The sequence below is a fragment of the Neltuma alba genome, unplaced genomic scaffold, assembly GCF_004799145.2.
Source record: "Neltuma alba isolate B1F8T4 unplaced genomic scaffold, ASM479914v2 tig00003988_pilon, whole genome shotgun sequence".
Lineage (NCBI taxonomy): Eukaryota > Viridiplantae > Streptophyta > Magnoliopsida > Fabales > Fabaceae > Neltuma > Neltuma alba.
The window spans coordinates 389,077-527,953 of record NW_021633509.1 but is presented as its reverse complement, the minus strand read 5'-3'; the positions used below and the strand labels follow the sequence as shown (position 1 = coordinate 527,953).

The window sequence follows — 138,877 nt, the reverse complement described above, 5'->3', positions numbered from 1 at the left end:
ATAATTTTCGAAAGGAGGTGCGTCATGCCTTGTTACAGGGTCACTTATCTAAGTTGTTTAGCATAATCTTAATAAAGCATGGAGTAAAGGAAGAACAGATTACTTAATATGATACCTAGATAACTAATTTGAAAAGATTAAAAAAGTTATTAAATTATTTTAAAATATTTATATTTATTGTTTTTTAAACTAATTTGCTCCACTTATAAATTAATATGCAATCTAATGATATACATAATTATTTTAGATAGTGTTAGATTTTTGGGCTTGGATCCGCCCTTGATGGGCCGGATTATTTGACCGGGTATAAAGAGAATATATCAGTCAAATATCCAAGCGATATTGTGATATGTTTGACTTGGTCAAACACCCTGAATCATATCCAATCGGTTACGATATAAATCTAATTAATTTATATTAAATTAATTAATTTATATTGTGTAGATTAAATATATATTGAGTATATATATTTAGAATTAATTGTGATTGATTCTGGATTTAAATTCAAATATCATGATATTATGAGATAAGAATATATTATATCTTATCTCGGATTTTATCTGATGGGCTCAGTGGATATTTTTATGCTACCCAAAATATCCCTGACAAAAGCTATAAATAGAGGCTTCCCCCCATTAGTTCAAATCACTCCAGTAGTAGAGCTTTCCTACTATCTCTCTCTCTCTCTTATTTTCTTTCTTGCAAAAAAGGTGCTCTGCTGTGCACTTAAAAGCTCAGACTTTTATAGTCTAGCTTAAGCGTGAGCTAAGAAGATCCGACCAACCCGACCCGAGATCCGACCCGGTATGTTTTCGATCTATTGTGTTATTTATCTTACATTGGTATCAGAGCCGAGATGTTCTTGAGGCTCTCAATATATGTGTGCATATATTATACACGCTCATTTTTTTTCCGCTGCATCATGAATATGCCGTATATCATTCGAACTGAATATGCTTGTGTTTTAAACTCAAATACACACTTCGTATTTATTATTGCTGCTTAAAAACATTACCTGTAATGCTGTGAGGTTCAAAAACGTGATCTAAATCCTTTTTCCCAAAAGCCTCAGCGTCGGCCGTACACTCCTGTATTTGGGTCTTTAAAATTGATGTTTTTTAAAATAAACCCATAGAGTTGTAGAGCACGAAAATACGAGTCCATAGACACCTAAAATGCATAAAACGGAGCTCGGAGGAAGAAGATATGGCGGTTCGAAAATGGCGGGTCGCGACGGACCCGCCGGAGCTCCAGCTGGATCTGGAGCGACCCGGCTGGAGGTCAGGGACGACCTGACCAGCCCAAAACGGCGTCGTTTTGGGCTGGCCAGGATGCAGCGTTTCACTTTAAGTGAAACGCTGCGTTTCGGGTCTGTGGACCCGGATCCTCCCTGGAAGTCGGGTCGATAGACCGACCCGACCCCAAAAAAAATTTTTTTTTAAAAAAAACTTTTTTTTGAATTAAAAAAAAGGGATTTTTTTTCGGAATTTTTTTTGGACGCGCCATGTGGGCGCGTGGGGTCCACCTAGGGACCCCTTGGTCATAAAAAGCACATATATAGACTCCTTAAGACGTGAGGAATCAGATGGAATAGGTCAGGTAACGGCGAAAGGCCGGATAGGCGGCGCGTGTGTGACACGCGCCGGTGCTGAGAGTGGGCGAGCCTACCCTTTATTTATTTAAAAAAAATTAATGTTTATTAGGGCGCGTGAGGGGCTATTTTTGAGCCCTGTTTGCCCTGAAATATTTCTAAAATCATGAGCAATAAATTAATATATTATGTGCCTATTTTTTATGTCCTTTTGGGTACAAAAAATAGCAAATAAATGTTTTTGAATATTTATTTTTATTTTTCTTAACTTGTTCTCTTTGGGTTTAGGAAATGGCCAACTCAAACTCAAATTCTAACTCCTCTTTTGGAAAATATCCAACTTATTCTCCTCTTTCTGATGATCCGAAATCTTCAAATTATTATGCTGCCGAAAGTACAAATAAAAGAAAAGCGCCCCAATCACAAGTAAACTCTAATATACCTGAGGGGAGCAGTGGTGAAAGGAAATGTGTTCCTAACCAACAAGAGGAAGAAGTCTGCAGACCCAAGGACATAAACTTAATAGAACAGATAGCAGAAAAGCATGCTGATGAATACAAGCATCAAAAGTGCCTCTTTTCAAAATTGACTTATTATGCTAAACAAATTGTCAATGAGCAAGACGCACTCTTTTTCTCAAATGTTGCAATCCAATACCGAGAGGAACTGGCGAGGAGGGGACACATATTTACTGAAGCATTTTTTAAACAAAGTCTCTATAGATGCTGGAAAGATGTTAAAGAGGGTTTGAGAGAACCAATGATAAAATATATCATGAACGAATGAGTTTCTGTTCACATTTTTTTTTTTCTTTTCATTTAATGTTTACTCTTGAGACTTTATTTTTGGAATTATCCAAATTTTTTTGTAAACATTTATGCTTCAATAAATAAAATTTTTTTTTATTTCAAATGCTTTATTTGAGTGGGAGTTTCAGGAAGAAAACTCCAATTAGGGATATGTTCAAGGAAAGTCAGAGGCAAGAAAGGTAAGAGACTAACCAGGAGTAATGGGATGGGAGCCAACCTAGTTGTCTCCTGATCATGAAAATGGTGAGACTCTTATCTGGACGACCTATGACCTACTTGAATAAAGTGTGTGTATTGCATACCGTACTAAAATGCATTGTTGTCTATGTGATAGCACGATGTCTCAAAGAGGAATCAAGTCCATTATAGCTGACCTCGTAGGAGGTGACAAGCTGAACGGAGACAATTACAGCATGTGGCGTCGTAAGATATCGTATGTCCTCGAAGAACAAGAAGTCACTGATGTGTTGACTACTTTTCTTCCAGAGCCTGAGGCGAATGCATCGCGAAGGGACCAGGACGGCTACGCGGCCTGGAAAAGAAGGGACACTATCGCCAGAATTACCATGCTGAGTGCCATGACTGACGATGTGTTGGTGCAATTCGAAACACACCCTTCAGCCTCTGCCATGTGGGCAGCACTGAAATCCGAATTTGACGGTACCTCTGCTGCGAGGCTTAGGAGACTCACCGTCAAACTTGATAATTTCAAGTTGGGTCCTAACACTCCCATAAGGCATCACCTAAGGGCAATGCAGAACTTAATCAGGGAGCTTAAGGAAGCCGGAGGCGCCTTATCTGATGAGCAACAGATTCAAGCTGTCATGAGATCTCTCCCAGCAAGTTGGGATACCATGAAGCACACCATTACTCATAATGAGAGTATAAAAACCTTTGCTGATGTAGCTCGCCACCTCCAACTGGAGGATGATCGGATGGAAACTGTGAAGCCTGTTAGTAAGGCATATTTAACTGAAGGAAAGGGAGGGCCAACCTCCCAAAACCAGTCCAAGAGAAGCAAAGGCTCTCAAAATAAGAAAGGCAGCCCTAAAGTAAAGAAGGGAAAGAGTTCCTTCAAGAAAGGCAAGAAACCTGCAAAGAAGCGGAACATAGCAACCATCAAATGCTATGCTTGCCAACAAAAGGGGCATTATGCCAAGGACTGCCCTGAGCAGAAAAAGACTCAGGGGCCACAGACCACGTGAGCAAAGATCGTGGGAACTTCACAGAATTTCGTCGGTTACCAGCAAGAAGCAGATGGCTTTATGTTGGGAACAACGCGAGAGTAGAAGTCAAAGGGATCGGTACTTGTGAGCTGACCCTGCATGGAGGAAAGACCCTAGTCTTGCAAAATGTCCTCTACGCTCCGAAAATCCGACGAAATCTTGTGTCTGTTATTTCCTTAGTTAGATTTCATTTCAATGTCTTTTTTCATGATTTCACAGTAGACATTTCGTATGGGACCAATTTTTCAGTTTCTGGTTATGTTTCGGATGGTTTCTTTGTTTTAGAAAATTTCAATGATAATTTTTCTAGTTCTTGCTATGCACTTTCTTCCGATGTCAATTACGATATATGGCACGCTAGATTAGGACATATTGGTCAAGAACGCATGACCAAACTGGCAAAAGAGGGTTTGCTAGGAAACGTGTCCAAAAAGGAAATGTCTCTGTGTGAACATTGCCTTGCTGGCAAGAGCACAAGGAAGCCTTTCGGAAAGGCAACCAGGGCTAACCATCCTCTTGAATTGGTACACTCTGATATTTGCGGACCAATGAGTGTTAGGGCACGTCACGGAGCATGGTATTTTATTACCTTCATCGATGATTCTTCCCGATATGGCTATACTTACCTGATTTCCCACAAATCTGAGGCATTAGAGTGCTTTAGAAAATATCTCAATCTAGTGGAAAATCAGCTAGGTTCAAGAATCAAAGCCTTAAGAACTGACCGAGGCCGAGAATACCTCTCTGATCAGTTCAAGGAGCTCTGTGAAGAAAGGGGTATTGTTAGGCAACTAACAATCCCTGGCACTCCTCAACAGAACGGAGTTGCTGAAAGGAGAAATAGAACTCTCCTCGATATGGTTAGATCAATGATGGCACAAGCTGAGCTTCCAACCTCATATTGGGGAGATGCTCTTTTAACTGCCACATTCATACTTAACCGAGTGCCTTCTAAATCAGTCACTACAACCCCTTATGAATCATGGACAAACCGCAAACCGGATCTAAGCATCCTAAGACCATGGGGGTCAGCGGCCTATATTCGTGATTCTTCCCATAAATATGACAAGCTAGAACCAAGGGGCAAAAAGTGTATCTTCATAAGATACTCTGAGAACTCTAAAGGGTATGTCTTCATTGGTGAAAATGATGACGGCTCAGTGACTGAGATAGAGTCAAGGGACGCAACATTCATAGAAACCGAATATCCTAGCAGAGGGAGTATTGATCGAACAAGCCGTCTTTATGAGGATGATGGCAATGAGGTACAACAAAGTGTTCCTCAGTCTACTGATCCGAGTGGGAGGGTTGACCATTTTCACAACAAGGTTTAACCCAGTCACAGGAAGTAAGTCCTACAACAACCCCACTTAGGAGAAGTAACAGAGACAAAACTCCTAAGAGACGCTTCTCAATTGAAGGAGCAACCTTCATCGTTAGTCCAGAAAACGATGAAGAAGACCCCGTAAGTGTTAAAGAAGCACTAACAGGACCTGCTAAGGAAAAATGGCAGAAGGCCTTACAAGAGGAAATGGATTCCATGGAATCCAACCAAGTATGGGAATTAGTTGATCTACCACCTGGCCGAAAGGCAATTGGGAGCAAGTGGGTTCTCAAGTACAAACGTAAGGCTGATGGATCAATTGATAAACCCAAAGCAAGGTTAGTTGCCAAAGGGTATACACAACGGGAAGGAGTGGATTACGCAGACACCTTCTCACCTGTTGTACGTTTCAACTCGATACGACTGATACTGGCTTTAGTAGCAAGTTTAGACTTAGAGTTACATCAGATGGATGTAAAAACCGCTTTCTTGAATGGAGAACTAGATGAGGAAATCTATATGGAACAGCCTGAGGGCTTCATACAGAAAGGGAACAAACAAAAGGTTTGTAAACTCTTGAGATCCATTTATGGACTCAAGCAATCATCTAGGCAGTGGTACTTAAGGTTCCACAAAGCCATAAGCTCCTATGACTTTGAAATGATCGAGGAAGATCACTGTGTTTATATCAAGCGGTTTGGAGACAACTTTGTCATTCTATCCCTCTATGTCGATGACATACTACTGGCTGGTACCAATCTGAAACTAATAAAGATGATCAAAGAGTGATTATCCTTGAACTTCGAGATGAAAGACATGGGCGAAGCAGAATATATCTTAGGTGTTAAGATAAGAAGAGATCGTTCTAGAAAATTGCTGTCATTGTCACAAAAGGCATACATAGCAAAGATTCTTGAGCGTTTCAATATGAGAGACTGCAAGCCTATGGATACCCCTGTGGTTAAGGGACATAACCTAAGTGAGGAAATGCACCCTACAAAACAATGCGATATAGAGCGCATGAAGAGAGTCCCATACTCAAGTGCCGTAGGCAGCCTAATGTACGCCATGTTGTGTACCAGGCCAGACATATGCTTCACAGTCGGACTTGTGAGTCGATTCCAATCCAATCCAGGAGTCAAACACTGGGAAGCTGTAAAGAGGATTATGAGATATCTAAAAGGAACCATGGACTATGAGCTATGCTATCAAGGAAACGGCCTTCGTGCGAAGGGTTATTCCGATGCTGATTGGGCAGGAGACCTGGACGAGCGACACTCGACGTCAGGCTATGCTTTCCTACTGAATAACGGAGCAATCTCCTGGAGCAGCAAGAAACAAACGTGTGTGTCCTTGTTCTGCGGCTGTCCAAGAAGCTGTGTGGCTCAAAAGATTCTTAGTACGATTGGGAATCCATGGTGAGAGTGAGGGACCAACTCTAATTCACTGCGATAGTCAAGCAGCAATAGCCTATGCAAAGGACCCTAAGTACCACAATCGTACTAAGCATATAGACATAAAGTATCACTTTGTAAGGGATATGATCGCTAAGAAACAAGTGACAGTTCAATACTTGTCCACTCATAAGATGTTGGCAGATCCCCTAACCAAGCCTATAGCTAGAGATCCTTTCGTCAAGCATGTAAAGGCCTTGGGCATGCGTAGAGCATGATGTATTGAACCCCTTTTTTTTTCTTTTTGATCCTTTTTGTTCAAATACGCAGGCACAAGGCATGTTGTACTGAACCTTTTTCCTCTTACTTAGTAATTCAATGCATTTTATCCAGTTCAAAGAAATTTTTCTTGTATATTTGTGTATTTATACATGCATAGGCACAAGGTATGCAATACAAATATGTCGTACAGGTCACAAGGTTGGCTCACTCACACGAGCAACCGCCTCGCTATGTTCTCATGGGATATAGAAGGTTTGACAGCAGATGATCACCATGAGATGGTAGAGAAGAATCACTGCGCAAATGTCACCTCAGCTAGACTGAGATGAGACCCATAAAAGTTTAGGCCGAATCATGGATAATGTGTCGTCCATGAGACCTGTAGCCAGACAAGGAACTCTTCACTAGTAAGACGTCATATATAGTTGTGATGAAAGAGCTCCTGGTTCAAATGTTGGAGTGCATTTGGAACTTAAGTCTGTGCGGTGCTATTAAAACCAAAAGCGACATACTCCACTTGGTGGATTGAGCATCGTAGCATGCAATTCATATTGCATGAGCTCACTCAAATCCGCAACAAGGGACGTAGATGGAAGATCCCTGATCCATTACGGTGTGAGTCCCAGAAAGGAAATAAAACCTTTCATAATGCCCTTAGGACTTAGACAACATCACAAGGTTTTGGTTTAGTGGCAGCTACTCTAGCCTAAACCCCATGGTCAAGAATGATGCGATCTAACGGGTCAAGACTGAGAAAGCGACTATGCCAAATCTAAATGATGAATAGTCAGAAGGAAGATTTATCCTGAAATACACATCTACGTTGGTGTCTGTGACATGTCCCTTGCAGGTTGAACAGAACAACTAAGCAAGTGTGGATACCATACGTATGAGAAGGCAATCTGAGTAAACAAAATAACTCGAGAGGGATTAGATATGCCACAAGTAAAGTGTATGGATAAAACTAGGGCATTCGAGGCAACAAGTATATAATTTGCAGGTACACCAAGGGTGTTCTTGTGTGCTGGTCCTGCATAAAGGATTCCTAGTGCACAAGCACCCGAATCGATGACGTCATGCCCACGCGGTCACGGCAGACACCTAGTATGAAGCAATGAAAGATTTAGCTATCGCACGATGGGCAGCCCATCAAGTGCGAGTGGGAGATGTTAGATTTTTGGGCTTGAATCCGCCCTTGATGGGCCGGATTATTTGACCGGGTATAGAGAGAATATATCAGTCAAATATCCAAGCGATATTGTGATATGTTTGACTTGGTCAAACACCCTAAATCATATCCAATTGGTTACGATATAAATCTAATTAATTTATATTAAATTAATTAATTTATATTGTGTAGATTAAATATATATTAAGTATATATATTTAGAATTAATTGTGATTGATTCTGGATTTAAATTCAAATATCATGATATTATGAGATAAGAATATATTATATCTTATCTCGGATTTTATCTGATGGGCTCAGTGGATATTTTTATGCTACCCAAAATATCCCTGACAAAAGCTATAAATAGAGGCTTCCCCCCATTAGTTCAAATCACTCCAGTAGTAGAGCTTTCCTACTATCTCTCTCTCTCTCTCTTATTTTCTTTCTTGCAAAAAAGGTGCTCTGCTGTGCACTTAAAAGCTCAGACTTTTATAGTCTAGCTTAAGCGTGAGCTAAGAAGATCCGACCAACCCGACCCGAGATCTGACCCGATATGTTTTCGATCTATTGTGTTATTTATCTTACAGATAGATTATATAACATATGTTATAATTTAGTAATTTAGCGAATTCTTTATTTTTTTTTCAAATTATTTAATTGAATATTATATTAAAAAACGGAGGTAGTGGTATAAGAGTCATTAAAATAATCATTTTTAAAAGAAGGTGCCTCTTGCCTTACTCTGAAGTCATTTATAAAGCTGTTTAGTTATTTACTTACATCACATGAACTATATATAATTTTCTTTTAATAAAAGACAATTTTATTCCAATAAAAAGGTGAAAAAGATATTACCTCCGATCTTATTTATAAGACCTTATTTGTAGACTATAATAAGGTCTTATAATTAGAACCAGAAGTAGTATATAAGTATTTCTCCAGTCCTAAATATAAGACCTTTATACATACTAGTATTGGGGTTTTACATTTAGGACCAGAGAAGTACATGTTGGATTTCATCACCTACAAGACTATGCTAAAGAATATAAAAGGCCTAGACACCGAAAAAGATAAACAACAAGAAGGAAGACAGAACCAATGAACCATGACTCGAAAGAAAAACCAAAATTATCATCAATGAAAGGATATAAGGAAGTACAGTATATCTTTTGAACAACCTTCATACTGCATCATCACATACTGAGAAAACCATCAAGAAGGAGTCGATGATGAACAATATATAATTGATGTATCATACATAAATCACGTGGAAGAATCACATAATTTTAGATAAACATCATGGAACTAAAAGCATGGGCAACACTTGAACATTGCCATCTGTATGTGAAAAATTATTGGGTATATGGTCATCAGGATAGATGTCAATTCCATCTAGGCCGAATTCATTTCTTGCAACATCAACTTCACCAACTGCTTGATCAACAATATCACTCCATCCATAGAACAAAACAATAATGATCCTAATAAGTAAGCCGGCAATTTGACGAAATACGGGACGCCGATTTCTAAGTGGACAGAATCCCAACATACGAACAAATATGATGAAGAAAATGGAAATGAATCCAATGACAATGATAAAATCTGCAAGCAAAGTGTTATTGCTCACAATCAAACGTACAGCAGCTAGAAACGCAACGGGCATCGCTATAAGAGCCACATAAACAAAGATCTTAGGAAGTCCATATACTCCTTGCGCAAAACGAAGATCACCCAGCGGAACCCATAGAAGAATCACAGAACCAATGGTGGAACTGTTCATAGCAATAGTATTGAAAGCCATGAATATTTTGAACAGTGTTTGATCGGCCAGAAGTGCCAAGCCCCTTTGTTTTGGGATTGGACCATCCGATGAGTAGAACCCACCTGGTATTGTGAAACCAGCCGTAAATGTCACTGTGGCTATGAGTATGACCACAAATATGAGTGTGTTGGCTGCGTCCTTCACATTCCATTCTTTATTGGTGGATGTTATACGTTGTATGGCCAGCATATTTGCCTTCAAGGACACACCAACATCTTCTAAAATTGCATCTGCTAGAAACTGCAAGTTATTAATATAATTTTTAGTCTTTGAAATTTTGGCTTCTTTTAGTTTTGGTCTCTTAAATTTTAAACTCGTGGTTTTAGTTTTTGAAATTTAATTTGTCTTAAAATATTAGTCCCTAGAGGTGTAACAGTGTTCGAATCTACTAAAATACCATAAATAACTTTAAAGTGATGATACGAACTCGCCAAATGACATCTAGCTGAATCTTGTGTTGATGTGGATGACAAAAGGGGAAAAAATAGTAGGTTCTCAAAATACAGTTGATTAGTCCCTTCTTTTTTTAATTCTCATTGTTTGTTTTAAGATCTGTTCACTATATTGGATGTGGATAATCATTCTCCATATTGCATTTTGAGAACCTATTCTTTATATATATATATATATATCTATTATTCAAACAAGATCTAGTTAAGTGCTATCTGGTAAGTCCACGTCATTACTTTTAACGTTATTTATGAAACTTCAGTATATTTTAACATCACTATACCTCTAGGGACTAACATTTTAATATAGACTAAATTCCAAGAATCAAAATCACGGGTTTTAAATTTGAGAGACCAAAAACCAAAATAGACCCAAATTTCAGAGACCAAAACTCATATTAACCTCTTGAATCAACAAGGATATGTTTAATTACTTATACAACAAGATTCTAGAATTAAAAACTGCATAAAAGCCGTGAAAATAGAGTGCGTAGTTGATATATATTAGTCAAATCATACCTCTTGACATGTCATTGGATGTTTACACTTCATCCTAAAAACATCTTGAGCTGTGAAACCTTCATTATTCATAATGCTCACACCAATCATTTTGTCACTACAAAAACAAAACAAAAAAAAAGACTTTAGCCGATGAATTTTGACAATGACAAAAAAGTCGCAATTGAAAGTCTAAGACTTTCAGTAGCAACGAAAATGCATCACTGCTGAAAGTCACTTTTGGCAACCACAGATTGTCACTGCTAAAAGTTCTTTTAGTGGCGACAAGAAGGTCGCCGCCCAAAGTATTTTTCAATGGTGACAAATGTCGTCACTGAAACTTTTAAAAGTTACCACTGAAAGTGTCTTTCAGGGGCAACTTTTTTTGTCGCCGCTAAAAGTTTTTAGCCACGGTTACTGTGGCAACGACTTTTCAACGACGATAAGTCGTCACTGAAAACTTTTAGCAACGACTATTATACTTTCAGTGACGACTTTTTATTATCACTGAAAGTCAATTTTTTTTGTAGTGTGTTGTGACAGAAGGAGTAGAGTCCAAAGACGCAATCCTCTTGAAGCCAAATGTAAGGGAGTATCTCTATTCACATCCCCTTCATTGACAATGTCATGATGAATCTTTGGGTGCTTTAGTAGATGTTTTAACATATTAGTTTGTCCTTTCATTGCTGCAATGTGAAGAACGTGCCGTCTCATCCCAATCGGGATGGAACAGGCATAACTAGGGACGGGACAAGAATATCCCATCTTTTTTTGGATTTTTTTTAATTTTTTTAATTTGAAAAATAACTATAGATAAAGTATAAGAACTTATGATAAAAACTATAGGAAGAAAATAGATAAAAAAAGAGAAAACAATGGCAAAGAAAAAGTGTTGCAATCTTAAGAGACAAAAAATAAACAAACTTAAAATGGTCACTACAAAGAATATCATGTAACACATACAAAACAGCTTATAAACAAATAAAAAAATAATAATTGATAAATATAATTACCAAATGCTATTACAATGATAAATAAAATAAATTTGTAGCAATTAAAAACAAAGAAAATATATTGGGATGGGACCTAGATGGGACACCCCCATCTCGCATCCCATCCTGTTCCAAAAATATCTTGTCCTGTCCTGCTTTCGTCCCTTTCTAAAACCTTTGGAGATAGGACTGTCTTGTCTCAAAATGATTGGGACAAAGACAGGACACGAGGACAGGACACTATTGAACATCTCTAGGAAGAAATGAAACAAACATGAAGTTAACGATTTCACGAGTATGCTTACAGGTATTTTTTTCTGATACGGCAGCATGAAGTGGAGAGTCACCATTTGAAATATCCTTGCCTGAGGGGATTGGAATGTCCAAGAGAGGATGAAGAACTTCCCTAACGCTTGTTGGGGCTGCCAAATACATTGGCGATTTACAACCATAATCGTAGTTCCATGTGCAATAGGTGGTAATATCACTTTGCTTATCTACAGATAGAAGGAAACAAACCACAGAAGAATCCTTGCTCAAAACAGCTTCGTGCAAAGCTGTCATCCCATAATTGTTGCGTAACATTATAAACTCTACGTTATCCATAGATACAGCCTCCTCCTCCTCATCAACATCAAAAGTCAACATGAAATGTTTTTCCATGGTGAGAATGTTCTTAATCCGACAAGATTCTTAGTTCTTGCTGCAACATGAAGCGGAGTATTGCCTTTCATATTTGTCGGGTACAAAAGCTTAGGATGGTGAAAAGCATTAAGCCTTAAAACTTGTTCGCTCCCACGTTGGGCTGCAACATGAAGCAACGAATCACTTGTGGGAGTGACATGGTGGCCAAGTCAACCTTATTTTCTTCACATAATTGCTCCAGTACATAAACAAATCTATCTGCATCTGCATTTTCATCAGAAGCCACCTCGTGCAACTCGTAATAGATAACATGTACCTTGTTGGTATGAAATGGAATATCATCCTCAACCGACGAACTGAACTGCCCTTTCATGAGTTCATGCATCTTCTCGTTGCCACGAAACTGTACATAATCAGACTGACGCTTGGTCTCTTCCTTCTGCTCTGAAATATCTCCCATCATTTGGTTGGGAATCGATTCATCAGTAGCCACATCTAAGGTAATTTCACCAGAACTTGAATCGCCCATTGCTGCTAGCTGGCTGGAAGCTTCATTAATCAATGCAACCCAAAATGATAAATCTCTCGTAATTGAGCACCAGATTCAACTAAGATAGTTTCAGCAGTAGGGAAAGATTTATGCTTTATTATATGCATTAAGTAATTCAAGTAAATGCAACTATGCAGACAAGTCACATGATGGTTTGCAAGAGGGCACGCTAAGATATTAGAATATCGTGGGATCACATTCATTATGATTTTTTTTTTTTTTGGGTCATCTTATGAATTCATATTTTTAATAGCATTCCGTTAAATATCAGCCCGTGATATAATGGTATCTACTTCCGACAACATAAACTTTAGTGGACTAAATTAAAATCCATCTGTGCCTTTCTACACTACTAGTTAATAATAATAATAATAATATATATATATATATATATATAAAACATAAAGATACATTATCTATTATACTACATATAAGCAATTATTGACTACAGCTGGCAGTTATTACACAATGTTGTATATTAATCAAGGAAGAAATCGAGGATAAAAATAGGGTTTACTTAATATAGTCTTCTTGCCTATATATAGATGGTGGCATTTATGAATATAAACAAAAGAGAAAAGATAACTTTACTGTGATCTGCTAAAATATTCATATTACCTCATCTTTTTAATATGAGATTCCAATTCACATTATATCTAATATTTATTCATTTTGCCTTCAAGTAATCCCCATGGTAATTGCAAGTGTCAAGGAGTTACTATCAAGAAGTAATTTAAATGCACATGATTGATAAGGGTATTCTTGGAACATCTAGTTATTATAAATAATTAACTTAATTAATTTTTTAATATTCACAAATTAGTTATCTAATTCTTATATTAAGAACTGAAAATACTATAATCAACTGGATATCATTATCACGTGATGATAATGTTTGATGAAGTGTGTTATGACTAAATTGTCCATACACTGTCCAATTGTTTTTATGAGAGATAAATAACTTATTTATCAGGATTAAGAAATACGATTAAAAGTAGTTGAAATTAATAAATATATCAGACGTATAAATTTATTTAAAAAAAATACCCTCATTCGATAATTGATTGGAGGCTTTTACAATTGGCCTCATTAATAAATACATCTTTATAGTGAAAATAAAAGGGGAAATTTTAATAAATAATCCAGACAAAAGATCGCTGTTTCTTATATAAATAGGGCTACGAGAATCCTTCCAAAATTCCCTTCAATAAAATACTAGAAGTAGTATTAAATATCAATTTTCTAGCCTCTCTATCTCCAATGCATGAAACATTATTTAGGCTGTCATACATCAAACATTATCAGCTTGGTCTCTCTCGTTTAGGGTGTTGTATATCAATGTTAGTTCTGATTATCACAATAGTTAAAATTACATATCAAATGCTTAATGTTAATTTTTAATTGAAATGGCATATAATTTAAAAATAAAAATTCGTCATAACCAAAATCGTTAATTTTAACAGTAGCTAAACATAAAATATTAGGGTCACTAGTTTAAAATTTTATCAAAACATGAAGTATTAGGGTTTTCTTAATTAAAAATTTTAAAGGTTAAGGAAGTTATACACAACTGACTCAATGTTTAGGAGGAGAAAGTTTTGTGTGTTGGCCTACATTTAATCATTTCAAGAGAACATATATAAAAATTATTGAGATGATTCGTATTATTTTTTTTAGGAAAAGGAATTGTAATTAGTCTTCTATATTATTTAGGTAAATCTTGTACGTATATGGAGGTTTTAATTTGTGCAAATTTTCACAAAATAATTAAAAAAATATGATATTTTAATTACAATTAATAACAAGTATCATTTCACCTGTTTACAAATAAATTATTCAAAATAAAAAAAAAACTTATTAAAAATGACAATGTTGTCGGCAAAAAACAAATGCACATAGCTTAATATTCCAATCATAGATTAAAACAAACTCACATTTTTTTTCTAAGAATGATATCAACTAAAATCAATTACTAGAATGATTTCCAACGATTAGAACAAAGAATCTGCGTTACTTAAAGTCAATTACACATACAACACAGATAGTTTATTATATTCCTTGGTCAAAATAAAAAATAAAAAAGATAGTTTATCATACTATGGGATACCTTTGATCTTGTTAAGGTTCTTTTTTTTTTTTTTTTAATAAGATTCATTTCAAGCATAAACTTTATCACTGCCAGCCAATAAAAACAGTATAAGAGCGGCATCTTCTTACAAGTTCATGAGCTCACAGGTAACGGGTCGTCACATTGGAGGCACAGATATGCTTGAAAGCAAGCATGTACTCTCCGGTCAAAAAAAAAAAAAAAAAGCAAGCATGTACTCAGAGTTAATCAGGCTGAATTTGCAACTGTGATTCCTCAAATTGGTGGTGAACGACAAGTCGTTTTTGAAAACTCAACAAGAAGAACAAAGTGGCTAAGCCTGGAGAAGGAACCATGGCGATGCAAGGATTATTATTTCTCTCCATTGTGAGCATTGATACTTGTGAGATGTAACATACTGTTTAAAAAAAAAAGAAAAAAAAAAAGAAAAGATATTAGTTAATTAAAATAATATAATATTATTATTTTATTATTTTATTATTTTATTATTATAAAAATATATATATATAGATACCCAGCTTTCCACCGAATTCGGTGGAAAGCCTGGGCATCATTTAATTGAACAAAGAAAAGGGGGGGGGGGGGGAGGTGTTAATGGCTGAAGAAAAACGGGGAAGTAGCAGATGGACGTAGAAAATTGGGTAAGGGGCGGTGGAAAAATTTCAAACGTGAAGGTATTATATATCATCACCCCCCATATCTCCTTCAAGTAAAAGCAAGAGAGTGCGGGGAGAAAAAGAGAGAGAGCAAAAGAAAAGAGAAGAGAGACAGAAGCATAGAGAAAAAGAGAGAGAGAGAGCTAAATTGCAGAGTACCTGACGGTTTTGGAGATCATTTAGGTACACAAAACTACTTCTTGTTATCATATTTTCTTTATGAATATTTCCTATATATTTATATCTTTATATTATTAGTTTCATTATCATGTTTAGAGAAAATTTTACCGTTTGAGTATAGAGTAAATATGGAGTTTTGACAATATATGACCGTAGAAATTTAAAGATCCATTATTAAGGAATTTTAATCGGTTTATTTTTGTTTAATGATTATTTTGAGAATTTTAAACTAAGATTTTAGTTGAAAAGTTTGTTATTTAGACTTGTAATATGTTTTTACCGATTAAATTTGAGTTAAATAATTTATATGAGTTATTTAATATATTATTGAGATTTTAATCGGTTTAAATATTGAATAAGTTAAAGATATATTTTTGAAATAATTTTTGAAGGCTTGAAAAATTATAAATTGAGAATTTTGTAAAATTAAATAAAGCTACAGTTTGTTTATAATTTAAAAAGAAGTTGTTTGGTTTGAGGAAAAATTTTAAATGAGATTATAATAAATAATTGAGAATTTTAATATAAAATATTTAGATTTTGAGTAATAAAAATATATATACTTTTGTTAAATTTAAATAGCCTTATATGTAAATTATTTCAAAATAATATCTATTATAAATGCCTAGATTTGGGAGAGTTAATATACTTATGTAATTTTGGTTTAGAGGGTAGTTTTAGAATTTTAGAGTAGCTTTAGAGTAGTTCTGAGTTTATATTAATAAATATTTATGTGTAATTTTGTAGACCCTTGAGATTTTGAAGTAATCCTTGTGTGAATATTTGTAAGCTAAAGAGTACCAGGTAACTCTGAAAATTCTTTCTTGTACATGTGAATTGTGTATGATTATATTGTGGATTTACTAATTTTTATATCATACTGAAAAGTAGTATTATGATTTCAAATAAATGTTTTGATATGTTATTTGATTTTGTCAAGATTTATTGCTATTAATTATGATCAATGTTTAAATATATTGATGGGAGGAATTGTCATGAGTTGTTATTAAATGGTATATAAGTTTTATTGCTATCTTATCTTTAAAATATTTGAGGACGTATTTATGATGTAACATTATTGGCATCTGACATGCATTGTTGGGCTAAGGATAGAAGGAGATTGTATGGATATGAAATTACCACGTGGTATGCCATCACTCGGTGCACAGTGGATGGCACTTGTCAGGGCCCCTTCTTCCATGTTTTCCTTTGGCCGGGAATTCATTGGAGCTGTGGGACATGTGACACCTCCCTATTCACAAAGGAGGGGAGCCATAGTCCGAGCTTGAGCTCTATATCTTTGGCCGGATATATCTCTTGTATCGGTGAGCTTGGAATAATTCAGTAAAATGGATTAGTTCCTATCGGACTATGTGTTAGCCTATGGCTCCAGTCAGCGGTATAAGGGTGGACGGTGATATAAGGGAGGCAACATATTGCATTATTTTTGGATATATTGAATAATAAATTGAAATTGAATTGAATATATCAAATCTGTGATTTTTAATATATACATATATACAGACCTATAAATAGATTTTTGGTTTATCATATATGATTTGCTCGTATAGGTTAGAATTTCAGTAGTTACTGAGACGTTTGTGCTCATCCCCTATATTAACAATTTTCAGGCGAAGGATCTAGTAAGAATCAAGGGAAGGCACCATTAGAGTGAGCCGTGAAGGCTTTTGTGCTCCTCAAGCACATGCTATGTTATATTTTTATTTGCCATGACTATAAGACTTTAATAGTTTATGTTGTTAAGTTATGTTAGAAATGTTTTGAAATTTTGACTTATTTGCAGTATTAAAAATATGTATGGACTTTTAAATTAAATATTTTATCGAGTATATTAATATAATTATGTGAGGTGTTACATGAGACTTCTGGCTTTGTAAATAGTATATATAAAGAAGATTATGCGGGAACTAATAATGTTCATATCTTTCTAGTCTAAAAGGGAACGCGGGAACAAATATGGTTTATGAGTCTATGTGGTAACTGACGAGGTTGTAATTTCATGATTTAGAGGTGTTTGAGTAAGATGAAAACCATGGTTTCAGAAGTGCTTTTACGATATACGAAGTAAATATGTGAAAGAGTTTGTCTCAATTTGTGAAATAGTACTTCTGAAAAGTGATTATTGAGGTATCCAAAAACCCCCTTAGTTACATATGTGGCTTGTGTACGAGATAATGTCATACACTAGTTATGGACAAACCCAAAGAGCACCAAATGTCTTCCTTAAGATTTTTTTTTTTTTTTTTAGTGTAATGCTGTAAGTTTAAACTCTCCATAAAGGATATATTACCTCCAGTGCTTAATATAAAAGTTAGTTTGATATTTAATTTGGTCTTAAATATGAGATCCTAATTCGTTTTATCTCTCATATTTATCTATTTTTTCTAAGATAGTCCTTCTAGTAGTTACATACATCAAGTGGTAGTTTTAGCTAATAATATACATGATTAACAAGGGTATTTTAGGAAAGACAATATCTATTTGTTACAAATAATTAACTTTAATTTACTGAAATTAATTAACTAGTAATTATATTAAGAATCAGATATAGTAATATATACGTGAGCATTGGGGGGGAAGTCCACAAAAATTTCATACTATTGTCATATGTATGCAAGCTCGAATTATAGATATCTTTATTTTAAGGGATGTTTAGATTAACTTTTTAGAAGTAATTTTACAGTGTTTGAAGTATACATGCAAAAAAAAATTTTATTTCTACTTACATAAAAATACTTAGTTATTTCTTGGGTTTAAGAGACATGCACACAACTCTGATGAGTGTTTAGATAAAACCAAATCATGGTTTGGAGAATAACTTCTGAAGAATAGATTTTGGAGAGAATAAATTTTATGAAGAATAGATTTTGTGAAAAAGTGATTCCGAGAAGTGAGAGTGTCTAGATAGTTGTTATCAGAAGCACTTTTTATATATGCAAATTACTAAAAAAGACATAAATTAATATGATAATTACATAAAAGATAGATTTTATGATATATTTTAATTTGAAGGAATAAAATGGTTAATAATATATTTTTTACCAACATAATTAATAATACATAAGATAATATAATTAATGAATAATTAATATGTGTATATATATTTATAAAATATAAGATTAATATGTTTATAAAAAATTAATTGAGAGATGTTAAAGTTATATTATTGTTGAGATCTACTCTGACAGGCATAATCATACTTTCCAATTTGAGCCAAAAACAGAATGGATTCACTTCTCCTGAAACCATGGTTTTGGATTCCAAGACCATAGTTTTGGCCCAAAAGATGGTTTTAGATTATGACATCAAAACTAATGCTGTTTGGGTGACATTCCACCCAAACCATGATTTTGCCTTCAAAACCATGATTTTGAAAGTCACCCAAACATGCCCGAAATATTTCTACCGAAATATTTCTACTTCCCGCTCAAGTCAATATATTTCCCTTAAAAAAAAAATCCTTGTGTCATTTCCCAAAAGCGTATTGCCAATTGTAACATGGACCCATTTAATTAAGAAATTGGATCATTCTTCAATTTTAATCCTTACCGTGCACGGTACTATTCACTCGTCAGTGTACCCCCGTCATTATTGCATGCAATAATAATGCATGTGCAGGGCAATAATGTACATATGGAACCCATATGATCGGTCACCATCAGGATAAATGCTGAAGACGTACTGAAATTTTAAAACCCCATCAGAGCTGGGACCACCACTGACGTGGAAATGCACAAATTTTCTTTGCCTTTTTTTTCTTTTTGCGAATAAAGGAAATGCACAACATCAATAATGGGTTGTTATACATCAAAAATTGCCAAATAACTGAAGTAAACAAACATATCCTACTTGCTACTCAAATTTGTCCACTCCCGTGCTAAAATAGACATCGTTATCGTAGATGAACCCTCTTCACTCAGAGTTTTAGCAGCAGCGTCTTTAAACACTTGAATTTTTCTTCGAAGTTCTCTGCCTTCATCATCTTCCATTAATATTTTCACAACTCTTGCAACTTCCTCTCTCGTTACAATACCATTCTTATTCCCGTCACCTTTCGGCCTCAATGCAACCTTAAATTGCTCAGTTAGCATCAAGGAATTCATCCTCTGCTCTGCAAATAATGGCCACACGACCATTGGTTTGCCATAGACGATAGCCTCGAGCGTTGAGTTCCAACCACAATGAGTCAAGAATCCACCGGTAGATTTATGTCTCAGAACTTCAATTTGTGGGGCCCAGGATGGGACCACAAAGCCTTGACCTTTGGTTCTCTCTAGAAACCCTTTGGGCAAGAAGTGGAGGGGCTCCTCCTTTTGTGCACTCAAATAAGCCGAATTGGCCACTCCACTGGGAGCCCTCAAGACCCACAAAAACTTGTGGCCACTCATCTCTAACCCAAAGGCCAACTCATCAAGCTGCTCTTGTGATAATGTTCCACCACTCCCAAAAGAGATGTATAGAACTGAGTTTCGTGGCTGATTTTCCAGCCATGTTAAACACTCTGAATTAGATTCATTTATGTTTGTCGATCTTGTCTGTATAATAGGCCCCACAGCATAAACCAAGGGCCAGTTTTTATTACTTTCTTGTAGAGTTGTTAGTACCTCTCGTTCCAGATCTACGAAGCTGTTCACTAAGATTCCATCTAGCAAAGAAACTTTTTTGCATCCATGAAGGACTGTTTTATAAGCTTCACTCGATCTTTCTTGAAATGGTTCTGGGAGATCCTTGCCTTGAAAGCTTATGCAACCTACAGAAATTTTTAGATCGATGTCAATGCAATCTTCAATTCAACATAAATTTAAGTGACTTCGTATGTTATTAAAAAACAAAAAAAAATTGGCAACCTGGAAGTTTCAAGGGTTGTGACAAATCTCGGAACCCAGTAGGAACCATCTCGTGATCTTCATCAAGCTCTGGAAAATGGAGCAAGAAAGACAGAAAAGTTGTTGGTGAAGGAAAGAAAACATAGGATTTGAGTTTGAGTTCTTTTGCCAAGTCTATTGCATCTGTTGAGAACATATCAACAACCATAGCAACAAGACGATGAGTTGGAGAACCGAAAGAGCTCAAAGCATGACGGAGTGATGGAAGAGAGAGTGTGACAGTGCGATAAATTTGTGTTACTGGGTCTTCAGCTTTGATGTCTTCCAAGTTGATATGTGGAAGAATAGTGAAGTCTATGTTTGGTGGGAGAGATTCCAAGATGGAATTCATAGTTGGAGAAGGAGGGCCAAGCGTGGGGATGAAGAAGGCGATGTGGAAGTGAAGGTGACGAACGACAAGTTGTTTTGAGAGCTCGATAAGCGGAAGGAGGTGGCTGAAGCCTGGAGCTGGAACCATGGCAATGCAAGGCTTCTTTTTCTCCATGGGAGAGTGATGTAACTTGGGATCTTGGGGAAATTGGCAAATAGACCACACTTTTCGTAATGATGGATGCATTTCTATTGATGGCTTTTTATAGGCTTTTTTTTTTTTTAGTTTTTTATCTTTCTTTTTGTTCACATGTTTAAATAGAAAAGAATCATTTTTTCTCTTTGTATGTTAATATAGTTGATGATGCATTTCGAGCTTTCACCGACAAAAAATCTAAAGTGGAGGGAAAGCAGAAATATATATGATGGAGATTTCTCTGAAATTTGAGTGTACACATATATACAATTTTTGGTCCCTCGAGTTTGGATAAATTTTGCTTTTAGCCCATAGAGTGTCAGAGCATAGATTTTGGTCTCTTAAGGGACAAAATAATCTAATTTTTATTAAATTATAGGAATTAATACTTTAAGTAGAAAGAAAATTAAAGGATCAAAATTTATAGTTTGAAACTTAAAAAACCAAAACCAAAATGAGGACAAACTTAAAGGATCAAAATTTGTATTAAGCCTAATATTTTTCACACTTCATAATTTTAAAATGCTTCGGAATTGCATATGATGCTATATTGATGTTAACTTGCCCTTAATTTGTCGCTTTGGAGTTACTCTAAAAATTAACCGAATTAATGCAATATAGTGCAAAACTCGGGTCGTTTCACTTTGAGGAGCCGAAAACGAAATTAAACCCTAGTAAATAAATGCAAGTAACCTAAACTATAAAAAAAGATTTTGATTTTGAAGAATTGCTAACTAAATGCCTTGAATTAAACTTAAATTAAAATATTTTTTTTGTTATTTTTATATAAAAAATGATTGAAATAAATGAAGATGAAAGAAATGAAAATGAGACACACAAGTAACAATGATAATAATCAATCCTCCAATTCAACAACGCAGGCAATCCTCACTCCAAAAGATACGGGAGTTAAAACAATGAATTAAGAATTATAATCAAGCTTTTAATCCAACAACCGAGCCACCTCGAATTGTCACAAAATATTTTCCCAAAATCCTAATTTACTAACTGCAACCAGAATAGTAAAATAGAATTAAGGATGCTAAAAACCAATGCTTAATTAAAATTCTCAAATCCAAAATAATAGAATTAAAGCTAGCAAAAGACAATATGATCCAAGATTCCAAGCCACCTCAGAAAATCACAATATATTAACTCCAAAATCAATACAAATGTCATAACCACAACATCATAATTGAAATCAAAACTATAAACAACTCAATATCAAATGCTAAACAATAATCCAGCCACAAAAATCTTCACAGATAATCAGATTTAACAATACAAAATTTTCTAATAGTCAGAATAACTATCCTAAGACCTAAGAATTGTTAAACAATTATTAAACAAGAAATTAAAGCAACTAAAACTCCCCTTTGATGATCCAAACTCCTGTCATTATTATTGAATTAGAGGATTAATGAAGCTAGCCACGGACTGCCATAAAAAATACTGCCATATTCAATACTCTGTTACAAGGTTCCATGGAGGATACTGTTCACGCTTAATCCTTCACGCTGCTGTCTCTCTGTTTCTTTTTCTCAGCGCCGTCCAGCTCGTGTGTGTCGCGTTCTGCCGTCAGCCCGTGTTGTCTGTGTGTATCCGCTCGTGGGTTTGTGAATAATAGGTTTAGTGGGGTCTTGTTCACGCCGCCCGCGTCTTCTCCCTCAGCGCCGCTTCACCCAGCTTCCCCTGAAGAAGAAGATTCAATTATTAGATATTAGGTTGGGGGGCAAAACGTTGCGTTTTGCTCCCCTTTTATTATTATATTTTTTTAAAATTTATTTTTCTTTTATTTTTTTTAATATTTTTTTCATTTTTTTAATTTTCATTTTTATTTTTAAATCTTCTAAAAACCTGCAAACAAAATTAAAAAATAAGGTAGCATTAATTGTCCTCAAAAAATCAATTACTCACAATTAAACCAAAATATAACAATTTTGCCCCCTATAAAATAATAATTCAAAATAAAATAAATTAAATCAATTAATAATCAATTAAGGCTAAAAAGACTAATTAAGTTGACAAAACCCATATAAAAGATATCAAAATATATAAAAATAATTGAGTTTGTCATATATGCATGAGAAGGTAAGACAAAAATAAAAATAAATATGTATATAAATAAATAAGATTCCTACATGTGCATGGAATGTGTTTAGCCATCGAGAAAATGACATGAGCAAGATATGTTGGAAATTCAATTATTTACGATAATGTTTCTTATCTTCCACAAATGAGAATAGCCACACCATACATTATATACTACCTACTGTCCTTAATGCAAGCATGATGTTGTAAGTTCGAATCTTCGGTTAAAAAATACAGTGGAAAAAAATACAGTGGAAGCATGAGTTATATAGATGTCTTTATTTTAAACTTACAAGGAAAAACACACTTGCGATGTGGGCTTAAGGGAGACAAAGATGGTAAAAATTTCTGGCTGCCACTCAAATTTTTTCGAACTCAATTTCTGTCAATATATATTTCCCTTAAAAAAAGTCCTTGTGTGTCATTTCCCAAAAGTGCATTACCAATTACATCAGCGACCCATTTAATAATATTATGAAATTGGATCATCGGCCTTCAATTTTAATCCTTACAGGTCACAGTAGTGTTCATTCGTCATTGTCCTCCTTGCATTATTTATTGCAATAATTAATGCATTTACAGTGCAATAATGTACGGAACCTTTATGATCAGCCATCGAGATATATATTACAGGAAGATGTCCTGAAATTTTAAAACCCCATCAGAGCTCGGACCACCACTGTACTGACGTGGAACTGCACAAACTAACTTGGTTTTTTTTTTTTTTTAATTTTATTAACGGCAGCAAAATGATCATTAAAAATTGCAAAATAACTGAACTAAACATATTCTACTTGCTACTCAAATTTGTCCATTCTTGTGCTAAAGTAGACATTGTTCTTGCACATGAACCATCTTCACTTAGGGCTTTAGCAGCAGAATCTTTAAATACTTGAATTCTTCTTCGAAGTTCTCTGCCTTCATCATCTTCCATTACTATTTTCACAACTCTGGCAGCTTCCTCTCTCATTACAATCCCATTCTTATTCTCGTCACCTTTTGGCCTCACTGCAACCTTAAATTGCTCAGTTAGCATCACTGCGTTCATCCTCTGCTCTGCAAATAATGGCCAAACAATCATTGGCTTGCCATAGACCATAGCCTCAAGTGTTGAGTTCCAACCACAATGAGTCAAGAACCCACCAGTAGATTCGTGTTTCAGAACTTCAATCTGTGGGGCCCATGATGGGACCACAAACCCTTGGCCATTGGTTTTCTCTAAAAATCCCTTGGGCAAGTAACTGAGGGGATCATCCCTTTGTGCACTCAAATAACCCGAATTGGCCACTCCACTTGGAGCCCTCAAGACCCACAAGAACTTGTGGCCACTCATCTCCAGCCCCCAGGCTAGCTCGTCAAGCTGGTCCTTCGACAAAGTTCCACCACTCCCGAAAGAGATATAGAGAACTGAGTTTCGTGGCTGATGGCCCAACCATGTTAAACACTCTGAATTAGACTCATTTATGTTTGTCATTCTTGTCTGTATAATGGGCCCCACATGATAAACCAAAGGGTGGTTTTGATTACTTTCTTGTAGAGCTGTTACAACCCCTTGTTCCAAATCTACGAAGCTGTTCACTAAGATCCCATCTAGTAAACAGTATTTTTTGCATGCATGAAGGATTGTTTTGTAAGCTCCACTGGATCTTTCTTGAACTGGATCCATAAGATCCCTTCCTTGGAAGCTTATGCAACCTGCAGAAATTTAGATGTTAACACAATACCCAATTCAACTTGAAATACTTCGCCCCGAATTAAAAAAGATGTCTTTTGGTGTGAGAATTCAGCATATATTTATTTTGGAACCTGGAAGTTTCAAGGGTTGTGACAAGTCTCGGAAGCCAGTAGGAACCATCTCGTGATCCTCATCAAGCTCTGGAAAATGGAGGCAGAAACACAGTAAAGTTGTTGAACAAGGAAATAAAAGATATGACTTGACCTTGAGTTCTTTTGCTATGTCTATTGCTTCCATTGAGAAGTAATCAACAACCATAGCCACGAGGTGATGAGTTGCAGAATAGAATGAACTCAAAGCATGACGAAGAGATGGAAGAGAGAGTGTGACAGTGTTGTAAATTTGTGTTTCTGTGTCTTGAGCTTTGAGGTCTTCCGTGTTGATTTGTGGAAGAATAGTAAAGTCTATTTGTGGTGGGATAGATTCGAAGATGGAAATCGTAGCTGGAGAAGGAGGGCCAAGTGTAGGGATGAAGAAGGTGATGTGGAAGTGAGGTTGATGAACGGCGAGTCGTTTTGAGAACTCAATAAGTGGAAGGAGATGGCTAAAGCCTGGAGCAGGAACCATGGCTATGCAAGAGCTCTTTCTCTCCATTGGAAGAGTGATAGCTTGGGAGCTTTGGAAACTGGAAACTAGAACACACTTTTCTAAGTGATGGAATATGGAGTTCTTTTGATGCGTTTTTATAAGATCTTTTTAGCTAAATTTTTTGTATATAGAAATATGGATGATGCAGATTCAAAGTTTTACCGACCAAGCAGTGAGAGATAAAATATGAGACCCACATAAATTATTCATTAGATGTGTCATACTCATAAGTCTCTTTCGTTCACTTTGCACACTTTGCATGTGTTCCTTATAAATGATACTTCTCGGATCCTTAATATAATACATAATTAATTAATTTTGATAGATTAAGGATGTTAATTAAATTAGTTAATATGATTTTTTTCCCCTAAAATACCCTAAAAATTTTCCTAGTTTCCTTTCTATCTATTTTACTTGATTATTGTTAAGGAAATATTAAGAAAATTAATTTATAAAAAATTGATAAATATATGAAGTAAGTCTTACATATAGGACCAACATCAACTCTTCAATCAAGTCCTATAAGAACCAGAGGAGTATTACAATTCATTCATTTCTATAATTCTTTTCATGCACTGCAATATGTATTGAACCTTTTTAGCTTGCCCCCATAGGGGAAAAAAATGCCACCCCAACTTATGACACTAATTTTAGTTTTTAAGATTTAAGTAATATTAGGAACAAATTATTTTATGATAATTGAGACTTATCATGTAAGTAACTGGCGGAGAAGAAATTTATCCGAAATATAATTTATTAGGATAAAAAATATGAAGTGATAACAAACAGTATTAATGGCAAAAATGAGATAATAATTATATTGAAAAAAGTAAAAAATAAACGATATTGGAAAAAAAAAAAAAACGTTTTGGAAGGAAAAAAGAAGGAAAAGAAAACCTGAAGAGTTTTAAAAAAATAACAGAAAGAATGAAAATGATAAGCCAACAAGAGTTGGTCCAGTTGATAAGAAATTGACTTATAACTCACAAGGCCATGAGTTTCAATTCTGTTGCTGATGTGAGGACCTTGTTTGTAGACAATCTGTAAATATTTCTGTAAGCGTTGTATGAGCGTGAAGGCATATTCTGGCCCAAAAAACTCCTTGAGATCCAACTTGTCTAAATTTTATTCATGTCTTACCAAAAAATAAATGACCAAAAAAAAAATCAAAAGGCGTAGTTTAGAGCTTACTTATCCAACGTCTTTTCAATTTCCACGGCAGTACACTGGCCTTTTCGGTATTCAAATCTAGCCTTAGTCACTATACTCCCTTCATCAATACTCCCTCTGGTTTTTAATGTTAATTCTATGGCTTCATTTTCGTGCTTGTTATGCTTCGTTTTGTTAATTTCCTGTCAAGTATTAGAATATGAGAAAAGTGCGTTACATCTGTATGGGTCGGAAAGGAAAGTCCAGTAAATCGATTCCTATATCATTTAGGAACTCTTATGTTCTTCATTAACATATACGAATATAAAACTGTTATATATATTGTGATAGCTTGGACACGAACAAGAGATCAGGAAGATCAAAGATGTTGATTAGATGGGTATTTTGCCTCGTCAATATATATATTCCACGGTTTATTTCTGAGTATGTTTCTCTCTCTCTCTCTCTCTCTCTCTGATTTTTTTGAAAGCTATAAGAATTTGAGTTCGATCGTCCAATGAGAATGTATGAGGTATGGTTTTCTTTTATTATCATTTATTTATTCATTTTATCTGTGTGGAAATATTCTAGAATTAAATAATTAATGTTATATTTTATTAACGTTAATTCTAGCATATTTCCATAATCTGTTCCTTAAATTGATGTCTCTGCATTGTTAGCTTGCCAATTTTCATATGGAATTGAGTCCTCACATAGTCCGAAGAGTCATCAAATAAAGAAAAGGAACACATTTTGTAGGATTTGAATATATAGATACACAAAATTATTCTGTAGAAAACCTATTAGGATAAGATAACTCACTGATGAAGGAAAAACTAATGTTACTCAAATCTTTTTCATTCAAACGCTAAGTTAGAAAGCATCCTCGTAGAAGTTCCTTCTTCACTAGTGGCTTTAGCAGCAGTTTCTTTAAACACTCGAATTCTTGTTTGAAGTTCTCTGCCTTCTTCACCTTCCATTACAATCCTCACAACCCTAGCAACTTCCTCTCTCATTACAATCCCATTCTTATAATTCTCATCACCTTTCGGCCTCACTGCAACCTTAAACTGCTCAACTAACATAACTGCATTCATTCTCTGCTCTGCAAATAGTGGCCACGCAATCATTGGCTTGCCATAGACCATAGCCTCAAGTATGGAGTTCCAACCACAATGTGTCAAGAACCCACCAGTTGATTCATGGCTCAAAACTTCGATTTGTGGGGCCCATGATGGGACCACAAAGCCTTGACCCTTGGTTCTCTCTAGAAACCCTTTTGGCAAGTAGTCAAATGGGTTCTCCTTTTGTGCACTCAAATAAGCTGAACTAGGAGATGCACTTGGAGCCCTCAAGACCCATAAGAACTTGTGGCCACTCATCTGTAATCCTAAGGCTAGCTCATGAAGTTGGTCATGTGAAAGTGTTCCGCCGCTACCAAAAGAGACATATAGAACTGAGTTTTGTGGCTGATTTCCCAACCAAGTTAAACATTCTAAGTTCGACTTGTTTATAATAGTTGAGGTTGTCTGCAAAATGGGTCCTACTGGATGGAGAAAAGGGTATTTATTATTGCTTTCCTGCAAAGCTTCTATTGCCTCTCGTTCTAGATCTTGGAAGCTATTCACTATGATACCATCTGCAAAACGGAGTCGTTTGCTTGCATGAAGGAATGTTTTGTAGGAGTCACTCGATCTTTCTTGAACCGGGCGTGGAAGATCCTTGCCTTGAAAAGGCACACAACCTACAAGATTTTTTTTTTCTTTTCTGAATTAGAGGATGGGCACTAACGTACAGTCTGAGATTAATTGAACCTATAACCTCAGTTTTCATGTCATTAGACTATAAAATTAGACTATAAAATCATTAGTCATTTTTATACAAGTTGAGATAAAAACTCTCACAAACTTATTTTGATCATCATAAAACACTTTTAAAAAACCACTACAAATACCCCTTTACACTAATTCCCAATCCCAATATAAGTTCACTTTTTGAAATTTCTTTTAATTTATATGGCCAACATAATGACGCAAGTTGTTTACTTTTTCATAGAAAAAATAACAAAAATGATTACCATATGAAACTAAATTTATCACTGTTAAATACATATTACTTAACATACGATCACTATCTATGTGATTTTATGTTTTGAAATTTGTTGAACAATCAAGTCATGGCTAATACCATTGAATTATAAAGACAAATTACATATATACACACATTTTATTTGCCTTGGCACGTCAAGGTCAAAAGGTAACCAAAGCATACAAGAAACAAAGAATATCTTTCAAAATGTTACCAGAGCGTTAAAAAAGGGACACACAGACACAAACACAAAGTTATCTCTTTTTTTAAAAAATAATATATAAATTCATTACATCCATATCTAAATTGGTTCAGATAAAAGTTTTGCGACCTGGAAGTTTCAGAGGTTGTGATAACTCTCGAAAACCTGTGGAAACCGTCTCGTGATCCTCATCAAGCTCTGGAAGACGCAGGAAGAAAGATAGCGAAGTAACAGATGAAGAATGAAAAACATATGACTTGATGTTGAGTTCCTTTGCTATTTCTAACGCATCTACTGAGAACAAATCAGCAACCATTGCAACAAGATGATGAGTTCGAGAACTAATAAATGAGCTTAACTCACGACGAAGAGAAGGAAGAGAGAGAGTCACAGTGAGATGCATTTGAGTTACTGGGTCGTTATTATTAGCTTTGAAGTCTTCCATATTGATATGTGGGAGAATAATGAATTCTATTTGTGGTAAAAAGAGAGATTGGAAGATGGAATGTGCAGCAGGAGAGGGAGGGCCAAGTGTGGGGATGAAGAAGGTGATGTGGAAGTGAGGGTAGAAAACGACGAGTCGTTTTGAGAACTCGATGAGTGGTTGGAGAAGGCTAAAGCCTGGAGATGGAACCATGGCTATGCAAGGGTTCTTTTTCTCCATGGAAGATTGTTGATGGCTTTGTTACTACTAAACGACGCTTTTCCTGAAGATGGACGGACTTGGATGGATCACTCTGAGTTGTCCCCCCCCCCCCTTTGGGTATATGTATACATATATACACACACATTTCAATGAACACATAAAAAGCTGAAGTCGAAAAAGAAGATAAGAATGCTTTCTATCTTGCTGCTGTTGCTTTTCACCCACTGAAATTTGACGAGCTATTGGCAAAAACTATGAGATGAGTAAATATATATATATATATAATATAAAATGAAAAAACTATCAGCATGAACCGATCGATTCCCAAAGCCGGCGCCAATTGTAACTTAGCTTGTACGGTCCGCAATATATTGCACATTTTTTTCTTATGGGTATATATACACACATATTGCAATGTACACATAAAGAGCCGAAGTCCAAAAAGATAAGAATGCTTTCTATATTTCCGCCGTTTTTCACCCACTGAAAATGGATACGAACTACTGACAAAAAAAATCAGCTAAAATAAAATAAAATAAAAAATTGCGGACCACAGCTTGGGATTTAAAACTATCAGCATGAGCCGATCGTTTCCTAAAGCAGCCGCCAAGGGTAACTTGTGTGGTAAGCGATATGTTGCATTCTTTTTATAATAAGCAAAATCGTATTAACAGCTAAAAGATAAGGTACATAATTATAGTATTTTAGCTGAAGAAGAAAAAGGCAAAAAATAGAGAAAAATACATCATCATGCAGTGCAAAAACTTCAAATCATGACAAAAGACTGAGTAGAATCAACGGCAATGATTCCATTTGCTCTAAAAGAATTTCTTGACAAAAAGTTTTCTTCCTTTTTTTCAAATTAAAGGGGAGACACTAACAATATAAAATTACAAGCGAAATAGAACTTACAATCTCCCATTTTTAAGAGCTTTCGTGCCATCATATACTTACAAATCGCCTACCAACTAGGTATTCACAATAACAATTAGATTCGAACTCACTATTTTATAGGTTATGAATTAACTCATTACTAACTGAACCAATTCTTGTTGGCTCCTATGTGAGAAAGTAATTATAAAGTATTGAGCTTACAATACATGGGGCTTGGAAATATTTCATAATGGAGGCCTGATGGGATATGGAGTAATAATTAATTAAAATTTTTAGTTATTTCAGTTATTTAGTATCAATTGTTACTTGCATTTAATTTTGAAATTCTAGAATGGTTTGTTATTAATTTCTAGGGTTAGCTTGATGCCTATAAATAGCAACTCAGAGCATATTTACTTTATAGACTTTTGATTATGAATTGAATAATATTGAATATTGAGTTTTTCCCTTTTCCCTCTATTTGTCTAGTTTCCCTCTCCTATCTTGTTATCCTCTCTCCTCTAGTCTCTCTCCTCTCCTTCTCTTTCTCTCTTTTCTCTCTTTCCCTTTTTATTTCCTGCATCAATTAGCATCAAAGCCTGGTTCCCACTATTAATGTAATGGGCCAGAATACTGGGCCCTAGGCCCAATTTGTGTTACTTAACAGCATCTAGTTACACTACAAAAAAAAAAACAGCAAATTAGTGATGAAATTTTTGTACGTAGTCAAAATTAACGATGGACTAGTGACGAAATTTAGTTAGTGATGAAATTTTTTTAATCACTAATTCCATCATCACTAATTATTTAGTGATGAAATTCAAAATTAGTGACAAAAATTTTTGTCCCTAATCCATCGTCATTTAGTGACGGATATCTAATGAAAATCTTATCACAAAATAGTACTGGATTTGTATGAAAATTTCATCACAAATTAGGGATGAAATTTTCGTCACTAGTCCGTTGCTAAAATTTTTTTTATTCTGTAAATTTAAAATACCATGTGGCAACCATCACCTCATCACCTCCTCTCTCTCCCACGCCACCACATTATCCCCTTGTCTATATCTAGGGGCGTTCAAGGCCGGCCCGTCCCGATTGGCCCGTTCCGGTTCTGGTCTTATTGGGACGGGACGGATTGTCCCGTCCTAATAAGACCGGAACCCGTCCCGGTCCTGTCTTGGTTCCTTTTTTTTTTTTAATTTTTTTAATTTTTATCCTATTTATATAATATTATTTTTTTCATATTTTTTTAAGATTTGAAACTATTGTATGGAACTATGGAACTATGGATATATTTCTTTAGAGTTTTTATATTTGTTAATGATTTGAGATTATTGATGATTAGAATTTTTATCAAGTTTTTATTGTGTTAAAAGCTTTTGTTTAGAGTTTTTAATGACTATTATATGTAATATTTTGAGCTTTTATTTAAGAGTGGCCAAACAAATAAAAAAGAAAATAAAAAGATGTTTTTATAAGGTTTAAGTCCAAAAAAATATAATTAAAAAAATCAGATTTATTAAAAAATTTAAAAAAATAAAAAATATTCGGGAAGTCCCCGATCCCGTCCCGTTCCGTCCCGTCCCGACCGGGACCGGGACAACCCCGGGACGGGCTGGGACACGGGACAGATTTTCTGTCCCATTACTGTTCATCGGGACGAAACTGGGATGGGAATGTCCCGGTCCCGATTCGTCCCGTGAACAGCTCTATCCATATCATTGCCATGTGTTCGTGACCACCACCTCACCACGTCCTCTCTCTCTCATGCCACCACATCATCCCCTTGTACACGTCATCACCATATGTCCATTATTATAAGCTATCATGTTGTCACCTTGTCCATGTCATTGCCATGTCACAAATTGAGCCAATTTGTGAAGGAGTGGTGATTCGAGCCCAAAACCTCTTGTGCATGTGCTGAAGCCTTTGCTAGTTAAGTTTAAGCAAAAATAAATATATATAATATTTCTGATGACAAATAAATACATATAATAAATATTATATATAAATTAAATATATTATTTTTATTTCAATTTAATTTTTGTATTTTATTAAAAATAACTAATTATTAATATTTTTATTCAAATATTTAATAAAATAATAAGTATATTATTTTTTTAGTTTTATTTATAATACTTGTATTTTTATATTTTGGTATGTTTTTGAAAAATTATCATATATGATATTTTTATTTTAATAATAAATATTAAAAAATAATTTTTCTATCAATATATATATTAAAACTCTTCCACCAAGCCACTTTTAAAAAAGGCTTACTCTGGGCTCCTCACTTAAATTACTGTTCACAAGCCATCATAAATTATGTATGGCTTGCATTTAGGATTCTCGGGCTTCGTGCTATGTGGCTCAATTAAGTGGCTGCGTGCAACTTTATTTTAATAGGCTTAGAAATCTGGTCATAAAAGACATTAAGAACATTTTTAAAAGGCATAAAACTAGAAATATTAATTTTTAAGGCTGCTGAAAATTATTTTTTAAATTATAGATAAGTTTCTCTTAAAAACAAAATCTTAACACCATCTTTTCTTATTCGCTATAATCTTATAAAATTTTTATTTTGAAACTTTCTTTTCTTTATTTTAAATACAAGACAAGAATTATGGTTACAGATAAGATATTTTCTCTTCTTCTTATCTTTTTAAAACATTTATATTAATAAAAATCAAAAAATTATTTTTTGAAGGTTGTTGAAGATTATTTTTTAAATTATTCCATATCCTTTGAAGTTTCTTTTAAGAACAAAAACTCAGCAGAAACTTTTATTATTCAACATAAACTTGTAAAATTTTTACTTTGTAACTTTCTTTTCTTTATTTTAAATACATGACAAGAATTATTGTTGAAAACTAGATATTTCTCTTTCTTACCTTTTCTAAATATACAGTAATGAAAGACTGGAAAAATTATTTTTTTATAAGGTTGTTTTTTTACCAGCATTTTTTATAATGTTGTTGAAGATTATTTTTCAAATTATTTCATATCTTTTAAAAACCAAAACTTAGCACCATCTTTTATTATTCACTATAATCTTATAAAAATTTTAATTTGTAACTTTTTAATTTTAAATATTGAGAAAATAGAGAAAATATTGGAAAAATTATTCTATTAAGTTGTTGAAGATTATTTTTTTAATTATTTCATATCCTTATAAGTTTTTCTTAAAAACAAAATCTTAGCACAATAATTTATTATTCCCTATCATCTTATGAAATTTTTATAATTAACTTTTCAGAATATTGTTAATATAAGTTATAAAATTCAAGTGTAATAACATTTAAAAAAAAAATACACAACACCCAAAATAAGGAACGGAGGTGGAGAGGAGAGGAGAGATTGTAAGAACATAAATAAAAAAGGTTCGCTTAGACTAAAGCCCTTTTCAAGTTTTCGAGTGTTTTCAGCGGGAAGCCAAGCAGATGGGAGATGAGAAGGACACAAGAGGGCGAAGCAGCATTCAGAGTCGCAGTGATGCAGAACTGTAGAAGGCTGAATTGCAGGTGCAGAGACATGCAAATGGAGAAGAGGCCAACAACTCTAGAGGCAAGAGAGAATCTATTTCCGTTTTGGGTCGGTCCCTAGAGAGACAATTCCATTCAAATTCAAAATTCAAACTCATTTGACTGAGCAAATGTCTTCCCTCCTTCAAGCATCAAACCCAAAAGAAAGATTGCAGAACGTTGTGATCAAATTTCTCTGCCCCACATTCTCATCTCTCTAATCCAAGGGTTTTCAAATTTTGAATACCCTATGGCGCGTTCCATCTCAGGTTTTTGAAGCCTCTAACCCCCTCCTCTGCCATCGAATCTCACACAGGCAAGTGGGAAAAGTTATGTTCTTCATTTTTGTCTTTGTTTCAGATTTCCTTTTGGTTGCTTTTATAACCGTATCTTTCATCTGGGTTGAAGGTGGATGATTTTGGTCTTCTTATTTTGTTAGATGATTCTAGTCTTGGTTTTAATGGTTTGGTGAGGACCCGAGTGGGGAGTTGGCTTTATCAGTTTTAGAAATGAATGGGCAAATAGCTATCATGCGAGGAGGCGCAGGTGGGGAGCAACCGACGAGGCAGAGAAAGAAGGCACCTTTAAAGCTAGATAAGTCCTTGTATCAAGTTTTCTTTGACTACCTTTCTCCCTCATTACAATCAATATTCTATCCTGAATGCTAATAAAATGGATTTTTTGAGTTTAACCAAGAATGCACGCTCCAAAGCATGTTTTCTTATTGTTTCTTCAAATTTTTTGTTCTTCAATTTTGGATTCTATTCTGGGCAACTTTTCTTATGGGAGTAATTCATTGGTGGTGAGTCTGGATACTTATGTTTCCAATTTGAGTTATATGCTTCTTGACCAAAAAAAAAAATTTGAGTTATATGCTTCTCCCTCCTCTACTTTGTGAAAAAGCAAATCATTAATAATATGTACAGTATTAGTATGATATGGATGGTTCAACTTTTATTAAAAATCTCTTCGTCCCATTCATCATTAATGATCATTCCTGCAATTTATTCACTTTTAAAAGACATCATTTTTTTAAAAATTATAATCATAAGTTTGAGTCATTTGACTCATTTCTTCATATTGTAAAATCAATTCTATATACTAAGCAATTGGTGGAAATTTTCTTGAGTGAAATATACTTTGTTTCAGGCTAATGCTTATGTAAAGGTAAAGGGAGCAATTGCTTGAAATTTTCCAACACAGGCAAATGAAGGTAGCAATGTCATGTTTCTCAATCAAATCTTGCTTTAGTTTGGTGGCAATATGTTTGGAATCTGCTCAGCCCTTCAATCTATGGTAAAATGCTTCTTCTTTACCAACCTTTTTATTTCATTACATTCTGAGTTTTTTACAATATATATTTTTCTGTACATATTCTATCACATTTTATTTAATTATTTAATTAGTTAAATCATTCATCTGGGAATCCCAGATTTGCTGATATATAGGAACTATACTTTAGTTTCATTAATTGAAGCTTAATATTATTATGTATCTTTGAAGACTTTTTAATGTATGGGTTAAGGGTTATATATTGTTGTATGTATTTTTACATGTCTTTCATCAATAAAATTTGTCTTCAATTTATGGCTTATGTCAAGGTGGAGGCAACAATTCTAGAAATTTTTTTACATAGACAAATAAAGGCAGCAAAGCACAGCTAAATTGAACATTAATTTTCTTGCTTATAAATTGAGCATTCTGATATCTTTGACTTGTCATTTCAGAGCTTCAAGTTCATGTTGTAGAGATGTTCACAAAGTAATGAGTTTTTTTAACCTCCATGTCTCTGACTCCTATTGGGACTAGATTTTTACTCGACCACTGATGCATATGACAACATGTGCATGATTTGTTTTGACTTGGATGCAGTTGACCCTCCGTCATTTCAACAAGAATGCAAATGGTTTATTTGACCATAACTAAATCTTTCTATATGAAAGAACTCCTATAACAGATAACCTTTCATCTTGCTGGTCACTTTTTTGGTTGCTCTTCTGCTTTCAAAGGATTAGTTTTATGGTTTTCTTAGATTTTCAAAGTTGTAATGTAGAGTGTACCTTCTCACTTGCTTCACTCTTTGGGGTATGCTAAAATTGACTAAGGAGGATGTAAAGGAAACTAATGTGCAGGGTAGGAAAATGTTGCAATATCATCATCGTTTGCTTGAAGTTAAATCGTAGGTTCAAATATGCTTTCTACTGATTGTACTTTATGCCTCTTGTCTTTTAATTTTGTTTAACATTAATTTCATATTTAATATATGAATGTTTTTGAGTCTTCACTCAAAAAAATAAATGAATGTACTGAACATTTAATTTACTTGCATATACTCCTTTTTTTATTATAACTCTTGAATCTTGAATATACTACATTTGTAGATAGTGATTTTTAATTTAACTATTGAGCATTTAAAACATGTTCTCATTGCATTTTCCTTTTATGTTGGTTTTTTCCCTTCTTTCATTTGTTTCATGGTTGTCATTGTCATCTTTCACATAATGTTAAAACTTCTTTTCTCCTTGAGAATCTTGTGTCCTTAATGCATGCATGGTCTGTAAAGGAACATCTGAAATACTTACAGACAAAATTGTGCGTGTTTTTGCTGTGCATAGTCCTGCAAGAACAAATGAAAGCAAAAGGCATGGAAGATGTATGGCGAGAAGAGTTGATAGAGGACATTGAGCAAAAGATTGGGATTCAAGGAAATGGAAAATGCAAGAAAGAAAGTGGAACTTGCTTACCAAACATCAATTTTTCCAAGACATTCTGAAATAACTTTTCCCAGCATCATTTTCCGCGGCTAATATCCAAGCAACTTATTCTCTAGACTATTGGTCATTCTGTGAAAAGCTTTGTTAATTTATTTTGCGTGTGTTTGCAGCTGTTTGGATTATTAAGAACATATGAGAATATGGTTTGGATTACTTAAAATCACATTGTGCTTGCCACATGTTAGTCAACTGATAAATAATCTGGTCCGAAAAAGTCAGTGAATATGAGGTTTAGTGTACAATGAATTTGAGATGAGAAAGGAATCATAATCTCTCTGGTTTACTCTATTTCTTCTTCAAATCCCAATTATGGACTCACTAACGCTGTGTATGACTTTGTTATTCTTGTACTACCTTATTACATGAATTAGTGCCCATGATTATGTTGTATTTTGAAAGATATGGTTGAGCATTTTAGTTTTTCTGATTGGAAATACTGTATGTTGAGACAAGATTATGTGATTTTTTTTTTCCCAAATATTTTCAATTTCAACTCATTTTGTTATGTGAGATTTTTCTTGGCCGTTGTGCTTGTGATATGAGAGTATAATGTCTAACCTCACCAGTATGCTTTTCAACATAGGTCCAAATGTCCCATCTTCAGTAGCCATTAGAGTAATGATCGGGGATGGTATAATTCGACATAAAACATTAAAGCAAGATTATTCCGTTTTCTGTCCTTGTAGGAACTGTGGTTTCTATTTGATGATATACATTTTTTTGAAGTTGATGAGTATTTAAGGTCAAATTGAAATTGTTAGTTGAACTATTTACGTTGATGTGAATTTCTGGCTGACTGAGGCTAATACTTGAATATACTTGTGTTGTTAGTTTGATTTGGGTTCTCTTCTCTAAATCTTCATTATTGTGGAGAAGTACAGGTAACAAGGGCCTTTCACTTATGCAGTTATTTTCACTAGGAGTATTTGCGCTGGTGATTTGGTCCATTCTGACATCTATTCTTGATTCATTCGTTAATTGTATTATGTAGGAACGAGCCTTAGTATTTTCAAAATGAAAATGGGGGAAGATGGATTTAAATGCTCCTTGATATCTATTCATGAAATGACCTTGATTCTAAGACTATAATAAATATTGTTTACAATGAGATTTTAAGAATTTACATAATTCATGAAACTTCAACATGGCAAAAAAAATGAAACTTCGATGTGAAATGTGTGCTCTCATTATAATTTTAATATTTGTTTGTATACCAAATTAGAGATGTAAAAAAAAATTTCAATTCGTGAGATTCTTCAATTAATTTTAATAAAAAATAACAAATTTTCAATTATAATCTCCTCGCGCATCGCGCGGGGTAACATATGCTAGTTTTTATAGTGACGAAATAGCAACTTTCATCACGAATCTTGTGACAAAATGTTTTGTGGTAGAAGTTAGTGATGGATTAGTCATGAAAATAATGATGGAACAATTCCATCACTAATTTTCACCCCCAATCCTTTTACAACAGAATTAGTGCTAGATTAGTAATGAAATTTAGTGACGAAATAAAGTTTTGTCACTAATCTGTCGCTAATTTAGTGATGGAATTTTATTTGGTCACTAAATTAGTGACAAAATTTTTCCATCACTAAATTTCATCACTAATTTTAGTGATGAAATTTGACATAGATCGGTGATGGAATAAAATTCTGTCGCTATTTATTCCATCACTAAATTTTATCACTAATCCCTTGTTTTTTTTGTAGTGTAACTCGGTTGAGTTATAAAACCAGAACTATTGTGCATTTTAATATGAGTCTTTCATCATAATAATAAGTTAATCAGTTCTCTTTGAACACATCTTTCTCCTAAATTTATATTCGTGCATGGTATCAAAGCCAGGCTCTGATACGACCTAGGAGGAGATTCTTCAGCCACGCCTTAGCACTTTCCTTCAATGAAAATAGAAATAATCAAAGGTATATTACATCATTAAATACTCCATTGATCTTAAAAGTCAGGTGCAACTGTAAAAATTCTCTTATGTGCTCAAAAGGATCCTTTGTTTTTTTGCCTTCAAATTGAAGCGTTTGTATCAGCATGATAACAGTTGGATTAATCTTAAAATGAGTAGTAGGAATCGAAGGTAGTGTGATGCTTGACTAAAGCACATCAACTGAAGGCACACTACAAAAAAAACATATGATTAGCGGCAGAATTCAGTAACAATTTTTATTTAGCAACGGAATCGTATTAGCGAGGGAATTTGTTTAGTCACTAATTCTTCTGTCATTAATTGGATTATTGACGGACTAGTGACGGACTTTTTTTGTTGCTAATCTAATTTTTAAAAAAATTAAAATGCCACATGGCGCCTCCATCAGTTGCCATCTCACCTCTGCCTATCACATGTTGCCACCTTGCATGTTGCCTTGCGCGCGGCTTTGCCAGTTGAGCTGTAATAAACTTTCTGATTTATTATGCAAAATTATATATATATATATATAATATTCTCTTACACAAGCAATTATATATACACATATATGTTATTAAAAACTAAAAATAAATTATAAGATAATTTTAATCACAACTATGTTTGTGACAAAATAATTTTTAAATATTTGTCTTACTATTTCTTTCATAATATTTTATCTTTTTAGAAAAAAAATTTTGGATCTAATATTAATTTTCAATGACCCTAATTTTGAATTTTAAATACTAAATAATTTTTTATAAATATATTTTTAAAATTAATTTTTTAATTAACATTGTTAAGATATATAATTTAATTATATATGTATTATATTATATTATATTATCTATATGTGTTTTATATATTTGATGAAAACCATTTATAATTAGTAAGAAAATCTTGTTATTCAAAAGATAGCTACCATAATAAAATCTAATAGATTATTCTATACACAAAACTAAATGATTTGAATAAATTATCATAAACAACATTCTCCTACTTATATATGTATCTTATATAATTTATTTTCTTAAATTTTTTTCTATATACCATTTGTTTTTGCGTTGAAAACCAAAATCAATCTATATCTTGGATATTAATTATATCATAAATTTCAAAATTCAAAAATTAAGGTGTTCATATAAATTCATTTTTTGGTTTTTAATTTCTATCATATATTACATCTTTCAATATATTGTATACATAATATAACCATTTCTTCATTATATAAATTTGCATAATAAAATTATTAATATTCTTATGATATTTATTTAATTATTATTAATAATCAAGAGGAATTGATTTTAATGAAATGTGAACAAGTTTTCCAAGAAATTGTCTTCCTATTCTTAGTATGTATCTAATGATGAGATACATGATAATAATATCTTCATTAAAACCAACTCCACAAATACATCAACTTATTTTACAATTGGAAATATATTTAAATCAATATAGTCTTAATTATGTTATTATATAAATTGTTATAAGATTATAGTCTAAAATAATAAAATTTAAAATTAACGACAAAATTAGTGATGAAAATTTTGTTGACAAACAATTTAGCAATGAAATTAGTGATGAAAATTAGCGGCAAAATTTTTCCGCCTCTAATTCCGTTACTAAAATTTTATAATTAAAATTTTTGACAGAATCAGTGACAAATTTCCGATCAAAAACTTATTGTCGCTAATTCTATCGCTAAATATTTACTAGAGGATTTTTTAACGGATCAGCCACAGAATTTAGTGACGAAATTTTATTTCCATCGCTAATAGTGACAGAATAATTTTTCATCACTAGTTTCATCAGTAATAAGCTGTTTTTTTATAGTGACAGTAGCTGGGGCTGTGGCTATGGCATCTCCATCTCTTCCAAAGCATGTGCCACGCTTCTAAATTCCAGCAGAAGCAGATAGAATCACAAGGGAGTCTTCGCGAAGCGAGGGCCCCGCGTTGCTACATTCAAATGCCGGCAAAAGCAACGCAGGTGGTGATATGGCCGAGGCATAAACAAAAGTTAAAAAAAAGATCCAACACACTGTCTATCATTGTAATGGCCCAAAGTATTGGGCCTAATCCTAGTTCTTATCAAGGAGTTTGCTTAGTTTACTTAACAGCGTCTAGTTACTCGGTTGAATTATAAAACCAAAATTAGTGCTCACTGTAAGCTGAATCTTTCATCATAATGAGAAGTCAATTAGTTCTCTTTGAAAACTTCTTTCTCCTAAATTTACATTCACGCACCGACTTCTCTTCCACTGCATCCAAATACATCCTAACTCTAAAACACTCCATAGCCGCTAGCCAAATGCGACATAAACTCTAAAACCTTTAGAATAATTGGCTTTATTATCTCTATTCACCATGCTACTTAGTTGCAAATATGGGTTATAGAGGATGTCTGTGTAGGAAGTGTCGATGAATATGGCACTCCATCCCAACATATTTAGCATCGACGTGATTATAAAAGTTTCCAAAGCTACAAATATGAGGAACGTATCACTATGGTCAAAATGAATATGCTGATGAATGATGATATGAATATGCCTATTGTCTTCGATATGAATAGGTTCATCAATATGGGTGTGTAGATCATCATCATGAGTATGTCAATCATTGCCATTGTGAATTTACTTTAAGAAAATGTTTATGTAATTTGATTTTAAGAAAAATTCATGTAGATTTTTAAAATAAAAGAGAGACATCTGTGATTTAGATTTGAATAAAGAAGAGGTTAGTGTATTACTTTGATTTTTTATATGGTAATTAATAATTATCATTGTCCGGAAAATAATTATTATCAAACTATAGACAAGAACAACTATTTACACCATCAACATGAACTAATTTCAGTGTTTATCATCTTGATAAGCACTCTAAACTCATAAGATCTAGACCATTTATATTTGATTTGAACAGTTCACATTTAAAATATTTAATTATTTATTTTTTAATAGAAAAATCTATTTTTTGAAAAATGGATAGTTAATAGATTATCTCTATTTTAAATTCTATACATATTAAAAAAATTATTTTGAATAAATAAGAATAAAAAATATTAAATCTGGACCATCCAAATAAAATATAAACTATACAAATCTGATGAGCTCAAAGTACTCATCATTTCTACACCCTTTTTACGCCATCAACCACAGTTCATACATCCACAGTATAACATATGGACACGAATTATAGATACATTTATTTTCAACTCACAAGGAAATACACACCATTTATATGGATTTCAGAGACACGAAACTGAGGGCAACACTGGAAAAGCAGCTCGTCAAGAGATATGCAACAACATCAATAGGTTGACACAATGAAAGGCATCCAAATGATCATTAAAACTATTGCCAATAAGTTGAAGTCATAAAATTTTCTACTTGCCAATGAAATTTGTCCATTCTTGTGCTAAATGAGATAGCGTCCTCGTAGAAGAACCATCTTCGCTTAGAGCTTTAGCAGCAGCATCTTTAAACACTTGAATTTTTGTTTGAAGTTCTCTGCCTTCATCACCTTCCATTAACATTTTCACAACTCTAGCAACTTCCTCTCTCATTACAATCCCATTCTTATTCTCATCACCTTTCGGCCTCACTGCAACTTTAAATTGTTCTGTTAGCATCACAGCATTCATCCTTTGCTCTGCAAATAATGGCCACACTATCGTTGGCTTGCCGTAAACGATAGCCTCAAGCGTTGAGTTCCAACCACAATGAGTCAAAAATCCACCAGTAGATTCATGTTTCAAAACTTCTACCTGTGGGGCCCATGATGGGACCACAAAGCCTTGACCTTTGGTTCTCTCTAGAAACCCTTTGGGCAAGAAGTCGAGGGGGTCCTCCTTTTGTGCGCTCAAATAAGCCGAATTGGCCACTCCACTGGGAGCCCTCAAGACCCACAAGAACTTATGGCCACTCATCTCTAACCCAAAGGCTAGCTCATCAAGCTGCTCTTGTGATAATGTTCCGCCGCTCCCAAAAGAGACGTATAGAACTGAGTTTCGTGGTTGATTTCCCAACCATGTTAAACACTTTGAATTGGACTCATCTATGCTTGTCGACATTGTCTGTATAATAGGCCCTACATGATAAACCAAAGGATGGTTATCACTTTCCTGTAGAGCTAGTGCTACCTCTCGTTCCAGATCTACGAAGCTGTTCGCTAGGATACCATCTGTTAAACGAAGTTGTTTGCATGCTTGAACAATTGTTTTGTAGCCTCCACTCGATCTTTCTAGGAATGGATCTGGGAGATCCTTTCCTTGAAAGCTTATGCAACCTGCACAAATTTTTAGATGTTATGCAATATTCAATTTAACTTGGAAGCATTTCCTCCAGAAAAATGTCTTTATGAAGTGAAAATTCAACATAAATTTATTTCGCAACCTGGGAGTTTCAAGGGTTGGGACAAGTCTCGGAACCCGGTAGGAACCATCTCATGATCCTCATCAAGCTCTGGAAAATGGAGGCACAAACATAGTGAAGTCGTTGAGGAAGGATATAAAACATATGACTTGAGTTTGAGTTCTTTCGCTATGTCTATTGCATCCATTGAGAAGAAATCAACAACCATAGCAACAAGGTGATAAGTTGGAGAATCAAATGAGCTCAAAGCATGACGAAGAGATGGAAGAGAGAGTGTCAAAGTGTTGTAAATTTGTGTTGGTGTGTCTTCATCTTTGAGGTCTTCCACGTTGACTTGAGGAAGAATAGTGAAGTCCATGTGTGGCGGGGCAGATTCCAAGATGGAAATCGTAATTGGAGAAGGTGGGCCAAGTGTAGGGATGAAGAAGATGAAGTGGAAGTGAGGTTGATGAACGGCGAGTCGTTTTGAGAATTCAATAAGTGGAAGGAGATGGCTAAAGCCTGGAGCCGGAACCATGGCTATGCAAGGCTTCTTTCTCTCCATGGAAGAGTGATATTGGAAGCTTGGGAAACTGGCGATGGATTTTTATTGAGAGCTTTTTATAGGATTTTTCTTTTTGATGATGCCTGTTCAAAGTTTTACCATTATAAGCTGGTCCAAAAAAGTTTTACCATTATAAAAGACAAAATAGACGGGACCCACAAAAATCAATGATGAGAAGTGTCATCCTCATAAATCCCTGGTTCTCTTGCCCCACGTTTTCTACAATACTTTCTCATCAAGGTCTTTTTGTCTTTTTGTTCCCCACAGGTCGTTTCCGTTTTTAGATGAAGGTATTTTATTATGGATTGTTTAAATATTTCATGAGGAACAATTGATATCCTTGAGTTTCAAACGATATTAGAATATGCAGATTGGACCCGCGAAACGTCAACAAGTGCCAATGTGGCATGCCTACGCGGAAAATGTCTTGGGTCAAAGGTGAATACCGCTTTATAACTTTAATTCTTGATATATAAGTTAGATAATCAATTTAAAACTACTAAAAAAATTAATAAATTAATTATTTATAATAAATATATGTTTTTTTTTAAAATTATCATATTTAGTCCCGTAGAATTCAATAAGTGGAAGGAGATGGCTAAAGCGAGGGGCTGGAACCATGGCTATGCAGGGACTCTTCCTCTCCATGCCAGGGTGATAGCGTGGGAGCTTGTAGACGAGCTAGCAACTAGACCCCCCTCTTTTTGCTTAATGATGGATGGATTTTGGATTTCTTTTTATGGCTTTTTATAGGATCTTTTTAGCTTTCCTTTTGTTCCCATTTATAAATATTAAAAAAAGAATAATTTTTTTTGTGACAAAAAAAAAAGAATAATTTTTCTTCATAGTAATATTGATTATGCATATTGTAACATTTCGGCTTTTTGAATAAAAACTAACTGCATAATTAACAGTTAGTTGAGGGCTAAACGAAATACTAACCTTAGAAAATAAATTAAAATTTAAAGTAATTTAGTAATTATAGAATTTGAAATGGTTTTTAGTTAATAATATTAGATTATCTTTGCCTAGAGATTGGCGTGTTACTGTCAACAGAACAAATAAAGAAACTTTAAAAGTCTTACTTATTATTTAGCTAAAACCTTTCACAGAGAGCGGAGATTGACTAGGAAAGTTAGATGCGGGGTTGTACTTCTGAAACTTTTTTTTTTTTTAATAATAACTGAAATCTTCCTTATAAGTAAAAGGATTAACCCCCCCTCTCTCTCATCAAGCCTAGCAGTACTTTTGCCACTCCCTATGAATAATGTTCCTAACATCATCATCCATGTCCCTGAAGAGGTGGTCCCCGTCACGTGCAGTTTATTTATTCTTCAATTAATAATTTTGCTCTTACTTAGTGAGATGTCACACCGGTTGAAAGCTCTGTCAATAAAAGAAGGGACAAAATATACGGCACTGATGAGTTGTCTCGGTCATCCTCATAAATCTCTTTCGTTCTCTGGCACTTTTTTCTGATTTCCCACAGTACCCTCGCATCAAGATTTTTTTTTTGTCTTTCCTTTGCCTGGCTTTCGTTTCTGTTTCTTTAAACGTGTTTTGATTCTTCTCAAGAAAAAAAGAGAGGCATTTTTATTCTTGAAATATGTCATGAAGAGCAATTGATATCTTTTAAAAACTGAAATGGTCTTGCATTAAAACCCTCGTATCCAACTTTTCTCTAAATTTCACAGTGTTTAGATAGAAACCAAACCACGATTTTAAAAATATTTTTACAATTTACAAAATAAATATATAAAAGAGTTTGTCTCGTTTTATATAAAAATGTTTTTAAGAAGGACTTTTGAGAGTTGCCAAATACCCTCGCAGAACCCCTCCGCACGTGCTGCTTCCATCCTGACGTACTGATCCGTCCACCTCCAAGTAAGTGCGGTTCCCATCCTCATTACTTACCTCCATTAACCATGATATTCTTTGAACGTTGAGGTTTTTTTTTTTTTTTTTTTGGGTAAGGTTTAAAGTATTTATTACTAGGGAGAAGGGAGGGGCTGGATGTGAATGGAGAGAGGTATTAATTTTTTTTGTGGAGTGCAATTTATTGAACCTATCTAACGAGTCAACGAGATAATTGAAGACGTGAGCAAAACGTGTTAAAAATCGAAACGTACCTCCATGCTGGGGCCACCAATGACGTGAAGGCCTGTAATTTGTATGCCAAATAATGGCCAGGCAATAACCTGCAAGAAGAGTTAGTACAAAGATATTTTGGTTCTGTGAGGGAAAAATTCCAAACTCAATTCATAGTTGCTTTGATGAAGGAAATGGGGAAGACTAGAGTAGCATAGCGGCAATTTCAAAGATAGTTTATGTGCTAAGAGAGAGTTTTTGAAGAGCTCTTTGTTTATGAGAAGTATTCAACAAAAAACAATGTAGAATTTCATAAACTCATCAAATAATAGGCAAGATTTCCTTGGATGGATAAAGCTAGAAGAAATGACCATTTTAGTCACAAGTTGACATCAAAACTCGTAATGTTTTCCAAGATCATGACTTCCTTCCAAAAATGAGTGATTCTGGATCTGTCTAACCATGTGTTAAGGATCAAAGCATAGGGCCAATGGCCTGTTATAACAAATAATTCCTGCACTCATATAAGCAGCTCTCCTCCATGCAGAAATAATTGAGCACTGTCATTTTTGACAAATTTACATGTGGATCAATCAGAAATTCTGCAATACGGAGAGAAAACAATTAGAAGTTAAACAGTATGTCCTTTAGTAACTCTGTGAGGTAAAATTGCAATATTTTCAAATCAATTGTCACTGGCGAACGTAGTCCTCATGGCCTTGGTTCTAATGCTTGAAGCTGGCCTCCAGGGTCCAAGTTTAGTTGCTGGAACCTTTTTTTTCCCCCCAAAAAAAAGGTCAATTCTCACCTAAGTAAAAAGTCTTACTCCAATGTGTTTCCTCAAGCAGGATAGCATTCAAGTCTCGAGTTAGTTCTGCAAAACCTTATCTGGCAGAAAAAGTACCAATACAAATCCAAGGAGGGGTAATCCTATTTCGGCTTACAGCAGCACAGAATAGACAAATTTTACATTTGCAACAACGCAGCAATCATCAACAAAGTTTATGCTTAACTCACTGTGAATAAACAGGGGAAATGCCCCCTCCTTCTATATTTTGAATTCCTAGTTTGACTATGAGGAAGATTTCATCCACAGACATGAAGTGTGGTTCCGGTCCCAACCAATGCTTCCTATCATGTTTTGCTGGCGTCAATGGTTTAAGCACCTGGGAGGATATTACCAGTGCCGGTTTGACCAGAACGAGTAAGCACTTCGAACTCTCCAGCAGTAAAAGATTGATCTTCCTTGAAAATGGGTCCTTTAAGTTCTACATACGCACAGTAGTCTGCTTCATATACTGTGGCATTCTTTAAGAAAGCAGCAAGAGCCACTCTAATTCATTCCCCTGCAAAGAGCACAAATCATTTACAATTCAAATTGGAACTCTTGCTACAAAAAAAAAAAAAAAAAAACGGAAGCAAATCAGATGACTGATTTGCATTTTCCCGAACAGTTAGGATCTATCCCCAGTTAAGTTGGTCAGTAATCAGTTTACCTCCTAGCGACAGAAGTGTATTATTTAGGCCCCTATGGTATATTTAAACACCCTTTGGTATTCAGCTCTAACAGATATAATCGTGTGTGTGACAAAGTGAAGAACAATTAGATTGTCAAAAGGATATTCACTAATACATTGAATAGTTTCAGTCTTCTCAAGCCATGTAGGTGACATTTCGAAACAGAGTATGAGCATAGTCCTAGTTTTAGTCTCACAGACATAAAATTGTTTACAATAGACTTCTAACGCTCAAACTATTAATTCCTATTTAAGAATCACAAGAGTAATTTCCTCAAAACCTCGTTGTAATTAAATAATAACATAGATCAGAAGAGGGTTCAATGGCACACAAATTTAAAGCAAAAGTGGCAAACTAATTTAGTGCCAAATCAAATAAGAGAGCAAACTATAATCCACCCTTTTTGTTTTATTAAAATCTTTATTCCCATGGTAAATTCTGTCATGCAAGGGGAGGTAAGAAGAAATCTGTTCATCATGAAAAGGTGCGTTTGCCAAAGGTTGAACGTAAAAGAAATTAGAACCTCACCATGTGTGACAAGCAGCAAGTTCTCGGATGATAATTATCTGCAAGGTCCTTAATCACTTGCTCATATCTAGCTCTTGTACCCAAAACTGGCTCTTCCCATTTGGGCAACTGGTGTTTATCAGGCAAAAATTCCATCAGTCACAATTAAAATCTGTAATTGCACAAACAGGTAACAGCCAACAAATTCTGAGTTCCAAAATATCAAGTCCTCAAGCCGTACTTCTTTATACGTCCTTTTTGCATTCTTATCCACTGTCCCAGCTAGGAGAATTGCTTCACGCTCTGCGACATCAAAACCCCAATTACCATCCTCGGGAGCCAATGCAGGACTGATAGCTTCTCTGCTCATCATCTCGCACAATCCAAGTTCAACAGAGACCTAAAGTTGGTTAAGACCAATAAGAGAGATAACTTTAGCACCTTATTGTTACCAGAAATTATTACTCGCATCATAAGTATATAAAATAAAGACACTCTCAATTCTATATATTAATCAAACCCATATTCTATTACGTATCCAAGCACATTTAACCAAGAAGCCAAGTCTGAAATGTTACTTGAATATGTACAAGTATTTCACACACACATATATAAATTATAGTAATTTATTAGAATGCAACAACCAATCAGAGGTAAATCTGTGTGTGAGCACTATTTTCACCAAAAGATTATTCCAATCATCCAATACACATGATTAACTAGTATAGTTTAGGATATCAACATACATGTATGACAAATAACCAGCTTAACTAATTTTCTTAATATTCAAATATAAGAGGTAGATAAATAATTTGGGAAGTTTATAAAAATTAGTTAAATTAGCTATTTATCACAAATGTGTGTTGATCTCCTTAAGCTAGCCTATTTAATTATGTGTACCCTTTGGTAGTAATCTCCTATAATCAATTGGGATATTTTGGGAGGAAAATGAAAAATAAGGAGAATTGAGGTCTTATATTTAAGACAAAGAAGTCTTTTGAATCAAAACCTTTTAGAAAGTTGACAAGATGAAGACATAGATACTTTTAAATCATATCTCTTGCCATGTCATTGCAGTTCTATGTACCTTGAATCCGAACAACATCTCGAGCTGTTAAATCTTGGTTGTTGACTAGGTTGACATTAATCATTTTGTTTTGTGACAGAAGGAATAGAGTTCAAAGACGCAGTTCTCTTGAATCCAAATATAAGGAAGTATCTCCATTTAAATTTACATCTCTCTCATTCACAGTATCATGATGAATCTTGGGATGCTTCAATAGATATTTTATCACATCAATTCGTCCCTTCATTGCGGCAATTTGAAGACTGTTCAGACCTTTATTATTCGACCAACGTCCAGCATTAGGCCGCTCTATTTCAGGCAACTTTTTGACCATTTTAACACTTCCCTTTTCGCAAGCGAGATGAATTGGAAGATTGCCATCTGAGTTTCGTTGAAAAGAAATCATGGAAGAAGTTTCTAACATTATACAAACTCCTTCCATGTAACTGAAGTATGTTGCATAATAAAGAGGAGTATTATTGTTGTTCTCTTCTCTTTGATACAATAACTCTTCCTTTGTATTAACGATCATCTTCAATAGGTCTTCACGCCAAAAAAAAAAAAAGAAAGAAAAAAACACATACATTAGGGAAAAAGTAAAACAAACACAATTAATTACTACTTCAGTCTTGTATAAGACTCGGTTGGCTAATTTAAGAAAATTAAGAATCCTAAAAAATATTGAATTATATTATATGTTACATGTTCACTTTAAAATACTTATATATATATTATTATTATTATTACTACATTATATATCAATTTATAAGATGGACAAATTAGTTTAGAGAACAATGATGAATATAATACTACTCCGGTCCTTAATGTAAGACTAAATTGATGAGTTGATATTGGTTTTATATGTAAGACCTATTTTATGTGTTTATTAATTTTACCCAAATTAACCCTATTGATATTCTCCTAATAATAATTAAGTAGGAGAAGGAGGAGGCAATTAAGGAAAGATGCTTTAGATGTTTTAGAAAAAATATATATTAACTAATTTAACTAACATCCTTAATCTACTCAAATTAGTTAATTAGATCTTACATAAAGAATTAGAAGAGTACTTTAAGGCAATTTATTTAAGTTCCGTAATCTCTCCAAATTACACTATAAAAAGGGTCTTATATTTAAAATCAGGAGAGTATAAAGTATTTCAAGAGTACACTTACCTTTATTTCGTTCTGATATTGCAACATGAAGTGGGGAGTCACCATCTGAAACAGCCTTACCCGAGGGGATTGGAATTTGACTCAAGGGAAGACGAAGAATATTCTTAGCCCTTGCTAGGACTGCTAAATACATTGGCGATCTACAACCATAATAATAGTTCCAAGTCCAATAAGAGGCCAGATCACTTTACTTACGTTCAGCTAAAAAGGAATGAACCACAGAATAATCCTTTCTCAAAACAGCTTCGTGCAAAGCCGTCCTCACATAATTGCTGCATCACATTAATTATAAGTTCCACTTTATCCATAGATTTAGCCTCCTCTTCAGATGTCTTAAAGTGCTTATCCAAGTCCAGAATTTTCTTAGCCGCGACAAGATTCTTAGCTCTTGCAGCAACATGAAGTGGAGAATCATCATTGATATTTGTCTGTTACAAAAGCTTAGGAGCAATAAGCCATACAACTTGTTCACTCCCATGTTGGGCTACAACATGAAGCAACGAATCGCTTGTGGGAGTGACAAGATTGAAAATGGCGTCGAAGTCAACCTTATTTTTTGTAGCTAATCAATATGATACTTTTCATAGACGACTACGTGCTATCAGTCTTTCCTTTATTCTTAATTTCACGTCAATACGAACATGAAAGACCAACCCATTCATAATTTAAACAAAGTTGTCACAAATAATTTATAATACTAACCATCAATAAAATATTATAACACGTATTAGAGCGCGTTACTTTGAAAGCTTAACTAAACAAATTTTTTTTTTTTATTTTGTGTCTAGATTATTCATCCAATAGTTTTAAAATCAATATATATTCTACATCATGCGAGAGAAGGCACATCATTACATTAAGAAATTATTTGCTACAGCCGGTGGCCACACTACGTTGGTTTAAAACTCAACCGACAAAAACTCCTCATGCATGGATTCAGTGGGCAAAGGGGTTGGACACGCTCATTGAGAAAGCGAGTTTTGCATTGGAAGAGACAGTTTTGAAGCCAATGTTTCAACTCGTAAATAACAGGATCCCCCATTCTAGTTTAAACTACAACGCTGGGTAGGATTGGGGTCAATGATTAGTTGTCCTGCTCTTAGATTGTGAGTGAGCCCAACCCTTTTCTTAAAATTTGTTCAACAAAAAAAAAACTCAATTGATAAAAATAATAAAACATTTTACTATGTCATTTGATCCTAATCCAATTTCCCAATTTTCTTTGACTGAACCAAACTTAGAAATGGAAAACATCATCCTAATATTCTCTAATTTGAATAAAGTTTCTCCGAAAGCAGTTTAATCCATTTGCGTTATTTCTGTTGTTTGACTAAAGAAGATGAAATGTATAGGCAATCCACTATTTTAAGTTTTGTAAGTATCTCTGAAGCTTAAAGCACAGCTTCTTCCTCAAATATGAGCCAATGAACTGAATTTATTACTCGCATCATAAGCATACATAATAAAGACACTCTCAATTCTACATATTAATCAAACCCATTTTCTATGACGTATCCAAGCACATTTAACCAAGAAGCCAAGTCTGAAATGTTACCTGAGTATGTACAAGTATTTCACACACACACATATAAATTATAGTAATTTAGTAGAAGGCAACAACCAATCAGAGGTAAATCTGTGTGGGAGCACTATTCTAATCAGCATCTGGAGTTTCTTTGTCTAATTAATCATCTAGCAGTGACTGCAAGAATCACACTGGAAAACCAGTGGCCATTTTCTATATATATAGACGATATGAGGTATTTCTCACTTTCTCATGTCCATCACAAATTCACAAATAACAAAATAGCACAATCTACATGCAAAGAGTACAGGAAGTTATCCAGTCCCTGTGGTTCTGTCCTACAGAAATTGTTCAAAGAGAAAAGAAGAATAATAATGATTGGAAAACGAGACTTGATCTGAGAGAAAACAAAAATACAGAACAGTGGTTGGAGTTGCTGCCAACTGAAGGGAGGACATAATCACAAACATAAAAGGGAATAACAAGGGATGAAATATAAGAAAGTCAGGTTTATTAAGAATGCTTGAACAATTGTTTTGTAGCCTCCACTCGATCTTCCTAGAAATGGATCTGGCAAATCCTTTCCTTGAAAGCTTATGCAACCTGCAGAAATCTTTAGATGTTAATACAATATTCATTTTCACTTGAAACATTCCCCCCAGAAAAATGTCTTTATGGAGTGAAAATTCAACATAAATTTATTTCGCAACCTGGAAGTTTCAAGGGTTGTGACAAGTCTCGGAACCCAGTTGGAACCATCTCATGATCCTCATCAAGCTCTGGAAAATGGAGGCGCAGAGATAATGAAGTCGTTGATGAAGGAAATAAAAGATATGACTTTAGTTTGAGTTCTTTTGCCATGTCTATTGCATCCATTGAAAAGAATCAACAAACATAGCAATAAGGTGATGAGTTGCAGAATGGAATGAGCTCCAAGCATGACGAAGAGATGGAAGAGAGAGGGTGACAGTGTTGTACAATTGTGTCGCTGGGTCTTCAGCTTTGAGGTCTTCCATGTTGATTTGTGGAAGAATAGTGAAGTCTATGTGTGGCGGGAGAGATTCCAAGATGGAAATCGTAGTTGGAGAAGGAAGGCCAAGCGTAGGGATGAAGAAGATGAAGTGGAAGTGAGGTTGATGAACGGCAAGTCGTTTTGAGAACTCAATAAGTGGAAGGAGATGGCTAAAGCCTGGAGCTGGAACCGTGGCTATGCAAGGCTTCTTTCTCTCCATGGAGAAGTGATATTAGAAGCTTGGGAAACTGGCGATGGATTTCTGTTGAGACCTTTTTACAGGATTTTTCCTTTTTAACGTTTTAACTTTTAACTTTCTTTTTCTCCTCATTTCTAAATAAAGAATAATCTTTCATCATAATAATATTGATGATGCTTGTTCAAAGTTTTACCCATAAAAAATTAGACATGCAAGTATTTATTAGTGGACGATCTGTAAATATCTTTATAATCGTTCTCTGAGTCTAGAGATATGTTTTGACCTTAGTGAGCTCCTCCTAGACCCAACTCACCTAACTTTTTACGGACCCACATAAACTATTGATAAGGAGTGTCATCCTCATAAATCTCTTTCGTTTTCTACAATACTTTCTTATCAATATCTTATTGTCTTCCTTTTTCCCCGCCTCTCGTTTCCGTTTTTTCTAAAGGTATTTTATCATATCGTTTAGATATCTCATGAGGAACACTTGATATCCTTGAGTTTCAAACAACAGTATAATATGTAGATTGGACCCGCTAAACGTCAACATGTGGCATGCCTACCCAGAAAATATCTTTGGGTCACAGGTGAACACCGCTTTATCAGTTTGATTGTTAATATATGAATTAGATAATTAATTTAGAGATACTAAGAAATTAATTAAATTAATTATTTATAATAAATATGTATTAATTTTTTCAAATTATCGTATTTAATTATGTACGTTAGAGTCACCCTGAGTGGAAACTAATTACAATTAATAGGGATATTGTAAGAAAAATTATACATATTTAAGAGACAAAATAGCTTGAAATATTATATTTACGATTAAATTTAATATTTAACTAGTTCATATACTAAGAATAGGAGGTTGCGGTAAAGTTAATAAAGTTAGGAATGTTTGGATCAAATGGTTATGTTCACACTTAAATTGAGTTAACATATATGTAGAATTTTGCTGTGGGGGGCTTATGGAAAATTATTATGTTGGTCTTAGAATTGTCCTAACCCACTCTCTCACAATTAAGTTGAATCTTTTTCATCATGGTAGACCTTTTTCTATAATGACATAGTGTACTTTTAAATTCTGTAATCATAGATCGTTTTCTATTTAACCATGGTTAGTATTTAAATATTGAGTTTTTTTTTCCCTTTTCTATTATGTTTGACGTTTCGAAATTGATTTTCAAACTTTGTACCATGAGAATCATTGTTCTTTGAGTTTTTAAATCTTTTTTATGACCATAATAAAGTACTTAAATAAATTATTTATACATGGTTTTAGGATGGAGAAGATTGATGCAGATTAAGAGGTAGCAGAAAAGGCAAAGGAAGGAGGGACGGGCATGACGAAGGAACGTCGGCGAGCTCGACGCCGGCAATATCAAACGAGATTAGTTGGAATATGGATTTCATTTGGATTTGGGTCCTCTCAAAATGCTTTTTCTCCTTTTCCTTTCAAAATTCTTTCTCCGTCATTAGGTCAACACATGGATAGTTGAGGTGTAATATCTTATAAATATTATTACAATATAATAAATAAATTTAAAACTATTAAAATTTAATTTGGACGCTTTATACCATAGTATAAAAAAATTTCATTTATAAAATATTTTAATAATAGCTATATAAAATATTGCATATCAACCACATCGTTTTGATCTAAAGGTGGATAAGAGATTTTGAGAAGAAAAGAAGAAAATTACACAAGTCCAATATAATATAGCCGCAACTTGAATCATAGTATTTGAGGTCATTTTCCTTATATAATGTAATATTGCCTCCAGTTCTAATTATAAAATCTCGTTTATATATTATAAATAAGGTCTTATAATTAGGACCGGAGCTAGTATCTTTTACCTTACTTCGAACCAATCAAATACTTTAAAATATCAAAATCCTTCTCTATAATTCTCTACCTAATTAAATGGATTCTTGAGTCTCATTTTTCCCTCTCTTGTTTTTTGGGCACAATGCTATTCCTAAAGGGTGTGTCTATAGAAAGTCTCAAATATACACAACGAAGGTCAGTCAGCATTTTAAGTCCACTCTGCAGATGGCGCATTTATATAATGGACTCATTATTGGGGCCACCAAAATTATCATTAAAAAAAGCCAAACAACTGAAGTAAACATATTCTACTTGCTAATCAAATTTGTCCATTCCTGTGCCAAAATAGACACCGTTCTCGTAGATGAACCATCTTCACTTAGAGCTTTCGCAGCAGCATCTTTAAACACTTGAATTTTCCTTTGAAGTTCTCTGCCTTCATCTTCCATTAATATTTTCACAACTCTAGCAACTTCCTCTCTCATTACAGTCCCATTCTTATTCTCATCACCCTTCGGCCTCACTGCAACCTTAAATTGCTCAGTTAGCATCACTGCGTTCATCTTCTGCTCTGCAAATAATGGCCATACAATCATTGGCTTCCCATAGACGATGGCCTCAAGTGTTGAGTTCCAACCACAATGAGTTAAGAATCCACCAGTAGATTCATGTTTGAGAACTTCCACCTGTGGGGCCCATGACGGGACCATAAAACCTTGATCTTTGGTTCTCTCTAGAAACCCTTTAGGCAAGAAGTCGAGGGGGTCCTCCTTTTGTGCACTCAAATAAGCCGAATTGGCCACTCCACTTGGAGCCCTCAAGACCCACAAGAACTTGTGGCCACTCATCTCTAACCCAAAGGCTAGCTCATTAAGCTGCTCTTGTGATAATGTTCCGCCGCTCCCAAAAGAGACGTATAGAACTGAGTTTCGTGGCTGATTTCCCAACCATGTTAGGCAGTCTGAATTGGACTCATTTATGCTTGTCGATCTTATCTGTGTAATAGGCCCCACATGATAAACCAAAGGATGGTTATCACTTTCCTGTAGAGCTATTGCTACCTCTCGTTCCAAATCTACGAAGCTGTTCACTAAGATGCCATCTGATAAGCAAAGTTTTTTGCATGCATGAAGAATTGTTTTGTAGCCTCCACTCGATCTTTCTTGAAGTGGGTCTGGGAGATCCTTGCCTTGAAAGCTTATGCAACCTGCAGAAATTTTTAGATGTTAATACAATATTCAATGCAGCTTGAAGTATTTCCACCATATGGAGAGTGAGAATTCAAAGTAAATTTATTATGCAACCTGGAAGTTTCAGGGGGTGTGACAACTCTCGAAACCCAGTAGGAACCATCTCGTGATCCTCATCAAGCTCTGGAAAATGGAGGAACAAAGATAGTAAAGTCGTTGATGAAGGATATAAAAGATATGACTTGAGTTTGAGTTCTTTTGCTATGTCTAATGCATCCATTGAGAAGAAATCAACAACTAGAGCAACAAGGTGATGGGTTAGAGAATCAAATGAGCTCAAAGCATGATGAAGAGATGGAAGAGAGAGTGTGACAGTGTTGTAAATTTGTGTTTCTGGGTCTTCAGCTTTGAGGTCTTCCATGTTGATTTGAGGAAGAATAGTGAAGTCTATTTGTGGTGGGACAGATTCAAAGATGGAAATCGTAGTTGGAGAAGGCGGGCCAAGTGTAGGGATGAAAAAGATGAAGTGGAAGTGAGGTTGACGAACAACGAGTCGTTTTGAGAATTCAATAAGTGGAAGGAGATGGCTAAAGCCAGGAGCTGGAACCATGGCTATGCAGGGACTCTTTCTCTCCATGGCAGAGTGATAGCATGGGAGCTTGGAAACTAGCCAGCAACAAGACCACACTCTCTTCTTAATGATGGATGGATTTTGGATTTTCTTTGATGGCTTTTTAGAAGATCTTTTTAGCTTTCCTTTTGTTCCCATTTATAAATAATTAAAAAAAGAATAATTCTTTCTGGTGACAAAAAAAGAATTTTTCTTCGTAGTAATATTGATTATGCATATTGTAAAATTCGGACTTTCTGAATAAAAACTAATCCACAATTAACAGTCAGTTGAGGGCTAAACGAAATACTAACCTTAGAAAATAATTTATAATTTAAAGTAATTTAGTAATTATAGAATTTGAAATGGATAAAAGTGATTTCAAAATTGTGGTTTTAGTTAATAATATTAGATTATTTTTGCCTAGAGATTGGCATGTTACGGTCAACAGAACAAATACAGAAACTTTAAGTCTGACTTATTATTTAGCTAAAACCTTTTACAGAGAGCAAGCTTTTATATCATTGATCAAACCCCTTTTTTAATCGAGAGAAGGAGATAGACTAGGAAAATTAGAGGCGGGCTGAAATCTTCCTCATAAGTAAAATAAATAAATAAACCTCACTCATGAAGATCCACCTTTTTAAAAAAATGAAGATTGATGAAGAATATAAAAATTAGTTTCCATCTCATGAGAAGCCTTGGCCAAGTAATCAATACTGAAAAGATTTTTCCTAGCCGTATTTTTGCCACTCCCTATGAATAATGTTCCTAACATCATCTGTGTGGTCAATGTGACGTACTTCTGAAACCTTGAGTTGCAGTTTATATATTCTTTAATTTTGCTCTTACTTAGTGAGGTGTGACACATGCTGAAAGTTTTATCTGTAAAAGAAAGGACAAAATATATGGGACCCTCATAAATTATTCATGAGTTGTGGCGGTCATACTCACAAATCTCTTTCGTTCTCTAGCACCTTTTCTGATTTCTTACAGTACTCTAGCATCACGAGTTGTTTGGTCTTCCCTTCGCCCACCCTTCGTTTCTGTTTCTTCAAAGGTATTTTTATTCTTGAAGTATGTCACGAAGAGTAATTGATATCTTTAAATACAAAAAAAAGCTATGTCCTTGAATGTGCCCTAACCCACTCTTTAAGATATTTTGAAGATTAGATTGAATGTTTTTCTATCATGCAGACTTTTCTTACCATAGTAGTGTTTTGTGAAATTTTATAATCATATTCATCTAGTTCTAAATATAAGACCCTTTTTAATAATATAATTTACATTACAAAAAAAGGTTTATATTTAGGACTGAAGGAGCAATTCATTTTCTATTTAATCATGATATTCTTTGAACATTGAGTTTTCTTTTCTTTTCTTTCTTTTCTTTTCTTTTCTTTTTTTTTGGTTTCCTTAGGTTTAAAGTCTTTATTAGTAGGGAGAAAGGAGGAGTTGGATGTGAACGGAGAGAGGTATTAAGATTTTTTTTTTTTTTTTGTGGAGTGCAGTGTATTGAACCCATCTAATCAGTCAACAAGATAATTGAAGACATGAGCAAGACGTGTTAAAATTGAAACCTACCTCCATGCTGGGGTCACCAATGGCGTGAAGGCTTGTAAGTTGTATGCCAATAATGGCCAGGCCATAACCTGCAAGACGAGTTAGTACAAAGATATTTTGGTTCTGTGAGGGAAAGATTCCAAACTCAATTCATAGTTGCTTTAATGAAGGAAATGGGGAAGACTAGAGTAACATAACAGCAATTTCAAAGATAGTCTGTGTGCTGAGAGATAGTTTTTGAAGAGCTCTCTTTGTTTATGAGAAGTATTCAACAAATAAAACAACGTAGAATTTCATAAACTCATCAAATAATAGGCAAGATTTCCTTGGATGGATAAAGCTAGAAGAAATCACCATTTCAGTCAGAAGTTGACATCAAACCTCGTAATGTTTTCCAAGATCAAGACTTTCTTCCAAAATGCGTGATTTTCGATCTGTCTAACCGTGTTTCAAGAATCAAAGCATAGGACCAATGGCCTATTACCACAAATAATTCCTGTACTCATATAAGCAACTCTCCTCCATGTAGAAATAATTGAGCACTGTCATTTTGGACAAATTTACATGTGGGTCCATCAGAAATTCCGTAGTACAGAGAGAAAACAATTAGAAGTTAAACAGTATATACTTTAGTAACTCTGTGAGGTAAAATTGCAATATTTTCAAGGGAAAATCACTAATAGCTCCCACAGAAGGCAATTTATTACTCTGAGGTCCCACGAAATGTCAAAATCACTGACAAGTCCCAAGGGACCTCAGAGTAATATTTTCATTTTATAAAATGACATTACTGCCCCTCATATTCTAGATTCACATTTGCTCTGTCATTACGATTTACAACCTCAGCAGCGACTATTAACAACCTAATGAGAGGCGTTAACAACCCTAGCAGTATCCGTTAACAACTTACTTTATAAATTATATAACCTCTACATAAGAGTAAATTATAACCAAATAATATAATACAACAACTTTAAACATTAAAATGGGAAGCTTTTTGATATCATTAAGAATTTTAACTAGATCCAATAGGATTATAGTAATATTTTAATGCGAAGATCCATTTACAACCTCAACAGTGACTATTAATAACCGAATGAGAAGGCATTAACAACCTAAGCAGTATCAGTTAACAACTTACTTTATAGAATATATAACCTCCGCATAAGAGTAAATTATAACTAAATAGTATAATACAACAACTTTAATACTAAAATGGAAAGCTTTTTGATATCATTAAGAATTTTAACTAAACCCAATAGGATTATAGCAACATTTTAATGCGAAGATCCATTTACAACCTCAATGGTGAGTATTAATAACCCAAAGAGAGCTGTTGACAATCTAAGCAGTATCTATTAACAATTGACTTTATAGGATAATATAACCTCTAACAACTATATAAGATTAACTTTAAGACTATTTAGTTATAGTTTAGTTAGTTATAGTTAGAAGTTATATTATCCGATAAAGTTAGTTGTTAACAGACACTGCTAAGGTTGTTAACAATTCTCCTTAGGTTATTAATACTTACTGTTGAGGTTGTAAATGGATTTTCGCATTAAAATGTTGCTATAATCCTATTGGGTTTGGTTAAAATTCTTAATGATATTAAAAAGCTTCCCATTTTAGTGTTAAAATTGTTGTATTATACTATTTGGTTATAATTTACTCTTACGCGGAGGTTATATAATTCTATAAAGTAAGTTGTTAACGGATACTGCTTAGGTTGTTAATGCCTTCTCATTCGGTTGTTAATAGTCGCTATTGAGGTTGTAAATGGATCTTCGCATTACAATATTACTATAATCCTATTGGATTTAGTTAAAATTCTTAATGATATCAAAAAGCTTCCCATTTTAGTGTTAAAGTTGTTGTATTATACTATTTGGTTATAATTTACTCTTATGCAAAGGTTATATAATTCTATAAAGTAAGTTGTTAACGGCTACTGCTTAGGTTGTTAATGCCCTCTCATTCGGTTGTTAATAATCGCTGTTGAGATTGTAAATGGATATTCGCATTAAAATATTACTATAATCCTATTGGATCTAGTTAAAATTCTTAATGATATCAAAAAGCTTCCCATTTTAGTGTTAAAGTTGTTGTATTATATTATTTGGTTATAATTTACTCTTATGTAGAGGTTATATAATTCTATAAAGTAAGTTGTTAACGGATACTGTTAGGGTTGTTAACGCCCTCTCATTAGGTTGTTAATAGTCGCTGCTGAGGTTGTAAATCGTAATGACAGAGCAAATGTGAATCTGGAATATGAGGGGCAGTAATGTCATTTTACAAAACGAAAATATTACTCTGAGGTCCCTTGGGACCTGTCAATGATTTTGACATTTCGTGGGACCTCAGAGTAATAAATTACCTTCTGTGGGACCTGTTAGTGATTTTCCCTATTTTCAAAGTAATTGCCACTGGCGACCGTGGGCCTCGTGGCCTAGGTTCTGATGCTTGAAGCTGGCCTCCGGGTTCCAAGCTCAGTTGCTGGAACCTTTTTTTTTTTTAAAGAAAAAAAAAAGTCAATTCTCACTTAAGTAAAAAGTCTTGCTCCAATGGGTTTCCTCAGGCAGGATGGCATTCAAGTCTTGAGTTAGTTCTGCAAAACCTTATCTGGTAGAAAAAGTACAAATACAAATCCAAGGAGGGGTAATCCTATTTCGGCTTACGGCAGCACAGAATAGACAAATTTTACATTTGCAACAACGCAGGAATCAATCAACAAAGTTTATGCTCAACTCACTGTGAACAAACTGGAGCAATGCCTCCTCCTTCTATATTTTGAATTCCAAGTTTGACTATGAGGAAGATTTTATCCACAGATAGGAAGTGTGGTTCCAGTCCCAACCTATGCTTCCTATCATGTTTTGCTGGCGTCAATTGTTTAAGCACCAGGGAGGATATAACCAATGCCGGTTTGACCAGAACGAGTAAGCACTTCGAACTCTCCAGCAGTAAAAGATTGATCTTCCTTGAAAATGGGTCGTTTAAGTTCCACATACGCACAGTAGTCTACTTCATATACTGTGGCATTCTTTAAGAAAGCAGCAAGAGCCACTCCAACTCCTTCCCCTGCAAAGAGCACAAATCAGTTACAATTCAAACTAGAACTCTTGCTGAAAAAAAGGAAGCTCATCTAGATGACTGATTTGCAAGTTCCAACACGCTCCCCCCCCCCGGGGAACAGTTACGATCTATCCCTAGTTAATTGGGTCAGTAATCAGTTTACCTCCTAGAGGCAGAAGTGTATTATTTAGGCCCCTATGGTATATTTAAACACCCTTTGGTATTCAGCTCTAATAGATAATCGTGTGTATGACAAAGCGGAGAACAATTAGATTGTCAAAAGGATATTCACTTATACATTGAATAGTTTCAGTCTTCTAAAGCCATGTAGGTGACATTTGGGAACAGAGTATGAGCATGGTCCTACTTTTAGTCTCACAACATTATAAAATGACTTCTAACACTCGAACTATTAATTCCTATTTAAGAATCACAAGAGTAAGGTACTCAAAACCTCAGTGTAACTAAATAATAACATAGATCAGAAGAGGGTTCAATCGCACACAAATTTAAAGCATAAGTGGAAAACAAATTTAGTGCCAAATTAAATGGGAGAGCAAACTATAATCCACCCTTTTTGTATTATTAAAATCTTCATTCCCATTGTAAATTCTGTAATGTAAGGGGAAAGGTAAGAAGAAATTTGTTCATCATCAAAAGGTGCCTTTTTTTCACTTTTTGTTGACAATCAAAAGGTGCCTTTGCCATACGCTGAACATAAAAGAAATTAAAACCTTACCATGTGTGACAAGCAGCAAGTTCTCGGTATGATAATTATATGCAAGTTCCTTAATCACTTGCTCATATCTAGCTCTTGTACCCAAAACTGGCTCTTCCCATTTGGGCAACTGGTGTTTATCAGGCAAAAATTCCATCAGTCACAATTAAAATCTGTAATTGCATAAACAAGTAGCAGCCAAAAAATTCTGAGTTGAAAAATATCTAGTCCTCAAGCTGTACCTCTTTATACATCTTTTTTGCATTCTTATCAACTGTTCCAGCTGGGAGAATTGCTTCACGCTCTGCAATATCAAAACCCCAATTACCATCCTTAGGAGCCAATGCAGGACTGATAGCTTCTCTGCTCATCATCTCGCACAATCCAAGTTCAACAGAGACCTAAAGTTGGTTAAGACCAAAAAGAGAATAACTTTAGCACCTTATGGCACCAGAAATTAGTACTCGCATCATAAGCATATAAAATAAAGACACTGGACTGGAATGATGACATCGAGACTCTTCAATTCTACATATTCATCAAACCCATTTTCTATGACGTATCCAAGCACATTTAATCATGAAGCCAAGTCTGAAATGTTACCTGAGTATGTACAAGTATTTCACACACATATATATAAATCATAGTAATCTATTAGAATGCAACAACCAATCAGAGGTAAACTGTGTACGAGCACTTTCTAATCAGAATCTGGAGTTTCTCTATCTAATTAATCATCTAGCGGTCACTGCAAGAACAATCCTGGAAAACCAGTGGCCAGGCAGTTCATGGCATTGTGGTGAACTCAAATTTACACTCTTGTGTTGTAGGTGGAAGAAACAGAAATCTCTGCAGTGCCATCTAGGCCTCTAGGGTCACTTCATCATAAATTCATCACTTTGTGAATATTTTCTTCAAAGAGCATCGTTTATGAAGAAAAAGTGAGCTAGAAATCAAGGGATGTCATCCTTGCTCAACCCACAACGTGGAGACTGAAGGTTCACTGAACCTCTTTCCCGAACTAGTAGTAAATACATAATTGCAATGCCATTTTCAGATAAAAACTCATAAATCAGAATATAGCATAGCTTAAGTCCCAACAGATAATGTGTAAATTACTTTTAACATATGCGAGACAAAAGGAAAACCTTCAACAACAAATGACTAAGAAAGATCATGATAATACCCATAAGCCAACAAACTCGCAGTGTCTCTACTGTAGTTTAAGTTCATGATATTTCCGACTTGTTTGCTCTCAAATTTCAGAAAACTCAGACTATTTCTGAAATTTCCTTGGCAAATAACTTCGGCTTATCTTATAACCCAAGAGTTAGATTTTAAGCATGGTAAAATCCCCAGAACACTGTTCTAGCAAAAGCCATTACTTTTTGTTACTGGTGCTTCTGTAAGCATGTTCAGAAATGCTTATAGTCGTAAATCCTATTTCAGTACTCAGAGAGAAGATTCCTTCACAAAGTCACAAGAAAAGGACCAAAGGATATATCTGTTTATTGCCACATCTAATGGCAATGGAGACACGTTACTTTTGCAGCATTTTCTAAGATAAGCAAAGAAGTATTAACACTGACATAGATCGTTGAACACAATATAAACAACACCACATAACAAGACATCAAGCAAGTATTTTATCTTCTCTTTGCTTAATGAGTCAATTAACTGTAAGGAAGATTTCACCTAGCTAGCCACTAGCAAAAAAGAACTATTCTAATATGAACGTATATTAAATGCCTTTCCTGAAACTTCAAGGTTATGTTTGGTGTCTTCAAAAGATTTTTAAGGGCATGGAATGAAAAGGAGTATAAAAAGATAGGGTTCAGTATGCATGAAAATCGGAGGTGAACATTTATTTTAATGATGTTTGGTATAATAAAAACGGAAGAGGATTGGATATGAACAAATGGAAAAAGACAGAACTGTTTTTCACAAAATATAACAAGTGCAGGAATTCATTGGGGCAATTTTGGAACTTTATATCGGTTTTGTTAAACAGTAGCATTCCCTCAAATTTTTTGACGGAATGATGATATTATGACTTCTGGAACCCATAATAATAAGAGAAAATGTTATTAATGCATTCCAAGCACAGTTAAATTGATTCCATTGACTTTGCAAAGTTGATTAAACTCATAAATTACTTTAGGTAGAGAATTAAGTATAAATCCTTTAAATCGATGACCAAAAAAAAAACTCCTTTAAATCATAGTAGGAAGAAAAACCGTTTAAATCCTGTATGCAAGAATCTAGAATGCCATTCTATTTTTATCCTTCTATAATTTAAAAAACAGATGTGGGGGAGAGAGAGGACATGACGACTTGACTTGATGAGTTACATGTTTGTCACCTTCCAAAAGTTAAATGCGTGGACCAATTATTAACAACCAACCTCTAATACAATTTAACCAAAAAACTAATTTCCCAAAGAAAACATAACCTTGACTTTAGAAGAATCGATAGCTAAGCCATCGCCGGTGAGGATAGTGGGATCGTCGTGGGGGACGCAGAGAGCAGAAATGACCTCAGATGCCGTCTGGATGCAGCGAAGGAAGGGGGAGACGAAGACGCGATCGATTGGATACCCGAGACAGTGGCGGAACTTCCGACCCGTATTGAAAGCCCGAACCCGTCCATCATGGGTCAGGGGCGGATCCCAAGGCCGAGCTGCCGTGGTTACCCAGTGAGGATCGAAGTTATCGATACGGTCACCGTGCCTCATGACGACGACGTTTTGGTAGAAATCTGGACGCTTGTGGGGAATTTCCTTGGAACCCATTTCTACAGAATATACAGATAAGAAGGAAGAGATCGTAAATGTAACTTTATTGAAGATGGATAGTTGGGTTGGATCGATGAGAAAGGGAAGGAAGTTTAACGGGATGGTGATTGCCTGATTGGTGGGTTGGTTACTTGAAGAATAGTGATAGTAATTGGGGGCGCAAACTGAATCCAAAACAGAAAGCTCCCAGTAACTGTTTTTCTTTTAAAAAAATTTTGGTACAAAACAATTTTTTTATTAAAATAAGATAAATCCCATAACTAATTAATTAATTAATCATTCTTTTTTTGTTCAGTCAACTAATTAATCATTATGGTCAAAAAGAATTAAGCAATTAATCATGAAGATGGCTTTCAGCGTCCTAGACTTGCAGTATATTGTTCACCTCTCCTCATGTCGATCGGATTAGTATTGGAAGTTCATGTTTAGCCTTGACCTCAGTTAATATTCCCGGCAATTATTTTTTTTGCAGAATACAAATAATAAAATTATGTGGATTAAAAGTTATAGTTAAAATTGGTTAAAAATATGTAAAAAAATAATAATTTATTTTTCATAAATATTTTTATATATAAAGTGAAGGAGTGAGTGGGTAAAAGAGGGAATGATTAATACAATGAGAGTAACTAATAATTAATAGGAGTAAAAATTAAAAATAACATTAAAAATTTTAAACAGAGTATTATAAATAGAAAAAAACATCTTTTAAAAAAAAGGAATGGAGAGAGTTTAAAAAAATCTAAAACAATCAACGATTTGCAGAAGTCCCTTTTAGCTATTTGGATTTACAACCATGTCATATTATATTTACAATAATCACTTTATTTGAAATTTACAGACGAAAGCATCGTGGGTATAGTTTGTAGGGAGCATCACTTGAAATCTAAAAATATATATAATTCTTAAAAAAAATCTCTTAATAAGTGAATAAGATGCAATGACAATTTTTGATAAAGAAAGTGGCAAAAACTCATATTATTCGCTTATTATTGAAATTTTTTAGTAATTTATATTCTTTTTTTAAAACCTCATAATAACTTTCCCTTATTTATATCGATTTTTGTGTATCGCTACTCAATTAAAGTTTATAATTTAATTAGAGCAAATTCGACATTGTTCTTTTAAAATTTATTAATTATTTGCCTTTGTTTTTTGTAAGAATTATTTGCCTTTTTGAAATGAAAAGAACCCATATTGTAAAACCCACCAACTTTGTAGATCTATGATAGGTTGGGTTGATAAAATCCTAATCCATCAAAGAGTAGGATGGATCATATTCTTTTTCTCAATCCTTGGTGGGCCATTTTAGATGGTTTGGATTGGGCCACATTTCAATTACAATTTAAGTCGGCAAAAAATATATTCTATTGATAATTTACAGTTCCCAATCAATTCTTCGCTAGTGATCAAAATGAAGAGGGCAGAAGTATAATGGCAAATGTGTAACAGATTAACACACAAGCTTATGAACCACTTGATCAACCACCAACAACAAACACAAAAGGTTTGGTTTCATTGGTCGACACACAAACAGGGGAGATTAACACACAAGCTTATTAACCACTTGGTCAACCACCAATGACAGACCAAAACCATTCACCAAATCAACAAATAAACAGGTAAACACACAAATTAATAGGCAGACACTTTAGCGATTCCACCAAAAAAAGCAAGAGAAAAAAGAAATTCTGCCAACCTGTACCAGATCAATGAGAATGAAGGCTAATAGAGATAGATCAGAGTGTATTCCACTAGGAGGCTAAGATCTCCATGCACAACTCACATGCACCAGTCAGATGGTGGTGACCAAGGCTTGGAGACGACAACTGCAGATCGGACAAGGCAAAAAGGTTTGGAGAAGAGATGACCCAACACGAGACAACCCTCACAACGAAGAGCGAATAGAACTGACAGAGGAGGGGTGAGGGAGCTAAGGAGGAGGAGGCGACGGAGCAAGCTCTGTCCAGCGGTGACACTTTTGAGCGTATGAGGAATGAGTGGTTTGAGTGAATATGAGAGAATAATAAGGGAGGAGTGAGAGAAAACTAAGATGACATCTAATTATTATTCTAACGGTCTACCAACCATAAGCACAATTTTCACTTCAAAAAACCATCTCAAATTAACTTAACATATTGTGCGTTTTAATCTAGCTTTTGGTCCCCAAGTAAGATGGTTCAAAAGCTCTCCCAAGCGAACTCCAATTTTCCAAATGAACTTATGGTGAAATAAGCTACTTCTGAGCTACCAATCAGTGACCCAAATGGGTTGAATATGGTATGTGCCAATGATAGTCTCTTAATTAGAGGGAATACGAGGAAATATTACTTCTGTTTTAAAAGAGAAAACGCACATGCACGCAAAAACTCTCATAGTCTCTTAATTTGTTAAAATTAATAACTATAATAAATTTGCAATTTCCCATATTATAATTTAAAAACCACATATTGCTCTTAATTATCTTCCCTACTTTGCTAAAAATGTCATTTTTTTTTAAAATATTTGTGTTTGGTTGGTTATTAATACATTAACATATATATATATATATATATATGTTGTGGGAAAAAAAAGAAGATAGAAGAATACTTATTTTTTAGTATTTCTTACTATTTTAAAAAATAAGTAAATTACGATAAAGATTATGGAGTTAACCAACAAAGCCTGGCACAGTTGGTAGATAGCTGGGTCCCTTAAACATGATGTCCTGGGTTCAGACCAGGACGTGTGCATGGAAAAGGCTTTGTTGGGAGAGGCAAAACCCATTTCGGTGATCTCTACGCCTCAGGAGGATTAGTCTCTGGCTATCGGCTAGGGGATACCACCTGGTTTCTAAAAAAAAGATTATGGAGTAAAAATATCAATATATTTTTTATTTTGATGTTAAAATTTTAAAATAAATTAAGGTATTTTAAAAATATCAATTAACTTTTATTTTTTGTTCATTATATACTAGTGATAGGGAAAAATGATACATTTGACCATAAATATGATTGTGTCACATTATAAATCTAACGCTGGCCAAAAAAAAAAAAACATTGTAAATCTAATACTCAACCAAAAACGGGAGAAATGCAAATTACTATTTGGAATTAAATAAACTACTGTTAAATATTTAATAATTTTGGATGGCCACCACCTAAAATGTATCAAAGGGAATCCCATATATAAACAGTAAATATTCCCACCAACCAGACAAAATAGCATAGTGATTTAACTTTAACTTTAACTAATTTAATTATTTTATTCCCTCTTCATGGGCCATAATTTTTTTAAAAAATTATAGTTATTTAAATTTAACTAATTTAATTATTTAAATTTAACTAATAATTAAATAACTTGGATTTTTTCTGGCCAAAGCTCCTGGTTGGGGAGAAAGAAAAAGAAAAGAAAAAGAAAAAAAAAGAAGTAGCTTGCCGGGTGGGAGAATCTCTCCCTGGAAGTTGATCTATGTTACGTGATACTGACATGCGGATCCTCTCCTCATCTTTTTTCTCTTTTATTTTTCTCCTATCTCTTCTCTACCATTGGAAGTGAGGTTGACGAACGGCGAGTCGTTTTGAGAATTATATAAGTGGAAGGAGATGGCTAAAGCCTGGAGCTGGAATCATGGCTATGCAAGGCTTCTTTCCCTCCATGGAAGGGTGATATTGGAAGCTTGGGAAACTGGCGATGGATTTCTATTGAGGGCTTTTTATAGGATTTTTCTTTTTGATGATGCCTGTTCAAAGTTTTACCCATATAAAATTAGAAAAAATATATGGGACCCACAGAAATCAATGATAAGAAGTGTCATCCCCTTAAATCCCTGGCTATCTTGTCCCCCGTTTTCTACAATACTTTCTCATCAAGGTCTTTTTGTCTTTTTGTTCCCCACAGGCCGTTTCCGTTTTTAGATGAAGGTATTTTATTTCATGAGAAACGATTGATATCCTTGAGTTTCAAAGAACATTAAAATATGTTGATTGGACCCGCAAAACGTCAACATGCGGCAATGTGGCATGCCTACGCGGAAGATGTCTTGGGTCAAAGGTGAATACCGCTTTATAAGTTTAATTCTTGATATATAAGTTAGATAATTAATTTAAAATTATTAAAAAATTAGTTAAGTTAGTTATTTATAATAAGTATATGTTGACTTCTTTTAAATTATTGCATTTAATTATATACATTAAAACCACTACTGAATGAGAAATAAATATTGTTAATAGAGATATTTTAAGAAAAGACTGGCAAAATAGATTGAAATATTATATATAAGATTAAATTTAATCTTCCATTATCTCATATATCAGAATTGTTGGAGGTTGTGGTGAAGTTAGTAAAGTTAGGAATGTTTTGAACCAAATGGCTTATGGAAAAATTATTATGCTAGTCTTAGAATGTGCCCTAACCCACTCTCACGCAATTAAGTTGAATTTTTCCCATCCTGGTATGGTGCACTTCTGAAAATCTGTAATCATGATCGTTTTCTATTCGACCATGGTTAGAATTTAAATATTGAGTTGTTTTTTTCCTTTTCTATTATATTTGACGTTTCAAAATTGATTTTCAAACTTTGTACCATGCGAATCATTGTTCTTTGAGTTTTTAAATCTTTTTTTATTGGCATAATAAAGTACTTAAATAAATTATGACCAAAAAAAAAAGTACTTAAATAAATTATTCATACATCGTTTTGGGAGGGAGAAGATTGATGTGGATGAAGAGGGTAGCAGAAAAGGCAAAGGAAGGAGGGACGGCCATGACGAAGGAACGTCGGCGAGCTCGACGCCGGCAATATCAAACAAGATTATTAGTCGGAATATGGATTTCATTTGGATTTGGGTCCTCTCAAAATCTTTTTTCTCCTTATCCTTTCAGAATTCTTTCTAATTCGTTAGGTCAACACATGGTAGTTTAGATATAATATCTTATAAGATATTATTAAAATATAAATAAATAAATTTAAAAATATTTTGATAATAGCCTTATAAAATATTGCATGTCAACCGTCCATTGTTTTGATCGAAAGGTTGAGAGGAGATTTTTGAGAAGAAAAGAAGAAAGAAAATTACATAGGTCCAATACAATATAATGTAGCCGCAACGGAAGTCAGTCGGCATTTTAAGTCCACTATGCAGATGGCTCATTTATATAATGGACCCATTATTGAAACCACCAAAATGATCATTAAAAAAAAAAAAAAGCCAAATAACTGAATGAAACATATTCTACCTGCTACTCAAATTTGTCCATTCTTGTGCTAAAATAGACATCGTTCTCGTAGATGAACCATCTTCACTTAGGGCTTTAGCAGCAGCACCTTTAAACACTTGAATTTTTCTTTGAAGTTCTCTGCCTTCATCACCTTCCATCAATATTTTCACAACTCTAGCAACTTCCTCTCTTGTTACAATCCCATTGTTATTCTCATCACCTTGTGGTCTCACTGCAACCTTAAATTGCTCAGTTAGCATCACTGCGTTCATCTTCTGCTCTGCAAATAACGGCCATACAATCATTGGCTTTCCATAGAAGATGGCCTCAAGTGTTGAGTTCCAACCACAATGAGTTAAGAATCCACCAGTAGATTCATGTTTGAGAACTTCCACTTGTGGGGCCCATGATGGGACCACAAAGCCTTGGCCTTTGGTTCTCTCTAGAAACCCTGTGGGCAAGAAGTCGAGGGGGTCTTCCTTTTGTGCGTTCAAATAAGCCGAATTGGCCACTCCACTTGGAGCCCTCAAGACCCACAAGAACTTGTGACCACTCATCTCTAGCCCATAGGCTAGCTCATTAAGCTGCTCTTGTGATAATGTTCCGCCGCTCCCAAAAGAGACGTATAGAACTGAGTTTCGTGGCTGATTTTCCAGCCATATTAAACACTCTGAATTGGACTCATTTATGCTTATCGATCTTATCTGTATAATAGGCCCCACATGATAAACCAAAGGATGGTTATCGCTTTCCTGTAGAGCTATTACTGCCTCTCGTTCCAAATCTACGAAGCTGTTCACTAAGATCCCATCTGGTAAACGAAGTTTTTTGCATGCATGAAGAACTGTTTTGTAGCCTCCACTCGATCTTTCTTGAAGTGGGTCTGGGAGATCCTTGCCTTGAAAGCTTATGCAACCTGCAGAAATTTTTAGATGTTAATACAACATTCAATTCAGCTTGAAGTATTTCCACCATATGGAGAGTGAGAATTCAAAGTAAATTTATTATGCAACCTGGGAGTTTCAGGGGTTGTGACAATTCTCGAAACCCGGTGGGAACCATCTCGCGATCCTCATCAAGCTCTGGAAAATGGAGGCACAAAGATAGTGCGGCCGTTGATGAAGCATATAAAACATATGACTTGAGTTTGAGTTCTTTTGCTATGTCTAATGCATCCATTGAGAACAAATCAGCAACTAGAGCAACAAGGTGATGGGTTGGAGAATCAAATGAGCTCAAAGCATGACGAAGAGATGGAAGAGAGAGTGTGACAGTGTTGTAAATTTGTGTTTCTGGTTCTTCAGCTTTGAGGTCTTCCATGTTGATTTGTGGAAGAATAGTGAAATCTATTTGTGGTGGGACAGATTCGAAGATGGAAACCGTAGTTGGAGAAGGCGGGCCAAGTGTAGGGATGAAGAAGATGAAGTGGAAGTGAGGTTGGCGAACGGCGAGTTGTTTCGAGAATTCAATAAGTGGAAGGAGATGGCTGAAGCCTGGAGCTGGAACCATGGCTATGCAGGGGCTCTTTCTCTCCATGGCAGAGTGATAGCGTGGGAGCGTGGAGACTAGCTAGCAACCAGACCACACTCTTTTCTTAATGATGGACGGATTTTGGATTTCTTTTGATGGCTTTTTATAGGATCTCTTTAGCTTTCCTTTTGTCCCCATCGATAAATAATTTTTTTTAAAAATTAATTTTTCTTCATAGTGATATTGATTATGCATATTGTAACGTTTGGGCTTGTTGAACTAAACTAAATGCATAATTAACAGTTAGTTGAGGGCTAAACAAAGTACTAACCTTAGAAAATAAATTAAAATTTAAAGTAATGTAGTAATTACAGAATTTGAAATGGATAAAAGTGATTTTAAGATTGTGGTTTTAGTTAATAATATTAGATTATCTTTTGCCTAGAGATCGGCATGTTACTGTCAACAGAACAAATAAAGAAACTTTAAAGTCTTACTTATTATTTAGCTAAAACCTTTCACAGAGAGCGGAGGTTGACTAGGAAAGTTAGCTGCGGTGTTGTACTTCTGAAACTTCTTTTTAGTAATAGCTGAAGTCTCCCTTATAAGTAAAAGGATTAACCCCTCTTTTTCTCTCTCTCGTCAAGATCCACCTTTTTAAAAAATGGAGAAGAAATGAAGAGAAGATTGATAAAAAAAATATAAAAATTAGCTTTCGTCTCATGAGAAGCCTTGGCCAAGGAATCAATATTGAAAAGATTTTTCCTAGCAGTGTTTTTGCCACTCGCTATGAATAACGTTCCTAACATCATCATCAATGTCCCTGAAGAGGTGGTCGTTGTCACGTGTAGCTTATATTATTTAATTTTGCTCTTACTTAGTGAGCTGTTACACATACTACCTCCGATTTTTAATATAAGAACTTGTTTGATTTTTATTTTGGTTCTGAATATAAGATCTTAATTCATTTTGTCTCTTATACTTACACTTATTTTTTTAAGATAGTTCTTTTAACAATAATAGTTCTAACTAATACATTTGATTAATAAAAATATTTTAGGAAAGACGACACATATTTATTACAAATAACTAACTTAACTTCTTTTTCTAATATCCTCAAATTAATCAACTAATTCTCATAAATAGAACCGGTAGTATTAAAAGTTCTATCAATAAAAGAAGGGACAAAATATACGGCACCCCCTTAAATTACTGATGAGCTGGGTCGGTCATCCTCATAAATCTCTTTCATTCCCTATCACTTTTTCCGATTTTCTACAGTACCCTTGCATCAAGATTTTTTTGGTCTTTCCTTTGCCCGCCTTTCGTCTCTGTTTCTTTAAAGGTGTTTTTATTCTTCTCACAAAAAAAAGGTATTTTTATTCTTGAAATATGTCATGAAGAACAATTGATGTCTTTAAATACAAAAATAAGTCATGTCCTTGAATGTGCCCTAACCCACTCTTGACATATTTTGAAGATTAGATTGAATCTTTTTCTATCATGCAGCCTCTTTTTAATCATAGTAGTGTGTTGTGAAATTTTATAATCATAATTCGTTTTTCATTTAACTAAGATTTTTTTTTTTTTTTGGGGAGTAGAAGACTGAAATTCATTAATAAAAAGGCATCCTACAAGTAAAAGTTCTAGGCTCCACCAAAATCCACCCCAGGATTTCCAGGTGGCGGTTGATGAAGAAGGCAAAAGACACCTTCCATTCTATGGGAGGTTTTGGCCAAATAATGAGCTAATCTTATTTCTTCCCTGTTAATATACCTAATATCAACCTGCCAGTCCCGATGAAACAGTAAGCTGGCTTCATCAATCAAATCTTTGAACGGATGGTCTACATCACATCCCCTTAACATCAGATTGATAGCCTCTATACAATCAGACTTTACAATAATGTTCTTGTGATCCCTTGACCAACAAATATTTAACCCATACAAAATCCCAAAGACTTCAGCACCCAAGGCCGAAGGAACTGAAATGGTCTTGCATTGAAACCCACATATCCAACTTCCCTCTTGGTTTCGCAGAACCCCTCCGCATGCGCTGCTTCCATCCTGACGTACTGATCCGTCCACCTCCAGGTAAGTGCGCAGTTCCCATCCTCATTACTTACCTCCATTAACCATGATATTCTTTGAACATTGAGTTTTTTTTTTTTTTTTCAAGGTTTAAAGTCTTTGTTACTAGGGAGAAGGGAGGAGCTGGATGTGAATGGAGAGGAGCATTAAGATTTTTTTTTTTTCTTCCGTGGAGTGCAATGTATTGAACCTATCTAATGAGTCAACGAGATAATTGAAGACATGAGCAAAACGTGTTGAAAATTGAAACGTACCTCCATGCTGGGGCCACCAATGACGTGGAGGCCTGTAATTTGTATGCCAAATAATGGCCAAGCAATAACCTACAAGAAGAGTTAGTACAAAGATATTTTGATTCTGTTAGGGAAAGATTCCAAACTCAATTCATAGTTGCTTTGATGAAGGAAATGGGGAAGACTAGAGTAGCATAGCGGCAATTTCAAAGATAGTTTATGCGCTGAGAGAGAGTTTTTGAAGAGCTCTTTGTTTATGAGAAGTAGTGAACAAATAAAACAATGTAGAATTTCATAAACTCATCAAATAACAGGCAAGATTTCCTTGGATGGATAATGCTAAAAGAAATCACCATTTTAGTCACAAGTTGACATCAAACCTCGTAATGTTTTCCAAGATCATGACTTTCTTCCAGAAATGAGTGATTCTGGACCTGTCTAACCGTGTGTTAAGAATCAAAGCATAAGGCCAATGGCCTATTATAACAAATAATTCCTGCACTCATATAAGCAACTCTCTTCCACGTAGATATAATTGAGCACTGTCATTTTTGACAAATTTACATGTGGGTCAATCAGAAATTCTGCAATACGGAGAGAAAACAATTAGAAGTTAAACAGTATATCCTTTAGTAACTCTGTCAGGTAACATTGCAATATTTTCAAATCAATTGTCACTGGCGAACGTTGTCCTCATGGCCTAGGTTCTAATGCTTGAAGCTGGTCTCCAGGTTCCAAGTTCATTTGCCGGAACCTTTTTTTTTTAAAAAAAAGAAAAGAAAAAGAAATCAATTCTCACTTGAGTAAAAGGTCTTGTTCCAGTGGGTTTCCTCAAGCAGGATGGCATTCAAGTGTTGAGTTAGTTCTGCAAAACCTTATCTGGTAGAAAAAATACAAATACAAATCCAAGGAGGGGTAATCCTATTTCGCCTTACAGCAGCACAGAATAGGCAAATTTTACATTTGCAACAACGCAGGAATCAATCGACAAAGCTTATGCTTGACTCACTGTGAACAAACTGGGGAAATGCCTACTCCTTCGATATTTTGAATTCCTAGTCCGACTATGAGGAAGATTTTATCCCCAGACATGAAGTGTGGTTCCAGTCCCAATCCATGCTTCCTAACTATCATGTTTTGCTGGCGTCAATGGTTTAAGCACTCGGGAGGATATAACCAATACCGGTTTGACCAGAACGAGTAAGCACTTCAAACTCTCCAGCAGTAAAAGATTGATCTTCCTTGAAAATGGGTCGTTTAAGCTCTACATATGCGCAATAGTCTACTTCATATACTATGGCATTCTTCAGGAAAGCAGCAAGAGCCACTCCAACTCCTTCCCCTGCAAAGAGCACAAATAATTTACAATTCAAATTGGAACTCTTGCCAAAAAAAAAAGGACGCTCATCTAGATGACTGATTTGCAAGTTCCAAACACCCCCCCAAAAAAAAAAAAAAAAAAAACAGTTACGATCTATCCCTAGTTAACTTGGTCAGTAATCAGTTTACCTCCTAGCAACAGAAGTGTATTTAGGCCCCTATGTTATATTTAAACACCCTTTGGTAGTCAGCTCTAACAGATATAATCGTGTGCATGACAAAGTGAAGAACAGTTAGATTGTCAAGAGGATATTCACTTATACATTGAATAGTTTCAGTCTTCTGAAGCCATGTAGGTGATATTTGGAAACACAGTATGAGCATAGTCCTAGTTTTAGTCTCACAACATTATAATTTGTCTGCAATAGACTTCTAACACTCAAATTATTAATTCCTATTTAAGAATCACGAGTAATTTCCTCAAAACTTCGGTGTAATTAAATAAACCAACTAACTTTGTAGATCCATGATAGGTTGGGTTGATAAAATCCTAATCCATCAAAGAGTAGGATGGATCATATTCTTTTTCTCAATCCTTGGTGGGCCATTTTAGATGGCTTGGATTGGGCCACATTTCAATTACAATTGAAGTCGGCAAAAAATAAATTCTATTGATAATTTACAATTCACAATCAATTCTTCGCTAGTGATCAAAATGAAGAGGGCAGAAGTATAATGGCAAATGAGTAACAGATTAACACACAAGCTTATGAACCACTTGATCAACCACCAACAACAAACACAAAAGGTTTGGTTTCATTGGTCGACACACAAACAGGGGAGATTAACACACAAGCTTATTAACCACTTGGTCAACCACCAATGACAGACCAAAACCATTCACCAAATCAACAAATAAATAGGTGAACACACAAATTAATAGACAGACACTTTAGCGATTCCACCAAAAAAGCAAGAGAAAAAAGAAATTCTGTCGACCTGTACCAGATCAGTGAGAATGAAGGCTAATAGAGATAGATCAGAGTGTATTCCACTAGGAGGCTAAGATCTCCATGCACAACTCAGATGCACCAGTCAGACGGTGGTGACCAAGGTTTGGAGACGACAACTGCAGATTGGACAAGGCAAAAAGGTTTGGAGAAGAGATGACCCAACACGAGACAACCCTCACAACGAAGAGCGAATAGAACTGACAGAGGAGGGGTGAGGGAGCTAAGGAGGAGGAGGCGACGAAGCAAGCTCTGTCCAACGGTGACACTTTTGAGCATACGAGGAATGAGTGGTTTGAGTGAATATGAGAGAATAATAAGGGAGGAGTGAGAGAAAACTAAGATGACATCTAATTATTATTCTAATAGTCTACCAACCATGAGCACAATTTTCACTTCAAAAAACTATCTCAAATTAACTTAACATATTGTGCGTTTTGATCTAGCTTTTGGTCCCCAAATAAGATGGTTCAAAAGCTCTCCCAAACGAATTCTAATTCTCCAAATGAACTTATGGTGAAATAAGCTACTTCTGAGCTACCAATCAGTGACCCAAATGGGTTGAATATGGTATGTGCCAATGATAGTCTCTTAATTTAAGGAAATACGAGGAAATATTACTTCTGTTTTAAAAGAGAAAGCGCACATGCACGCAAAAACTCTCATAGTCTCTTAATTTGTTAAAATTAATAACTATAACAAATTTGCAATTTCCCATATTATAATTTAAAAACCACATATTGCTCTTAATTATCTTCCCTACTTTGCTAAAAATGTCATTTTTTAAAAATATTTGTGTTTGGTTGGTTATTAATACATTTAACATATATATATATATATATGTTGTGGGAAAAAAAGAAGATAGAAGAATACTTATTTTTTAGTAGTTCTTATTATTTTAAAAAATAAGTAAATTACGATAAAGATTATGGAGTAAAAATATCAATATATTTTTTATTTTGATGTTAAAATTTTAAAATAAATTAAGGTATTTTAAAAATATCAATTTTTTATTTTTTGTTCATTATATACTAGTGATAGGGAAAAATGATACACTTGACCATAAATATGATTGTGTCACATTATAAATCTAACGCTGGCAAAACAAAAAAAAACACTGTAAATCTAATACTCAACCAAAAACGGGAGAAATGCAAATTACTATTTGGAATTAAATAAACTACTGTTAAATATTTAATAATTTTGGATGGCCACCACCTAAAATGTATCAAAGGGAATCCCATATATAAACAGTAAATATTCCCACCAACCAGACAAAATAGCATAGTGATTTAACTTTAACTTTAACTAATTTAATTATTTTATTCCCTCTTCATGGGCCATAATTTTTTTAAAAAATTATAGTTATTTAAATTTAACTAATTTAATTATTTAAATTTAACTAATAATTAAATAACTTGGATTTTTTCTGGCCAAAGGACTGGTGCGGGGTAGAGACCGCTGGGTTAGGGTGACATTTGGCAATGACTAGCTCGCGTGAAAGGGCCCGGCCGAAAGCATTTTTTAAATTTATTGTTTATTTATTGTTTTTGTCGTTTGACTCATTTCTCCACACACATCTACACCACACTCCTTGGAATGTTCTCCCGTCCCGTGAAGTGTGTGATAAACGACACTGCATCGCACAAAGCGACTGCTAAACAAGCTCAACAAGAACCCACAGTTTTGCTCTTAGCAGAACCCAGAATTGGAGACCTAGATCTGGACCATGGTGACTAACAGCTAAGCAATCCTACTCAACATTTCTGGGAATCTTTGAATCGCACAAGTTGATCGTATCACTTTCTAATCTCCAAGGTTATATAAGATTCGCTTAATGATTAATTTGCTTAATGCGTTCACTTTCACACACACCCTCCCTCTCTCTCAGATCTGTATGTATGGTGGATTCATCGGTTTGGTTTTGTTTTTTTTTATTCTAGTTTCTTCTTCTGATTCTTCCATTGCTTTTTCATTCTCAGGGAATATATAGGAATCTGTTTCTCATGGAGTTGGATAGCAAGTTTCTGAACACTGGTCTTCTTATAGTGGCCACGATTGTTGTGGCCAAGCTGGTTTCTGCTTTCATAGTTCCAAAATCGAGGAAGCGTCTTCCTCCTGTGGTGAAATCATGGCCACTGGTCGGTGGCTTGTTCCGATTTTTGAAGGGACCGATCGTGATGCTGCGCGAGGAGTATCCTAAGGTTGGGAGTGTGTTCACGTTGAGGCTGTTTCATAAGAATGTAACGTTCTTGATTGGACCTGAGGTGTCTGCTCACTTCTTTAAAGCTTCAGAGTCTGATCTTAGCCAGCAGGAGGTGTATCAGTTCAATGTTCCTACGTTTGGGCCTGGAGTGGTGTTTGATGTTGATTACTCCATTAGACAGGAGCAGTTCCGCTTCTTCACTGAGGCTCTGAGAGTGAATAAACTCAAGAGCTATGTAGATCAGATGGTCATGGAAGCTGAGGTAAAACGTGCTTCTTATAAAACTACTGAAATTGGTTTCATTGTTTTGCTTGCTTTGTTTATGCAATTGTGTGGGTGTAAACCATCAGAGCCCAATATTTAGGAAGCCGATTGGTGAGGTTTGGCAGTTGCGTAAATTGCAGATTGTTTCAATTCAATCGTAGTCGATGCACTTAAATTAGTAACTACAAAGCTCTGACATATATATTTTCAGGCGTGTCACATGCCTGACACGGACACCGCCACAACACTCGTCTGAGATGTGACACAGTCAGATTCATTTCGGCTTGGACCGAACTCGGACATGGCTGGCCCCTAAAAAAAAAAAAAAAATTAAAGGCCGGTGAATCCTCCGTGATGTTATAATTATAGTGCTTTTCTGGTTGTTTGAATTAAAGATGAATAGATTGACTGTGATAGATGAACAACTTGTTATTTAAGTTTGAAATAACAGTGTAGGGTACTTGACATATGGGATGATGCTGATTGTGTCTTTATCCAGAAGTATATCACTATTCAAAATTTCTAAATCTATATATTATATGTTCTGTTATATCATCCTTTGCATCTTTTGAAGTTTGATGCGCCAGCACGTCCATGTCATTTCACGAGTCTTTGCCTTGCGATTTGGTACCCTTGTGTTAACCACAAGCAACGCTGTGACAGTGAGCTGGTTATATTGCATATTGTTGCATGTTTCCTACGTTCCCGCTGTTCTGATTTGAGAAGCTGTTGACGATCGACTTGACATGCTTTTTCAGAATATAAAACCTGACATTCGTATGCTTCTTTATGTTGTTAATTTTTCCTATTGGCTTAAGTTGAAATTTGAGTTTACCTTCTCGGTCAAAGTTATGATTATCACTTTGGAAAATGTTTCCTTATAATCCGTTTGATGACTGAACGTCTGCAACATGTCATTTTAGGATACAGATATTTTCACCCCAAAATTCAGAGCCACGTGGTTTGAGTTCATAGAATTGGATTGTTGTAACTGATTATCAAGACCTGAGATCATAAAGCCGCTAAGCTTGATAGACCTCAAACCTCATATCAGTGCATAGCACATAAGATGACCTGCTTATGGGGCAGATTTACTGGATCCTTTTCGTTTTTTCTTGGCTCCCATAGTATACTTAAGTCTTTGAGAAGCTCACAAGGTGAGGGTTCATACAATTAATGCAGTAGATGATCATCACCTGAGATCATGAAGATGCTAGGTTTTATGAAATAATTGGATAGTCTGTTGAAAGTTTGAAGTTCGAACCTCATATTATATTCAGTTCATATTGAATAAGGTGATCTGTTTATGGCACAGATTACTGCATCTTTCTTTTGTTCCCAAATTGTTGTTATGTTTAAGTCTTCAAACAGCTGTTGACTTTCTTTGGGATTTGATATTTTTATGTTTCAACTTCCAACTTTCGACCTATGTTTGATATGGCAGAAAACTGTGGACTTTATTGTTATCATTTATGTTCTGTGGGAAATTTGAATAGAAGTGACTGTTTGAAGTATTGTTCATAGTTGTTTCCTTCCTCTGCCTCTTGTTATTTCTTCATCTGTGCACTAATTTGACATTCAGGACTGTCCTACCTAAAATGTGAACTTAATTTGCAGGACTACTTTTCTAAGTGGGGACCTAGTGGTGAGGTGGACTTGAAGTATGAGCTAGAACATCTGATCATCCTGACAGCTAGCAGATGTCTCCTGGGCCGGGAAGTTCGTGATAAGCTTTTTGATGACGTTTCTGCTTTGTTCCATGACCTAGATAATGGAATGCAACCTATCAGTGTCCTCTTTCCATACCTGCCCATCCCAGCTCATAAGCGTCGTGATCGAGCTCGCAAGAGGCTCGCTGAAATCTTTACCAGCATCATAGCATCCCGCAAATCCAAGGGTGTATCAGAGAATGACATGCTACAGTGCTTCATTGATTCAAAGTACAAAGATGGTCGCCCAACAACTGAAGCTGAAGTAACTGGATTGCTCATTGCTGCACTTTTTGCTGGACAGCACACCAGCTCAATTACATCCACTTGGACAGGGGCATATCTCCTGTGTCAGAAGCAGTATCTTTCTGCTGTATTGGAGGAGCAGAAGGAAATAATGGGCAAGTATGGTGACAGAGTTGATCATGATATCTTGGCTGAAATGGACGTCCTGTATCGGTGCATTAAAGAAGCCTTGAGGCTCCACCCTCCTCTGATCATGCTGATGCGAAGCTCACACAGCGATTTTAGTGTCAAAACACGAGAAGGGAAAGAGTATGATATTCCAAAGGGTCACATAGTTGCTACCTCCCCTGCTTTTGCAAATCGCTTACCCCATGTTTTTAAGGATCCTGATAGGTATGATCCTGATAGATTTGCCCCAGGAAGGGAAGAGGACAAGGTGGCCGGGGCCTTCTCTTACATCTCATTTGGAGGCGGCAGGCATGGATGCCTCGGAGAGCCCTTTGCGTATTTGCAGATTAAGGCAATTTGGAGTCATTTGCTGAGGAATTTTGAGCTGGAATTAGTGTCACCTTTTCCTGAGATTGACTGGAATGCCATGGTTGTTGGTGTGAAAGGAAAAGTGATGGTCCGATACAAACGCAGGGAGCTTCAAGTTCATCAATAAGAGCTCATTTTCAACTTTTGTCTTAATAAGTTCGTTGGTAAAATCAGACAAAAGCTCAAAAATGCTACTTCTCTGCATTGCTAAACTTTGATGCAGCCAAGTACAAAATGTTAGTGATCGTGCTGCTCCGGGTGAACTCCAACTTCATTGTTTGTTTGACCATGAATTTCAAGAATCTTGATTTTGTCTTTTTAACCTTTTAGTGCGTTAGACTGTGGAAGTATCCACCACACTTGGCTCATGTGGCTGCTCAGGGTAGTGTTTTGTGTAGTGCCCTTAAGCTCTAATGGTTTGGTAAGAATTTGTTTGATGTCAGCTTATAATTGTTCTTTTTTTTTTTGGCTAGTTGTGAAGGTGAACCCTGCAATCGCTTTTGATGCTTCTGAAGTATCTGAGCAAGAAAATGAAAAAACATCGGTTACCTCACGTTGTGGTTTTAAGGGGTAAAAAACCAAGTTGCATGTAGGTTTTCAGAAATAAACCGAGATATTAATTCGTGATCTATTTGTTCTATTGTAATTTAACTGTAATGGTGGTCATAAGATTCGCGCGCGCGCGCGTCAAGTAGTGGAATTTCATATAATGCAAGAAGTACGGAGTTAAAAAAAGTGAAATTATTTTACCATTCTAATAAAATTTTTAGGAAGTACGTGTTAACGCCCGCGCACTGTATGCGGTTCCAAATAGAAAATTTCGTTGTCTATGGTTGATGCGTTAACTTTTTGCTCAACAAAAAGTGGTCGATGTATTAAGTTGGAAGGCATTTTATGATATGAGATTTTTTTTTTTATATTAAAAATGTGAGTTATATAACTTGTTCAATTCGTTTCTTTTGCGGGCTTTGTATTGAAGTGGCACTTTTTGGTCTGGTGTTATGAAAGTATTTTCCAGTTCGCATTGAATAAAAAAAAAATCCCAATTCACTAACAAAAATAGGTTGAGTTGAGTTAGTTTGATCATACTCAAGGATTTCCAAGTGAAGCTTGAACCCAATTTAATCTATCAACTTGAGGGATTTAATGTGTCAGTCATCCAAGCACAAGTTACTTGGATGGCACAACCATCTATACGAATTGACCAAATAATGAATTTGTTCCCGAGAAATAATTGTGGTTTAACATTACATATCTATTACAAATGTAGACATTGCATATGATCCACACTTTAAATTTGGGCATTGGTGCCCAAAAAAAACCACGATGGATAAATCATGAGGGGAAACAAATGACAACTTTTTTCAATGCAAAGAAATAAGTCTAATCACATAAAATGCGTCTCTAGAGGATGATCAATTGGTGGAATAATCGCGGAAGGTAGAAGGCTAATGAAAACTGAGCCTAGCCGTCACACACACACACACACACGAATATGATAATATGGCATATTATGTAATGGCTCTCTGTGGATTAGCAAGGGAGATTTCATTTTGAGGAGAATCTAACCCTCATCACATTCTAAAGTTACTCATTCTCTTTAAGATGTCTTTATCGGATAAAATAATTTCTCTGTAGATTATTTGGTCACTGATATGAACTAATTTTTTTCAATTAAAAAAAAGTTTTTAGGTGCCTTGTACGTTATACTTTGTACTTCTGAAAGACTTCTATCCATGTTTACTTAATACTACTATTTAACATCGATTAGTTTTTATGATGTGTTTGGTTTGGGGGGAATTATGTAAGGGAGGCGGAGTATAAAGAAGATTTTAATAAGTTTATTTTTCAAACAGGAAAATGGAACAGTGAGGCTGAAAAGTTTTTAATTAATTTTTCTTGCTTTTTTATCTCTTGCATCTCTTCCTGAAAATTGTGTTAACTCCAATACCCTTTTTTTCTTTTTTTCCAAAATTGAACCTATTAAATCCCCCCTCCCTTCCAATCCCCTCAAATCCCTGTCATCGGTATATCACAAGACAATCTATGCAATAGACATTTCACCGAAATAACAAAAAGAATCTAACGTAGTATTCGCTCTAATAAACCGTAAGAGTTTTTTTAAAAACACTGATAAACCATAAGAAATTTATTAATATAGATAAATGCCAGTGATGTTTGAATGCCGCAAATAATTTGTTGATTTTTTCGGGGGCAGGAAACAACTCCAACTCATTACTATATAAACCGAATCTCTACAGAAGCACAAAAGGTGCAGGGTTGGCAATAAAAAAACAAGAAGTCCAAGCCCAAAAATTCAAAATCTCAAAAAGCATATTGGCAAGAAGAGACCATTGAAACCTCAAATTCATTGTTGGACAAACATGATTCCTTCCTTCTTACTGATGCTTTCTTTCTTGCTATCGCTGATGATTGAACTTCCTAGTTCCTTCTTTGAAGCAAAACCTCACAGACCAACCCTGGACGCAATCCCTTGGACAAACAAAATCAATGATGGCCTGCAGATGTTAACTGCAAAATGAAATGTACAAGGAAATATGCCATAGTTTCATTGCTTTACCATGCTTTCCCCCACTTTCTTTTGGTTCTATTTCTATGTTTTGCTACAATTTGTGCAGCTGAAGAACGAATCTTCAGCCTTTCAACCACAAATTTCATCTCCCCTTTCCCTATTTTACAACTCAGTAAAACAATTCCAAAGAGAGAGCCTAAAATCCATTCCTTGAATGCTTTCCTTCGCCACAGCTGAATAATAGAAAGTCCGACGAGGCTAAAACATGAGACCATCAGAAACATGTCTAGCTCCATAATTTTCCAACACATCAGACTACCACAGACTAATAATAAAATAAACCACGATTGTTTTCCACTCGATTGTTTCTTCCTTCTCCATCCATTCAAAACTCCCCCTCTAAGAACTCTTTGGAGTTCGGATAAAATCCCTTTTCCATCTCTTTGGGCAAATTCTCCGATAAGAGAATTTAAGGGTTGAGGTAAGATATTGAGATTCAATGCAACCATGGACGCTAGCTCAAGCATCAATTTTTTTGATGAATGAGAGCCCCCTCGCCTTCCAGTCTTTCTAGCGCATATAACTGGTTGTTGTACCCGAATCAAAGAGAGAAAACAGGGATGGTTTGCTACAGAGATGGAATCGCAAAGACGATAATTTGTTATGCTACTTGTGCGTGATACAATTGGGTGATTGCAGTCGCTTTTGAAGACGCTCACTGAAGATAATCCCAACGCCATTAATCGGATTTCAGAAACACACAAAACAAAACAGCAACACTGCAATAAGAAGACAAGAATATTAGGGGCAATTACAGCAGAATCGCAAAAGGTAGGAACCTACTAGTTCCATGTAATTCCACCTAACTAATAAACAACAACTTGTTAACAAAACAATTCAATGCAAGACATCTTCGCAAATGTACGGAGAACATTTCAACCATACAGCTTTTGACATTTGATACCTTATGAACAAGGTCTCCTGGATAACCTATAGCCGCTAGGAAACGTGGCATATAAACCATGTGTGCAAATTTTTGGGGTCCAAGGGCATGTCTAATGAGAACATGGTAAAACTTCTGGCCTACATAAGTTAAGACCGAATAATCTCAAATCGATGTAGTATAGGCCTCCCTGGATGAACTAAAATGAAGGCAATTTATGGTGTTCATATTTTCTTTCTTACAATCAAGAAAGTTCAAACAATGCCTGCACATAAAAAGATAAAGGGATTTGGATCCCTCAATTGAAATAAGTTAGCGATTAGATGCTAATCTAACGGCGTTGAGAATGAGTTGTAAATTGATTTTAAAAAATGCTTTTCATCGTAACTCCTCTCGCGACACTTAAATCTAACGGTTAATAAGCCGGTTGAATTCCGAGATGAAGTGCTCAGAAACCCGATATACAGAAACGAAATTTAAACCCAAAATTAGAAGCAATTCAAATCCTCTATGTTCACTAGACTGACAAGAATAAAGAGTGAAATTTGTATTACATTGAGAGGAAAATTATATAAAAAAACGAACGTACTCAATCACATTGTCAATTTAAATGCAGGCAAGGCATTATAAGCGCAGAGAATTCGTATTGAATGTGGAAAAAAAAAAACAAATTCCTAGATAAGTTTAGTGACTCACATTGAATTTTCCACAATGGAAGATGAGAAAAACCAGAACACCAGGGGTTTTGAAGTTTACGATGCGGATGGGGAGGACCAGAAAGAGTATGGGAGAGGGAGGGAGGCGGGGGCAACGATGGTTGCTCCGTCGTTGGCGGCGGAGGAAGAAGAATACTCAGGTTTGATGCCCATGCAACGGGCACCGAACTACTGAAAGTCGATAAAATGGCAGCGAACCAGAAACTAGGCTTTGGCAGTAGCAGAAGCAGAAGGGGGAAACTGAAGAGACGAAATTTGGGTCATTCAAATTTTGAAGTCGTTTTAACGGAAGGGGAAGAAGATTGAATTTGGGTCTTTCAAATTTTAATGTCGTTTTTTAAAAGGGAAAAAAGAAAATATCTCAACCGCTCATTTGGTAATCCAATGGTAGAGAAGAGATTGGAGAAAAATAAGAGAGAAAAAAGATGAGGAGAGGATCCGCATGTCAGTATCATGTAACATAGATCAACTTCCAGGGAGAGATTCTCCCACCCGGCAAGCTACTTCTTTTTTTTTCCCTTTTTTTTTTTTCTTTTTTCTTTTCCTTTCTTTTCTTTTTCTTTCCCCCCAACCAGGAGACCTCTCATTCGTGGGTGGTCCAGAATAATTGAATAAATTTGTAATTGGCATAGTTTCATATTTTAATATAAGAGCTGGCTAAATAATTTAAGTAGATTAAGAAAATAATTTATGTTAATTTTTTGCAATAAATAAGTGTTGTATTTTTTTAAAATATTCTTGTTAATCAAGTTTATTGGTTAGGAAGACTATCTTGAAAAAAATAGATAAATATAAAAAATAAAGTAATTGAGGTCTTATATTTAGGATCAAAATAAAAATCAAATAAGATCCTATATTAAGGACTCGAAGGTAGTAATTCACATCATTTAGATGTTTTTAAAACAAAGAGAAAATTATAACAGAGGTTCTAAGAAAAAAATTATTGCAAAATAAGTCTCAAAAGTTATCATTTTCTATTCTAGAACTTATCATTACAGGCTTAGGTTGTTATTGAGACTTTTTAGCTATTATTTTTTTTATTTGAGACTTTATTGTAATTCTATCTAAAATAAACCATATACCCTGTTTTTGAGTGGTAGCAGTCTTATTCCTGTAAAAAGGGAAAAAAAAAACACAATTTAATTTTAAAACGTACACTTGTTGGGGAAGAAAAGTCCTTTAGATCCCGTTCGATATGAAGTATTAAAAATTATGGATTGAGATTAGGATTGAGGTTGTAATTAAAAAAAATCATTAAAATAATATTTAGTTTGAGTAATTACTTATTATATGGGATTAGGAAAATCTATAGAAATGGAATTGGAGAATACCACTTTCTCTCATGGTACTTCCCAATCCTACATACATGGGTTTGACTAATCCTTTACAACAAGCAATATCTTATACTAAATATTCTTTTAATAGATTTTATCAATCCCAATTACAATCCTTACTTCTAATTTTTAATGCTTGCTACCAAACGATACCTTGATACCCTCGACCCTCGACTAGTTTACCACTTGCGCGGATAAAAAAACTGAGCCAAAGAAGCCCAAGGTCAAGATATTGTGTTGGATACCTGTTATTTAACCCCCCCCCCCAAAAAAAAAATTAAAACAGACCATATCCTTATAAAGGGCGATTTATAAAATTGGTTATATGGAGTCTCTTTTGAATAGCTTATGGCTAAACCAATGTTTTAGCTCAAAAATAAATTTTATCAAAATCAAAGAGTTTTGCCACATATGATTGATTGAAAATTCAATCCAAACAGCTGGTGTTTGGTAACTTATTAGATAACTATAGTTTTGAGTTCATAGTTGATTTTGAAATAGGTGTTTGATTTTGTGTTCATAATTAATTTTAGCATGTATAGGAGTGTTTGGATGTTAAAAAAAACATAATTGTGGCTTTTACAAAATTTAGAGTTAATATCATCTTTAATTCTTAAAATTTAGTTTCATTTTAATTTTAGTCTCTAAAATTTGAAATCAGTGAACTCAATCCCTTAAAGTTAATTTCATTCTTCTCTGGCTAAAGATTTTTGGTCCCTAGAATCGTTTGATCTGTTAAATTTTAGTGACCAAAACTATAAAAAAAATTTAAAAACTAAAGATAATATTAACTCCATAATTAATTATGAAAGATATCTCCCAGCCGATAGAAGTGAGAAGTAGGTCTCTCCACATTCCTTTTCCTCCACTTCCATACACTTTTCATTTTAATCATGACATTGAAATTTGAACATTAGCTTTTCATATTTTATAAAATAATTTTATCAAATTATTTTCCTCAACTTGTACCAATATTTATCATACTTTTAATTGTTCCTAACTATCCTTTTGTTATTAGGTGTCCAAGTTTTTTAATTATAATAATAAAATAAAATTTCTAACTTATCCGTGTGATGTGATAATGTTAAGACTTTGATTTGTCCAACGAAACCCCTCTGCAGATAATCACAAGAGTGAGCGAAACAACAGCTGCCTTCATGACATCTAGCTGAGATGAATAGTTGTTAACACTTATAACTCAACTGTGCAAGATATTTTTTTTAAATGAAAAGAATATAAGAGAATGTAAATATAGAGAACGATACCAATTAAAATATAACATGAACATACGTTTTTTTAATTTAGTTTTGGAGACAATATCGATTAGGATTCGTTTTTTCATGTCAACCACATTTTTTTTCTTCTGGAAAAAAATTCAGTATTTCAACTTAAATAATGCATTGTTTTCAACTTAAGGACAACTAGATTATTTTATTTCTTTATTTTTATTTTTCAACTTGCCCCTGTCTCTAACTTTTGCATTGCATTGGTGCATTGACGTAATTATAGAATGAACTCTATTATCTAAGTTAAATTTAATTGAAGGTAAAATGTATAAAAAAATAATATTAATTATAAGTTTTTTTTTTAGGCTAAAACATAGGTATCATTCTATAGGAAGCAATCCTATTTAAGACACTGTCAGGCACTAAATGTGATTGTTAACACTACAATTTATCTTGAGAATGACATTCTACTTGCTCATAAAAAGCAAAAAGATAATCCCAAAACAAACTAATCATCAAATAATAATCAATCAATCATGTAGCTCGAGGAGTCATATCATCAATAATTGATAAAATGTCATATATTAGTAGATAACATAATTACTACATTGCAAGAGTTATGTGGGACTAATAAACACTTGAAACTGAGCTAACAAATGTCCAAGCGATTAAGGACATAATTAATAAAATTTGCTCGCGGCTAAGGGCAAAAATTGAGAAAAACAATAATGAAACCCAATGCACCGAACAAGCATTCAGTGGTTGAGCTAAGGATGGTGAACTGCATGACACCTTAGAAATTCAAGGTTCCTTGTCAGGCAACTTTATTTGTTGAAGCCTTCATTCTGTAAAGGAGGAAGCCACCCAATTACCAGTGACATTCATGACTGAATCTTTTGTCATGAATCATCCAGATCTCTAAATAGACCCAAAGAAATATGCAATAGTCACTACGTGGAGGACCTACCAAAAAAGAGAGAACACCATAAACACACAAGACCATGCCCCACCATACACACACAAAAAGAACAAGTCCGGGACGCATTCAGGAAAGGAAATAAACCATTCATTCTCCCCGTGTGCGTGTGTGTGTGTGTTTTTAATTTTTCTTGAATTAGAGGGGCAAGCACTAACAGATAATGAACTCATGATCTTCTACTTACAGGGAGCATCCATGCCACTGGGCTATAAGGCCATTGGCTCCATGTGCATATGTTAATATGATATTATTTGACATGCTTATCCACTACATTCTGCTAACCTTAATAGTTGTTACCCAGGCACACCTATGCAATAATTTCCCTACTCGATAATATTAAATGCTAGGTTTACAATGCTCCTAATATGAAGAGAACAACAATAGCTTATTCATCCATTTACGCACATGCACATATGCTGCATTGCTCCAAAACCATGAATAAAATGGCTCCACCTTGAAGGCATACATATCAGCTTTTTATTTTCATTTTCTTTTTCTCTTGTTTGCTGGCCGTTTTTCCCAGATCACTACATGGTTCGTACTCCATTCCCCCTTTGTAATAAGTTCTATTTTACATATTGACAATGTGAATTTTATTTACATGCATTGGAACTTCAATTTTCAAAGACAAACTACAGTCACAACTTTTTTGGGCCGCACTCTTCAGACCACCTAGAAGAGTCGTAAAGAAGATTTTGGAAATAAGACATTCAAGTGTATTTTGCATTCTATCCTGAGGGAGATTGTTGACATATCAATTTCTTCTTTCTTTCCTCAATAGTTGTTGAATATGCACAGCTAATCACTTCAAAAAGTAGTTAGCCAAACACTGACAAAATTTCTATATCAAGTATCAACATGAAGATAGAATGTTTACTTATCCTGCGCTCGTGGAGGTAGTCCAAGTCTTGTTCTTATATTCGCACCTACTTGCATGACATCTTCCACCTAAAAACGAGAGAAGTACATCAATCAGATGCCTGAGGGAATGAAACATCTAAGAATGGTTCAAAACAAAAGATTTCTTTGATTAAAAACAGTTATGTGATGACATGGCCAGTGGGGGCACAAAGTTAATTCCAAGTGCCATCTTCCAATATTTTCTAGCTACAGATAAGACCACCATAAAAGTCAGAGACACTGGAGCCAGGATCAGTCTGTAGCATTGGATACCAAATAGTTGTACCAAAAAAATAAGTTAGAAAAGGCAAATGGATGCCCCAAAATTTGATTTTCCTTTTTACTTCTTGCCCAACAATATTTTATACCAGCTTTGAATCATTCATGCCAAAAGGCCAAATGAGACAACAGAGCATTGGACAACTTTTCCTAACTGGGGAAAAATGAATAACTGAAGACACTTCATGTTCCCAAACAGAAGAATAAAATGAATTACAGATGACCAGACCCTAAATCTGGATTAAGTAGGATGAAGGTCAATCAACTAGAAGCTCAACCTAGCTTCTATCATAAGAAAGCAATTGATTTGTACCTAAAATATTTTTCAGTATTTGGCCCGTCTGTTAACTTCATCTTTGATATGAGGGACGGTAAAATTAGACCTGAAAATCATGAGTTTAATGCCAAGCTCACAACTGAAGCCAAAGTCATATTTTTCCTAATGCACATATTTTTAGATGCTTAATATAAAATCAACCCAGCCCTCATTTGACGTCACACAATTAAGTCATCTAGTTGACGTATTTTTGTTTTACACACAGTTCTAGCTTTATTTTTTGTGTACATATCTGTATTATTTCTCAACATGTCACTATTGCTAGGTCTTAATTCAAAGGATAAGCCCCCCAAGAAGGAAGGGAGTTAGGTGAGTGTTGGTTACACTCTTACAGAAGGTATATGCAAGGGAAAAATATATTATGAAAGAAGTTTAAAAATCTAAACCAGAACCAACAAGATATGTAAAGCTACGTTTGACATCTAGATATCATTCAGGGTAAAGAACAGAAGGTAGATGAGATAGGGAAGGGATAGCTTTAAACACTACTTTTAATATAGTTCAATGAAAAAATTGGCCTACTTTCAATCCCATCAATTTCCATAACTTTTTCATTATAACAAGAAGTTATACAAGACCTCAAGGCTTGTTTCACCAACCCACAAGCTACTGATCACAACAGATAGCCTTCACGTGCCTGCTTACCACACCAACTGACAAAGAAACCCTATTTTCTCTCACTAAAAAGCTTGGACTACTGTATTCTAGGAAATAAAAATGACCCAAACTTATTACCGATAAAAGATGACCCAAAGCAATGTAGGATCTCTCATAGTATTAAAAAAATCCCAATGCAGAGCTTATAATATGATTACAAACTATCACAAGGATTGCTCAAGAACAAAATGGAGAAGGAACAGAAATCATAAATGTTTCTTCAAAGAATGATCCAGTTTTGCTCAAGATATACAACTAATTGCGTTGGATGCTCCTCCACTTAATCACATATCTCGAGCAAAACTTTATCATTCTTTGAAAACCTTTAGGATTCTTATTCCTAGGTCATATACTTTATGCGGCAAAAAGTGCAGGAAATAGTTCGTTTTTATTGACTGAGAACAGGATAATTGTTTCAATTATTCACATCATTCTGGAATTCAGCAAACTCATCACCTTTAAAGCAATGAAGCGATTCACCGATTGTTCATGTCCTCCATGCTTGGGAATTAAGCATTTGTGTTCATCAATAGTAGCGAGTATTATAAGAAATGGCCGAAAAGAATGCCAAAATTTGACATCACTAATAAGGAACCAAATAGAAATTAAGAATGGACATAGAAGAGAGAACTGAGATTGACAAATTCCCCATAAGCGAAAATCTTAGTGAGTTAATACAAGTTACGATCTTTATTACATTTCGGACAACCTCTTAACAAACACAGGCTAACTTATCTACATCACGCAGACATGTCTACTATAGAGCATCTCATAACAAACGATCAACACAACTATCAATTATGTATCAAGATTCTTACTTGAAATCACCAGCCAAAAGTAAATTAAAAAAAAAATAAAACACACACACACACACACACACACACGATCTCAATATCGCCCAGATTACTGGAATTCCAGCCACTGCATCGGAACATGACCATGAAACATTCTATGAGATAGGGAAATAGATGATACCTTATGGATCCCGTGAGCTTGAAGGACACCGAACGAGGCGGAGGTGGCGGCGCCGACGAAGAGAGATGCAACGGCGAAGGCCTTGAATGGCATGAGGCGTGAATCTCCGGCATATCCTTTAGCGTAAGAACGTATGCCCCATCCGAACTGAGTCGCACTTGCAAGAGCCCACCACCAGTGATGCCGATCAGTACCGCCAACGACGGCTCCGTCCATCTGATCCAATCCCTCGTCGATCCCGCTTAGCGTCTCGACCCCGGGAACGAACGAACTCGATCACAGAACATGGGCCTCAAAGGCATTTCGGGCTTTGCACTCTGTTTTTGGGCCTTTCAGTTGGATTTAGTTTTGAATAAAATTTAGTCCTCACCAGTCACTACTTAAAAAATTATAGCCTAATGATATGTAAGCTGTCATTGTAAGTAAAAAAGTTATGGGTTTGATCTTACTTGTAATCTCAGATTGCTCCTTTAAATTCCAAAATATATATATATATAAGGGCTAATTAGTTAGCCCTTATATTGACTAGTGAGGAGTAAATTTAATATTATTATCTTCGATCCTTAATATAATAGTTAGTTTAACTTTTAATTTGTTCTAAATATAATAATCCAATCTATTTTATCTTTTATATTTATCTCTTTTTTTCAAAATAGTCTTTGTAGTAGTTACAAATGTTAAAAGTTTCATCACATGGTAGCTCTAATAAATACACATAATTAGCAAGAATATTTTTTTTAAAAAAAATATATTTATTACAGATAACTAATTTAGCTAATTTTTTTTACTCTAATTAAATTAGTCAATCAGTTCTTCTATTAAAGACTGGAAGTAATAGTTAGTTATGCACCGTCCCTGGGTTCAGCGGATGCTCAGGTAAACGTGTGAGTCTATTTAGCATTTTGCTTGCACGGATCTAATATGTGAGTCAAGGTGCTAACCACAATTCCTTGTGTCTATTCTAGCAAACGCGCTTTTACTCCTCAAACTCAGACTTGTATATACCAATAGGCATGAGTGGTTTTTGATTAATTTCCTCGTTTAGTGGTAGCAAGCTAGTGGCGAAGGTTAATTCAATTCTTAGTTATTCTTAGCTGTCAAAATTACGGGAATCAAACACGAAAATACAAGCTATGGTTCCCGTTTTGTCTTTTTAAGAAAGATAAGCGAAATGGTGTTTTGATTAATGCTTATATGGCAATACGCAATTTAAAATAGAAGCTAATGATGGCGGCATATAGAATCTTCACGTATATATGATAGAGTGGCATAATTTAGTGCAATGGTTTATTTTGTATCTTATTCTTGACCCTTTTTTTGTACTGGTTCGCTCAAGTTGAACTGGAAAAAAAATAGTTGATTTGCCAAAAAGAGAGTAGTTTATTTGCTCTTAATACAGTGGGATTTATGATTAATATTGGGTTTGTGGTAATGATTGCATCTACGATTTCTTTTCTCTGTGTGAAATTTCTCCCTCAATTAATTATATCTTTAATTGGCATTAAACCGTTGCTTTGGCCGGAGCTTTTCAATCCTGATTTATAGTGTATAAAAAAAATATATGAGAGGAGTTTTGTCTAATTATATACATGTATCCAAACAAGTATCACCATATATGAGTACGTTTGTGTGTGGTGCGGGAGAGAGTACAAGTACACACCAAATTGGTATTATGAACAATGGTACTACCGTTACTGTTTGGTTTCTTTGATAGGAAATGTTTAATCTTATGATAATTTCTTTTATTGATGTCTGGTCCTTGCTCCTATAAACCAAAATTGATGTTGATAGTATGGCCGGGTTAATTGTTGGATTTGTCCTCTTTTGACTGGTTGGCTGGATTGGTTTGAAATTATTATTATTTATTATTAGATTACCCTCATCATAATCCTTCTTATTTACTTGAGGAAATATCGTTTGTACCTTTCTCACTTTTGAACACATCAATTGATTATACCATTCAACTAGAACGCAATACTACAAATAATTGATGCCCCACTCCAATTCATGCTCATCCTTTTCACCACTCTCTCTACCTTTTCCACCTTCTCATGTGGCCACAAAGACTTGGCAAACTTTAGACTTTCTTGGTTGTTATGTCACAATCTTTGACACTATAAAATTTTTTTCAACAATTATCACATCTCTTCTTTTCATTGCTTTTTGACAAGTCTATCCTGTGCTCAATGCTAACAACCATTAATTTGCACATGAATATGGTGGATTATATTCAATTAATAACTACATGTGAGTCTAATTTTCTACATGAAATCTCATCAATAAAAGATATTATTCAAAAGTGATATGAATAATCTAGCTAATAAGTTGTGGGCTATAAGGTGATAAGTGACCTCACTCCATAAAAAAAGAATTTATCTATAATACAAGATCAAATTCTGAGAAGTCTATTTGTTGGGAAATATGAAAACTCTTTGTATTTTAAATCTCAAGTGAAATTAATCTTGATTAAAAATGATATGAATAATGTGATTAAAATTTGATGATCAGTTAATATATTTAAAGGCAAACCCACTTGCTAGAAAGAGTTGCTATTGCATATGTATGTTTCCACAAAAATCATCAATTTTTCTGTCATCTTATTAGCAATATCTCTATAAGAAAAACACAGATTTCGATCCTTTCTCTATTAAAAAAAAAAAAAAGAAGGAGTAATAGTTGTGAAAAATTCAAGGAAACTCTTTATTAAAATATTGGTGAGGAAGGTGGATACTAATAAGTATATTGAGACGAGAGAGATAATTAACTACAGCATTCTTATCCATTTTAACAATAATTAATAAATAGATTTTTTGCCAGCGAATTAATAAATAATTGGACCACCCAACATCAGCGTTTTGATATCAATAGTGCTTGATGTTTTCGCTCTTTACCTCTATTCATGCTCGTCTTTTTCTCCCACACATTTTTTCCCGCGGGGCCGCTCTCTATCTCTCCACACTCCACTGCACATAAAAGACAAATCACGTTGGGAGAGATATTCATTGATGTTATAAATGAAAAGGAAAGAAGTTCATTGCATTACTTATTTTCTTTTATTTATAATTATTTTCTTCCATTCATATAAATGTCACTTTAAATGGAGCATCACGCTCCTTTTGGTCCATGATATAATACATTGATTAAAAGAAAATTATGATCCAAAATATTAAAAAAAGACAATAAAATATTCTAAAAAAATGATAAATGATACTTTTAGTGTTGGTGAATTTTAAAATTTCAAATTAGACCTCTTGTACTATTTTAGAAATGACACAAATTCCCTTCACTATTCTTTTTCTTTTCTTTTTTTTCGTAGAGATTTGCCACCTCAGCACCCTTAGTCTGTTTCTAACAGCTAGGGTTTTGACACCTGCATACCCTTCAATGGCGGCTACCGGAGCTCAGGCAACATGTTGCGGACCTCCGACAACATCTTTTTCCTATGCATTAACTGCTCTTTTTTAACTATTTACTACATTTATTTCTAAAACTTGATGACTATTTTTGTTTAGCAATTGGATACTCTAGTATCACAATTGATTACTTTCATTTTAAAAAATTTGGTGACTACTTTTATTTAGTTATTAATTATTCTAGTTTTGTTATTAACTATTTTTATTTCAAAACTTCAAAAAATGCATTAAGTGTTGTTGGAGATCTAGTAACTATTTTTGTTTAGTTATTTACTATTCTTGTATAACCAATAGCTATACAAAAATAATTACTGCAATGATCTCATTTTACAACATTTTAAAATTCAAAAATAGTACAATGGATCTTATATAAAATTTTGAAATTCACCCACCCTGATGTGTCCTTTAGCATTTTTGAGAATATTTTATTGTCTTTCTCCCAAAATATAAGATATCATCAAGATAATTAATGTGATTTTTCACTTCCACTCCTATTAAATATAGGAGAGAGATGAGAAATAATAAAAGTATAATATTAAAGGTAACTTTATCATTTTTAGTGGGTAAAATAGGAAAAATCTATCATTTTAAAACAAATTTAATTATTAAACTTTTATTTCTTGATATGTGAGAAAAGTTAACCAACTTCTTATATTGTGAATCAGAGTACAAAACAAGAAGGTCATTAAATAATCAAAATTGATCTTTTTTTTATAAAAAAAGTCCTCTTTTTTTTGGAAAGAAAGATAATTTTATTTAAACTAAAGGGGTGTTTAGGTAGAAATAAAATTATAATTTTTAAAGTGCTTTTATGATATACGAAATAAATATATGAAGAAATTTTTTCTCGATTTGCAAAAAAATGTTTTTAGAAAGCACTTTTAGCCCAATCCAAATACCCCTTAAGTAAAACGGTTACACAAAATAGTAAATCCCCATTTTGTTTTAAAATGGCCCCTTATTTTAAGTTACTCTTTAAATCCATTGGGAAAAAAACGTTTAATTCATTGGGATGAATTGGTGAAAAATATCGGAGTTTTTTTGACAAATTAGATTATCTCACTAATTTTTAATTGTCTTTAATATGTATAAAAGTAGTAAAAAATGACATGCAGGATCAGAGTAGTTAAAGAAAAAGAACAAGGTCCTTAATGCATTTCAAGTACTGTAATTATTTGTTGGCGGGTCCATGTATGATTGGTGGTCAATCGTTAAAATGTTCTTAGTGAACTGACATAAAATAAAAATAAAGCAAATAGTTTTTAAACTAAAAAAAAATTGAATGTTAAAAATTATTGAACAACTAATGAATTGAGTTTGGTGGAAGAAGCTAGTCTTTCACAAAGTAACGAATCATGATTTGAATTTCTACCCATATTTAATACCTGACAGTATCTTGAATAAGAGAATACTACGCTTAGGGAAAAAAATGTTCAACAGTTTTCTTTCTCACTTATGATGTATAATATTCTCGACAACCTCAGCTTGTCTTCCGATTTGCTCAGCAGTGTGAATTGAAGAAAAGTTACTTTCAAAATAAAGAGAGAAATCTGATATTTTCACGTAAAAGCGATATTAATTAATTCATCGTGTGTTGGTTCTTTCACCTTTCCTCTAGTCCTGCGGAGAATTTGCCTTTGCAAAAAGAATGAAGATTAAAGTAGAAGAGAATGAGATGTCATCTCACAAAGGTGTTGAATAAAATTAATACAATAGACTTACCACAGAACTACCTTAAAATATTTATTATCTTAGGTGGGTTAATCATTCGGATGAATTCTGATCAAAACCTATTGAATTGGGTAAAGCACAAAGTCATCCAAACATATAATAAAACCTTAAGTTTGATTACCGAAAAAAAAAATTCCAACACCTTAAGGACAAAGGGAGAGAAGAGAAGCACAAAGATACATAAAAGCTAGTTCCCCTAATCTTAAATGTAAGAACCAGCCAGTAAGTTTATTTTGATTTTAAATATAAAATCTCATCCAAATTTATATAATTTTTCTCTGAACGTTTCTTGTTGATGGCACATATTATGAAGTTTTTGTTTCTAATAATATATATAGTTGAAAAATATATTAATTAAATTATAACAAGTTATATCAGTAAAATTATAAATTAGCTAGTGTTTTGCATGCTAATCTTCAAACTAGTTCTTTGTCCCCCCCCCCCCGGCCATGCTATTTCAAGTGATAAGAATAGCGTAAGATGCAGAAATAAATTAAGAATTCAAATCCTCTTAATGCAAAAAAAAAAAAAGGTCAATGCTTTGCTAATTAGGTGTTGATTTACATTTAAAGAGATCATGCAATGGTTAGTGAGGATATGAATGCTACGTGCCTATAAACTTTATTGACCCAATTCATAAATTCCCGGATATATGATGCTTCATATATTACGTATGCAAAAATTATAGAGATGTTGCCATTCAGGTCGTCGGTCAATAATCAACTTAAATTATAAAAACATACTTCCCTTTCGATCTTTATTTAGCCTGGTAAAACTTTTTTTTTTATTTAATGCATTTTGTCTGTGCTAAAAAGAAAACATATTTCCTCTAATCCTATTTGATTAATTTGGATCGATTATAAAAATTAAATAAATTAGGGAATTATAACAAATACGGATATGATTTTCTTAAAATACTTATATATACAATGTTAAATTATAAATCATTTTATAAGTTAAAATAAATTAGCTTAGAAAAAAATTAAGAAATAAAATAGGCTTATATGTTATATTTATGATTAAATTTTAACTTCTAATTATTTTTTATATTAGCATTATTCATCAAATAAACTCTTATTTAAAGAGAGGGGTAAGGGAGTGAGAAAATAAAATAGAATGGGTTGGAAATATATTTAAAATTAAAATAAAAATGACAGCGCGGCTAAGGGAGGGAGGATTTCGGCCCCAAATAAGGGTGGAAACAGGCCAGGCCAGGCCAGGCCAAGCTTTGCTCTTAACAGGCCAGGCTTGTTTTGGAGCCTATTGGCCTGAGCTTGGCCTATGGCCTGTTACAGGCTTACTTTTCAGCCTGAGCCTGGCCTAAAGCCTGTTAAAAGGCTTGTGTTTTTAAAAAATTCAAATTATAATAATTAATTTTTTAAAAAAAGCTAAGATAAAAAAAAACGTACATAATAATTTAATTTTTAGTCTTGTCTTTTATTTAAATTTTAGTATCATAAGTACTATTTTAAATCTTAATTATAATTTATAAGAATATTATTGAAAACTAATTGTAATTATATGTTAAAATTTGGAATAAGACTACGTTTAAGTACACACAAAAAATTAAAATTAAGACAAATAAATAAAGAGGCAAAAATACTAATTTTATAATGAATAAAGAGGGTATCATACTTAAATTAACATAATACGTAAGTTAGTTAATTTATCATTCTTGGAACAAAATTTTTCTTTCCTATTTTCTTTATATTTTTAAGATTTAAAATCACATTATTTATTGATATTATTATTTTAGATTATATTTTTATCTTCACTTGTCATCTAAACTTCAAAATCTAAGAAAAGATTAAGCTATTAACTATATATTAAAATTAAAAAATAAATTAAAAGAGCACATTAACAATAATAGCATTAATTAATTTTTTCATATATTATGATTATAAATTCCTGATAGGCCCAGGCCGGCTTAACAGGCTTAACAAGCTTTTTAAAAAGCCTAAACCTGGCATGTTTAACTAAATAGGCTTTCAAACAGGCCTGAGCCTGTCTTTTTTGGGAAACAGGCCCGGCCAGGCCAGGCCAAATGCAGGCCAAACCATAGGCCCCTGACAGGCCGCCTGACCTGTTTCCACTCCTAGCCCCAAGGAGGTGCAGCATGTGGACCGAGGAGAGTATTTATTATTTTTCTGATCCTGTTTATAAATCACTTTCAGCATGTTTTATATATACTAAAAAAAATCTTCAACCTCATTAACTCTCATTTAAAATTTAATAACTTTATAAATTTATTCTTATTTAATATATATTATATTTTATACTTTGTGTAAACAAAGTTAACGCAATAACAAATAAAAAGTAAAATTGTATATCTATACAAAAACTTTCTTTCAGCACCCTATAAATATAATCAAAAAATATCTTCTCTCCCTGTCTTATAAATAAGATCAGATAAGTAAGCATTAACATTGATTGACTGTAATTTTAAAATTTTATTTTTTTGATTGACATGTTCACTAATGGTTAGTGCTGGTTAAGTCAATGGTTGTGACATTTTTTTTAGTTAGGAACTTTTGTGTAATTTTGTACGTGAAAAATATTATAATGTTTGGTAGCGTAGAATAATACTTGGCATGTAAATTTACATCTTAAATAAAAAAACTAAATTGATTTTTATTATCATCACTTGGAAAAAAAATATTACTCGGATGAGCTAAAGCATAACTCATTTACTTTTCGATGGTATTTTATATATAAATACACTAGTATATATTAATTCAATTAACATGTTGCTTGCAAGCACATGGGTTGTGACTTGTAATCCCGAGGCACACCATCTTACGGCTCAAAAGATCACAGAGGATCATTATTGCTCCGTACTTGACTTCTACTGATCCAGTGGATTAAATGCCACCCAAAATTAGGATGACATATGCGAAAATGATATGGGTGACGTCACTCAAATCCATCAACTGCTAATGCTTCGACCAGTTTTATTTATGAGCTTTTAATTTGAACAAAGATGTGGTTTATTTTATATCTAACCATTTAATACATTTTTTTTAACAATTTTAATCTTAATTATTTTTTCTTTTTCTTTGTTATGTCCCATTGTTACATTTTCCCATATATTTTCTTTTATCTTAACTTATGTGTTTATAAATGCTTATGAACTCGATTTTAAACAAGTCCCAACTCCAACACGGTTAATGAATATGCAAGGCAAAATGAATAAAAACATTATATTTTGAACTAAGTCTAACATTTTATTTATTTTTATATTAAGAATTGGATTGAGTCTAAAATATTAATGCCTTCATATTAATATGAAAATGGATAAGGTACTTAAATATTTTGAAAGTATCGACGAAGGAATACTTAGAACTTGATTTTTTTTTGCTCTTATTTGCCTTAAAAATTTATTTTTGTAACAAAAATATCCTAATTATTATCCTCTATTAAATTTGACTGTTTAATTATATGGTTTGACTAGTATCTTTAACAGATAATATTTCAAGACAAAGATACTACGAAATGAAACTTCTAAACCACATAAAAGCCACAGAAACTTTTCAAATATTGGATGCTGATTCGTGAATATTGACATATTTAGGTACCATATGAAAAATACAAATACCAATTAGCCAGGCTCTTTTTATCATCTGGAATAGCCTAGACTCCTACCTTTTTTTTTTTTTTTTTTTTGACCAGCAGACTCCTACCTTTTCTTGACGTTAGGAAAAAATCAAAACGCATACTATTTTTATTTTCATACAAGTTTAAAATCTTGAGTTAAATTAGCCAAAAATTCCAAATGCTATTTATTTATTTCAATAAAAGAATTTATACCCTTGATATCTAATGACACTTTATCTTATTGTTATTGCTTTATTACGGTCCAAATGACAAACTGAAATCTTCTTTATTTAAGTATTTTTTGCATTCTTTTCCTCCAGACACAAGTCAAATTACTTTTTGTACCTGTTTCATAAACTTGATTCTGGGAGAATGTTATTAGTTATTGATTTATCGAACGTCATTTTTAAACCAGGAATTTTATTTTTCTTTTCTTATTACAAAAATTTAATTTCGTTATTTAAATATAAATATGAAAAAAATTTAACTTCATTACACATGGTTTCCCTTTTTTAAAATGTCAGACATAATTTGTTCAATCAAATTAAACATTACATTTCATTGCAAGCATGTTCTCTTTTTTTTTCTTTTCCTTTCCTCCGTGCTTCTGCATATTTCTCTTCCTTCCAACCCCCCCCCCCCAAAAAAACAAATTTTCATCTGCCTAATCCCAAGCAAATTAAACTTTCTCTTTAATAATACTGATGTGAAGTGTCTGGCTCTCCCACTAAGAAATATTTTAGTATTCATTACCTCTACCAAGATGGATCTATATAATAACAAGGAACCATATGGTGTCGTCTTCAGAATTCTCCACGCAGTTAAAGATCCTCTCTCTCTCTCTCTCTCTCTCTCTATACAGAGTTAAGGAAATTGCTCCCTGCAACTCAGATTTCAGACTGCTCATCCAACACAACAGACTATTTTCTGAGAAGAGACTACTTCCAGGTTCACAATCTCTCTCTCTCTCTCTCTCTCTCACACACACACACACACACGCAGAGTTTTTTGAGAAAAGGAAGCTTTGTTTTACTGGGTTCGGTGTTGAATAGACATAAGCTCTGTATTTTCTTGCTTTCTTCTTCTTCCTGTGAATGATCCATATTTCCATTTCTTTAATTACTGCTGGCACTGGAAAGTGGAAGCCATTATTCTCAATATCTCTGTTAATTCAACTGCTTAAACGGCACTATCTTTTTTTTTTTTTTTTCCTTTTGCCCAAACGCTTAAATGATACTATCATCTCACAGGGTTTTGATTCCCTCATTTTGTGTTAATAAGTTTTTATTTTACCCCAACAATATTATCTTATTATGTAAAGTTGGCTACACGCGTCATACAGTTTCATTATCTTATATTAATCCGTTTGATAATTTTATTGAATATTATCTATCTTTATGTTTTTCCGAAGAATTTTGTACTGTCCTAATGCTTCTCATAACTTTCTATGCGTGTATCTGAACGACATCAAAATGACTTAACATACACCACGCATCAGTGTAAACTTTTTCTTTTCGTATATGTTCATTGCACATTTTTTTCCAACATCTTCGATACCGAAGAAGAGAATTTTAAACAATCCAAGTTATTTCAAAAGGAAATAAATAATCTTTTATCAAATAAAAAAGTACATTAATAAGTGAGAGCATTTCAGCTCTATCTCTTAGGCAAAAAGGAGTCAAAGAGGGAGGGAGGGAAGACTTGGAAGAAACATCTAGGAGGTTTCATACTTTTGTGCGTGTGTGTGTTATATATATATATATATAAATATAAGTTTACTAAAAACTAAAAAGAGTAGATCCATATGAGATCTGGTCAAAAAAAAAAAAATCCATACGAGATCTGAGATGATCCAAACACGACAAAATTGTAATGGTACCCAATTGTCCAAGGACACAGATTTCGAAGAAGTCTAGACAGCCGTAGCGAGAAATCAAATAGTAATGGACGAACGTTTTTCCCCCACAAGTAGGACCAGCCATGTGTAAAGTGGGTAGATAATAAAAGGCAGAATTGCAATTAGGTCCTACTTAGGGGAATTAAATGCAAAAAGGTCTCTTAAAATCATGAAATTATTCTGAAGTCCTAAGGAACCTTTTTGCAATAAATTTTATTTGTTTAATTACCAAATTACCCTTCTTCTTTTTTATAACTTTGTATTAACAACTGAAAGAGCAGTAGTTGACAACTCAGGGTACAAGGATTAACAACTATCGCGGCTGGTTTGACAACTTATGGTGTGATATGCTGAGAAAATGTGTTATCAAACCAGCCGTGATAGTTGTCAATCCTTGCACCCTGAGTTGTCAACCACTGCTCTTTCAATTGTCAATGCAAACTTAACAAAAAAAAAAAGAAGAAGGGTAATTTAGTAAGTAAACAAATAAAATTTAATGCAAAAAAAATTTTGGAACTTTAAAATAATTTCATGATTTTAAGGGATTTTTTTGCATCTAATTCCCTTGAGTGGAACCTAATTGTCATTTTCCCATAATAAAATGACGCTCTTGCGTCTTGTTTCTTTCTTTCTTTTTTTTTTTTTTTAAATCACTATGCGGCTTTATTAAAAGTATATATATAAAGCTTCATAATAAGTGAATAATAATTTCAACTCGTTTGTTATTAAGATTTTTTTAAGTGATCATTATATCTTATCTTCATAGTATTTTTCTTTAATAATAAGTGCGTCTCTCATTCAGACCATTAATGTAATAATTGAGTAGTAAACTATAACATGTAGGTAGGACCATTATAAGTCGTTGAGTCTGATCTTGTTTGATCAATTCGATTTTTTTAAAGAAGTATAAATGATAACAATTAAATTTAATTATATTGTTTTAAGGAAACTAAAGATTTATAGATAAAAAGGATTATACAAAAAATCACTTAAGATTTCTACAAAACCGCCCGCCATCTCCATCTATCACCTCCTTTAGCAAATTAAAGGTAGTTTTAATTATACCATAAGCCTTTTTAAACATTAGGCACTAATCATATTTCATGTTATTATTATCGTCACATGAGTTAATTTTAAATAACTCAAGAATTCTGAGAAGTCGAAGAATTTCTCTTATTAAATTTTTAGCTCCGAACAAGATCAAGATGGGATAAATTGATTCGTAAATTAATGTCATTAACATGATAACCGACTTAGTACTGACTCACAACGCACCATACAAGAGGGCCATGTCATATCTATCCGTATCATATGTTTTACTAATTTTTTTACAATATATTTTTTCTGCTATAAAGGATGTTTGGAATCACTTTTTGAGCGTCAAAATGTGATTTTGGCAAAAAGCAAGGTGAAACTCAGATATCGGACTTAAAACTAATCCCAACCAAACAATGAGCTTTTAAAGTTCAATCACATTTTGACAAGATGTGATTCCAAATATGTTTTCTTTAGCCAAACACTTCTGCTAGTTAATTTTTATTATAAGAGTTAGTTAATGAGCTTACACAAGACTCAATTTACTTTGGATTTTGCTTTAATAGGAATCATTTTCTCACTTTTCATTGTCATTTTAATTACAGGTTGGGATTCGATGGCATCTAGTGACCACACAAACGTTTGTGGCTCACCAAATCCTGCATATAAGCTAGTCAAAGACATTGTGATCGATATAAAAAACGAACCAGAAGATCACAACACAACCAAGTATAACATCTACAGAGTTCCAGGCAATCTTCGGAATGTGAATAAAGATGCCTACACTCCTCAATTGGTCTCAATAGGACCCCTTCACTATGGCCAAAAAAAGCTAAATCCAATGCAAACGCAGAAATTACGATACCTTAATCTCTTCTGGGATCGTCTCAAGAACAATAGTGCTGAAGCTAAAATGGAAAAATTCAAGAAGTTCCTTGAAGAAAAAGAAGAAGCCATACAGCTACGTTATGCAGAAAAACTCAGGGACAATATCAGGAAGAAGTTGGTGGAGATGATGTTATTAGATTCTGTGTTCATCATGGAGCTGTTGCTGAGGATTCAAAAGCAAAAATCACCAGAAGAAGACAGAACATATTCAGATGATATTATACTGAAACAATCATGGCTGAAGAAGAGTATCCAGAGAGATTTCCTTCTGCTTGAAAACCAGATCCCCTTGTTCATCTTGGTGGAGCTGTACGATAATGTTGTTCCTGAGACTGATAAAATGCGTCCCACGTTTATTGAACTTGCCCATGACTACTTCGAATGTTTTCATACTTATAAAAAAGGCGACTCTTCTTCTACTGGAGAAAGTGGTGGAAGCTCAGATTTCAATTGCAAGCCCTCAAAAAATTGCAATATTAATTCAGTTTCCGGTTTTCAAAAGAAGTCGTCTTCATCAAGGTTTAAAAAGTTGCGGGAGAACTGGGAAAATGATCCACAGCATTTCACTGATCTGATTAGGTACGCATTTTTCAATTACTACTGTTTTCAGTGACTAATTAATTACTGCTTGTTAGTTATAGTGTTGCATTAATTTCACATTATCATATTCATGATTAATTAGATTCCTATCATTATTTATTACTCTCTTTGGTATTATATACTCCCTCCGTTCCTTATTATAAGAGACATTTAGTGCTTATGGCATGTTTCTATATATAAGAGACACTTAAAAGTTGTCTCTACTTTTTTGTGTTGATTTCCTATTTTACCCATATTTATTGTCTCCAACTCACTCTCTCTCCTTCCATTTCTCTTTCTTTTAATAAATTACCATTGTTCTCTCTCCTTATTAATGAGGGTATTGTTGGAAAAAAAATTATACTTTTTTACATATTAATTGTTTTTAACTAATTTTAACTATTTTTTTGATCAGCGTAATTCGGTTATTCATCTCTTATAATAAGGAACGGAGGGAGTATAAACTTCAAATTTAGAAAGGAGCGTGGTCTATTTTATAAACTTCAATTTGGATTTGTCTTAATGTTTAATGTACTTTTCTGATCCTATTTATAAGGCACTTCCAACATGTTTCACACAAACCAAGAAAAACCTTAAACTGCATTAACTTTTCATTAAAATGTAGCAACTTTTCAATTTACCTCTATTTAATATATACACCTTTCAAAAAACAACTATCTATATTATAAAAAATAAAGGACAATATTTGCATTCATGGTAATTTAATAAGGTGACTTATAAATAGGACTAAGAAAAACCTTCTTTCTCTGCCATGGACCAGAGGAGCTTTTTTTTTTTTTTAACTTTATCCTTAATTATTTATTCTCTCTCATTTGTCATACCCTTTTTTATTACGTTTCCCCACATTTTTTTATCTTTTTGCTCATTTATTATAAGGACGTATTTGAAAACAAAATTATATTTTTAACCTATTTATTTCTTTTAACTAGCTTTAACTAATTGTTCATTATTCATGAATTAATTATTTGAAGATTATAATAAGGACCGGAAGGAGTATATAATAATTTCTCTGATTGTTTAATATTTATCACTAGTTATCTGAAGCATATAATAAAGACAAGAGAGAGTATATAGTAATTTATCTGATTGTTTAATATTTATAACTAGGATTAATATAACCTTTGGTGTCTCAAATTTGTTTTTATTTTAGTTTTAGTCTTTTAGGTTTCAAACCATATATTTTAGTCTGGTCTAAGTTTTTATTGAATTATAAGGATCGATATTTTAAATAAAAAAATTTAAGAGACCAAAACCTATAATTTGAAACTTGAGGGACCAAAACAAAAATTAAGACAAACTTAAGTGACCAAAAATCATATTAACCTTAACTAACTAAATCTGAGTCTTTATAATATAAAACGGGTTGCATAATAAACTAATTTAACAATTTCTTTTATCTTTTAAAATTAGTTATTTATCTTCTGTACTAGGGAGCCGGAACGAGCGTAGGTGCTCACAAGCTAACATGTATTTGTGTGGATTTGATCTGATTATAGGTCTTTCTACATTTTTAAGAGTCTTCATCCTGACGAAAAAGGGTCTCAATTAACGACTGCAACAAAGTTGCGAGAAGCAGGAGTGAGCTTTGAGAAAGTCATCAACAGGCCCTTACTTGACATAAATTTCCAGAAAATTCGACCCTTAAGCTGGTTTCTGTGCTTGGGTTGTATTCCAAAGTTCACTCACTTCAAAGCTCGTTTACAAATCCCAGAATTAAAAATACAAGACTCAACTGAATGTGTTCTGAGGAATCTCATCGCCTTCGAGCAGTGTCATTACCCAGATCAACCTTACATCTGCAACTACGTCGCTTTCATTGATTCTCTCATTCACACCAAAGACGATGTGGAGTTGTTGGTTGAGAAGGAAGTCATTGTCCATGAACTTGGAAGCGACAAGGAAGTTGCAACATTGGTGAATAGTCTCTGCAAACATGTTGTCACAGACAAGACATGTTATAGAGGACTTATAGATAGTCTGAACAAACATTACCAGAGACAATGGAATCGTTCTATGGCTGCATTGAGGTTAGTTTACTTTAGAGATGCTTGGAGAGCAAGCTCTACTTTGGTCGCAACGGCTGTCCTCGTATTCACAATCTTCAACTTCTGTCGAGTTGTTAGATTGGTCCTCGACCTTGAAGCAGGTGGCCGGCAACCTTAATTAGTTATATAATGTAGCATATAGTATCTATAATTTGAATTATAATTAGGAAACTAATTAATGGGTGTGTTTTGTGATAAAACAACGTGAAATGATCTTCCCCTTGGGTCAAGTTTGGTTGCAAAGTCGTCTTCTTGCTCGTGTTTTGTTCAGTGTTTGGCGAATCTTAGTAATGCGTGTATTATTTGTGGATGTGTTGTAAGACTTAGCCATCATCTATCTGTGTAATTTATAAATAAAGCATTCATGGTGCCACTTTATTTCTAGGAAATTGTTCTCAATGAACTGACATAAGATAAAAATAAAGCAAATAGTTTTTAAACCTAAAATTTTTTTTTTTGAATGTTAAAAATTATACAACAATCAATGAATTAGGTTTTTTGGAAGAGGCTAGTCTTTTACCCATATTTAGTATCTGACAATACGTTGAACAGCATGTTTGAATTTCTATTATCCATATTTAATACCTGACAATGTGTCGAATGGGAGGATACTACGCTTAGCCAAAAAGTGTTCAACAGTTTTTTTTCCCTCACTTTATGATGTATAATATTGTTGACAACCTCAACCTGTCTTCTGATTTCCTCAGAAAGTGTGAATTGAAGAAAAGTTACTTTCAAAATAAAGAGAGAAATCTGATATGTTCACATAAAAGTGATATTAATTAACTCATCATGTGTTGATTCTTTCACCTTTCCACTGGTCTTGCGGAGAATTTGCCTTTGCAAAAAGAATGAAGATTAAAGTAGAAGAGAATGAGATGTCGTCTCACAAAGGTGTTGAATAAAACTAATAGAATAGACTTACCATAGAATTACCTTAAAATCTTTATTATCATAGGTGGGTTAATCATTCGGATGAATTCTGACCAAAACCTATTGAACTGGGTAAAGCACAAAGTCATCCAAACATATAATAAAACCTTAAGTTTGGTTACAAAAAAAAAAAAAATTCCAACACCTTAAGGACAAAGGGAGAGAAGAGAAGCACAAAGATATATAAAAACTACTTCCCCTAATCTTAAATGTAAGAAGTAGCTGGTAAGTTTATTTTTTTGATTTTAAATATAAAATCTCATCCAAATTTATATAATTTTTCTCCAAACTTTTTTTTATTGATGGTACATATTATGAGGTTTTTGTTTTTAATAATATATATAGCCGAAAAATATGTTAATTAAATTATAACAAGTTACGCGTATATCAGTAAATTATAAATTAGCTAGTGTTTTGCATGCTAATCACTTCAAGCTAGTTCTTTTTTTTTTTCCCCGTTTTGTTTTGGCCGTCTCACTTCAGGCTAATTCAAGTGATAAGAATAGGGTAAGATGTAGATATAAATGAAGAATTGAAATCCTCTTAATAAAAAAAAAAAATTCAATGCTTTGCTAATTAGTTGTGGATTTACATTTAAAGAGATAATGAAATGGTTGGTGAGGATATGAATGCTACGTACCTATAAACTTTATTGACCCAATTCATAAATTCCCAGAAGTATGATATTTGACATATAACGTATGCGAAAATTATAGAGATGTGGTCATTCACGTCCTCGGTCAATAATCAACTTCAATTATAAAAACATACTTCCCTTTCGATCTTTATTCAGCCTGGTAAAACTTTCTTTTCGTTTAATGCATTTTGTCTTTGGTAAAAAGAAAACATATTTCCTCTAATCCTATTTGATTAATTAGAATAGATTAAAAAAATTAAATAAATTAGTAAATTATAACAAAATGGGATACGATCTCCTTAAAATATTCATATATGCAACGTTAAATTATATATTAGTTTATAAGTTAAAATAAATTAGTTTAAAAATATAAATATAAGAGATAAAGCATGTATATTTATGACCAAAATTTAACTCCTACTTTTTATATTAAGTACCAAATATAGCATTATTCATCAAATATATTTTTATTTAAAGAGGTGGGTAAGTGTTGACCCAAAAAAAAACAGAGAGGGCTAAGTGAGTGGGAAAATAAGATAGAATTGGTTGGAAAAACAAATCAGTAAAATAAGAAAAATGACGGTGGGTGAAGCAGCTGAGGGAGGAGACTATTTGTTAATCTGTGGATGACTCAAAAACCATGACATTTTTACATCATTTTAAAATCTTATGTGTATTTTTGCACTTTTTTTTATTGACACGTCTGCTAATGGTTAATATTGATTAATGGTTGTGATTTTTTTTTCAGTTGATAATTTTTATGTGTATATTTTACTTGAAACACCATTATGATATTTGGTAGTGTAGAATAATACTTTGCACGTAAATTTGTACCTGAAATCAAATTTATACCACATACCTACCTAATAATAGCACAAACTTTTATGATAACTGACATGAACCTAAATTGATTTTAATTAAAACCACTTGAATATGACAAATCACTCGGATGAACACTCATTCATGTTTTGATAGTACTACACTGCCTTTTGGTCTTATTTATAAACGAAATATTATAAATAAAATTGAAGGTAGTATTAAAATTATTGTATAAAAAAAAATACTCATCTAGTTCTATTTATAAAACATTTTCAACATATATCATATAGAATAAGAAAAACCTTAAAATAGATTAACTCTCCATTAAAATATAACAATTTTTTAAATTTATCCCTATTTAATATATATATATATATATATATATCCTTCAAAAAAGATAACTATTTATATCATAATAAATCAAAAATAAAATAATACATTTACATTAAAATTTTAATAAAATAACTTGTAAATAGGATCTAAAAAATTTTTTCCTCTATTTTATAAATAAGACAAAACGAGCATATATTTTTAATTCAATTTTTTTGGAAAAATTGCAAATAAAGATCTCAAAATATGTAAAATTATGATTTGAGACTCTCAATGTGAAAAATAGCAAATAAGGCCTGGTCTGAAATTACAAATATAAAATCTTAGTGAAATATCTAAAATGCCCCTCGGTTAAATTGTGATTTGGTTCATTGAAGTTGTTATTCGCTAAAGTGAACTTGTCATTTTTCACAGTCAACTTGTCATTTGACATACCCTCAATTAAGTTGTGATTTGGTCTATTAAAACCGTCATTCGTTAAAATGAACTTGTTATTTCTCATAATTAACTTGTCATTTAGTTAAGGGGCATTTTAGACATTTCACCAAGATTTCATATTTGTAATTTGGGACCAATTTCTCTGAAACTATTTTCCAAATTAGGAGTTCTAAATTATAATTTTTTATATTTAGAGGTCTTTATTTGCAATTTTCTCTTTTTTTTCCAACAATATTTTTAATTCAATTAATATATTGGTTAAACGAACATGGGTTATAACGCGGAATCGCGAGGCACACCGCACACCATCTTACGGCTCAAGAGGTGACAGAGGATCATTAGTGTTACGTACCTAACTTTCTCCTGATCCGGTGGATTCAATGCCACGCAGAATTAGGATAAGTGGATAACACATGAGAAAATGATATGGGTGACGTCACTCAAATTCATCAACTACGAATGCTTCCAATACTGTTTATAAAGTTCAAGTATATGGTTTATTTTATAAGTTTTGATTTGAGATTTCTCTAAATATTTAATATATTTTTTTAATAATTTTGTTTTTAATTATTTATTCTCTTTTTTTGCTATACCTTCTTGTTACGTTTTCCTATATATTCTTTTTTCATTCTTTTTTTATTTATTATAAAGGTATATTTAAAAATAAAATTATATTTTTAACTTATTTATTATTTTTAATTAACTTGAAATTATTATTCATTGTTGTCTATAAATTAGTTATTTGAATAATAAGCACCACATGGAGTATAAAATATGGATAGAGTAAACTACCAATGTTTTGAAACGTTTTGGAATGATTTATAAATAGCCTTTCAATCAGTTTACAAAATCCGAGATAAATAAGTAAGATAAATTTTATCTTGACTTAAGTGCTTATAAGTGTTTATGAATATGGTTCCAAACAAGTCCCAATTCTAACATGGTTGATGAATATGCAAAGCAAAATGGATAAAAACATGATATTTAAAGCTAAGTCCAACATATTAATATGAAAAGGGAGAATGCGTTTAAATATTCTGAAAGTATTTATGAAGGAGCATTTATGACCTGAATTTTTTTTCTTTTTTGCTTTTATATGCCATTTTCATATTAAAAATATTCTAACCGTTATTCGCCATTAAGTTTAACCATTCAATTATACAGTTTGACCGATGTCTTTAACGGTCAAACTTAACGGCGAGCAAGGGTTCAGGATAGAAATGCTTCAAAATAAAACTTCCAAGACATATAAGGGTGTAAAAAAAATTTCAAATACTGGGTGTTGCTTTATAAACATTTCTGGGATATTTAATCACCTCACCCCATATGAGAAATACAAACACTAATTAGGCAGGCTCTTTTTTATCATTTGGAATATTGAAATTAGGGGGAAAATCAAACGCATGCCATTTTTATTTGCATACAAGTTTAAAATCTTGAGTTAAATTAGCTAAAAATTCCAAATGCTATTTCTTTATTTCAATAAAAGAATTTATACCCTTGATATCTAATCACATTTTATTTTATTGTTATTGCTTCATCAAGCTCCAAATGACAAACTGAAATTTTGATATCTATTTTTATTTCTTTGGCACCAGTACTTGAATTCTGATTCGCAAAAATGTTAATAGTGATTAATTTATGGAACATTATTTTTAAACCAGGAATTTCATTTTTCTTTTCTTATTACAAAAATTTCATTTCGTTATTTAAATATAAATATAAAAAAATTTAACTTCATTATACAGGGTTTCCCGCCCTTTTTTTTTTTTTTAACATGTCAAACATAATTTACTGAATGAAATTAAACATTGCATTTCATTTCAAGCATGTTCTCTTTTATTTACTGTTCTTTTGCTCCGCCTAATCCCGAGCAAATTAAACTCTCTCCAGGAACTGTATGGCGTCGTCGTCAGAATTCTCCACGCAACACATTAAAGATCCTCTCTCTCTCTCTACAGAGCTAAGGAAATTATTCCCTGCAACTCAGATTTCAGACGGCTCATCCAACCCAACAGGCCATTTTGTGAGGAGAAACTACTTCCAGGTTCACAATCTCTCTCTCTCCCCCCCCTCTCTCTCTTCCAGGTTCAAAATCAGGTTTGGTGTTGAATAGACACAAGCTCTGTATTTTCTTGCTTTCTTCTTCTTCTGCTGCTGCTTCCTCTTCTTGTTAATGATCCATATTTCTATCTCTTTAAATATTACTGCTGGCACTGTAAAGTGGAAACTATTATTCTCAGTATCTCTGTTAGTTCAGCTGCTTAAATGGTACGATCTGTTTTTTCCCCCCAAAAGCTTTGCATAATTTTATCTTGGTCAAGGTGCAAAAATACCTATAAATTTATACCAAAAATGTATTCACCACCGTAACCTTTTCGGAAGTAAAGCATCCATAGTCTTTCAAAATGAGAGCAAAAATACCATCTCCGTTAATCCCTATTGTGTTGACCATTAGTTTGACTAAAATACTGACATGGAAGCTGACCTGGTTATAATGGCGTCCTTGCTGGAAGGGGAAGGGAAAGATAAAAATATTAAAAAATAATCCAGATGCCTACTTAATTTATTACTTTTGCAAATATTTAAAAATAAACCTTCTTAAATCTATCAGCAAAAAAACGTACCCTTCAGTCGCAACCTCTCCTTTTGCTTTTTCTACAACCGCAAACGAGATCGATGAGGAGTGGCTTTGATGACCCAGCTATGAGAATTAGCGAACCCCATTCGAAGCTTGCTTTCGTGTTCTCTTGAATCGAAGGTGTCATTGGTCATTTCAGAAGATGAGGAGTTTCTTCCATGGCTAAATCACCATGAAATGGTGGCTTCCATGGATGAAATCGAGGGTGTGCTTGCCCCGGAAGATAAATAAGGCAAAGATGGAGAGGATAGAGAGGACGGGTGGGAGGGAGTGGAAGGTGAAGTTCAGCATTAAACCCATATCTCTGACAGTGATTGGTGATGATTTGGGTTTTAACATCAACGATGAAAGAATTCGGCTGCCATCTATTACAGTGATTGGCGTTGAACCCAAAATGAGGCTAAACTCAGGTGGGCATACAACAGTGGGATGGGGGTGTGGCTTCGATTTCAAGAAGGTGGGCTGAGAGGAAGCAATCTCTCCCTCACATGAGTTTGTGTAAATATAGCTTGATTCCTATTTTCTTCCATTGATGGTTCTGGGTTTGAATTTTTTATTTATTTTGATTTTTGAGTTTGCTGATATTGTAGATGATGTGTTCTTTGAAGATTATGGGTTTTGATTTCTCCTGTAATGCATGACCTCTCTACCTCTCGTTCAAGTGCTCAAGTTCATTTCCTGCTTCACAGCTTCAAATCATCTTTTATTTCCTCGGCTTTTGACGAAGAATGATTTTGATGTTTAATATTTGATTGTTGTTTTCAATGAGATCTAGATGTTGGGTGATTATCTTGCGTGATTCTTTTCCTCTAGTTTATTTTCTGGGTTGTGATAAACGTTTAGAACGAGAGAGTGAAGGGGATGATGCAGATGTGGATTTTTTTTTTAATTTTAACTTTTTCATATCAGCTCCCATATCAAAATTTTAGTCAAACTAACGGTCAATATAACAAAGATGAACAGCAAGGGTATTTTTGCTCTCATTTTAAAGGATTATAAGTACTTTTGCACTTCTAAAAAAGTTATGGTGGTGGGTGCATTTTTAATATAAGTTTATGAGTATTTTTGCTGACCCTATTATCTTATTATGTAAAGTTAGCTGCATGGGTCATACGTACGGTTTCATTATCTTATATTAAGCCGTTTATTAATTTTGTTGAATATTACCTATCTTGATGTTTTTCCGAGGCATTTTATATTCTCCTAATACTACTCATAACTTAATTTCTTTATATATATATATATATATATATATCTCTGAAAAAACACCATGCACACGTCAGTGTTTACCTTGCTATATGTTCGTTACATGGAGTATTTTTTCAACATCCTCAGTACCGAAGAAGAGAATTTTAAACTATCTAATTAGCCCATTAAGTTATTTTAAAAGGAAATAAATAATCTTTTATCAAATAAAAAAGTACATAAATAAAATGAGGGCATTAAAAATAGTCAAGGAGGGGGGGAGAGAGAAGACTTCGAAGAAACATCTAGCTAGGAAGTTGCATATATACTTGTATTTTTTTTTCAAGTTTTTTTTTTGGGGACTGACTTTCAAGTTTATTAAAGGTGTACAAGATGGAGATGAAGTAGATCCGTTTGAGATCTGAGATGATACAAACACGACAAAATTGTAATAGTAATAAGATACTTGGAGCAAATGATTGTCTCACTTCTAGTATCTTGATAAAGTTGAAACATGAAAGGGCATTGTGGTAAATTTATTTGGGCTACATCTTTAATATAGTTGTCCAAAGACACACATTTGGAAGAAGTCTAGACTACCGTAGGCAGTCCCACAAATCAGACAATAATGAATGGACAAGTTTTTCCCCCACAAGTAGGACCAGCCATACGCAAAGCAGATAGATAATAAAATGGGTCTCCTGTTTCTTTCTTTGTTTTTTTTTTTTTTTTAAAATCACTATAGTACTTCATAATGATTTTTCTTCAGTAACAAGTGCGTCTCCTATTCATTAGTAGCGAGTATTATAAGAAATGGCCGAAAAGACTGCCGAAATTTGATATCAATGATAAGGAACCAAATAGAAATTAAGAATGGGGAGAGAAGAGAGAACTGAGATTGATAAATTCCCCACAGCTGTAAATCTTAGTGAGTTAATACAATTTACGATCTTTATTATCACATCTTATGGATGATAGATGATATCTTATGGATGCCGTGAGCTTGGAGGACACCGAAGGAGGCGGAGGCGGCGACGCCGACGAAGAGAGATGCAATGACGAAGGCCTTGAATGGCATGAGGCGTGAATCTCTGGGATATACTTTAGCGTAAAAACATACTCTTCCATCTTTTATTATAAGATCTAATTTTTTGGATGGATCTATCTTTTTTATAATATTCTTTTTGAGTTTGTTTGAGTATTTAAAATATTATTACATATTTTATCCCTAATTTAATGTATTTAATAATTTTTTTTATTTATCTCACTATAACTCTCATATTTACCCATTTATATATTTATATATAAAGATATATTTGAAAAAAAATTATATTTGTTATATATTAATTGTTTTAAACTAATTTTAACTGTTTTTTTAAATCGCGTAATTTAGTTAAAATGATATTATAATAAGGGAAGAAGGGAGCTGCCCCACCCCAACTGAGTCGCACTTGCAAGAGCCCACCACCAGTGATGCCGATCACCACCGCTGACAACGGCTCCGTCCATCTGATCCAATCCCTCGTCGATCCCTCTCAGCATCTCGCCCCAACAAACGAACTCGATCACAGAGCATGGGCGCCAAAGGCATTTCGGGCTTTGCACTCTATTTTTGGGCCTGTCTGTTGGATTTAATTTTGAAGAAACATTTAGTCCTCACATGTCACTACTTAAAAAATTGTAGTCTAATGACGCATAAGTTCTTATTGTAAGTAAAAAGTTATGGGTTTGATCTTATTTGAAATCTCAGATTGCCCCTTTAAATCCCAAAAAATAGATGTATAAGGGCTAATTAGTTCGCTATTATATTAAGTAGTGAGGACTAAATTTGATATCACTATTTCCGATTCTTAATACAAGAGTTAGTTTGACTTTTAATTTAGTCCTATATATAAAATCTCAATCTACTTTATCTCTCATATGTATCTATTTTTTCAAGGTATTTCTTGCAATAACTACAAATGTTCAAGGTTTCATCACATGGTAGTTCTAACTAATACACATAATTAGTAAGGATATTTTAGAAAAGACAACACATATTTCACTACAAAAAAATATGTTAATTCTAGCGGTTATGGTGTTACATTTCTAGCGGTTTTAACCGCAACAAATAACATTTGTAGCGGTTAACAAAACCGCTAGAAAAACAGGTGTTAGAAAAAATTTCTAGCGGTTATCGCAACCGCTACACATCATGGTCAAAACGATAGAACATTTCTAGCGGTTCGGAACCGCTAGAAATTATCTGAAGAAGACACATTCCTAGCGGTTACAAAACCGCTAGAAAGGTTTTCCGGGGAAACGTTTCTAGCGGTTTTATAACCGCTAGAAACTTTTCCCCAGAAAAAATTTCTAGCGGTTTTGTAACCGCTAGAAACCTGCTAAACGGGAATTAAATAATTTCAGTAGCGCGCGAAAATTACTAGCGGTTATAGAACCGCTAGAAATGTTTGGGAAATTAAATTTTCACACCAATTGAATTTTTAGAATGGCGGGAAACTTTTCTAGCGGTTCTTAACCGCTAGAAAGTTTGGCGCGAAATTTAAATTTGACGAAATATTTCTAGCGGTTCTGAACCGCTAGAAATGTTTACCGTGCCAGAAAAAAAAATTTATGGTTTTTCATATTATAATTTTAAAAACCATTAAATAAATTATTTTGAAGAATTTTTGTTAATTTGTATAATTAGTTATATGTTACATTTTATATATTCAAATTTTGTAATAAAAAATATGTAATTACATTATGAATGTGTTAAAAGAAGTGAATTTAATCTAATAAGATAATTTAATTGAATATTTAATAAGATAGTTGAATTGAAGATGATATATTTTGGAATATTGAACCTATAGTATTAAGTTGATGAGTATTTGAATCAGTTGAGGAGGGCATGACAAATGTGGAGAAGAAAAATCTGAAAGGAAAGGAGAAATAAATATGTTAGTAAATTTTAAATAAAAACAAATAAAAGATACAATGAATTATAAAATAAAATTCACTTACCATAGAGTAAAGAGAGAAAAACCACAATATGAGATAGTAAGAAAAAAGAGAGAATTATGAAGAAGAATAGGAGAGGAAGGAAAAGAGATGGAGTAAATGAATGTAGAGAAGATATGGTATTTATAGAGATCAGCGACACATTTGTAGCGGTGTTTTTGTAGCGTTTTATAACTTTTTGTAGCTGTTATTCATTTTGTAGCGTATATAAAAGCGCTAGTAATTAGTAGCGGTTACATATGTAGCGGTTATTAACCGCTAGAAATTTAGTATTTTTTATTTTTAAAATCTAAACGAATTATAATTTACAGGTATGTATTTTGTAGCGGTTCATAACCGCTACAAATTACAATTTCGTGAAAAAATTTGTAGCGGTTATGAACCGCTACAAATGAAAATTTTTTTATTTTTAAAAAAATTTTACGAATTTTAATTTATACATATGTATTTATGGACGAAAAATTTGTTAAATAATTTATTTTGGATGCTGCTACTCTCCATCATCATCCGGCCTGAAAGGACATATTTTAAAAAAATTTGTTAAATTTATGTTGTATTTGGAAAAAATTAGTAATTAGTAGTTAATTATTTAAATAATTTAAGAAAAGACGTGTACCTGATAAGTGGCAAATTATCATCTCCTTGAGGAAAGAAGTCTTCAAAATTCGAGGGTTGGAAGGGTTCACTGTCGTAAATAATGTCACCATCACCCATATCGTAAAGATCCCGTGGCTTGAGGTGAACGACCATATTCCAGTCTTTATGTTTCTCGTCCTCGACATAGTAAATTTGGTGTGCCTCAGAAGCAAGGATATATGGCTCATCATCTTCAGATGCCCCCGTATGAATAAGTCTTGAGAAATTGACTGAGGTGATGCCCAAATGGTCAGTAGCGAGTCCCCGTGAAGTTGTCGTATTTGCCCAGGAGCATTTGAACAGTGTCACGGTGAAAAGCTGGTAAGTCAACTCAATAATGTCAATTAGCTTTCCATAGTAAGTGACGCCTCCAAAGCGCATATCGCCATCACTACTGCTAGCATAACATCTCGTTCCGAATGTCCCGCAAACTCCAGAGTTTTGTGTGAGCAATCCCTGATCACGTGCAACCGTACAGAACTTGAAGCCGTTGACATTGTACGCGGTAAACCTCCGTGCATGGTCTAACGGACCGAGAGAAAGAGCTCTGAATTCATCTGTGTATGGGCTGTTGTCATTACGTATTCGACGTGTAAACCAACTGGGAAACTCTTTGTGGACTCTTTTATCAATGTCAGCAGAACGCGCACGGCCCCGTAGCTGACGCCTGAGATAACTCCTAAACTCACTATAGTAAAGTGTAATTTGTTAGAAGAGTCAGTAAGAAACAAATATAAAGTGTAAAAGCTAGTGAGCTTATATGATATATATACTTACTGCATGAAGGGTTCAACTTGGCTGCAATTTATCAAAACGTGTCTGTGTGCCTGGAGTTTCTCTGTAGGAGTGAGTCTGAAGAATTCATATCCTCCAACTGGTTTCCCAACAGGAGGAAATAAAGTTGACGTGGAAGGACCGGGAGGAGAATCATCTACGCAACGCGGGCGGTTAAAAGATGTCTCCATGTCATCAAAGTACCTCGAACAGAAAGTTAGGACCTCATCTCCGGAATAACCTTCTGCTATTGACCCCTCAGGCCATGCCTTATTCCTAACATATGATTTTAATTTTCCCAAGTACCTGTAAGTTAAAATTGCATTAATAATTACGAGTAAATGAAAGAACAATGTGAAATTTAAAGAGGCGGGAATAAAAGATAATCTAGTACCTCTCTATAGGGTACATCCATCGATAGTGAACTGGGCCAGCAACCTTTGCTTCTCGAACAAGGTGGACAGTCAAGTGAACCATAACAGTAAAGAATGATGGAGGAAATATCATCTCCAAGTGACAAAGTGTAAGAATAATTTTATTTTGCAGCTGATCAAGCTCTTCCGCTACCAAGACCTTCGCACACAACTTCTTGAAAAATGAACATAATTCTACCAAAACCACCGATACATCAGAAGGAAGTGTGTTTTTCAAGGCCAATGGAAGTAACTGTTGCATAAGAACATGAGAGTCATGACTTTTCAACCCAGTAACCTTTCGAGCCTGCAGATCGATACACCTTGAGATGTTGCTAGAATATCCATCTGGTACTTTTATGTTCTTCAACGTCGAGAGGAAGATATCCTTGTTCTGCTTTGTCAAGGTGAATTTAGCTGGCTGAAACTTGTCGTTTTCATCAGGCCAAGCCTCTTCACGAATTCCCCAGGCCCGTAAATCTTTTCTAGCTGCGAGATGGTCTTTGGACTTTCCAGCTTCATTGAGCAACGTATATAGCACATTATCGCACACATTTTTTTCAATGTGCATAACATCCAAACTGTGTCGTAGCAAATTAGATTCCCAATAAGGAAGAGTGAAAAATATGCTTCTCTTCCGCCATTGCATAGGTTGCGTATCAGATGTCCCACGAGATCGTCGTCCCAATCGTTCGGGATCCACACTCTTACCAAACTCGATATGAACATCTTCTAACTGCCGCAAAATATCCATACCAGACAAAGTAACAGGAGGATCTCTCTTCTCCTGTTTCCCATCGAAGCGAATCCGTTGCAATCTAAGTCTGTGCTTGGAATCAAGGAACCGTCGATGTCCTATGAAGCACCACTTGCGACTGTGTGGAAGGCGACATGGCACAGAATCAAAATTGCACTCAGGACAGGCCAACCCAGTATGCACATTCCAGCCAGACAAAGTTCCCAAACCGGGAAAATCACTTATTGTCCACATCAAGGCTGCACGGAGATTGAATAGTTGCTTGTCATGTGAGTCATATGCCTCAACACCATTCGTCCATAGGTCGAGCAATTCGTGTATCAACGGTTGCAGGTATACGTCAATATCATTTCCTGGTGCTTTCTTGCCAGGAATGATCATGGAAAGCAAAAAGGAGCTCTGCTTCATGCACATCCAAGGTGGTAGATTGTATGGAATTAACACCACCGGCCAGATACTGTAACTTGTGCTCATGTTTCCGAAGGGATTAAAACCATCGGTTGCCAATGCAAGACGTACATTTCTAGGATCATTGGCAAAGTCTGGAAATTTCGCATCAAACGCTTTCCACGCCTCCGAGTCTCGTGGGTGCCTTAACCTACCATCTAGGTTTTCCTCAGTCGCGTGCCACCTCATGTGCTGAGCCATTTTTGATGACATATACATTCTTTGCAACCGTGGTTTCAAAGGAAAGTATCTAAGAAAATAATATATTAAAAATTTAAAATACCGAATATTTTTAGAGACGGAACAAGTAACACGCTGTAATAATTTGTACCTGAGAATTTTGGCCGGTTTCTTCTTTTGCTTCTTGCCCTTTCGTACCGACTTATAGCGTGACGTCTTGCATCTCGTACAAATCTCTTTGTTGGCATCATCTCCCCAGTATAGCATACAGTCGTTTGGGCATGCATCTATCTTCTTATAGTTCAAGCCAAGCTTGTTAATAATCTTTTTTGCTTCGTAAAAAGACGGAGGGAATTCAGCTTGGGGGAAAGCATCTCCCAGTAATTCCAGCAACATAGACATCGCCTTGTCAGTCATACCGCACAAGCATTTGATGTGATACAGCCTCACCAAGAATGACAACTTCGAATACTTTGTACACCCAGAATAAAGAGGCTTGTCAGCTTCGGTCATGAGGTCAAAAAATTCCCGAGCAGTTTCATTTCTTAGAAACTCCGGTTGAGGTCCCTCTACTTCATCTTCGTTGGGATTCGAGCTTTCGTGAACACCAAAAGCATCACGCACAGCATCATTCACGGCATCGGCCTCATCCACTCGAACTCCCATCCGTGAAACTACTGGCACTGACTCAGCACCCATATCTAGCCGTTCCCCATGTAGTTGCCAAAATACGTACTCTCGCGGAAAAGGCTTAAAGATTAAATGTTCCCTAACAATATCTTTGGGATGCCACTTTTTGAAATTACATTTAGGACAGGGACACTGAATCTTACCATTTACGGCAGCATTGGCGAAAGCAAAATCCAAGAAATAGTTTAGACCAGCCAAGTATTGCGGAGTCGACCGGTGCAAGTTGATCCACGACCTATCCATGACTAATAATGCTCAAATTTCGTGAAAATATGCCACAGAGCTCAAAGAGAAGTTAAAATGAAATTCAGTTGAAGTGCTTCAGCTTATAAAGGAGGGTGGAGGAACGGTCATTTTTTTGTAGCGGTTACAAAACCGCTACAAATTTGTAGCGGTTTTAACGGAAAATTTCAATTTCCAGCGGTTATTAACCGCTAGAAATTCTAAATATCGGTTACAAACCGATAGAAATTTCTAGCGGTTTAACGGGAATTTTCTCTCCATCTGTTTTAAATTTTCTAGCGGTTTTATAACCGCTAGAAAATTCGGTCAAATTTCAATTTTCTAGCGGTCCTTGTGAACCGCTAGAAAACTGTAGAATTTTCTAGCGGTTCTCAAGAACCGCTAGAAAAGTGTAGAATTTTCTAGCGGTTCACGTGAACCGCTAGAAAATTCTACACTTTTCTAGCGGTTCTTGAGAACCGCTAGAAAATTCTACAGTTTTAAAAATATTTATTAAATTAATAAATGATTATAGAATTATTTCGAGTAATTAATATGTTTAACGTGTTTAATAAATTGTAATGTTGATGTTGTAATAAATAAATAAATATTTCAATATTAATTAGTACTTGACATAAATAAAATTATAGAAATAAATCAATAAAGGAAACAAATAAATATAAAATTTAGATAAATATCTAAATAATATATAAAACCGTAAAATCAAGATTCTAATAAAATCCGATACAATGAAAGCAAATCATGGGTGGGGGGCAGAAGCAGCATCATCGGGATCATCCTCTGCTGAATCCTCCGGCTGACGGTGGGCAGGCCGCTCAACCTGCTGGGACTGGACTGGCGGATGGCGGGGTAGGGGCGGGACTGGTGGCATGTGTAGGTCGGGGATGTCAGGAACCGAGATGTTTGGAGCTATACTGACCACCACATGACGCAGAGCCGTAGCAGCTGCCAAGAGCTGGTCAAGCTGCGTCTGGAGCTGACGATCACGCTCCTGGAACTGACGATCACGCTCCACGATCCTGGCCTCGAACTCTTGTCTGAGCTCCTCTCGCAATTCCTCTGAAGATGAGGAACCCGGCCGCTTCGCACTCGCATGAGAGCTCCCAGCAGTATATGAAGGGCCAGCGCCACTTGAGCGGGGCAGCCTAGTCGGTGTAGGTCCAAGTCCAAGCCCGCTAACTCGACCAGGGTGCTGCGGCCGGCCACGACCCGCTAAAAGTGAGGCGGTGGGATCCAAGGCAGACCCCTGAGACTCACGCAACTCGGAATCGACCTGAGTCATCCGTGCCTACCAAAATTAATATAAAGAAGTTAATTATAATATAATGATATCTACACTGTGATATTATATTAATATTTAATTTATTACTTACCGCTATCTCCTCAACCTCATCCGACGCACGCCCGTCTCGGGGTCTATACACCATCGGCCACATCTCGCCATAAGTGGGCGTGTATCCCCGCTCCTGCTGCGTCTTTTCTATCTGTAAATGAAATCAAAGAAATAATTAGTTACAAATTAAATACATCTACATATTTAATAAATTTATTTCAAGTACTCACAATCTCGTCATAAGTGATCGCAAAGCTCCTGGATCCAGCCCTATGACGTATCGTCTGATGCCTGACGCTCCTAGCATTTCTCCTAGAAAGAGCCTGAAGCAAAATGTAAAAAAATTAAATTAAATGAGTCAAGTCGGATAAAAAATAAAGAAATTATAATTAATACAATATTATCATACCATCTGGTCAGCCGTCATCCTAAAATAGACGTAAGTGGACCAGTCTTGGTCCGGGACTCCACCAGGTACATCTGCCAGTATCTCCTGGAGGGGCCTCGTCCCGTCACCTTTCTTCTCCCTCCACAGGTCGGCCCTCCTGTTCTTCCATGCCATCCCAAGCCTCTTGATCGTGTCAGCCCTCAACTCCTCCCCCAGAATAAATTTACTCTATGATTAAAATAATAAATTAACTAAATAACAAATTATAAACAAATAATTAAGCAATTTCAATAATTAAAAAATAATAATTAGTTTTTAACTAATTTAACAATATTATAAATAAAATATAAATTAATCAAAGTTTAATAATAATTAAACAATTAAGTAATTTAAATGAAAAAATATTTTTACTCAACTAAATTTAAAATTATTATAAGTAATAAATTAATGAAATCAATAACAAATTATTTTCATTTAACTACTTTTAAATAATTTAAATTAAAAATATATATTCATTTAACTACTTTTAAAAATATTATAAATAACAAACAAATTAAATAAATAAAAAATTATAATCAAACAATTAAATTATTTGAAAACAAAATATATAATCATTTATTTAAATTAAAAAAAATTATAAATAACAATTTTATATTACCTTCATTATTTCCCAGCCTTGCTGCTTCTTGTCTGAGGTGATCTTCTTCCAGTCCTGCACGTAGATGGGGAACAGCGTCCACTGCTGACCAAGGAGGCGCACGTACTTGTTGTACAACTGGCCACCTTTCTTCGTCGGTTGGCCCAACTCATTGAGCGGCACAACCACTCGTCCGCCCGTCATCATAGACAGCTCTCTGGCTGTCAGCCTCCGATAGGACCTGTTCCCCTCAGTGTCTACAAAATTTAATTAAGAAATAAATTATATATCAATAAATTAATATAATTTCTATATAAATTAAATACTGATCAAAACTTTAAAAAGTTAAATAAATACTTACCGACAAATTCCACCTCATAACCAGCCTGACGTCTCGGAGCAGGACGCTGTGCAGCCTGGGGATACTCATTCCCCTGATCCTGCTCCTCCTCCTCCTCCTCCTCCTCCTCGTCAGCAGCATCAGCATGGGGTTGCTCATCCCCAGTAAAATGAGCCTCCTCAGTCCGCTCAATACCATCCTGCTCCATAAAACTGAGGATATCCTCCTCGCTCAGATCGTAGTCATGAATGCTGGGAAATGGCTCATCAGCATCATGATGAACCTCACTGGGTCCAGCTCTCTCAGGATCAACTGGGTCTTTCCCATGTCGACGAGGCATCCTAATAACAACAAATAGTAATTATTTATAAATGAAATAAAAAAAATTAATTTATAAGCTATAACATAATAAAATTAATAAAATAAAACATAAAATAAAAATTATTTATCAATAAATTACTATTTTTACCTGAAAATAAGGATCTGCAACTGAATCAGAACTCAAATATGTTTGTGAAGAAAATTCAGCAGAGCTTGCTTCCAGAACGATTGAAGAAGTGAGAGTGTGGGGGGTATATATAGACCGAGACTTTCTAGCGGTTAGGCACAAAACCGCTAGAAATTTCTAGCGGTTTTGTGCCTAACCGCTAGAAATTCCCAACGGTCATATGACCGTTGGGAATTTCTAGCGGTTCACGGCCGAACCGCTAGAAATCTCTAGCGGTTAAGGACCGAACCGCTAGAAATTTTTAAACTCCTCGGGGAATGAAAAAAATTTCTAGCGCTTCATGCATCAACCGCTAGAATTTTTCGGTGTCTAGCGGTTTATTAGCCTGAACCGCTAGAAAGTAAACGCTACAAATTTGGCGCCAAGTTCCCGCCAAAGCCCGGGGAGTTTTCTAGCTCTAATTTTCTAGCGGTTAGGGGGTAACCGCTAGAAATGTGCGTTTAATGGTCAAACCGTCTGTATTTTGCAGCGGTTTTTGTAGGAACCGCTAGAAATATCTGAAATTTCTAGCGGTTTTGTTTAACCGCTAGAAAGGTTCCGCTGCTACTTCTACAACTTCTTGTAGTGTTTATTATAAATAACTAACTTAACTAATTTACTTAATCTACTCAAGTTAGTCAACCAGTTCTTATATTAAGAATTGGAAGTAGTAGTTAGTTATGGGTCATTCCCGGGTTCAGCAGATACTTGGATAGACATGTGAGCGTCTATTTAGCGTTTTGCTCGGATGGATCTAATATGTGAGTAAAAGAGCTAACCATAATTCCTTGTGTCTATTCTAGTAACTCGTTAAATGACGCACTTTTACTCCTCAAACTCAGACTTACATATTCCAATAGGCATGAGTGGCTTTTGATTAATTTCCTTGTTTAGTGATAACAAGCTATTGCGAAGGTCAATTCAATTCTTAGTTATTCTTAGCTGTCAAAATTGTGGGAATCTGGCATGAACGGGCCTGAAGAAGTTAGAGAAGCTACAGCCCAAATGGATCCAGAAGCAGCCCAAGATGCTGAGGATTCACCATTGACGCCACATAGGAGCACTAGAGCTTGCAGGACCACATGGAAGTTACGGGAGAAAGAGGAAAAAATTCGATTATTGTCAGAGCAATCGGCAAGCAATATTTGGAATCTCATTTTCCTCTCTGATTGTTCCCTGCTTCTTCCTCTGATTTTTCTTTCTGTTGCCTGTGCTTGCTTTTTGTGCATTTCCGTTATCTTGTGTGACATGATGAATTTTGCTGTTGCATTTAGTCGATGATTATGGCCTTGTGCTCAGCTTCTCTGTATCGCTGAACTTATAGTAAAAATAATACAGAGAATTCATATTTGCATATCTTTAGCCTATGGTTATATCATTTGGTGCTTTCATTCCCTGCTTCAATGGCGGAGAATACACGGCTCCAATCTATGCATGCTGAGATTCAACGATTGGCAGAAAATGATCGTGTACTTTCGACTCGAATGGAAAATGTTGAGGGGACCTTAACCGCTAATACTACTAAGCTGGAGGCCTTCGAACATTCCTTTGCAACATTGTCACGCTCAGTTGATGCTTTAACCAAGAGCTGGGAGCAATGGACTCAGCAACAGTCAGCGGCATCATCTTCACCATCTTCGACGTCTTTGGGTATGATGAACTCCGTACCACAGTTTCACAAACAAATTAAACTCGATTTACCTCGCTTTGCTGGTACGGATACTTTAAGTTGGCTATTTCGGGCTGAGCAATATTTCTCATTCTATCATATTCCGAATGATCAAAAGATTATGGTTGCCTCTATTCATTTTGATGGCTCCGTCATCCCATGGTTCCAAATGCTCCAGCGAACTAATCAAATTCCTACTTGGCGTGCATTGGCCTTGGCTATTGAAAAACAATTCGGTCCCTTGACTTTTGAAAATCCCAGGATCAAGTTATTTAAAATGGAGCAAACGGGTTCGGCAGTGGACTTCCACACCGAGTTCATCGCCACCACTAACAGGGCGGAGGGGTTGTCTGATGAAGCGTTGCGAGATTGCTTTTTGAGTGGGCTTAAGCCAGCTCTTCGTAGTGAAGTCATAGCCCAAGAGCCATTTTCTTTCCATCGGGCTGCCTCATTAGCCCGTTTATTTGACGGGAAAGTGTCAACTGATGGTCCATTGCAAAAAGGGCCTAATGCTGCTTGGTCTCACTCTGTTTCAAAGTCCGCAGTGAAACCCTCAGCTTCAATGAGTATGACCAATTCTTCCACTGTGAAAACACCAGCGACGACTTCTTCAGCTGGGTTGCTACCAACGCTCCAGTCTAAAAGCATGCCACCAATTAAAAAGTTGACAGTAGCTTAAATGCAACTTCGGAGAGAGAAAGGCCTTTGCTATAATTGTGATGAGAAATTTTCCTGGAACTATAAGTGCCCGAACTGTCGTCTTCTATTACTTCAAGTCGACGACCATGAATTTGAGTTCGATGAACAGTTTGAAGGACTCAACTCAGCTACTCAACCAGTTTCGGAGCCACAACCAGATGTACCTCACGTATCTTTTCATGCTTTTCACAGCTCCAAGCATCGAACGACCATCCGCTTTATTGGGTCCACTGGAGGTACTATTGTGCAGATCCTCTTAGATGGGGGTAGTTCGGATAATTTTATCCATCCCTGTATTGTGTCCCAATTGAAACTGCCAGTACACTACTCAAATGATAAGGTTATGGTTGGTAATGGGTAGTATATGTGAGGAGAAGGAATAGTACAAGATTTGACAGTCAATGTTCAAGGTCACAACATTACTTTGCCAGCCTATATGTTACCTATTGCCAGGTCGGACTTGGTGATGGGTTCTTCCGGGCTTGCAACTTTGGGACCTCATATTGCAGATTACAGTACGGCAACCATCAAGTTCTATTTGAACAATTCTTTCATCACTTTGACTGGCAATCAGTCCAATAGTGTGGAGCCTTTACATTATCATCACATGAGGTGTTGCCAAACTACAAATTCTGTTAAGGAACTATATGCTCTGGTCTGTATGACTACTAAAGTTACTGATGACATAGCATTTCCCAAGGGATTGCCTGATCATTTATTACAATTGTTGAAACAGTTTGCTCTGATTTTTCAATTTCCTCAAGGACTTCCTCCAGAGAGGTCTCATGATCATTGCATTCCATTACAAGAGGGAATCACTTCTGTGAAAGTTAAACCTTATCGATATCCCTTCAGTCAAAAGGCCATCATAGAAAAGATGGTTCAAGAGATGCTAGACCAAGGTATTATCCAGTCCAATACTAGTTCTTTTTCAGCACCAGTATTGTTAGTTAAAAAGAAAGATGGTACTTGGCGATTTTGCACCGATTACAGGGCTTTAAATGCGTTAACTTTAAAGGATTCTTATCCTATTCCAACAGTTGATGAGTTATTAGATGAATTAAGAGGAGCAGCTTTCTTTTCCAAATTGGATCTGCGTTCTGGTTATCACCAGATTTTGGTTAAACCAGAGGATAGGAAAAAAAACGGCTTTCAGGACACATCACGGGCTTTATGAATGGCTTGTTATGCCTTTTGGTCTTACAAATGCACCAGCAACCTTCTAGGCCCTTATGAACGACATTTTTCGACCCTTCCTACGCCATTTTGTTCTGGTCTTCTTTGATGACATTCTTATTTATAGTGAGGATTGGGAGACACATCTGCAGCATTTACAATTGATTCTTGATTGCCTATTACAGCATCAGCTGTATGCAAAAATAACCAAATGCTCTTTTGGTCGTGATCGAATAGATTATTTGGGGCATGTGGTGTCGGCAAGGGGTGTGGAAATGGAACCAACCAAATTAGTGGCTGTTACAGAATGGCCTACACCTGCATCAGTCTCTCAGTTACATGGGTTTTTAGGACTCACTAGTTACTACCGGAAGTTTATAAAGCATTATGCTCACATAGCTACACCGCTGACGGATTTGTTGCAAAAGAATGCTTTTAGATGGACTTCAAAAGCTGAATCAGCTTTCAACAGCTTAAAACAAGCTTTGATAACTGCCCCAGTCCTCTCACTTCCAAACTTTACACAGCCTTTTATCATTAAGGTGGATGCTTCAGGGTCAGGCATTGGTGCTATGTTAAGTCAGAACAATCATCCAATTGCCTATTTTTCTAAGAAATTATCACCTCACATGCAGACTCGTTTAGCCTATATACGTGAACTGTATGCATTGACTCAAGCTGTCTCTAAATTCCGACACTATTTGGTGGGCCATCCATTCATTATTCGAACTAATCAGCAGAGTTTGAGACATTTAGCTGACCAGACTATTCAAACACCAGAGCAAGAAGCTTGCCTTCCCAAGCTGTTGGGGTATGATTATAAAATAGAGTATACGTCGGGAAAGACTAATGTTGCAGCTGATGCTTTGTCCCACTCTTATATGGCCTTGTCATTTATTACTAATGACTTATTTACTAGAGTACAGACAACCATCAATGCATCCACCGCTCTGCTTGAGTTACGACAAAAGGTGATTGAATCTCCTTCAGAATATCCAAATTTTCGTGTCACTAATGGCAGACTATTCTTTAAACAAGGACTGGTTATTCCCCATGATGACACTGCGTTGATTCACACCATTTTGCATGAGTTTCATTCCTCTCCTATAGGTGGACATAATGGTACAGTTAGAACCCATGCTCGTGTGGCTGCTGAGTTTTGGTGGAGAGGGATGCGAGCTGATATTAAGAGATACATACAGCAATGCCAAGTATGTCAGAAAGCTAAATCTATCCAAGTGTCCCCATATGGGCTTTTGCAACCCTTACCGATTCCATCACAAATATGGGAGGACATTGCTATGGATTTTGTGACTGGCCTACCACTGTCAAAAGGGTATACTGTTATTCTGGTGGTGATAGATAGATTGTCTAAATTTGCTTACTTTATGCCCCTAAAAACTAATTTCACTGCTAAACATGTGGCTGAAGTTTTTGTACAGAATGTTGCTAAATTACATGGTATTCCACGATCCATAGTTTCAGATAGAGATCCTGTGTTCACTAGTCATTTCTGGAGGCAATTGTTTTAAGTTACAGGGCACAACATTATGTATGAGCTCTTCCTACCATCCTCAAAGTGATGGTCAATCAGAAGCATTAAATAGATGTCTCGAAATGTATTTGAGGTGTTTTGTTCATGATCAACCAAGGTCTTGGACTCACTATTTACCTTGGGCTCAATTCTGTTACAACACCTCATACCACACATCCGTTGGGATGTCACCATATAAGATTGTATTTGGGAGAGACCCTCCAATGCTTGTTAGGCCGGATCAGTCCTTGGAAGTCTCTGGTGCAGTATGGGATCAATTGGCTGAAAGGGATGCTTTGTTGATTCAATTAAAAGAAAATTTGAAGAAGGCTCAGACTCGAATGAAACTCTATGCAGATAGGAAAAGAACTGATATGGAATTTCAAGAGGGAGAATATGTCTTTGTTAAGTTGCAACCACACCGGCAGCACTCTTTGAAAGAACACAGGGTTCAAAAACTCTCTCTGCGATACTATGGCCCATTTGAGATAATACAGCGGGTGGGGTCTATCGCTTATAAGCTGAAGTTGCCTCCTAAGTCACGCTTACATCCAGTGTTCCATGTTTCATACTTAAAAAAATGTTATGGTGACCCTCACTCTCAGTTTACTCCATTGCCTACTATTTCTGTCCAGGGAAATCCAGTCATGCAGCCTGTTAATATTCTGGATACAAGGAGGATTAAACTTCGAGATACTTGGATTAACCAGATTCTGGTTAATTGGGATTCTTCGTCACAAGCCACCTGGAAAAATCTGGATACTTTTAAGCTGAACTATCCTGATTTTGACCTTGAGGACAAGGTCCACTTCAACAAGGGGAGTATTGTCATGAACGGGCCTGAAGAAGTTAGAGAAGCTACAGCCCAAATGGATTCAGAAGCAGCCCAAGATGCTGAGGATTCACCATTGATGCCACGTAGGAGCACTAGAGCTCGCAGGACCACATGAAAGTTACGGAAGAAAGAGGAATAAATTTGGTTATTGTCAAAGAAATCGGCAAGCAATATTTGGAATCTCATTTTCCTCTCTGATTGTTCCCTGCTTCTTCCTTTGATTTTTCTTTCTGTTGACTGTGCTTGCTTTTTGTGCATTTCCGTTATCTTGTGTGACGTGATGAATTTTGCTGTTGCATTTAGTCGATGATTATGGCCTTGTGCTCAGCTTCTCTGTATCGCTGAACTTATAGTAAAAATATACAGAGAATTCATATTTGCATATCTTTAGCCTACGGTTATATCAGAATCAAACATGAAAAATAGAAGCTATGGTTCCTGTTTTGTCTTTTTAAGAGGGGTAGGCGAAATGGTGTTTTGATTAATGCTTATATGGCAATACGCAATTCGAAGTAGAAGCTAATGATGGCGGCCTATAGAATCTTCACGTGTATATGATGGAGTGGCATAATTTAGTGCAATGGTTTATTTTGTGTCTTATTCTTGACTTTTTTTTTTGGGGTACTGTCTCGTTCAAGTTGAACTGAAAAAAAAAAGTTGATTTGCCAAAAAAAGTATAGTTGATTTGCTCTTAATACAGTGGGGTTTATGATTAATATTGGGTTTGATGGTAATGATTGCATCTACGAATTCTTTTCTGTGTGTGAAATTTCTCTCTCAATTAATTATATCTTATATTGGCGTTAAACCATTGTTTTGGCAGGAACTTTTCAATCCTGATTTATGGTGTACCAAAAAAGTATATGAGAGGAGTTGTTTATTTATATAAATGTATCCAAACAAGTATCACCATATATGAGTACGTTTGTGTGGGTGCGGGAGGAGAATATACGTACACACCAAATTGGTATTAGGGACAATGGTACTGCCGTTATTGTTTGGTTTCTTTGATAGGAAATGTTTAACCGTATGATAATTTCTTTTATTGATGTCTGGTCCTTGCTCCTATAAACGAAAATTGATGTTGATGGTATGGCCGGGTTAATTGTTGGATTTGTCTTCTTTTGACTTGTTGGCTGGATTGGTTTGAAATCATTATTGTTATTATTATAATTACCCTCATCATCATCCTTCTTATTTATTTGAGGAAATATCGTTTGTACCTTTCCCATTTTTGAAAACATCAATTGATTATACCATTCAACTAGAACGTAATACTGCAAATAATTAATGCTCCACTCCAATTCATGCCCATCCTTTTCGCCACTCTCTCTATCTTTTCAAAAAAAACTGGACAAGATGCTAAACGATCAAGATAATGAGTTAAAGATTAATAGATTAGATCGGGATTAGGCCGATAAAAATTAAAATAATATAATTTAATTATAAAATATTTGTGTATAATTTTTATTCTTATTTTATTTCTTTTTTCTCTTTTCTCCGTCTTTTTCCTGATTTCCTCATATGGTTGAATACAATCCTCTTTTTTTTATTATTTTATAGGTTACACTTTTATCTCTTCCTTCTCTCTCTCACATGAATGTCCATCACAAGGTCACCTTTTTGACTTTTCCTTCCTCTTTCCTTGTGAACACTCGAGTACTTCATCTTGGTTCTTCTCTTTCTTATTCAAAACTTCAAAGCCTAAAAGTCGTTCCTCCCTCTTCATCTTTCTTTCTTTCTCATATAGAAAAGATAAACAATGACCTTTTCTTTCGTTTTGCACATCTATTCTACTCTGGTATTTATCCTCCTCTTTGCCTTCGACACTTCCACCAGCACAGGGCTGAGACTGCACACAAGAGGCTTCCGAATGGATCTTTCTTTCTATGATTTTTTCTGCTTCTACCACTTCTCTCAACTATGTTCATGTCTTATCTAGCGGTGAGACGGTAAGAGTAAAGAAGAAGAAGGGGAGGAAAAGAAAACCGGCAACCCACCCAACCCAATGGTTTTGCCGATTCTTACTAGTTTTTTCCGGTTTTTTTCAGTTCATTCCAGTTTGATTTGAAATTGGTTCATTCTTCAAACCAGACCGGACTGGAGGCCGGTTCACTGGTTTTCCGGTTGAACCGGCCGTTCCGGTCCGGTTTTTTCTTCATTGATCTTTTCCACCTTGTCATGTGGCGACAAAGACTTGGCAAACTTTAGACTTTCTTGGTTGTTATGTTACAATCTTGGACACAAGAAAAGCTTTTCAACAATTATCACATCTCTTGTTTTCATTGCTTTTTCACAAGTCTCTCCTGTGCTCAATGCTAACAACCATTTTCGCATGAATATGGTGGATTATATTGAATTAATAACTACATGTGAGACTAGTATTCCACATAAAATCTCATCAATAAAATACATTATTCAAAAGTAATATGAATAAGTCAATAAGTTGTTACCTATAAAGTGATAAGTGACCTCACTCCATAAAAATATAAATATATATAACACAAGTTCAAATTTTGAGAAACATATTTATTGAGAGATGTGAAAACCTTTTGTATTCTAAATCTCGAATCAAATCAATCTCAAATCCAAAATGATTTAAAAATATATTTAATCAAAAAAAAATTTTATGAATAATGTGATTAAAATTTAATTTGATGATTAGTTAATGTATCTACAGGAAAGCCCACTTGTTATAAAGAGTTGCTATTGCGTATGTATGTTTCCACAAAAATCATCAATTTTTCTGTTGTCTTATCAGCAATATCTCTACCGGAAAAACACAGATTTCGATCCTTTCTCTTGAGGAAAAAAAAAAAAGGAGTAATAGTGGGGAAAAATTCAGGGAAACTCTTTATTAAGATATTGGTGAGGAAGGTAGGTGCTAAGTATATTTGAGAGGGGGAGATACTATTGAAGAAAAGTCACTTTCAAAATAAAGAGAGAAAGTTGATATTTTTACATAAAAATGATATATTAATTAATTCCTCATGTGTTGGTTCTTTCACCTTTCCTCTGGTCTTGTGGAGAATTTGCCTTTTGCAGTTTGCAGAAAGAATGAAGATTAAAGTGGAAGAGAATGAGATGTCGTCTCACAAAGGTGTTGAATAAAACTAATAGAATAGACTTACCATAGAATTACCTTAAAATCTTTATTATCATAGGTGGGTTATCATTCGGATGGATTCTGATCAAAACCTATTGAATTGGGTAAAGCACAAAGTCATCCAAACATATAATAAAATTCGTGATCTTCAACTCCAACCACGAGTTTGGCTACAAAAAAAATTCCAACACCTTTAGGACAAAGGGAGAGAGGAGAAGCACAAAGATATATATATAAAAATTACTTCCCCTAATCTTAAATGCAAGAAGCACCTAGTAAGTTTATTTTTTATTTTAAATATAAAATCTCATCCAAATTTATATAATTTTTCTCCAAAATTTTTTTATTGATGGTACATATTATGAAGTTTTTGTTTTTAATAATATATATAGTTGAAAAATATGTCAATTAAATTATAACAAGCTATATCAGTAAGTTGTAAATTAGCTAGCGTTTTGCGAGCTAGTTCTCCCCCCCCCCAAAAAATCACATTTCAAGCTAATTCAAGTTATAAGAATAGCGTAAAATGTGGATATAAATTAAGAATTCAAATCTTCTTAATAAAAAAAAATCTGTTTTTTTTACTATTAATAAAATGGACTCTGTTTTTTGCCAAAAAAATTAAAAAAAATTCATTGCTTTGCTAATTAGTTGTTGATTTACATTTAAAGAGCTCATGAAATGGTTGGTGAGGATACGAATGCTGCGTACCTATAAACTTTATTGACCCAATTCATAAATTTCCAGAATAGTATGATATTTGATATTACATATGCAAAAATTATAGAGTTGTTGTCATTCACGTAGTCGGTCAATAATCAAGTTAATTATAAAAACATACTTCCCTTTGGATCTTTATTTAGCCTGGTAAAACCTTCTTTTTATTTAATGCATTTTGTCTTTGTTAAAAAGAAAACATATTCTCTCTAATTCTATTTGATTAATTTGGATTGATTAAAAAAATTAAATAAATTTGTGAATTATAACAAAATGGGATACGATCTCCTTAAAATACTGATATAGACAATGTTAAATTATATATTAGTTTATAAGTTAAAATGAATTAGTTTAAAAAATTATAAATATAAGAGATAAAGCAGGCTCATATGTTATATTTATGATCAAATTTAACTCGTAATTACTTTTTATATTAAGTACCAAATGTAGCATTATTCATCAAACATATTCTTATTGAAAGAGAGGGGTAAGTGAGTGGGAAAATAAGATAGAATGGGTGGGAAAAACAAGTCAGTAAAATAAGAAAAATGACGGTGGATGAAGCAGCTGAGGTAGAAGACTATTTGTTAATCTGTGCTTAAAAAACATGACATTTTGAAATCATTTGAAAATTTTATCTGTATTTTCACACTTTTTATTTATTGACACACCTGCTAATGGTTAATATTGATTAATGGTTGTGACATTTTTTTTTCGGTTAATAATTTTTATGTGTATTATTGTACTTGAAACACCATTATGATGTTTGGTAATGTAGAATAATACTTTGCACGTAAATTTATACCTTAAAATCAAATTTATACCAGCAAAAACTTCTATAATAACTGACATGAACATAAATTGATTTTAATTACAACCACTTGAATATCACAAGTCACTCGGATGAGCTAAAGCACGACTCACTTATGTTTTGATAGTTCGATACTGCTTTCAGTCCTATTTATAAGATCTTATTTTGTAATTTATAAATAACATATTATAAATAGGACCAGAGGTAATATTAAAATTATTGTATCAAAAAATACTCCTTCTGTCCCTTTTTATTTGGACTCCATTACATAGATGAAAAAGAAGTTAGTTAAAGATAATAAATAAGTAGAAATTAAAAAAAATTTCTTCAAAATACTCTTATTTATGAGGAAGAGATAGTATGAAAAAAAGAATACAAAAATTATTATAATAAAGAGAATTATGAAAAAAGAGAATATGTGATGAAGAGAGATGATGGTTTGAAAAATGTGATAATAAATATATTGAGTATTAAAATAAGTAATTAATGGGAGTAAAATAGAAAATTTGCCGCAAAAATTTAAGACAACTTGTAAATGTTACTTATATTTAGAGACAAAAAGAGGATGGAAGTTGTTGCTTATAAAAAGGGACGGAGGGGCTGCTCCTCTAATCTTATTTACAAGATATTTTTAACATATTTTATATAGATTAAGAAAAACCTTAAAATAGATTAACTTTTCATTAAAATATAATAACTTTTCAAATTTATCTCTATTTAATATATATCTTACAAAAAAGATAACTATTTATATTATAATAAATAAAAGACAAAATAGTAAATTTATATTAAAAATTTAATAAAATAATTTATAAATAGGATATAAGAAAATCTTTTCTCTCTATTCTATAAATAAGATATAAATGAGAGGAGGGGCATATATTTTTAATTCAATTAATATAGTGGTTGAAGTCAGATGGGTTGTAACATGTAATCCCGAGGCACACTATCTTACGGCTCAAGAGGTGACAGAGCATCATTATTGTTACATACCTAACTTTCTCCTCATGCAGTGGATTCAATGCCACGCAGAATTAGGATGACACATGCGAAAACGATGTGGGTGACGTCACTCAAATTCATCAACCACTAATACCCTCAGTGTTATTTGTAAACTTTAAATTTAAAAAGGTATATAATTTATTTTATGAGTTTTGATTTGAGATTTGTCTACATATTTAATATATTTTTTATAATTTTATTTTTATTATTTATTCTCTTTTTTTATCATACCCTTTTGTTACTTTTTCTTATATTCTTTTTTATTTTTTCCTTTATTTATTATAAGAACATATTTAAAAATAAAATTATATTTCTAACATATTTATTACTTTTAACTAATTTTAACTTATTGTTAAATTTTTTATTTGAATAATAAGCACTAGAGGGAGTATAACATATGGATAGAATAAACTACCAATGTTTTGAAATAATTTATAAGCAGTATTTCAATCAATTTACAGAATACAAGATAAATAAGTAAGATGAATTTTATCTCGATTTAAGTGTTCATAAGTGTCTATAAACACAACTCCAAACAAGTGCCAACTCTAACACAGTTGATGAATATGCAAGACAAAATGGATAAAAACATGATATTTAGAACTAAGTCTAACATTGTATTTATTCTTATATTAAGAATCGGATGGAGTATAAAACATTAATGCCGTCATGTTAATGTGAAAAGGGATAACGTGCTTAAATACTCTGGAAGCATTTATGAAGGAGCATTTAGTACCTGAATTTTTGTTTTTGCACTTTTATATGCCTTGAAAGTTTATTTTCATAACAAAAATATCCTAACCGTTATTTGTTATTATGTTTGTCTAATTAATCATACGGTTTGACCGATGTCTTTAATAGTCAAATTTAATAGTGGATAAGGGTTCAAGATAGAAATGCTACAAAATAAAACTTCTAGAACATATAAGGGTAAAAAAAAATTTCAAATACTGGGTGTTACTTCTTAAACACTTTTGGGATATTTAATCACCATATCCCATTTGAAAAATACAAACACTAATTAGCCAGGCTCTTTTTCATTATTTGCAATAAGTTAGGCTCCCACCTTTTATTGAAACGAGGGGGGAAAAAATCTAAACGCATGCTATTTTTATTTGCATACAAGTTTAAAATCTTGAGTTGAATTAGCTAAAATTCCAAATGCTATTTCTTTATTTCAATAAAAGAATTTATACCCTTGATATCTAATCACATTTTATTTTATTGTTATTGCTTCATCAAGCTCCAAATGACAAACTGAAATTTTGATATCTATTTTTATTTCTTTTGCGCCTGTACTTGAATTTTGATTCGCAAGAATGCTAATATTTATTAATTTATGGAACATTACTTTTAAACCAGGAATTTATTTTTCTTTTCTTATTACAAAAATTTCATTTCGTTATTTAAATATAAATATAAACAAATTTAACTTCATTATACATGGTTTCCCTTTTTTGTTTAAACATGTCAAACATAATTTGCTTAATCAAATTAAACATTGCATTTCATTTCAAGCATGTTCTCTTTTTTCTGTTCTTTTCCTCCACCTAATCCCTGGCAAATTAAACTTTCTCTTCAATAATACTGATGTGAAGTGTCTGGGTCTCCCCACTCGGAATTAATTTAGTATTCATTGTCTCTACCACAGATGGATCTATATAATAACCCGGAACCATATGGTGTTGTCGTCAGAACACATTAAAGATTCTCTCTCTCTCTACAGAGCTAAGGAAATTACTCCCTGCAACTCAGATTTCAGACTGCTCATCTAACCCAACAGGCCATTTTCTGAGAAGAGACTACTTCCAGGTTCACAATCTCTCTCTCTCTCTCTCTCTCTCTCTCTTCGTTTTTGAAGAAATGGAAGCTAGTTTTACTGGGTTTGGTGTTGAATAGACATAAGCTCTGTATTTTTCTTGCCTTCTTCTTCTTATGCTGCTGCTGCTGCTTCTTCTTCTTGTTAATGACCCATATTTCTATCTCTTTAAATATTACTGCTGGCACTGTAAAGTGGAAACCCCTATTCTCAGTACCTCTGTTAGTTCAGCTGCTTAAGTGATACTATCTGTTTTCCCCCCCCAGAAGCTTTACATAATATTATCTTATTGTGTGAAGTTAGTTACATGGGTCATACGCACGGTTTCATTATCTTTTTTTTTTTGAGCTGAAGGTTTCATTATCTTATATTAGGCCGTTTGTTAATTTTGTTGAATATTACCTATCTTGATGTTTTTCCGAAGCATTTTATATTTTCCTGATACTACTCATAACTTAATTTCTTTGTATATATCTGAACTACATCAAAGTGACTTAATAAACACCATGCACACGTCAGTTTAACTTTTCTTACCTTGCTATATGTTCGTTACACATTTTTTTAAACCACTAACTTATTTTAAAAGGGAATAAATAATCTTTTATCAAATAAAAAAGTACATAAATAAAATGAGAGCATTAAAAGCAGTCAAGGAGGGAGAGAGGGAAGACTTCGAAGAAACATCTAAGAAGTTGCATATATACTTGTACATTTTTTTTTTTCAGGTTTTTTTGTGGGACTGATTTTCAAGTTGATTAGAGGGGCACAAGATGCAGATAAAGTAGATCTGCATGAGATCTGAGATGACACAAACACGACAAAATAGTAATAGTAAGAAGACACTTGGAGCAAATGATGATCACTTGTAATATCTAGATAGAGTTGAAATATAAAAGGGCATTGTGGTAAATTTATTTCGGCAACATCTTTAATATAATTGTCCAAAGACACACATTTTGAAGAAGTCTAGACAACCATAAGTAGCCCTATAAATCAGGCGATAATGAATGGACAAGTTTTTCCCCCACAAGTAGGACCAGCCACGTGTAAAGCAGATTGATAATAAAATGAGTCTCCTGTTTCTTTCCTCTTTTTTTTAATCACCGTACGGCCTTGTGGGGGGGAAAAAAATCATTATCAGAAAGTTTTATAACAAGTGAATAATAAATTTCAGTTCACTTGTTATTATAACTGGTAAAACAAGCTAGCAGTACGGATATAGGTAAACTGGTAATGATATGGGCTAAAAGCAATACAAGCTAAAGTAGTCTGCATCTTAGTGGGTAAATTTTTTTAAAGAAGAAGTTATTATTATTGGTATGGGTTAGGTTTGATTTGAAATGTTGAAA

The 138,877-nt window shown here is 34.3% G+C and overlaps 12 protein-coding genes, 1 long non-coding RNA gene and 1 pseudogene across 13 annotated transcripts; 3 read left to right on the top strand and 11 right to left on the bottom strand.

The window, feature by feature from the left end:
- Positions 1-9,094: 9,094 nt before the first annotated feature.
- Positions 9,095-12,221, bottom strand: LOC114743284 (protein ACCELERATED CELL DEATH 6-like). Its single transcript, XM_028931486.1, has 2 exons — positions 11,883-12,221; positions 9,095-9,859 (listed from the first exon to the last, which is right to left on the bottom strand). The coding sequence occupies exons 1-2, from the start codon at positions 12,219-12,221 to the stop codon at positions 9,095-9,097; spliced, it is 1,104 nt and encodes a 367-aa protein (XP_028787319.1).
- Positions 12,222-19,559: 7,338 nt separating this feature from the next.
- On the bottom strand, positions 19,560-21,127 carry LOC114743237 (UDP-glycosyltransferase 72B1-like). Its single transcript, XM_028931431.1, has 2 exons — positions 20,565-21,127; positions 19,560-20,467 (listed from the first exon to the last, which is right to left on the bottom strand). The coding sequence occupies exons 1-2, from the start codon at positions 21,085-21,087 to the stop codon at positions 19,563-19,565; spliced, it is 1,428 nt and encodes a 475-aa protein (XP_028787264.1). The 5' UTR covers positions 21,088-21,127; the 3' UTR covers positions 19,560-19,562.
- Positions 21,128-23,945: 2,818 nt separating this feature from the next.
- LOC114743236 (hydroquinone glucosyltransferase) lies at positions 23,946-25,547 on the bottom strand. The gene is made up of 2 exons (XM_028931430.1): positions 25,006-25,547; positions 23,946-24,894 (listed from the first exon to the last, which is right to left on the bottom strand). Exons 1-2 carry the CDS (start codon positions 25,526-25,528, stop codon positions 23,990-23,992), a joined length of 1,428 nt encoding a protein of 475 aa, XP_028787263.1. The 5' UTR covers positions 25,529-25,547; the 3' UTR covers positions 23,946-23,989.
- Positions 25,548-27,405: 1,858 nt separating this feature from the next.
- On the bottom strand, positions 27,406-29,651 carry LOC114743238 (UDP-glycosyltransferase 72B1-like). The gene is made up of 2 exons (XM_028931432.1): positions 29,091-29,651; positions 27,406-28,415 (listed from the first exon to the last, which is right to left on the bottom strand). The coding sequence occupies exons 1-2, from the start codon at positions 29,623-29,625 to the stop codon at positions 27,529-27,531; spliced, it is 1,422 nt and encodes a 473-aa protein (XP_028787265.1). The 5' UTR covers positions 29,626-29,651; the 3' UTR covers positions 27,406-27,528.
- A 5,088-nt stretch (positions 29,652-34,739) lies between these two features.
- On the top strand, positions 34,740-36,975 carry LOC114743306 (uncharacterized). The gene is made up of 2 exons (XR_003739993.1): positions 34,740-35,300; positions 36,620-36,975. It is a non-coding gene; the product is annotated as an uncharacterized LOC114743306 (long non-coding RNA).
- Positions 36,976-41,871: 4,896 nt separating this feature from the next.
- Positions 41,872-43,675, bottom strand: LOC114743252 (hydroquinone glucosyltransferase-like). The gene is made up of 2 exons (XM_028931451.1): positions 43,090-43,675; positions 41,872-42,982 (listed from the first exon to the last, which is right to left on the bottom strand). The coding sequence occupies exons 1-2, from the start codon at positions 43,610-43,612 to the stop codon at positions 42,081-42,083; spliced, it is 1,425 nt and encodes a 474-aa protein (XP_028787284.1). The 5' UTR covers positions 43,613-43,675; the 3' UTR covers positions 41,872-42,080.
- A 3,183-nt stretch (positions 43,676-46,858) lies between these two features.
- LOC114743283 (uncharacterized) lies at positions 46,859-50,099 on the bottom strand (annotated as a pseudogene).
- A 4,745-nt stretch (positions 50,100-54,844) lies between these two features.
- On the bottom strand, positions 54,845-56,363 carry LOC114743282 (UDP-glycosyltransferase 72B1). Its single transcript, XM_028931485.1, has 2 exons — positions 55,841-56,363; positions 54,845-55,743 (listed from the first exon to the last, which is right to left on the bottom strand). The coding sequence occupies exons 1-2, from the start codon at positions 56,361-56,363 to the stop codon at positions 54,845-54,847; spliced, it is 1,422 nt and encodes a 473-aa protein (XP_028787318.1).
- Positions 56,364-60,766: 4,403 nt separating this feature from the next.
- On the bottom strand, positions 60,767-64,675 carry LOC114743254 (uncharacterized). Its single transcript, XM_028931453.1, has 4 exons — positions 64,148-64,675; positions 61,938-62,096; positions 61,717-61,825; positions 60,767-60,983 (listed from the first exon to the last, which is right to left on the bottom strand). The coding sequence occupies exons 1-4, from the start codon at positions 64,484-64,486 to the stop codon at positions 60,796-60,798; spliced, it is 795 nt and encodes a 264-aa protein (XP_028787286.1). The 5' UTR covers positions 64,487-64,675; the 3' UTR covers positions 60,767-60,795.
- Positions 64,676-69,590: 4,915 nt separating this feature from the next.
- Positions 69,591-71,227, bottom strand: LOC114743253 (UDP-glycosyltransferase 72B1-like). The gene is made up of 2 exons (XM_028931452.1): positions 70,699-71,227; positions 69,591-70,601 (listed from the first exon to the last, which is right to left on the bottom strand). Exons 1-2 carry the CDS (start codon positions 71,219-71,221, stop codon positions 69,700-69,702), a joined length of 1,425 nt encoding a protein of 474 aa, XP_028787285.1. The 5' UTR covers positions 71,222-71,227; the 3' UTR covers positions 69,591-69,699.
- Positions 71,228-77,438: 6,211 nt separating this feature from the next.
- LOC114743251 (sterol 14-demethylase) lies at positions 77,439-81,220 on the top strand. Its single transcript, XM_028931450.1, has 3 exons — positions 77,439-77,626; positions 77,791-78,276; positions 79,896-81,220. The coding sequence occupies exons 2-3, from the start codon at positions 77,815-77,817 to the stop codon at positions 80,895-80,897; spliced, it is 1,464 nt and encodes a 487-aa protein (XP_028787283.1). The 5' UTR covers positions 77,439-77,626; positions 77,791-77,814; the 3' UTR covers positions 80,898-81,220.
- A 1,970-nt stretch (positions 81,221-83,190) lies between these two features.
- LOC114743281 (uncharacterized) lies at positions 83,191-84,327 on the bottom strand. Its single transcript, XM_028931484.1, has 3 exons — positions 84,268-84,327; positions 83,399-84,082; positions 83,191-83,289 (listed from the first exon to the last, which is right to left on the bottom strand). Exons 1-3 carry the CDS (start codon positions 84,325-84,327, stop codon positions 83,191-83,193), a joined length of 843 nt encoding a protein of 280 aa, XP_028787317.1.
- A 3,709-nt stretch (positions 84,328-88,036) lies between these two features.
- LOC114743280 (uncharacterized) lies at positions 88,037-91,865 on the bottom strand. Its single transcript, XM_028931483.1, has 3 exons — positions 91,650-91,865; positions 89,379-89,449; positions 88,037-88,367 (listed from the first exon to the last, which is right to left on the bottom strand). The coding sequence occupies exons 1-3, from the start codon at positions 91,863-91,865 to the stop codon at positions 88,337-88,339; spliced, it is 318 nt and encodes a 105-aa protein (XP_028787316.1). The 3' UTR covers positions 88,037-88,336.
- A 9,328-nt stretch (positions 91,866-101,193) lies between these two features.
- LOC114743307 (UPF0481 protein At3g47200) lies at positions 101,194-107,241 on the top strand. The gene is made up of 3 exons (XM_028931507.1): positions 101,194-101,335; positions 103,925-104,786; positions 106,304-107,241. Exons 2-3 carry the CDS (start codon positions 103,936-103,938, stop codon positions 106,968-106,970), a joined length of 1,518 nt encoding a protein of 505 aa, XP_028787340.1. The 5' UTR covers positions 101,194-101,335; positions 103,925-103,935; the 3' UTR covers positions 106,971-107,241.
- Positions 107,242-138,877: the final 31,636 nt, after the last annotated feature.

Bases quoted from the DNA above. Each gene is read 5' to 3' on its own strand.
- LOC114743284 (XM_028931486.1), bottom strand. From the start codon at position 12,221: ATGGAAAAACATTTCATGTTGACTTTTGATGTTGATGAGGAGGAGGAG. The intron at 9,860-11,882 runs GTATCAGAAAAA...AATAACTTGCAG, and splicing joins ACTCTCCACTTCATGCTGCC to TTTCTAGCAGATGCAATTTT.
- LOC114743237 (XM_028931431.1), bottom strand. From the start codon at position 21,087: ATGGAGAAAAAGAAGCCTTGCATTGCCATGGTTCCAGCTCCAGGCTTC. The intron at 20,468-20,564 runs GTTGCCAATTTT...AAATTTCTGTAG, and splicing joins ACAACCCTTGAAACTTCCAG to GTTGCATAAGCTTTCAAGGC.
- LOC114743236 (XM_028931430.1), bottom strand. From the start codon at position 25,528: ATGGAGAGAAAGAGCTCTTGCATAGCCATGGTTCCTGCTCCAGGCTTT. The intron at 24,895-25,005 runs GTTCCAAAATAA...AAATTTCTGCAG, and splicing joins ACAACCCTTGAAACTTCCAG to GTTGCATAAGCTTCCAAGGA.
- LOC114743238 (XM_028931432.1), bottom strand. From the start codon at position 29,625: ATGGAGAAAAAGAACCCTTGCATAGCCATGGTTCCATCTCCAGGCTTT. The intron at 28,416-29,090 runs GTCGCAAAACTT...AAAATCTTGTAG, and splicing joins ACAACCTCTGAAACTTCCAG to GTTGTGTGCCTTTTCAAGGC.
- LOC114743252 (XM_028931451.1), bottom strand. From the start codon at position 43,612: ATGGAGAGAAAGAAGCCTTGCATAGCCATGGTTCCGGCTCCAGGCTTT. The intron at 42,983-43,089 runs GTTGCGAAATAA...AAATTTGTGCAG, and splicing joins CCAACCCTTGAAACTCCCAG to GTTGCATAAGCTTTCAAGGA.
- LOC114743282 (XM_028931485.1), bottom strand. From the start codon at position 56,363: ATGGAGAGAAAGAGTCCCTGCATAGCCATGGTTCCAGCTCCTGGCTTT. The intron at 55,744-55,840 runs GTTGCATAATAA...AAATTTCTGCAG, and splicing joins ACACCCCCTGAAACTTCCAG to GTTGCATAAGCTTTCAAGGC.
- LOC114743254 (XM_028931453.1), bottom strand. From the start codon at position 64,486: ATGGGTTCCAAGGAAATTCCCCACAAGCGTCCAGATTTCTACCAAAAC. The intron at 62,097-64,147 runs GTTATGTTTTCT...AACCAACTTTAG, and splicing joins TCGATTCTTCTAAAGTCAAG to GTCTCTGTTGAACTTGGATT. The intron at 61,826-61,937 runs GTACAGCTTGAG...GATAAACACCAG, and splicing joins CAAAAAAGATGTATAAAGAG to TTGCCCAAATGGGAAGAGCC.
- LOC114743253 (XM_028931452.1), bottom strand. From the start codon at position 71,221: ATGGAGAGAAAGAGCCCCTGCATAGCCATGGTTCCAGCTCCAGGCTTC. The intron at 70,602-70,698 runs GTTGCATAATAA...AAATTTCTGCAG, and splicing joins ACAACCCCTGAAACTCCCAG to GTTGCATAAGCTTTCAAGGC.
- LOC114743251 (XM_028931450.1), top strand. From the start codon at position 77,815: ATGGAGTTGGATAGCAAGTTTCTGAACACTGGTCTTCTTATAGTGGCC. The intron at 78,277-79,895 runs GTAAAACGTGCT...CTTAATTTGCAG, and splicing joins AGATGGTCATGGAAGCTGAG to GACTACTTTTCTAAGTGGGG.
- LOC114743281 (XM_028931484.1), bottom strand. From the start codon at position 84,327: ATGGTTTATATGCCACGTTTCCTAGCGGCTATAGGTTATCCAGGAGAC. The intron at 84,083-84,267 runs GTATCAAATGTC...TTCTTATTGCAG, and splicing joins CAGGAGACCTTGTTCATAAG to TGTTGCTGTTTTGTTTTGTG. The intron at 83,290-83,398 runs GTAGCAAAACAT...TAACATCTGCAG, and splicing joins GTTCTTCAGCTGCACAAATT to GCCATCATTGATTTTGTTTG.
- LOC114743280 (XM_028931483.1), bottom strand. From the start codon at position 91,865: ATGGACGGAGCCGTCGTTGGCGGTACTGATCGGCATCACTGGTGGTGG. The intron at 89,450-91,649 runs GTATCATCTATT...TCTCGTTTTTAG, and splicing joins AAGCTCACGGGATCCATAAG to GTGGAAGATGTCATGCAAGT. The intron at 88,368-89,378 runs GTAAACATTCTA...CCTCCTTTACAG, and splicing joins CCTCCACGAGCGCAGGATAA to AATGAAGGCTTCAACAAATA.
- LOC114743307 (XM_028931507.1), top strand. From the start codon at position 103,936: ATGGCATCTAGTGACCACACAAACGTTTGTGGCTCACCAAATCCTGCA. The intron at 104,787-106,303 runs GTACGCATTTTT...ATCTGATTATAG, and splicing joins CATTTCACTGATCTGATTAG to GTCTTTCTACATTTTTAAGA.